Below are 144,179 nucleotides of genomic sequence, written 5' to 3' on the forward strand. Positions count from 1 at the left end.
TATTCCATCGTTTGTTGTGCAAGAGTTTCAACCTTGGTGGTGGACCTGTGGTCTGCCCTTGGTGGAGATGTAGATTGCACCAGGGGAGGGCCCACCTTAATTCAAGGGTATTCAGTAGAATACCCATGATTTTTGCCAAAAAACTAGGTATATATACTGTGTGCGTACAAGGAAAAACGAAACTGATACGCAACACATGGTAGTTAGGCATTTCAGCCCAAAACAGAGGCTAGCCCACCCTCTATTTTCCCTCAACACCACGACTTGGCCCATTGGCCCAAATGGCTGTAGCGCACAGCACACGCACTGTCCATCGATCAGACGCGGCAGGATAATCGGCACCTTCCTTCCCCTGCTCGATCTCTTCGCACGCGAGCCACCAGGCGGCCGGAGCTGTTGCCATCGCCTGATTGGCGATCGCACGTGCGTGCGGCGGCGCGGATGGAGCAGCAAATCCATCCCTCGCCCCCTTTGATTCTGATCCCTGCAGTCCGCAACGGGCATCAGGCATCGATGCAATCTCCAAGCCACAGCCCACAGATTCAGGTATAATTGCTAATCAGATATATTAATCCTTCGCCTTCTGAAATTGGGATTTCCTCTCTCATGCCATTCTTATTTTCTTAGTCGAACTGAATTCATTTCTCACTGCTGGCAGGGACATGGTTTTCTTTTCGTACTGTCCAGCAGGCTGCAGTACAAAGGTACAAGACTAAGTAAGTTTTTGACCACTTGTCTTTCTACTTAATTACAGTGAAATTAGAGAGTTGTTTGCAGTCAATTATGAATTGTTTAGACATGATAATTTGCAACTTTTCATTTGAATTTGTAATGTGAGAGTGTCTATAAATTTTGAATTTGTTACAATGAGCATAATCTATAAATATTAGTCAATAAAACGGAATTATTCTTGCAAGTTAAGGGTGAAGACATCATCACTCATTTTCAAAGCATCGGGAATCACTTATTTTGGAACGGAGGGAGTAATTTGTAAGCTTTCTTATCATTTTCTATTTTCTATCCTCTATATATCTTAGATATTGCCGTGTTATGTTGAAAAATTATTACTTCTATATGTTGCACAATTCCAAGTATTGATCAATTTTTATAAATATAATATATTACAAGATATCTTTTTGAATATATTTTACAACTAGTACAATGTGTCGCTATAATCGGTTATACACGCCAAATTGAAGGCTATAGGCTTCAAAAAAAGTTTCTAAAATTTGAATACACACACTTCAATTCCTGGGCCCGCCCCTGGATTGCACCACCGAGGTAATTAACGCCATCACTCCATGCATGGTTGACATTGATACTTCTTGCAGATCTGTAGATCTTGCTTTCTTGTGTGGAGCATGTGTGCCCAATTGCCCATAGCTAGGTTGCATCGCGCCTCTCTCCATTTTTCTCCATCTGCTCTTGGTTGCTTTATTTCTTCTGATCGCTTTGTGTACTTGCTGTGATTCTATTTTTGATTTATACATGGTGATGTCTTGTCACCTATTTGGTTCGAATCTGGGTGAAGCTTCTACGCTCGATTTATGGTGACATCGCTAGTTGTATTTGCGTAGTTTGATTTCGGGTGGACGTGCTTCTATTTGATTTATGGTGGAATCTAGTTATGTTTGCATAGATCTGTGTTTTCACATCTGAACTTTGAATTACGATATTTTTCTAATAGTCTAATCGTTATGTTGTGCAGGAGTCTTGGTTTCGGTGGTGGTGAATCGTGATCTGGCCTTGCCGGAGATTTGTAGATTGAACCGGACAGGTAAGTTTTTTGCCCCCTCCCCACCCCATCATTTTTTGCGTTCACCATGTCTAGCTCTTCCATATATGTCCTTGTTTGAAAATGTGTTAATAAATTGTTGCTTTGCGGTGTAACCGCTAAACTCTTGATTTTGTAATTTGATTGTTATATTTATCTAAACTTCTAATTGACACATCTACTTGATTCTAAACTATACAAGGGAATTATGTCGAACTCTCCACATTCTGCTGGTACTACTGATATATGTGCTTACCTTGCTATTTTGGTTCCCAAATTGTAGATAAACTTATTCCTGGAAATGCTATAGTTTCGCAACATTGCACTTCTCCATATTAGAAAATTAAACGGTCATAATATTATTATTTTTATAAGTTTGATGTGCGGTGTAGTATATGAAACTATGGATTGGGACACCATTGTTATTTATTGGTACATTTGCGACGCATGCATTTAACTAATCATTCAACAATATATTTTACAAGGCCGCTATGTGTAGTAAGTGAGCATAATCATATTGGGTCAATAAAAGATTGAGTAGTTAGACCGCCATTTTAATATTTTATGTATGGGATTCATCTGATGCATACATAATTGCACTACATTCGGATTTTTCAGCGTGTCCAATATTTGTTGACAAATGTGTCTAACATTTCTATCAAAAATGTGTCCAACATTTTTGTCGCTTTCAGGAACAAAGAGACGACGAGCAAAGCCTAAAAGCGGAAATGAGAATATAATTGAGGAGAGCAATGTTACCACCAATATTGGTCATGATGCCATTGGCTGCAAGAGACCAAAAAGAGAAGTTGCCCGTTCGAATTTCAGTGAGAAGGCACTTGAATTATCTGAAGAAGATTCACTTGTCACACCCAAGAAAATCAGAATTGAGGAGGAAACGGAGGCAGTTATGTTGACAAGAACAGGAATCAATTATGTACTATGTGAGGCTCGACCAGGTGCTTCGTCCGCGTCCTCTACCGGCCATCGGTGTTTTCTACCTTGCTCAAGTGCTCCCAACCCGACGCCGTGCTTTTTCCGTCCGGATCTTTGCTTTGGATCAAGGATATAGATAGCCGAGACCAGGTAGGGGAGGCTGGAATCACGTCTTGTGTCTGGTTTTCTCCGATCTTTCTTTTCATGAGTTTTGGTCGAGGATCTCGCGTCCGTTCTCGCCTCCATGGTGGGTGTAGATGGGATTCGTCCGCGTCCTGCTGAGGTGCTTCACACCCCGGTTTTACATGTGGTTCTCTACCTCCTTTACGTGCATGTGCCATACTTTTGTCCTAGCCTTGGATGGATCATGATCGCCAACCGACCGGCCAGTGCTAGGATCATGTCTATATCGTGTTTTTTTTTCTTTTGGCTTGATCTTGCTTTGTCCTCTGGAGCAGTGTCACCGGCCGCCTACTCATAGGTTCCGATCACTCTCCGTACTTGCATCTATAAATGGTGGCATCGCTGTTTGTGTTTGTGTATTTTGTTTGGTTTGAATCCGGGTGACCGTGCTTCTGCGGTTTGATTTATAAATGGTGGCATCGCTGTTTGTGTTTGTGTATTTTGAAACCAGATGAACTTGCTTATATGTCCAATTCGTGGTTACATCTTTTTGTATTTGCATAGATCCATGTTTTGACCTTGATTAGGATGCTTCTGTAAGGTCTATTCCATCGTTTATTGTGCAAGAGTTTCAACCTTGGTGGTGGACCTGTGGTCTGCCCTTGGTGGAGATGTAGATTGCACCACCGAGGTAATTAACGCCATCACTCCATGGATGGTTGATATTGATACTTCTTGCAGATCTGTAGATCTTGCTTTCTTGTGTGGAGCATGTGTGCCCAATTGCCCATAGCTAGGTTGCATCGCGCCTCTCTCCATTTTTCTCCATCTGCTCTTGGTTGCTTTATTTCTTCTGATCGCTTTGTGTACTTTGTTGGAATAAGCCACGTCGCATGGAGTGGCCGGGCTCGTCGGGCACGTCGGGTGCGTGCGGAACGGGCAGGACGCACTGGTGGTGTCGTGCTCGTCGGGCGCGTCAGGTGGCGCGGGACGGTCGGCACGCAGCAGAAGTGTGGCGTATGTGTGTCCGTGTCAGGTTCGTAGGTGCGTGTGCTGGAGTTAGTTAGCTTGACTCGTGCATGTGGCGTGGAGGAGCTGTGCATGCACCATGCAGTTGGAAGGCCCTTGCGATCAGATGGATCGAGCCGCGTCCAGCGCGTTTGTGCGTTGCGTGAGGCCGAGCGGATCGCATGCAGCAACCAGTAATTTGTGCATGCATGGATTAGTGGCCATGGCCGGGTCATGTGTGCGTGGGCGCTACTCTGCTGTAGGACTACAAAGCACGGTCACGAGTGTGTTTGTAAATCCAGTTGGTGCTCTGAGAATAGTAATGGGGCTGCGAAGCCGGGTGAAACTCCAGTATACTGTGTGCTCCTCCTTCTTCTACATCTAGCTACGAGAGAGAGAGAGTTGCAACAACATACTTGCCATTTCATCACCCCTTTTGGTTTGAATCCGGCTTACTGTGATTCTATTTTCGATTTATACATGGTGACGTCTCGTCACCTATTTGGTTCAAATCTGGGTGAAGCTTCTACGCGTGATTTATGGTGACATCACTAGTTGTATTTGCGTAGTTTGAATTTGGGTGGACGTGCTTCTATTTGATTTATGGTGGCATCTAGTTATGTTTGCATAGATCTGTGTTTTCATATCTGAACTTCGAATTAGGATGTTTTTCTAATAGTCTAATCGTTATGTTGTGCATGAGTCTTGGTTTCGGTGGTGGTGAATCGTGATCTGGCATTGCTGGAGATTTGTGGATTGAACCGGTCAGGTAAGTTTTTTGTCCCCCTCCCCACCCCATCATTTTTTGCGTTCACCATGTCTAGCTCTTTCATATATGTCCTTGTTTGAAAATGTGTTAATAAATTGTTGCTTTGCAGTGTAACCGCTAAACTCTTGATTTCGGAATTTGATTGTTATATTTATCTAAACTTCTAATTGACCCGTCTACTTGATTCTAAACTTTACAAGGGAATTATGTCGAACTCTCCACATTCTGCTGGTACTGCTGATATATGTGCTTACCTTGCTATTTTGGTTCCCAAATTGTAGATAAACTTATTCCTGGAAATGCTATAGTTTCGCAACATTGCACTTCTCCATATTAGAAAATTAAACGGTCATAATATTATTATTTTTATAAGTTTGATGTGCGGTGTAGTATATGAGACTATGGATTGGGACACCATTGTTATTTATTGGTACATTTGCGACTCATGCATTTAACTAATCATTCAACAATATATTTTACAAGGCCGCTATGTGTATTAAGCGAGCATAATCATATTGGGTCAATAAAAGAATGAGTAGTTAAACCGCCATTTTAATATTTTATGTATGGGATTCATCTGATGCATACATACTTGCACTACATTCAGATTTTTCAGCGTGTCCAATATTTGTTGAAAAATGTGTCTAACATTTCTATCAAAAATGTGTCCAACATTTTTGTCGCTTTCAGGAACAAATAGGCGCCGAGCAAAGCCTAAAAGCGGAAATGAGAATATAATTGAGGAGAGCAATGTTACCACCAATATTGGTCACGATGCCATTGGCTGCAAGAGACCAAAAACAGAAGTTGCCCGTTCGAATTTCAGTGAGAAGGCTTTTGAATTTTCTGAAGAAGATTCACTTGTCACACCCAAGAAAATCAGAATTGAGGAGGAAACGGGGGCAGTTATGTTGACAAGAACAAGAATCAATTATGTACTGCACGCACACATGTTCAATCAATAGCTTGTCATGCAATTACGATCTTATGTCTTTTGCATTTTACTTAGGATCTTGCATTCCCTCACAACTAAACCTTCCTCTTAACTTGCATAAAAATTTAAATTATTCGAGATACAAGTTACGCCAACCAATGAAGCAGTATGCGCCATGGTGTGACACTGTCCTTAAAATAGCAAGACTGATTGTTAGTGTCATTGCCATTTTAAAAGAACAAACTCGCGCATCAAAACTTTCTTTCGCTCATGTTACCAAGAGAGTAGCATAATTTAAGAGAGGGCACCATGCATTCATTTCAAAATATGCAACACTTGTTGAAAGATATGTTGTGATGCATGGACACAGATATGTTGGAAATATGAGAAATTTACCGAATGATTTTATTAACAGAAATACTAGATAAAACATGACACTACTAGAAAAACCCCTACTAATGGCGCACCTAGTATGGCTATTAATGGCGCATCTGTGGTGCGCCATTAATAGCACGCCATTAGTAATTTTTACTAATGGCGCACCACCTGGTGCGCCATTAGTATCTGGTATACTAATGGCGCACCTCGGGTGCGCCATTAGTATAGGTCAGGGTGCGCCATTAGTATGCCTCCCAGGGGCCATTAGTAATGGCGCACCACCTCTGGATGCGCCATTAGTAACCGCGGCATACTAATGGCGCACTGCCCAGTGATGCGCCATTAGTATGCACTGTCATACTAATGGCGCACTGTCATGTGATGCGCCATTAGTATGAATATTAGGTTTTTTTATTTTTTTTATTTTCTGTTTTTTGCACAGGTTACAAAATGTATAATTTGACAAAATATAGACAGCACACATCAACAACAGATTCATCAAATACAATAGAAGATTAGTCTTTGAATACAATTCATCATATTAGTCTCCGAATACAATTCATCATATTAGTCTCCGAATTGAAAAGACCCGAACAAAGATAGAACATTATATTACAAGTCTCGAGACCGCGAGTAGCGAGTCTGTCTTCACATTACAAGTCGATATCGATCATCTAAACTACCATCACATAGAAGAGAGCTGCGGTCATCACGATGAGCATCATCACGATGAAACTCGTCTTCATCCGGTTCCTCCAACGCTCCCTCCCCTCTCCCACTAGATAGCGGGCGTATCTAGATTCGGCCTCGGCCCTAGTGGTGTACCCTTTGTAACTGTTACCGCTGAATCGGTGAACCTGTCTCCGACACTCCTCCCAGTCATCGTAGACTCCGGGAACCTTACCCTTGTACACGACATACGTCGGCATCGCTATGCACTAGCCAAACGAAACGTTAGTACCAATTCACAGACAATACATAAGCAATATATAAGTATGCAACAGAACGATCGGAAGAGAAAAGCAAGACATTAATAGCATCGATTACATCTAAGTTGAACGACTCTCGAAACCAAAGAGACATACTACAAGTTCATTAAAGTTTAATTACAACATGAGCCAATCGATGTTTCAGAACTAGACAACTCGACTCAAGGGACCGGAGCGTGGATGAAGCCGCCGTCTATCGTGGGAGTCATGAAAGAACGGGCGTTGTCATCCTGCATTTGTAGCATTGTGTCGATGTCACTGTTGGATGGTTGATTTCTGAGGTAGAACTGCCCCGAGGTACGAAGGACATCTTGATGGATGATTTCCGCAAACTCCGACTGGATGCGAAAGAATTCTTGTCGGAGGTCCGCGTCCTGGATTGCCGACACGCTCGCGGCCCAATCTTTGAGTTTACTCGGTACCAGAAGTTGATGATGGTCCCGTACGATCGCCCGCATGTGATGGATGGCGTAGTAGGCACCCTTCTGACCGCCAGGCGGCTGCTTGACGCAGCAGAACGTCGTATTGTGGGAGAACACGTGCTTGTCGTACTTATGAATAGGCCTGGTGAAGGTGCCTCCAGATTGGGCGTAGCCGGGGAGAACATCATCAAGAACCTTCTTGACATTTGTGTAGTCTATGTTCGACTGACGGTCCGGGTCGAAATACGTGGCCATGGAATATTTGGGGCTTAGGAGGATGAGCGTGCAACGTGTGTCACTGCAGAAAACACGGAATGTTAAAAGGAAAACGATCGAAATGTAAGAATTCATATGTTACGGGCCGGTTGAGGGGAGGACTTACTCGGAAAAGTAAGGCACAAGGAAGTTATTCTTATCTTGGTTTGCCAGAATGACGCCTTCGAGGTAAGAACTCGCGACTTGCCGGTCCCCAGCGCTGCCCAAGATCTTGGCACGCATGTAGAAGGGGTCGACTATCACGATGTCCGGGGTCTTGTCGCGAATGATCCGCATCTCCATACTCAGCGGAAATAGCCGAACGAAGGTGTAGTGCAGCGGATGAAGGTTCAACATAGTGTGGATGTCATCAAAACGCAGGACGATCGTACACCCGATGGAGTTATCCACAAATCCCTTGCCCTCTGGCACCTTGGCCGCGAAAACCGGGTATGCCAGATCCTTCTCTCTGAGACGCCGCTTCTCCAAAGAAAGAACACTGTCATGCAGACTCCGCATAGCACCGGTTGCAGCATTGAGCATATTTGTCGGTAGCATCGCCCTACCCGCCACATGCACCCTCCTCGAGATATCCTGCGGTGAAGGTGGCCCGTCCTGAGCACGGATCGTACTCGGTGCCGGCTGGCTCGCACCCTTCTTAGTCTTTCTTTTGCGTGCCTTCTTCTTCTCCTGTAATGGGACCGAGTTCTGCTCACAGACCGCCTTCTTGAGTGTGTTGGGGCTGATAATATTTCGCACCTCGCCTATCTGAGGCTCGGTGAAGTCGGCAGCTGGAGGCGTCTCCTGAGAGCTGAACGCCAGACGGCGCCTGTTGCAACTTGGCTTCTCCGCGGTACGAGCTAGATCGCACACGTCTTTTGTTGGGTTTGGTTCTTGAGAAGGAGGCCCCATGAAGTCGCCATCGTACCCATGCTCGGCAAAGTACTGATCGACATTGCCAAATGTATCATCGTCGTCGTCGTCGTCGTTCTGATCCTGTGACATATGCATGTTTGGATCCAGTGGCATAGGGATGTCCGGCACCGTTACGGCGGTCTTGCCATGGGGCCGACTTGGCGCCGGCACGACTGGCGGTGTTGTCTTTGGGGTGGTGTCCCCCGCCCCCAAACGAATCTGGCTCTTCGGCCAAAGCAGGGGCCAGCTCAGGCAGGCGCTGAGGGTCATCACGTCTTCATCGTCGTCCCCGACGGGTCGAATCGGAGGTAACAAGTCGTCGCAGCCTGGCAGCACCCAAACCAGTTGAACCTTAAACAAGCTGGGTGGCATCTGGGTACCGTGGAACAAGGGGTTGCCCGGTTGAACGATTTTGCCCTTGGCGACATCGACCAACTCGTTGTTCACGAAGTGGAGGAGAGTGCACGGAACGTCGGCGACGCCCTGCGAAAACATGTAGGGCGTCAGGGATGCCCAGTCAAAGGCAAGGAGATGAAGTCCTCGGCCGAGAGAGGCTTAATTAGTTACCGTGATGATGGCGTCGAGCTCGGCTAATGTCGAGGCACCGCCAACGGCGGGCGTGCAGTTGACGGAGGGGCCGCTTGCTGAAGAGGCGCCGGCCGGCGTACACCCGGGTGCATTAAGCTCCCGTGCTGGCGTCGGGGACACCAATGCCGCCTCCGCCGGAGGCACCAATGGCCCCGCCATTGCATTATGCGAGTTGCTGGCCGTGAAGCTAGGAATTGGGGGCGGCCCCTGTTGGCCGCCCGCAATCCACGCACTCAACCCCGAGATCAAGGTAGGCACAAGGGCGGTGATCGTCGCTCCGAGTCGTTGTTCCACTTGCTCTTGGACAATCTCCGGAATCCGTGCCACCTGTGCCTTGAGTTCTTGAACCTCTCGCGCCTGGCTTTCCGAGCTGGTCTTTTTCTCCTTCCGCACACCAGCGGTATAGTATGACCCCCATTTTGTCGACAAGCCTTTGCCGGCCACACGACCAGCTGACGTCGGCTTACTGAGCTTATCCTTGTTCTTCATTACATTCAACCCCCTATTTAGAGTGGTGTCCCAAGGGTTGCTCTTAGTCGACCCCGCGCTACTGCTTTCAGTCGCCTGCGGAAGGAATGTGAACCATTTAGAAATTTGGCTTCATTAATTAGAATGCAACCATATGGAGCTAATTACGCGGGGGGGTATTCCTTACCAGAACAAGCTCAAGCTGCCTGGTCTTTGGATCCGTGGTAAGCTCCTTTGTTTTCGGGTCCTTCTTGTACCGGGCCCTGACAAAGTTCCTGGTCTGCTTGTCACCGTATGTATTGAAGAGGGGCGGTAGGCCTTGCTCGGCACGGTCCGCCTCCTCCTTGTCCCATATAGGCTCCGCCACTCTGTAACCGCCGGGACCGAGTGTGTGTTCCCCTATGTTCAGCTCCCGCATTTGTTTCCCCCACTCACTTGATTGGGAGCTTGCGGTGCTCGAGCAATTGATCTTGAAGTCGTTGTAGTCATCTTCGGTGATCGAAGGATTTTTCTCCTTGATCTTCTGATAACTCTCACCTTTCTCGATCATTCTCTTCACATTGCTTTTCCAAGTAGACAGGGCCTTGCTCATCTTCGTGAGGGCAGCATTGTTCACTTTATTCCCTTTGAGGCTTGTGTTTTCAAATTCAGCGGGGAACTTTGTATCGTTCGTGCAGCTTCGTGAAGAGGAGGTTGTGCAAATTCCCTCGGTCAGGATGCCTCAGGTTCTCGGTGTTGATCGAGACGGTGCTCCGGACAATGCACCCGAGCTGAAGCGAGTACCCCTTGACTATTTCGTTCGGGCGCCGTTGGATTCCCGTTGGAGTCCACTTCAGTAACTTCCTCCTTGAGGGTGCGGAGCACGATCGGGCGCCGGTCCTTCCGTTGCCTCTTCGGTTGGCTACCATCTGTGCGTGCGCCGCCATCATCAGTGGTGGCATCCTCGGAGGCACCATCAGTGGTGGCATCAGTGTGGTCATCCTCGGCGGCACCATCCGTGGTCTCAGGATCGGTGGGGAAGGCGGCGGCCTCATACAAGTGAGGTTGTTCCTCCATTTCCTTGGGACAGCTCCCAGAATGCCTTGCCGCCCGAACCCCCGGCCTCATCGTTGTGGGCCATGTTTCTCTCTAAATAGAAACAAAGTTTGGTCAAAAAGTTGGATACTGTCAAGGAACAAGATCATGGTCTCATCATTTAGGGTTTGTCGACACCGAGGCATCCTAAAATCTAAGCTTTTATCATTGAGGGTTTTTCGACGCCAAGGCACCCTAAAAGCCTAACCTTTCATCATTTCGGTTTTTATCGACACCGAGGCACCCTAAAAGCCATGCATTAGTCACAAGTACGCCAGGGCACTTGATCCTACTTAATTAACTACTAAGATACCCCGGCCCATGCATTAGTCACAAGTACCCCATATGTCCTATTTTTAGCAAAGTCATGCTAAAATTCACGGAAAATTTCAGCATGACCTTTGCTGAAAATAGGACATATGGAGTACCCGAATTTGCCGGAACGGAAGTTAATCGACATTCCGGCAAACTCAAGGGCCTCTCGGGGTACCTGCAATATCATCACGACACGATGGTCGGAGACAAAACCCAGCAAACTAGCACCACAATGTGCCTCTACTTTCATATGGATGAAAAGGCCACAATGTGCCTCTACTAGCACCACAATCTTAGTTGCAGGTAATCTGTGTGTGTGTGCTGTTCCTTGCGTGTTTGCGGATAGCTGCTGAATATCGACACACAAAGCTACTTGTTTTCCTCAGAGAAAAAAAGCTAGTACTTATTTCCCTTATCAAATAAACAGTCAAAAGGAAATTTTATTGGTTTGATAAAACAAATTTGAGTGTGTGTGGATGTTAACAGTCAGCTGGTTTGAGTGTGTGTTGATGTTAACATGTCATTATGCACAGTGAACTGCCACATTCACATATTTTGCACTGCCAGTCTGATACTAATATATATAGAACCAAACTAATTTAGAAAAAGTGACAAAGAAATACTGCATATTGGGAATCAGGTAGCCAAAAGTTAGATTTGATGATGATGATGTTTTGCAAAGCCAGAAAGCCACATGCCATTGTAATGACAAGGAAACTATGCAAAACTAACCAGGCTTAGTGGGATTATTTCTCCTCTTTTTATAATCTTTCATAGCATCACAAAAAAACCCTTGAGTTAGAAGATGGTATCCTCCATTTTGTACATCTTTGCGACCGCACGGAGCTAATTTTCTCCATGCATGAAACATGACATATGAACATCAGTATGCATTGATTTATGAAAGAGACAGCCTAGCATGGGCAGCAAGAGCCACTCAGGCTAGCCAAGGAGACTGCCCATGAAACCACACCCCAAGGTAGAAGCCATCATTCATTACAAATTTGAATATATGATATTCCAGAAAATAATCTGTCTACAAAATGAGATACATTCCGTTTGAACTACCAAGTTACACAAAGAAAATGCACCTAAGCACCAAGAGGAACTGTTACAACTCCATAAGGTATATCCAAGTCACTGCTACTCATATTCAAAAAACCTAACTCCAATATAACCAGAAAGATTGTAAAACATTATATCTCCCTGCTGACACGAACTGAAAGCGTAACAAAAATACCTATTATTCTAGGCAGCTGCCTTGCTAGTGATTCGGTGTCGTCGCAACTGGATCCCTCCCACTCGACCTGCGATCTTCTACAAGGAAAAAGTGCTCGGCGGCGGCGGCGGCCGGTGGACCGGGGGGTGCTCGGCGGCGAGGGGGACCGGATTTGGCGAGGTGGGATAGCGATCGAGATGGAGGGGGATCGAGATCGAGTGTCCATGAAATTTAAAAATATTCATGATAGTTCAAAAAGTGCCCATGAAATACAATCGAGAAATGAAGGCTACGATTTAAATACAATCGATCTTAGCTAGCTATTTGTTAACAATCTTCTTGCCCTTCTTTTTCGCAAATGGAGTTCTTCTGTGGAACGGACGTCCTTTAGGTAGGGTGGTCCTGCTTCTTCTTGTGGTGTATGCTGCTACTTCATCATCGTCGTCATGTTCGATCCTCGGGTCGCCGTACTTGTCGAAGTCTTGCTCATTGGCTACTCCATCCATTCCGATGATCTTCCTTTTGCCTCTCCTCACGACAACACGACTGGTCTTTGACGGGTCGGTAATGAAGAAGCATTGGTCCACTTGGGAAGCCAGTACCCATGGCTCATTTTTCGCGGTGACGTTTGCGCCCGCGGTCTTGGATTTGGCTTCGGGTATAACCATGGTGGTGAAATACCGGTCTTCTTTTAGGACGCTCTTGGCCCATCTGACACGGAACATCGGGACCTTCTCTCCAGCGTAGCTCAGCTCCCAGATCTCCTCGATCCTTCCGTAGTATCTGTCCTTGTCGTTACCGGTGTAGGATTCCATCGTTACCCCGGAGTTCTGATAACCATCGCTCTTCATGTCCTTGGCCTCGGTGTAGAATGTGTAGCCGTTGATATCGTACGCCTCATAGGTCATCAGGTTGTGCTCGGCGCCCTGTGACAAGGCGAATATGAGTTGTTCTTCCGCGGAAGAATCCTCATGTAAAGGGTTTGACAGAAGCTTCTGCTTGAACCAACGCGTGAAACATGAGTTGTGCTCTTTGAGTATATCTCCATCCGTCCTCTGTTGGCCTCGGTCATTGTACGTCTTCTTAATAAAGGTTTTGTGCTCTACCACCCAAGGATCGACCACGTCTATGTGTTGTAGAGCGACTAGGTTTGCTCTTTCAAAGTCGGCGAGTCGACCCTCGAAGTCGACATGCATTTCGCGGCGACCCTCACGGTGACCCCATCCAGCGAGCCTGCCGAGGTGCCTGTTGACGGGCAGACCAACGGGGTTCTCGATGCCTAGATAATTCGTGCAGTAGGAGATGCACTCTTCGGTCAGAAAGCCCCTGGCTATGCTTCCCTCTGGACGTGACATGTTGCGAACGTATCCTTTGATGACACCATTCATCCTTTTGAACGGCATCATGCTGTGCAGGAACGTCGACCCGAGTTGGATGATATCCTCCACTATATGGACCAGCAGATGCACCATAACGTCGAAGAATGCGGGCGGGAAGTACATCTCAAGCTCGCATAGTATCACCACGATCTCTTCTTGTAGCCTTCTAAGTTGCCTCACGCCAATCGACTTCCGAGAGATGACGTCGAAGAAGTTGCATAGGCCAAATAACGTTTCACGGACGTGCGCGTCCATGATCCCACGGATTGCAACTGAAAGTATCTGCGTCATCAGCACGTGACAGTCGTGAGACTTCATCCCGCTGAACTTCTGCTTCGCTGGGTCTAGGTATCTGCTTATCTTCCCCGCGTAACCGTAAGGAAGTTTTACTCCTAGGAGGCAGGTGAAAAACTGCTCGATCTCCTCCTGACTTAGAGTGAAGCACACGGAGGGTAGTCATTTCCGGTCTTCTTGGCCTTTTTGCCTTTGCGACGACTTTCTGTGTCCTGCTTCGCCTCATCATCATCATCATCATCATCATCATCATCATCATCATATATAGCGTGAAGCTCCTGCCTGATGCCCATTGATTTCAAGTCTGCCCTTGCTTTCGGCCCATCTTTGGTCCTCTCTGGCATGTTGAGCAGGGGTACCAAGCAGACTCTCGCACACGTTCTTCGTGATATGCATGACATCAAGGCTGTGAGGCACACGGTGGATCTTCCAGTACGGCAAGTCCCAGAAAACAGACCTCGTTTTCCATACCTTCAGCAGCGGCTCTGGCGCCTTTTGCTTCTTTCCCGGCAGTGGGCAGTCTTTCCAATTTTTCAACAGCTTGTCTATTTCCTCGCCGCTCCTCGTACACGGGCGTTTTCGGGGTTCGGTTTCACCATCGAACAGATCCTTGCGTTTCCTCCACGGGTCATCGTCGCGAAGCCACCTTCGATGTCCCATGAACACGGTTTTCGAAGACCCGGGATCTCTATCTAGCTGGCGATACGTTGTGTCATCCATGCACCTTACGCATCCAGAAAATCCATGGACTACCTGCCCCGCAAGATATCCGTAACCGAGATAGTCGTGCACCGTCGTGAGCAGTGCGGCTCTCATAGGGAAATATTCTTTCTCTGCGGCGTCCCACGTATTGGCTGGCGTTTTCCACAGCGTGTCAATCTCCTCTTTCAGCAGCCCTAGATACAGATTGATGTCGTTCCCTGGTTGTTTCGGCCCTTCAATTAGCATACTCATGTGAATGTACTTCCTCTTCATGCACAACCAGGGGGGAAGGTTGTACATCCACACGAACACAGGCCAGGTGCTATGTGTGCTTCTCTGGCTGCCAAACGGATTGACTCCATCGGTGCTCGCGCCCAGCATGATGTTCCTTGGATCGTTCCCAAATTCTGGGTATTCGAAGTTCAACGCTTGCCACTGGCTCGCATCCTTAGGGTGACTCAGCATCTTGTCTTTTTTATCTATCTCCGGATCATTTGCGTCATCTTCTCGCTTCTTCTCCTCCCTATCCGCGTGCCAACGCAGGAGCTTTGCTACCTTAGGGTCCGCGAAATACCGCTGCAGACGAGGAGTGATCGGAAAGTACCACACCACTTTTCGAGGAGCTTTCTTCCTCTTCTTGTATCAAGTGACACCGCACACCGGACATATGGTAGACTCCGCGTGCTCGTCCCGATAAATGATGCAATTGTTCATGCACACATGGTATTTCACGTGCGGTAAATCCAGAGGACACACGATTTTCTTCGCCTCCTCCAAACTGGTCGGGCACTTGTTCCCCTTGGGAAGACGTTCGTGCCAGAATGACATGTTCTCGTCGAAGAATGCGTCGGTCATTTTGTGTTTTACCTTCATCTCCAGAGCCATGTAACGCTAAACTCTTGATTTTATAATTTCGTTGCTACATTTATCTAAACTTGTAATTAACACATCTACTTGATTCTAAACGTTACAAGGGAATTATGTCAAACTCTCCACATTCTGCTGGTACTGCAGATATATGTGCTTACCTTGCTATTTTGGTTCCTAAATTTTAGATAAACTTAATCCTGGAAATGCTATAGTTTCGGCTACAGTGCACTTCTCCATGTTATAGCAAATTACATGGTCATATTATTATTATTTTTATAAGTTTGATGTGCGCTGTAGTATATGAAACTATGGATTGGGACACCATTGTTATTTATTGGTACATTTTCCATCTCATGCATTGAATAATCATTCAACAATATATTTTACATGTCCACTGAGTGTAGTAAGCGAGCATCCAGAAATAAGAGAAGGATGCATCCACAAGCCTCCTCAGCGATTTGGAAGATCCGACCGTCCATCTCGATTCCTTGATGCGTTTACAGCCTTCGGATCGTGAGCTGGGAGGATCTGGGCCGTCGGATCTGGAAGAAACACTACTGGACTGAATAGTAATGGCAACATAATGTAAATACCATGCCCCCACTAGGGCATTTTGGTAATTTCGCGTGACAGGGGTATAAAAGGGCCGGCTCCCTTGATGAACCCTAGCCGCTCGCCCCGCCCTGTCGTCTCGCCCGTCCCGCCGCCTGCCGTCTCGCCCGCCCTACCGCCCCGCCCCGCCCGGCCGCCCCGTTCGCCGCCGCCACCTCTCCTCCCCCGCGCCCCGCCGCCTCGCCCGGCCATCCCGCTCGCCGCGGCCTCCTCTCCTCCCCCGCGCCCCCCTTCTCCCACCTCGCCGCCGCCTCCTCTCCCCTCCCGCGCCCCCCTCGCCCTGCCCGTCCAAGCTCAGGGTCGAGGGGCGCGAGCCCTCGCGCGACGAAAACCCTAGCCGCCCCCGTCGCTCCTTGGTCCTTGCAGCCTCAGCCTCAGCCGCCGCCGCGCCCCTGTCCCCCTTTCCTCCCCGTTCCTCTCCTGCCGCCGTTCGCCTACTCTGCCCGGTCGTGCTCCCTTCGCCTCCTCCGCCTAGATGTGCGACTCGAGCCGGCAAGATCCAGCCATATGGCAGCCAACTCTGCCCTTCCCGAGCCTGGCGACGAAGGGGTTGGTGAGCGCGGTGGTGGCCATGGATGAACTCGAGCCCGGGCGTGTTGGTGGAGGCATCTATCTACCTCAGGGCAGCGAGCTGGAGCTGGGCCTGGACAAGGGAGTAAGCTTTTCCAAGCACTTCTTCGCCAAGTACGAGCTCGGCAAGGAGGTCGGATGTGGCCACTTAGGATACACCTGCGCCGCCAAGGCCTAGAAGGGCGAGCACAAGGCCAGGACATCGCTGTCAAGGTCATCCCCAAGGACAAGGTCCGACACTCCTCCTCTTGCCATTGCCATGCCCTCTCGTTCTCGACTTGCTTGCAGAAATGTCTTTGCCATTCAGTCTCTTGCTGTCTATGTTCAGTTGCATACTCTGCATTTTACCACTTCTTTCTCTACGCGTAATTGGGTATCAAGCATGTTCGTCTGAATGATGTTGTCATATGAGCAGCATTGATCCCTAGCATTGGTAAGCACTGTAAGGTCCCTCTTCTCATGTTTGTGGTACAAACACATCTATACAATACTAAAATGCTTTCATTAAATAATTACTTCTGCAGTTTTTTCTCAAGGACTATACTCATTCAGGGAAAAATTTAATTAGTAATTCTAAAAAAAGTTAGCTAGACTCATTTTGTGTTCTTAGACCCAGGTTGATTGAAGACAAGAAGAGAAATTTAAATAATGGCCCCTTGCACGCTAATTCCTAGACCCAGGTTGACTGAATCTCTTCATTATATCATCAGTCGCTCCTTCCTACTTATCTTTTAGTGAAGAGTTAAATCTATCTTGTTCTTGCACTATTTTTTTATTTTAGCACTAGAGGTACTGTGTGGAGCTCTATTCCTCCAACACATTGTTTATTCATGGTATGAAGTTCCATCATAGTGTTAATATCATCTTAAGGTTTAACGGCTGACTGATTGACATGTCTTTTTGTTGTTGTCTGCAGTTGTGCGTGCTTCACCTTGGCTCGCCTTTGCTCAATTTTGGTGCACTACTAGATTATGAATCTCTAAACCAGTTGGGGCTTGTGATTGGTGTTTATGTTAGTTGGGTGCAGATAATGAGAAACATAGTAAGGTACGAATGCTACTAATTTGTTCCTCACATGCATAGACATAAAGAAAGGTGAGGATCCACATGTGCGTATGTTCTATCATTTTTCCCTAACAAAATTTTCAGCAAATAACTAGGGTCAAAAATGCAAAGCAGTTGAACTAGAAAATTGTGTACCACATGAGCAGTATATAACGATGGATTGTTATCGTGGGTGAAAGCAGTTTATCACGATGGCATTGTTACGATTTTCCCGCCAATTAAATTTGGCCAAGATGCTTCCTTTCCATAATAAATTTTCTTCCGACCAACTGACTTTATTTTGTGTATCTCCTTTTAGTTTGTTGAATCAGGCTTGCCAACTAAGCAAAACCAAGATACGAAACCATGCCAAACAAAAGAGAAACCACTGAAACTTTATATATTTTTGAGCTGTACAGTAGGGTAACTTCCCACAGCTATTTTTATTAAAAGCAAGCCAAAACTATTTTTTGCGATGTGTACAGGAGGAATGTAGGTGAAATTGTATTTGATGCATATTCCCTTTGTTCTGACTTCTGTTTGATACATACTCTATTTTAGAAAATATATAGGATATAGCCAATAGGACAAGTTTATGGTTACATTTATCTTTACGATGCTTATACGAAGAATGTAGAGAAAAATATATTTCACATGTCATTTCAGTTTCTGAATTTTCCCTCGACTTTTAATTTTTTTCATATATTTTCTTTTTATATTGTTTATATTGCACAATGATAAGGTTTCCTTATTTCATATTTTAAGATACCATCTGCTAGGTCATCTCATAGGCTCATAGCTCTTTTTGTTTGTGTTTGAATATATTTTATGATTGAAAATTTGATGTGGGACTGGGAAAATCTCAGTTCTAAGTACATGATTCTTCTATTTTTTTCATGGTGTTGAATGTCCTCATATATACCCGTTTGTTATGTTTATATCCTATAAATAATGAAATGGTTTATATAGAAAGTTTTTATGTTTTAGTTATAGTATGTTGTCGATGATGTGTTTGGTCTGGAACATGGAGATTAACATTAAAGTTTTCGTATCTTCTATCTTTATGCTTTGTTATTTACTTTATGCAACCCAGATTTTCCTATTTTGCACTGCCACTGGCTTGCTTTCGGTGTCGTATGACCCAACTCTTTTTGCTGAACTTGACGCAGATCAATTGTCCTGTCTTGCTTTTGAAACATATTCAGGCCCTCTCTCTCTCTCTCTGACTGTTACTGCATCCATCATCTAGGAACCGCTACTCTTGTGTAATATTTTTTGTTCGATTTGTTATCTACCGGTGCTCATCTAGGTCTTCTGTTGCCGTTCGATTTGTTGCTGTTCTAGGGTTAGGATTTGCTATTGGATTGGTGACTGCCGTGAGTTGATAACATATCAGGTTACTAGCTAGCCATTTACAGTATTTGCTTAATCTGCTGATGTGTGTTGTTTGTACTTCCTTCCCGGTCTCCTAACTAATCTGCATAAGTATTTATTAGTATTTTGTGCTAAAATGTAATTAGTGCCCAACAAACTCTGTTTTTTGTTTCCGTCGTTTCCCTTTGGACCTTCAACATTCCTGGGACTTAGTTGTGCCGGGATGTAGTCGAGGTACCAAATGATTGTATTTGTGGCGTGGTTTCTATTTACATCCTTCCACTATTCCTATCTTTGTTTTGTTATTTTTATTATTTCAGACAACGGTATACACCACCTTGACGAAAATATATTTACCTAAAGGTTTTATTTGTTTGGATACAACCTCTGAATTCAAAAGCAAAACATGGATGTCGTGATAGGCTAGCCCGGACCTTCACGGACTTGGATATGGGGCTAGAGATCGTAGACCTGGTAATATTATTATTTTTTGCAAATTGTGCTTGCAGTAGACTTTAGAGCTGAGCTATATGGTCTCGCATCCACGCTGATCTACGAAAATATTAGGTATCAATCAAACTTGACTATTTATGTTCTGAATGATGCAAATGTTGACCACCACATTTGGTAGGTTCATGCAAGCACTGAAATAATTGTGATGATCTCGAAGAATTTCTGAGCAATGTCATTGGTATTCATTTATTAGTTTGTTCAGGTCTGTGTTTGTGGCAACTAATTTTATATGTCTCCCTCAACATTATAAGATTGCTTTGTGGCACAAAAGTGCATGCACTGTCTTACAAATAATGGTTGGTTGTTCTAAACATATGGATTCTAAAATCCATTTGTCTTTGACTTCTTAATTTAACCTATGTGCATGTTCTTATGACAATGATGCGATGTGTGAAATTTGTTTGACTTTTTGTATGATTAGATTTTGAGGGAAACACCGCCCTGCCAAAAAGCCAACCGGCCGAGCTAGCCACACTGTGAAAGGGCCGAGCAACAACAACCTGATATACATCAGTCGACAATGAAGGTATGCGTATATACAGTGTGTAGCAGCGCTGTCATCTCAGACTTCCTGTTTAAGCTTGATGCATTCTCTTATAACTGCCTTATGATATGTGATATTTGTTTGATATCGAAGAAAGGCATGTGCCCGTATTATTTCTCTTATAACTGCAGATTTTATGCTGTTCCATTTTGTATTTAGTCAAGTGATGTATGTTGTTGGTTTCTCTTATAACTAATTTGTTGTTGGTTTCTTTGTGGTGTATTGATTATGGCTTGTTGTGCCACATGACCAACATGGATTATTTCGATGTCTAAACCATGTATGGGGCTGATCCTGACGGCGGCGGCCACATCTTTCGCGCCTGGTCCAGCTGCGCCATATCAAGGTCTCCTCCCCTGCCCCTGTTCTTCTCCTTCTCTCTCTCCCTCTCAATCCCCGATGTGTTTTGATTTGGTAGGGTTGGTTCCCTCCCTGATTGTGTGCATCATCATGGTGTTTGCTTGTTGTTCTAAAATTTCAACTGCATGGCTACTATTGGGTTGGCTTCTTATAAGTTATGAGAGAGTGAGAGTGTGGGCTTGGTCAGGGAGATCTCTTTTATTTATTTGCTGGTACCTGATAGTTTTTCATGTTCCCTTGTGAGATCTTAGTGAAAATAATGATTTTATTTGCTGTGCGTGCGGGCGGGTGCAGAGAAGAAGAACCTCAACTCGGAGCTCTTGTTTCTTCTCAGTATATATGTACATATTATAAATATAATAAATATACGTGTCTTTTTTTCCTCTTTCTCTCCTCTGGTTTTACCGCCGAACTGGGTGGCCTTGATGAATGATGTTGGCTTATTTTAGAGAAAATCTTTCTAAATAAATACTGGATAAGTGATGTTGGTTTATTTTAGAGAGAATCTTTCTAAGTAAATATACACTGAAGAGAGGTTTCAATTTCCTAATAGTACATGTTCAAATTGTTGTTGTATGTGACCTTAGATAGAAGGATGTGCACTTGTGATTATCCCTTTCCCTTTTTGTATCAGAGCTTTGTGCCAAAAAACTGCTTTGGTGCCGAGACAATTACCTTGCAACATTAATCTTGGCTGAAATTGTGCATCTTTACTAGATCAATCATGTTTGTCAGTGTTAAATAACTAGGCACATAATAAGATGAGATCATAGTGTAATCAAGTTTTGTGCCTAAAGAAAATCTTGGAGGATATCTATGTATAGTAGGCTTATTATGTTTTCTGGGTGCCTTGTAGAATACTAAGATAAAATAAATTTAATTTCATTTTTTATATTCTTTTATGTTAAAGAGGCTACATTGTATCCAGATCACTTAATATTATCCGAAGTGATTCTCTTTCATACAGACCAAATTAGTTCCTCGCTGTTAATGAGACGCACTATTTGAATAGTTTGCCTAACATGACATGTCCTTTAGCAGATCCATGCATTGCAACATGCAAGCAAATCAAATGAAGGAGTGTGGACAAAGTTATATATCAAGCAAATCGGATGAAGGCGTGTGGACAAAGTTATATATCTAACAGTCAACCATGTAGTTTACTATTATGCACTACGAAAAACAGTGTAAATAAGTTATCTGAGACTAATACTGCTATGGCCTGCTTTTGGTTTCTATCATACCAAACCTTGCTTAGGTATTTCATGTCACATTTTATAACAAATGCGCTGATGGCATGTAGATAGGGCCATTTTTTAGATATTTTACAGGGTGATTACTATTGTGAGTATCTACCAACACCTACTCTTTGAGTAATATCAGATATATTTCTATCCTGAGATATAGAGTAATATCATATGTTAATCGGAAAAGAGTTATATCAGGGGTTTGATCATTGAACTTTTTTTTTATTCCATCCTGATTAAGTTGTCCTGTACATGTGTTAAACTTGCCTTTCTACTAATGCATAATGCAGTTTGACCTTCCACTGCTTGGCCATATCGGTTGGACTGGCACCCTCGCGCCGAGGCGCGTTGCGATCTAGTAATCATATTGAGTCGATCAAAGAATGAGTAGTTAAACCGCCATGTTAATATTTTTATATATGGGATTCATCTCATGCATACATAATTGCACTGCATTCAGTTCTTTCGGTGTGTCCAACATTTTTGTTGAAAAATGTGTTTAACATTTCTATCAAAAAATGTGTCCAACATTTCTGTCACTTTTAGGAACAAAGAGGGGCCAAACAAAGCCTAAAAGCGACAATGAGAATATAATTGAGGAGAGCAATGTTACCACCAACATTAGTCACGATGCCATTGTTTGCAAGAGACCAAAGAGAGAAGTTGGTTGTTCGAATTTCAATGAGAAGGCATTTGACTTATCTGAAGAAGATTCACTTGTCACAACCAAGGAAATCATAATTGAGGAGGAAAGAGAGGCAGCTAGATTGACAAGTACAGGACCTGAAGATAAGAAATGCTGTAGAAAACTCATCAATTTCATCCTACATGGTAAAGATGATAATCTGCAACCGTTAGAAATGTCTCAGAGTGATGGTGTCTCCATGACAGCTCTTGTCATGCCATTTGATGGTCATATCAAAAAGGACAGGAAAAGGGGAATACGATGTATTAGATTTGAGTGAATCAAGGGACGGAAATTTCCGGCTATAAGGAAGGCGTTGTGGTAATTTCGCTCTCAATAGAACTAGCTGACTATATATGTGTGAAGTCCACAAGAAGCTACAGGTCTTATTTTGACCTTTTCAGCCAGAAAGCTCATGTTTGTGTTGAAGTTTACATGAAGACATGAAGCTAGCTAGATTGGTCAGCGGCAACCCTTTGCTAAGCCTAGAAGACCTGCTTATTGGTGTTGTCTGTTCCATTAATTCGAGTTGTGGCTTCAATTGAATAGTGAGAAAGGACTATGTGGTATCCATCGGTGAGTTCGTACATAACTAGCTCACTGCAGTGGATCATGCAGCAAACAACAATGATGAGATGTTGTCGACACTACTTGCTCTTGTGGCACTAACAAATGAGTGTAAATCTAGCATGGGATTCAGCAAGCCGGCATCTTTGGCCTCACATGGAACTCTGACGATCAAGGATGGGTGGTGCAAGGAGGTGCAGGTGAATGACCAAGAACGAGGATGAAGAGAAACTAGCAAGGTTGTTGCAAGGAGAGGAAGAGTGAAAAATAAAGAAGCTGAGAGCCAAGAGTGGAAGTTCATAGAAAATTAAAAATGCCTACATCAAGATCAGTCAAGCTGAGATTGCCAATGACTACCCATTGCCATCATACTATACACCATGCAATATAAAAATGGATGAGTACATGATTGACAGTGAAGATGGCATGCTGCCAGTAAGAGTACTCAACAATTGGGCACTATATAATTCAGATTCCAGATTCATGTCTTTGGGGCTCATCCCTGTTAAACCAGGTGTTGTAAATGATACTGTCATCTTTGGGTCTAGTTGTATGAGAGACGATGATGGTACTTTCTGTTCAACAGCTGAGCCAGCGGAGTTATCTTCTTCCTCGAGTAAATCTGACCAGGAAGATCAAGGGATTCCAATTTATCTAAGTCCAATCAAGTAATGTCTTATAGAATTTCGTGGCTCGATGATCTACATATCTATTCGAACCAACATATATAGCTTGGCAAGTACTCCTGCAGCTCTAATTCATTATGTATACTATATGAATACATTCTACAATTGCTTTCCTTGCATTTCAGATCTTATCATATTTTGAAATTTGCATTCTATTTATGCATGAAACCTTGTGATTCCTTGATATTAAACCTCCCTCTAACTTGCATATGAATTTTAATGATGTTAGGTACAAGTTACTCCAGCCAACAAAGTAGTATGCGTCATGGTGTGACATTGTCCTTTAACCAGCAAGATTGGCTGTCAGTATATATCATCGCAATCTTAAAAGAACAAACTCATGCTTCAAAACTTTCTTTCACCGATGTTACCAAGAGAGTAGCAGAATTTTAGAGAGAGCACCATGCATTCATTTCAATGGATGCAACACTTGTTGGAAGATATGTTGTGGTGCATGGACAGATAGTCCTTCAACAGTTCGCAAATTATCGAGATGAGTCCATTCGATGGTGCACCTTCGTCATAGGCCTAGTCAACAAGTTTGAAGAAAGAGGGCACACAAAGCTAGCAATGAAGAATAAATCTCAAGTGGTGAGAGGAGAGAACCTGAACCCAAGTGCAAAAATGGCCCCAATATCAAATGAAATCTTATGCATGCGACAACCACAAAGTTGGTCAGCAGTATATTTGGTGATTGCTATGCAACCCATTTCCCAGAGGATTCAAAGGTGGGGGATGAGAATGATGAGTAAAAGGTATTTGAGGAGGAACAGGAGGAAAATGAAGAAGATGATGTTGAGGGGAAGGCTCAAGTTGGTGAGGAACATGTTTCGAGGACCTCGGCATCAACACGGTCTAGAAATACATCATCATATGCTTGTGAAGAAATAGAATGTGAAGGTCAAACAGTTGGGAAAACACCATCTGGAGAAGCTCCGTACAGAAGTGTGAGAGTTGGAGATCTTAGTGTTGCTGTTGGTGGGGCACTCACATTCGAAAATGGGCGCCGGAACTGGAGCTTGCAGTTCTTGTGAGGAGCGAGAAGTGGTTCGTGACGAGTTCAAAATACTCTGAGAGATCAGCTTTGTCCTCAAGAATGTCACATACAATGTTCACGACTTCCTATATATCAAGCCTGAGTTTATCTATCCCGTCGAGGGTCGTGGGACCTACAGGTCTGGAAGAAATGTGGGCCTAAAGCCCTATGTGGTATGTCGTTTGCAGAGTGTCAATGCTGCTACTGGATCTCATAAAGCTAATCTGGAATCAACAAAAGTCAGTGTAAGAAGGCTATACAGGCCTTATGATATTTCATCGGATAAAGCTTTACTCTTCATATATCAGAGAAGTTTGGCACTCTGCCTTATGTTTACCACATTTTTTATGTGCATCATTACCATCATTTTGTGCCTCTGATTCCACCTAACTTTATGTTTTATTACACTTGGACTTTAATCTACTATTCTTTGTTGTTTGATCCAAGTGATTCATCAATGTTTGTTGTCTCTTTCTGAGCAGCCGCATGTGGACGGAATTTAAATATGGGATGATGCTTCTTCGATGGTTGCTACCCTCAGTTTCCCAGTCTCCACCATCCCTCAACCGCATCTCGGCCTGTGACTCTCCCCTACTAAATTCCTGTATCTGCCTTTGGTCCTGTTATCAATTGATTCGGTCATTACATCTCAAGTTGGAACTCTCTCAAGATGTCCCCTCGCGGTCGTTTAGTGTAGGACAATACCATGCGCCATGCATATTTTAGGAGCTCTTTCATTCTTCCCCATGGTTTAGTACATGCCATATATAAGAGGCGACGTACTTCCTTTTAGATCGGGAAGGAGACTTATTTCGATGCACACTATTTAATTGCTCAGGACAAAGCTTCATTGTCTAAACAGGAGGGATCTTTGGCGGCAAAATAAATGTCTCCTCAATTTCATTCATAAGTTTCCCCAACTGAGTAGGGTACCACCGAAATAATTGTTTTGGTTCCATGACTTGAGAGATTTCAATGACACCCCTTCGACATCATCATTCCCTGAGAAAATTGTGTTGACTTGCATCCCACCTAATTGTGCCTTGACTAAGTGCTATGTTCAGAATGGTGTGGCCACCATGTTCTGGGTGGATAGTCGGCTGCATGGGTCCTCTCTGCCTAAGCTCCAACTCCCTTTTCTCACCAGGCGGAATGCTTCAGTAACAGCTGTCTATACCAGTACCGCCTTCCCCTTCATCCTCGCCTCTCATGTGTCACTAAATCTAAGCTTGATGGCATCTAGGTTACATCGGATGCGCTTGTGTCTTCCAATGAAGCAGACATCCGTGTTATAGTTGGTAGCCTGGAATGTCAACTGATTAACAAATTGGCATGCATTGTGTGGAGCTTTCGTCTGCCGATAAGGATCAATATTCTCTCCTACTTGGTGGAAGTCAATTGGCTAAGCGTACTACAAAACTATATTTGCAAACATTTTTAAATACGTTAGTTTGGACTTTTCGTGACAACAATACACAAATATAGTTGTTCCAATCTTTCATGTCTGGAAAATGTAGCATATTTCAGTATATGAGATAGTGTGTGATGGTATATCCTTGATAAGAAAAACTTGCATAGTATATATGGAATTATAAGGAGTAAATCTTAAATATGTTAACAATATTTATTTCCAATACTGCTACAATTACCACATTTATATAGACAAATATACCCTTGATCAATCAACGGCTAGGATCAAATTCTCGCCTTACCTTTTAGAAGGGAAGAGGGGCATCTTAAAATATCTCATTATGAATATGTTACGGTTTGCATTACGCTTTCACAAATTACGTTGAAAGTGCATTGCCTTGTGTTCGAGCCAGGGGCCATGCCTAGAGTTTAGAGCCACATTATAAGTGTTACGAACAAGCAAAGCAACAAGGTTGTGATAGTGTACTTGCTGACAGCGCTACCCTCAGTTTTTTTTACAAAAGGAGGACTGTCCCCGGCCTCTGCATCTGAACGATGCATGTGGCCATTTATTAATAAAAAATAAGCGTGCAACAAAGTCTTGAACACAAAAAGGCTCTCACGGAGCTAAAGATAAGAGAAGGGTAGCCACAACCGGCGGGAAAAAGCCAGTGCGGCTTGTTGGCTTGTCTTCTTCTTTAGCCAGCGCTTCGACTTGAGGCTCCGCTTTGTCGTGTTCCAGTGGTTCTTGATGGCGTTCTCCCACCAGCCGGGGAAGCACCTCGCGATCGTCGACCAATGGTTTCCGTGGATTTTGTGCGCGTCGATCAGCAGTATGTCGTCCGCCTCAGTCCAGATGTGGTCCTTCTGGAATGTGATTATGTGAAGCAAAGTTAATGCCTTGAGATAATTGGCACAATCAAGTGTAATTGAATTGAATATCATACTGGAAATATTACTGCTACGATTATGGCCTACCACCATTGACATCACGACTCACATCTGATTCATCAGCCAACGCACCCACATGGCCACATCCCCAGGACGACTTTAGAAACTCATGTGAAATTCATGGCAAGTACAAACTAATGAGTGCAATTAATTGCATTGGTTCATACTCGGAAATGGTAATTCTCCAAAGATTAGGTTTGCGGAGTATAGGCAGAAATAGGCAACTAAACGCCTATCCTATTACATGACCGCCATCCAAACCGGTTGAAGATAGCCCGAGCTACCATCTCCTAACGGGTAGATCCAGTAACCAAACGCTCTCTAGCCTCCGTCGGAGTGAGTAGCGACCACATACGGATTAAAGTAGTGGCCCTGAAGATAACCTGCAAAAAGTGGATATTTGTCATCCTGTTAAAAACCAAATCATTCCTGCAATTCCATATAGCCCATAATAAAGCACATACTCCTACATGGATATGTTTCGCTGTCTCTGCCTCTACTCCATTTAGCCACGTTCCAAATAACATGTGAATGCTATTTAGAGGAGCAATATCAAACGCTTATGTATTGACCGCCATAAAACTTTTGCGACCGGACACTCGAGAAAGAGGTGTTTGATAGATTCGTCACGGTCGCATAAACTACATCTCCTTGAACCTTCCCAATTGCGTTTTGCCAAATTGTCCTTAGTCGGGATCACTTCCTTATGGACAAACCACATGAGAACTTTGGTTATTAAAGGCACCTTGACTTTCCAGATATGTAAAGATCTTGGGAAAGAACCAAATTAAGAATATCCAGATACATGGATTTCACTATGAAGATTCCAGTGGTCTGGTCCCTCTCATACGTCTCAATTCTACCATGCATGGTCGGTCTATAGCATTTCCACCATGGTCTGGTCCCTCTCGTACGTCTCAATTTTAGCTGAGCGTTTCTCGATCTAGGACCTAAAGCCTCCCGCGGTCCTGCCAAGCCGAATATGGGAGGTGGAGATCACCCCGATCCTCTAGAACCTTCAAAAGGTGCGAAAAGATGTTGTCTTTAACTCTCTGTAGACTTTTGTGCCATCCCAGCAATATCCTTCGTCGATCCTGCGAAGAACTTGTTGTGTGGTGTCGGCCTTTTGTCAAGGCTCTGTTCATGAAGGAGATCAACTAGCATCTAGAGAGGGAGTCCTGATGTTAGCACTAGATTTGCGCAGAGCGATCAAGTGGACAGGATGGGAGGAAGTGCAAAGCTAAAAAATGGTAGATTCATAAACTTGTATGCTCTTGTGTTTCATTTCTCTATTTGATGTTGTGTGAAAGCTAGGCATGTCGCTTATTGAAATATGCAGATTTTGCTTTAGTTCACCATTGCTCATTGAAGTGGAGGTGTTTTTTATAGGGAGTTGAAAGTGGTCAATGGCTGCTCGGATCGACGACTCCAATATTTTTAGCCCAACCAATTCGGAGAGGTGGACCGCGCTACGAGCGAGGACATCGCTAACCCAGGACGGCTTGTTCCGAAGAGGAAATTCCCCCAGCAGCCTTAATTAGGATCGCCCCCCTCCCTGCTCAAGCCCTAGCTAGGGCCACCGTTTCCAGAATGGATCCACCCACGGCCGCCACCGCCATGCGGCGCTGGGAGAATCTCCAAGAAGACCTCGTCGGTTGCGTCGGCGACGGGGTCGAGGATCTCAAGTGCTACGCCAGCGCGCGGGGCGCCTGCACGGCGTGGCTCCGGGCGCTCAAGCCGTCGTCCCGGCTCCTTCTCATCGGCCAGAACAGCACCACTGCAGCCGTCTTGCTCCCCACGCGCCGCTCCTTCGGCGTCAGAGCCATCCCCGGGCCCTGCTTCGGGTCCAAGGACGGGTGGGTCGCCTACCTCTCCGATTGCTGGCCCTGGCCGTGGCCCGCTTCTGTGTGTTGAGCCTCTTCAACCCCATGACCGCCCTCGATATCTCCCTGCCGCTGCTCGGCTGCGAGAACAGGCTCGTCACCAAGGTCGTCTTCGCACCCAGACCCGCCAAGGATGACTTCACAGCCGCCGCCGTCTTTGGGGTCAATAGGCTTGGTTACGTCGTCGCACGGGACAAGGAGTGGAGACTGAGTGGACCATCCTCGATCCCCTCCGCCTTCACGCAAGATATCAGCTCACCGACGTCCTCTTCTATGGCAAAGGTACGGTATACTACCTCACCTGGTGTGGAGATGTCGACGTGCTCCGCCTGCCGGAGAGCCGCCGGAATGGACCAGCACTGGTGACCATGGTCGAGCCTTTGTTGTCTGCCAACAACCTTCCATTCGAATTCGACCCCGCCACCAGTTTTACACCGTTCCACGGCAAACTGTCGAGTTTCACTAGCGCCAAGCACCTTGTCTTCTGCGAGGGCAACCTCTACCAAATCTGGAGGAACGCGAGCTGCAGGGTCAATTTGCGTCTGCCATCAGGCAGTGGTTGCCGCTGGGTAGAGCAGAATGAAATATTTGTTGAGAGGAACAACGCGGTGTCAATTTATGCTCAAGTTGTCCTCGGAATGAAGGGTAATTGGGTGTACTAGATCAGCGGGTTTAGAGGTCAAAGGCATGGTCTTCGATATGGGAACCGGGAGGTCTACACCCTGCCTTCCCATGACAGCAGGTGTTGTTTCATGGCCTCCACAAAGCTCAATTTGCTGGTACATTCTGCGCGACATAGAACGTGTACAAGACATGGAACTGTGATCGCGATTGCGACATATGGTGAGCTGTGAGCAAGAGCCTGATATGAAGGCACTCAAAGTCTTGCACAGTGTAATTGCTTGTCATAGCCAATATATACTTCGCTTTGATTTATCTGTTCCCTAAATTTGTTTGCTTCGCTATGTTGTTGGTTTGTAGTCCGAATCAACTTTTTATGTTTGTGTTGTGTATGGAAGCTAGACTTATGACTACTTCATATGTTCCCTAGATGATTTGCTTCATTCTGGATATCCATGACTATATATGCTTGGTTGTGCTCATTTGGTTTAACTGGAAGCCAGGCTCTTGGTTTGGTTAACACCTTACACTAGCTAGTGTGTGATGGACACAATTGGGCAGGGAGTTGGACTACTACCTCTATACCAAAATATAATTAAGACCTTTCTCTAGGCTCGTAATACTATGCAAGTTCTAGGTTCTAGCTAGTTGTTGCTAGTATTCCATGGTGTACAGTTCATTTGGTTCATGGTCTCATGGATGGTTTGTGGGTATTTCTTGGAGATATGCAGATCTTGCTTTCTTCTGTAGAGTTGTGTGCCCATATGTTGCATTGGCGCCTGTCCCCATTTTTGTCCATATGCTATTTGATTATCCTATCTGATCGCTTTGTGTACTTTTTTTCTTCTTTTTTTTGCGGGTTGATCGCTTTGCGTACTTGGCTTATTCCGGTGGTCCGCAGGTGTTGATACCGGCCACCCGCATGAGTTCGAGTGTCCCTCCTCGCATTTTCATTTCGTACACACCATCCGCCATAAGAAAACGTCGTGCGATATGATTTTTCTTGGCATTTCGTCACTCGTTTTGGTTTGAATCCGGCTTACTGTGATTTTCTGTTTGATTTATGCATGGTTGTGTCTTGTCACACCTTTGGTTTGAATCCAGGTGAAGCTTCTGCCCTCGATGTGTATACACTAATAGAAAAGGGGGCAATGGTCCAGGCCGGTCAGGCCCATTAGTCCCGGTTCAATTCAGAACCGGGACCAATTGGGGCATTGGACCCGGTTCTTGAGCCCCGGGGGCCGGCCGGGCCACGTGGGCCATTGGTCCCGGTTCTTCTGGACCTTTTGGTCCCGTTGGCGGGACGAACTGGGACCAATGTGCCTTGCTCCTGGCCCACCACCATTGGTCCCGGTTGGGGGAATGAATCGGGACCAAAGGCTTCCCTTTAGTCCCAGTTCATGCCACGAACCGGGACCAATTAATTGCCTATATATACCCCGCGAGCAGAGCACTCTCACTGCTCTGTTTTTCGTGGCCGGCGAGGAGAGAGCTTTGTGTTGCTCTAGCTCACCTCCTATGCACACGAGGTGTTCGATGGAATGCCCGAGCCACACTACTTAAGCTTTCTCCTCTCCAAGCTCCACCTCCAAGCTCCATTTTTCTCAATATTTGTCTAGGTTTAGCGGTCCGTCACGTCCCGTCCCCGTCTTCACCACCGTCGATCGCCCGCGTCGCCGGCACCACCGTGGTGAGCCTCTTGTTCTTATCTTCTTTCTGAAAGGAAAAAAACTCTTACTTGTATGTTTATATAGATACTTGTATAATTTTCTTACTTTTATTATTGCATCTTATATAGTGCGATGGTTTTGGTATCCACTCCCGTCGGCCCACATCCTGTCTATGATTCAGATGTGGTATATATTATCTTTTCATAACTATTGGTTCATTTATTGTTTATGACAATTATGCCGACCAACGTGACATAGATTTTATTTATCTAGGAGGTTGTTGAACCGGAAATTCCAATCGACCCTACTGTCGAGAGGTTAAATTTAGTTGAAGAAGAAAACAATTTTTTGAAGGAAAAAATTAGAAAATTTGAGGAGGAGGAGATGATATTGGAGTTGCATGTTGCGGATGTCGTCGATGATCACAAGATCAAGATGGATGCAATGCGCTTGAAGATTAGAAAGATTAGAAAATATGCCATTCATACCGAGGCTTGGTATCATTATGCCGTTAGATCAGTTGTTACATTGGTTGCGATTATGATCGCATTTGTTTTCGCATTGAAATGTTTTACATAGTTTCAGTGTATGGTTTAATTAATTTAGATGCTCTGCAGAGCTTTATGTTGTTAGATGAGAACTATGTATGTACTTTGGTTTTAATGTGATGATGAACTTCTATTAATTTGGTCACTTAATTATATAATGCACGCAGATGAACCGACAATGGATGTACGGTTCAAGACACACCTCCGAGTACATTAAGGGCGTGCATGATTTTCTCGAAGTGGCTGAGGCAAACAAGCAGAATGGTTTTATGTGTTGTCCATGCCCTGTATGTGGGAATACGAAGTCTTACTTTGACCAGAAAATCCTCCACACCCACCTGCTTTACAAGGGTTTCATGCCACACTATAATGTTTGGACGAGGCACAGAGAAATAGGGGTTATGATGGAAGATGGCAAAGAAGAAGAGTACGATAACAACTATGTGCCCCCTGAATACGGTGATGCTCCTGAAGATCAAGAGGAACCAGACGATGTGCACGATGATGCTGCAACGGGCGAAGCTGCTGAAGATCAAGAGGAACCAGACGATGTGCCCGATGATGATGATCTCCGCCGGGTCATTGTCGATGCAAGGACGCAATGCAAAAGTCAAAAGGAGAAGCTGAAGTTCGATCGCATGCTAGAGGGCCACAAAAAAGAGTTGTACCCCAATTGCGAAGATGGCAACACAAAGCTGGGTACCTACTGGAATTGCTGCAGTGGAAGGCAGAGAATGCTGTGCCTGACAAAGGATTTGAGAAGCTACTTAAAATATTGAAGAAGAAGCTTCCAAAGGATAACGAATTGCCCGACAGTACATACGCAGCAAAGAAGGTCGTATGCCCTCTAGGATTGGAGGTGCAGAAGATACATGCATGCCCTAATGACTGCATCCTCTACTGCGGTGCGTACAAGGATCTGAACGCATGCCCGGTACGCGGTGCATTACGGTATAAGATCAGACGAGATGGCCCTGGTGATGTTGACGGCGAGCCCCCTAGGAAGAGGGTTCCTGCGAAGGTGATGTGGTATGCTCCTATAATACCACGGTTGAAACGTCTGTTCAGAAACGGAGAGCATGCCAAGTTGATGCGATGGCACAGTGAGGACCGTAAGAAAGACGGGAAGTTGAGAGCACCCGCTGACGGGTCGCAGTGCAGAAAAATTGAGAGAAAGTACTGTGATGAGTTTGCAAGTGAGACAAGGAACGTATGGTTTGCTTTAAGCGCGGATGGCATTAATCCTTTCGGGGAGCAGAGCAGCAATCACAGCACCTGGCCCGTCACTCTATGTATGTATAACCTTCCTCCTTGGATGTGCATGAAGCGGAAGTTCATTATGATGCAAGTTCTCATCCAAGGCCCTAAGCAACCCGGCAATGACATTGATGTGTACCTAAGGCCATTAGTTGAAGAACTTTTAGAGCTGTGGAATGGAAACGGTGTACGTACGTGGGATGAACACAAACAGGAGGAATTTAACCTAAAGGCGTTGCTGTTCGTGACCATCAACGATTGGCCCGCTCTCAGTAACCTTTCAGGACAGACAAACAAGGGATACTACGCATGCACGCACTGTTTACTTGACATCGATAGTATATACCTGGCAAGCTGCAGGAAGAATGTGTACCTGGGCCATCATCGATTTCTTCCGACCAACCATCAATGTCGAAAGAAAGTCAAGCATTTCAAAGGCGAGGCAGATCACCGGAAGAAGCCCGCCATGCGTACCGGTGATCACGTACTTGCTATGGTCAATGATTTACACGTAATCTTTGGAAAGGGTCCCGGCGGACTAGCTGTTCCGAGTGACGCTGGGGGACACGCACCCATGTGGAAGAAGAAATCTATATTTTGGGACCTACCCTACTGGAAAGACCTAGAGGTCCGCTCTTCAATCGACGTGATGCACGTGACGAAGAACCTTTGCGTGAACCTGCTAGGCTTCTTGGGCGTGTATGGGAAGACAAAAGATACAGCTGAGGCACGGGAGGACCTGCAACGTTTGCACGAAAAAGGCGGCATGCCTCCAAAGCAGTATGAAGGTCCTACCAGCTATGCTCTTACCAAAGAAGAGAAGGAAATCTTCTTTGAATGCCTGCTTAGTATGAAGGTCCCGACTGGCTTCTCGTCGAATATAAAAGGAATAATAAATATGGCAGAGAAAAAGTTTTAGAACCTAAAGTCTCATGACTGCCACGTGATTATGACGCAACTGCTTCCGGTTGCATTGAGGGGGCTTCTACCGGAAAACGTCCGATTAGCCATTGTGAAGCTATGTGCATTCCTCAATGCAATATCTCAAAAGGTGATCGATCCAGAAATCATACCAAGGCTAAGGAGTGATGTGGTGCAATGTCTTGTCAGTTTCGAGCTGGTGTTCCCACCATCCTTCTTCAATATCATGACGCACGTCCTAGTTCATCTAGTTGACGAGATTGTCATTCTGGACCCCGTATTTCTACACAATATGTACCCCTTTGAGAGGTTCATGGAAGTCCTAAAGAAATATGTCCGTAACCGTGCTAGGCCAGAAGGAAGCATCTCCATGGGCCATTAAACAGAGGATGTCATCGGGTTTTGTGTTGACTTCATTCCTGGCCTTAAGAAGATAGGTCTCCCTAAATCGCGGTATGAGGGGAGACTGACTGGAAAAGGCACGCTTGGAAGGGACTCAATAATATGCAGGGACGGATATTCTTGGTCTCAAGCACACTACACAGTTCTATAAAACTCTACCTTGGTGACCCCGTATGTCGATGAACACAAGAACAGTCTGCGCTCCAAACACCCGGAGCAGTGCGACGACTGGACTACATGTGAACACATCAGGACTTTCAGCAGTTGGTTGGAAGCACGTATCAGAGGTGACAACACTGTTTGTGATGAGCTGTACTTGTTATCCAGGGGACCATCTTTGACTGTATTGATTTGGAAAGGATACGAGATAAATGGGAATACATTTTACACGATTGACCAAAATCAAAAGAGCACCAACCAAAACAGCGGTGTCCGCTTTGATGCAACAACCGAGAGGGGAAATGACACATATTATGGTTACATAGTGGACATATGGGAACTTGACTACGAACATGATTTTAAGGTCCCTTTGTTTAAGTGCAAATGAGTCAATGTGTCAGGAGGCGGGGTACAGGTAGACCCACAGTACGGAATGACAACAGTGGATCTAAAAAATCTCGGGTACACTGACGAACCGTTCGTCCTAGCCAATGATGTGGCACAGGTTATCTATGTGAAGGACATGTCTACCAGACCGAGAAAGAGAAAAGATAAGGAAGCGAATACATCATATGATGAGCCAAAGCGCCACATAGTTCTTACAGGAAAAAGGGACATCGTGGGAGTGGAGGACAAGACAGACATGTCTGAAGATTATGAAAAGTTTCATGAAATTCCTCCCTTTAAAGTCAAGGCTGACCCAGCATCCTGATAAACGATGAAGATTATCCATGGTTACGGCGCAATAAGCAAATGACACAAGCGAAGAAAAAGTGAAAACTTTCTCCCGCAATGATGATACCATGCCAACTTTGTAACTGACGAGTATGATACCATTGTCCCTTTTGTACATGCACATGCTATGTGTGGGTCAATTTATGATACCATGCCAACTTTCAACTTTTTCAGAGTTCATTTGAAATGCTTTAATGTCTTATGGTTCGGCCCTCGTAATAATTAAAAATAGCAACAATAAGTATTTTGTTGTAAGTAGAAACAAAATAAAATAAATAAAGCAAGAAAGAAAACAAAAAAACAAAAAAAAGGAAAGTTTATAATTTTCCTAAAACTAAAAGCAAAAAGAATTAAAAATAAAGCAAAAAACAAAAGAAAATAAATAATGCACAAAACAAAACAAAAAAACTGGAAAAAAATAAAAATAGCAACAATAAGTAAAGAAAACAAAAAAAAAAATGCCCCCCACTGGGCCCTCACGGCCTGAATACGACTTGAATCCCTACTATGGGCCAGGATTCAGGCCCGCAGTAGGCCCAGAAGGCCCATCAGGCAAAGCAGTCGCAAGTAGGCCCATAAGCCTACAGTAGAGAGGAGTTCGAGAGGGGTGCGGCAGTGGGGCTTATAAACCACTGCGCGCCCCTCTGAACTAGCGAGGTGGGACTAAACTTTGGCCCCGATGCGGGCAGCACAGGGGCCTTTGGTCCCGGTTGGTGGCTCCAACCAGGACTAAAGGGGGGCATTGGTCCCGGTTGGTGCCACCAACCGGGACTAAAGGTCGCAGCTTCCCGCCCTTTGGGCTGCCGAAAAAGAGGCCTTTGGCCCCGGTTGGTGGCACCAACCGGGACTAAAGGGTGCATTAGTCCCGGTTTGTGCCACCAACCGGGACCAATGCTCCTTGTATATAAGTATCACTTCGCACTTTTGCAGAGTTCATCGCCACCAGTTGCCCCCGACGACGCTGAGCACATCGACGCCGCCAGGCTGCCCCGCCGCCGCCCGCCGCCCCCGCCGTCGCCGTCGCCGGCCTCCCCGAGCCCGCGCCGGCCTCCCCGATCCCACGCCGTCCTCCCGAGCCCGCGCCCGCCGTCATCGCCGCCAGGCTGCCCCGTCGCCGTCGCCCGCCCCGCGCGTCGCGCCCCGAGCCCCTGCCCCGTCGCCGTCGCCCGCCCCCGCGTGCCGCCACCGCTATGAGCCGCCGCGCCGCACCGGCTTTGTTTTTTTTCATTTTCATTAGTTTATTTTTTTTCCAATGTATATATATGTGTATGTATGTGGCTATATATATGTGTGGCTCTGTTTTTTTCATTTTTATTAGTTTAATTTTTTTGTTCATATATATATATATATATATATATATATATATATAATGTATATGTGTATGTATGTGGCTATGTGTATGTAATGTTCAAAAATTGTTCAGAGCATGTTTTTGTTCATATATGTATTTATTGTTCATATGTGTATTTATTGTTCATGTTTTTTTCTGTTCATAGATTTTTTGTATCTATTGGCTCTTCGTCGCTCTATATTTATTGTATCTATTGGTGATATTAATTATTGTATAATATGCAAATGTTTGTATATTCATATGAACAATGCATTAGGCAAAACCTTTGTTTTTTTCGAAATTTTCTATTTGAACATTTTTTTTAAAACAAGCAATACTAAAAGAATGAGAGGAAAAAGGAAAATAAGAAGAGGAAGAAAGGAGAAAAAGAGGAGAGGAAGAAGAGGAGAAATAAATAAGAAGAGAAAAAAAGGAGAAAAAGAAGAGGAGAAGAAGAAAGGAATAGAGGAGAAAGAAGAAATTCTATTTTTTCTTCTTTCTCCTCTATTCCTTTCTTCTTCTCCTCTTTTTTTTTCTTCTTCTTCTTCCTTCTTCCTTTTTCTCTTTTCTTCCTTTTCCTTAATTATTTTTCTTTCTCGAGGGAGAAGAAGAAAAAGAAGAGGAGAAAAAGATATAACCCCCTCTAGATAACTTCGACATGAGGGGCGGTCGATATATATATATACCCCCTCTCGACCGTGATAACTTATACAACTGTAGCACCCCCCTTGGCCCTCTCGCTCGACCAAAACTCTCGAGGACACCCAAACCCTAGAGAGAAAACGATGTTGGTCTCCTACCCCCTCCCGCCGCGCCCCTACCCGACAAATTAACTCTCTCGAGGCCACCCAAATTTATCAAGTTAAAAGAGCGTTATCGTCGAGGCCACCCCAAACCTTGAAGCGTTGTGTCGAGGCCACTAACAAGATTCCTTATTGTGATTAGCTAGCTAGTTCTACGTTTGCCACTAATATATATATATATATATATATATATATATATATATATATATATATATATATATCCATCTGTACCATGTTTGAATAATAATTGACATGTTGTAAATATTTGCAGAAACTATGGAGCACTCCCGAGACGAAGAAACAGAAGCGATGTTGGAGGACATAATCGCAAATGGATCAAGTGATGATGTTGCGTCATTTCTCCTCGACACCGTTGATCAGCTAGATGAAGAAGAGGGCTATGTTTATGATGGTGGCTTCGACCCATTAATGCCGGTACAAGAGGAGGACTATGTTCATGATGGCTCCGGTGACACAATGGAGGTACAAGACGAAGGAGACCGTGCTGACTGCTCCGGTCACCGAACCGAGTCCAGCCAGGTATATATATATATATTAGTTAAGCCCGTGTTGACTAGTTAATTGATGCATCCATTGTTTTGGTATATGTACACATATTAATTACTGTCGTCTTTCTTCCTTATAATTTCTAGCCCTCCGGATCGAGCACAACTTTGGTAAGGAGACGAGGCCCGAAGAAAAAGTTGAGCTCGGATGGAAAGTTTGAGATCATAGAAATCGCGCCCGACGGCGAACCGATTGAACCCATCCGGACAAGGAAGGCATTTTCTGCTCAGTGCGGGGTTCTTGTTAGGGACAGGATCCCGATCAGCATCCAGCAATGGTATAAGCCTGCTAAGGATGAAGACGCTAAGGTGTCTTATGTCAATGATATGCAGAAAGAAGATCTTTGGACTGAGCTGAAGGCAACTTTCACCCTACCGCCAGAGGAGGATCCGGAGGAGCCAGTTAAAGAGCAATTAATCAAGTCTTGTGCTCTTAAGAAGATGGCAGGCCTAATGAGGAGGTGGAGGAAAGAGCTGAACCAGTTTGTCAAGGAAAAAAAGACACCAGAATTCATCGGCAAATATGAGAAGATCAAAGATCACTGGCCCGCATTTGTGGCCCACAAGACATCGGAAAAGAGTAAGAAGATGTCGGAGACAAACAAGAAAAATGCTGCGAAGAAGAAGCTTCACCATCGCACGGGGTCAGATGGCTACCTCAAAGCCCGGCCTAAGTGGTCCAAGGCTGAGCATGATCTGCTTGAAAAAGGGATCGAACCAGAGACAATGCGCTGGCCAGACCGTTGCCGGACTTGGTTTTTCGGGGCTGGCGGAACCTTGGACCCTGTAACAGGGAAGTGTCAGTGGACGGACGAGCAACTGCAAATACCAGTCAAGAACCTTCGACACTATATCGATGCAGCGCAGCGAGGGACGTTCCTTCCAAACAGGGAGAAGGACGAGCTCACAATGGCCCTTGGGAATCCCGAGCACCCTGGACGGACACGAGGCACGCCAGGCTCCATTCCGTGGAAGGTTGGTTTTCCGGACGCAGGGGGTTACAAAACCCACGAGAGGAGGAAGAAACTGGAGCAGAACCAAATGCAGACGCTGCTTGGAAGGGTAATGGGGCTAGAGGATCGAGAAGAGGAAGGAGAAGCAGCAGATCGCAACAAACGACATGCCGAAGCTTCCCCCGAAGCTACCCCGCCATCTCAGCGAAGAAGCAGCGTGGCTTCCACCGAGCTGCTTCAGCCAGAGCATGTCTTGACGGCTCCTGCCAGCTATCCCGTGGATGGTATCACGGAGTCTCAAAATTGCCACATGATGGCGCGATGGATGAATTTGAAGGTCAAGGCGGCTGTTGGCCAAGTTTATCCTAGTGGACCCGGCACAACTTATCACTGCCAGCCGATTCCAAAAGGATATGCTAAGGTGATGGTGGATGAAATAACGGAGGGATTTGAGGACCTCGTGCTTGACCACCCTACCGGTGAAGGGGAGACTAGGCTGGGTTCTGCTCTGAAGACTCCATGCCTATGGAAGAAGGAGCTCATCAACCTTCTGAACTGGACGCCTCTGCCTCCTCCTCCTGCTCCGGCGAGTCAGGGCACTCCGCCTCCTCCACCGCCTCCTCCTCCAGCGAGTGACGATCAGGGCACGCGTGGCGGCACTCCGCCTCCTTCTCCGGTGCATGGTGGCACTCCGCCTCCTTCTCCGCCTGCGCCGGCGCTCCCGAGCAGCCAGCAGCATCCTCCTTCTCCGCCTCGCCAGCAAGGGCGGAAGAGACCCGCCGCCGCCTCGGCTGCTCCGGCGCGTCGTACTCCTTCTCCTCCGCCTCGTAAGCAAGCACGAAAGAAGACAGACGCCGCAGCCGCTCTGTCTTCTCGGCGTCTAGCAGCACAACCGGAGGCGGGAGGCAATACAAATACGGTCCATCATCTCTCAAGCCTCTAGAGAAGTTACCGTACGAGAGGTCCGAGGAGGAAAACGATACGATTGTGCAGGCCCACGTGAAGGAGTTCTTTGAAGGGGTGAAAGCAAAGAGACATCCACCTCCGGAGGAGAAGGTAGATCCGGTGAAAGCAAAGCGCACTATCGATGCCCTGAGGAAACCACCAAAGTCTCTGCCGAGAACCAACTATGAGCGCATTACTGAACAGACATATCACCAAGCCCAGTGGTCGGGAACTACTGTCAGTGCTAAAAGGTCAAAATAACGAGCAAAGGGAAAAAAATTGCCCAGCTCGGTGAACAAGCACAACAATCGTGCCCCCCGCTCAATGTGTCTAACGCTCAGGGGACGGTGGCCGGTTATGGCAATCTTGACGATTACCTGCCTGACGATGCACTTCCTGATTTCTTGAAGGTGGACGGACACAGATACGAGTACGGGAAGCCTCTCGTCAAAGATGAAAAATCTCTGACAACAATGATGCGAAGATTCCATAATTGGTACATGGAAACCTGCAGAGAGTCTGATGGTAAGAATGCTTTGTATCTGCATATTAAAGAGGAGCACGATCTCGTTGCAAATGATCTGTTGACTGTTCCATTTGAGGAGTTCTTCGAGTTCTTCAATCAAAAGGCCCTCGATAAATTAATGGTCTTTTGCTACTGCCTGTAAGTACTATTTCTGTCATTAAGTCTCTATATATAGCTCGGCTCTTTCATTGCATGCATGTATTTATAATTAATTATCCTCAATATATTATGCAGATTGAAGATCGTCGAGTGCAAAAAACAAGAAATTTATGATATTGGGTTCATTAACACAAATATCATAGATCTATTTCTGGTTAAAAAGAATGTCAAAGAGGCCGAGGACAACTTGCTACGATCGTTGATAAAAAATCAAAACAAAGATACCATACTCTTTCCTTACAACGGCCCGTGAGTGTTACTGTCGTGTGCATATTCGGTTTCCCTTATTACTCAAGCGAGGTTATAGTAATGTAATTGATGAGTTATGCATGCGTGCGCAGGTACCACTATATTCTTCTGGAGATTAAGCTTGAGCGTGGACTAGTAACCGTCTTAGACTCGAGACGGAAAGATCCCAAAACCTATGCGGACATGATTGAAATGCTCAGCAAGTAAGTTCAATCGATCATAATTATCGCACCATATGGGTAACTTTTTGTTCACTTCCTGATATCTCAAGTAATAATAATTATTTTCTTTGTCTTGCAGGGTTTGGAAACAGTTCACCGCAGAAGCTCCGGGACTGCCGAAGGAGCTGCGATATACATACCCGAAAGTAAGTACTACTGGCTAGCTAGTTGCGCACATCTCCGCCGTTGATTCTATATAGCTATACTTTCATCAATGCCATTTATAATGCTTCATTATCAGTTTGATTGACCTCTATTTCTCGTAAAGTGCTTGTGGCAGGAGGAAGGGAATGATTTCTGTGGATACTACGTGTGCGAGTTCATCCACACCGCGACTTTGAAAACAAGCGGGGCTACTCTCAAAGACAATATGAAGTGCGTAAGCAATAATATTCACAATTTCATTTTATTACACCATCATTTCTGTTGAGTTTCATTCATATATATGTATTAATTAACCCCCTTCTTCAAATTAGACGTGGCAGATGCGGAATGAACTCCTAGAACCAGATCGCATGAAAGCAATTCAAGAAGAATTGGCGGGATTCTTTCTTGACCACGTCATCAGTAAAACCGGAGAATACCATGTGGAAATTGATTTCAAATGCTAGCTAGGGGTTTGTAATTATAAGAGATCTTATACATATTGTACATGTATGTAGCCAGTAGCGTCGGATACATGATACGAAAACTTGTTGTTCGACCAACCTCTCGGAGAAGGAGAGGTCGATCGATCACTTCTCTCGGTATGCATGACGAACTTTTGTACTGAATGGTTCTCTCGTTCACTTATGTATATATAGTACGTAGCGTCCAAGCATGGACATAAGAGAGGACACTTCTCTCTATTAATTAGCTAGCTAACACAATATATGAAACACCTAATTAAATTAACCCCCCAAAACCCCCAACCTCCCCTCCTTTCAAAAAAAACACAAAACCCCAGCAACTGGAATGCTGACGCGTGGATGCATTTTGGTCCCGGTTGGTGCCACCAACCGGGACCAAAGGCCCCATGACTGGGGTGGGCGCACAGAGCCACGTGGAGGCACATTGGTCCCGGTTCTGGATTGAACCGGGACTAATGGGTGGAGGTATTAGTAACGACCCATTAGTCCCGGTTCATGAACCGGGACTAAAGGCCCTTACGAACCGGGACTAATGGGTGGTTTTCTACTAGTGATATGATGACATTTCTGGATGTATTGAGTAGTTTGAATATGGTGTGGATGTGTTTTATTTGATTTATGGTGGCATCTAGTTGTGTTTGCATAGATATGTATTTTTGCATATAAACTTCTGATTAGGATGTTTCTCTAATGGTCTAATTTATAGTTCTGTTGTGCAGGACTCTTGGTTTCTGTGGTGGTGAATTTTCGATCTGTCCTTGGTAGAGATTTGTAGGTTGCACCGACGAGGTAAGTTTTTTGCGCCCCCCCCACCCCACCCCACCCCTCCCCATCATTTTCTATGTTCACCCGCCTAGCTCCGCCATGGGAACTAGGTCCATGAATGAAAATGCGTTAACAATTTTTGTTTTGCCGTGTAACCGCTAAACTCTTGATTCTGCAATTTGATTGCTACATTTACCTTTATTTCTAATTAACATATCTACTTGATTCTAAACTGTACACGGGAATTATGCCAAACTCTCCACATTCTGCTGGTACTGCAGGTATGTATGCTTACCTTGCTATTTTTGTTCCTAAATTTTAGATATTAATAACTTATTCATGGAAATGCTTTAGTTTATGCAACATTGCATTTTCCATGTTATCAAATTACACGGTCATAATATTATTATTTTTATAAGTTTGATGTGTGGTGTCGTATTTTTTTTGTGGAAAAACTTTCGACCTATTCATCTTCAATTATGGTAGTACAATGAACACTAAAGAATAATAAAAATTACACCCAGATCCGTAGACCACCTACCGACGACTACAAGCACTGAAGCGAGCCGAAGGCGCGCCGCAGTCATCGCCCATCTCTTGCCAGAGCCAAGCAAAACTTTTTGTAGTAGACAGTCGGGAAGTCTTCGTGCTACGGCCCCATAGGACCACCGCAACAGAACAGCAACCACCGCCGTTGAAGAGTAGTGTTGATCAGAAGAATCCAACCTGAAGACACAAGAACATAGCCAAATGACGACCAGATCCGAGCAAATCCACCAAATACAGATCTGCCGGAGACACACCTCCACATGCGCACCGGTGATGTTAGAAGTACCGCCGGAATGGGACCTAGGAGGGAGAACCTTATTCCATCTTCAGGAGCCGCCGCCATTTCTCCTTCCCGTGCGGGACACAAACCCTAACAAAACACAAACAAATGTCAAAAAACGGAACCCTCCAACCGGCAAGGGTCAGGATCCACTCCGCTCCCAAGGCCCTAAGGCCACCAGACACGAGGCGTACCAACGGCGGTGGCGGGAGGCAAAGGAGCCCTAGCTTTTTGTGCGGTGTAGTATATGAGGCTATTGATTGTGACATCACTGTTATTTATTGATAAGTTTGCCATCTCATGCATTTAATAATCATTCAGCAATATATTTTACAAGGCCACTATGTGTAGTAAGCGAGCATAATTAGAATGGGTGGATCAAAGAATGAATAGTTAAACATCAACCGTGTTAATATTTTTATGTATGGGATTCATCTGATGCATACATATTTGCATTACATTCACTTCTTTCAATGTGTCCAACATTTCTTGTTGCAAAAAATGTGTCCGGCATTTTTTGTCAAAAAATGTGTCCAACATTTTTTTGGTTTTCAGGAACAAAGAGGCACCAAGCAAAACTTCATAAGAGGGATGAGCATGATGAGACCATTGAGGAGAGCAATGTTACCACCAACATTACTCATGGGGACATTGCCAACAAGAGACCAAAGAGAGCAGTCACCCGTTCAAATTTCAAAGAGAATGCGTTGGACTTATAAGAAGAAGATTCACTTGTCACAACCAAGGAAATCCGAACTGAGGAGGAAATAGAGGCTATTAGGTTGACAAGAACAGGACCTGAAGATAAGAAATGCCGCAAGAAACTCCATTTCATCTTGCATGGTAAAGATGGTAATCTACAGCCGTTTGAAATGTCTCACAGTGATGGTGTCTCCATGATAGCCTTAATCATGCCCTTAGATGATGATATGGAACAGGACAGGAAAAAGGGCATACACTTTGTTTGAGTGCGTCATGGGCTAGTCAATTTCTAGCTATAAAGAAGGCACTACAATAATTTGGCTCACAACTAAACTAGCTGACTACGAATGTGTGAATCCCACAAGAAATCATAGGTCTCATTTTGACATTTTCAGCCAGAAAGCTCATGTGTGTATTGAAGTTTAGAGCAAACTGGCTAGATCGGTCGGCGGAAATCTTTTGCTGAGCATGGAAGATTAGTTCGCTAGCACTGTCTGTTCCATGAATTCAAGCAGAAGCTTCAATGGAATGGAACAGTGAGCAAGGACTTTTGATCTTCATCGGCGAGTTCATCCATAACCAGCTCACTACACTGGATCATACCACAAACAACGGTGACGAGATGTCTTCCATGCTGCCCGTTCTTGTGGCCGTAAGAAATGAGTGTAAATCTAAAGTGAGTTCAGCAAATCGGTAGCTTTGGTCTCAGGTGGAGTTCTTGAGGTGACATCTGATCATGCCGCGAGGGGTGCCTGGCACAACAACGCCAAAGGGCCATTTCATACACTGGTGTAGCGTCGGCAGGACCAAGGAGGGTCCCCACTTCCCTGTGAAATATTGCAACGCTAAGCTTGTCCTAATGCTAAACACCCCGCTGGTCTTCCGTCTTCTCTAGTCTTCCTAGCACTTTTGCCCCCATAGATTTGGTTCACGCTTCGCCATTGATTTCATGCAAGGAGGTGGAGGCTCTAAGGTCGGTGGTAGTGGTAGGTGGGAAGCTAATCGACCTAAGGAAGAAGAGAGGGTCCAGATGTTCACATGACAGCGCGTGAACAAAACAGTCAATTTCATATTGCCATAATTGTTTTCCAAATATACCATATATACTCTTCCTAATATAAATGTGCACCAAGTGGCACACCTTTTCGAGCGACGGGCAGCTTGCCACATTTGAACGGAGAGGGAGGATGGTCGCCAACAAGAATGGAAAGAAACCAGCAGTGTCACAACAAAATGGAAAAGGAGTTACTCCTCCATGAGGTCGGTGCCGAGCACGAGCCCAAGCCCTTCCCGGAGGAAATCACCCTCCAGCCCAACGGACTCGCCCCAAAAATCCAAACCCGCGCCCTGTGCCCTCGGACGGACGGACGGACGGACATCTTTCCACTTCTCTCTCTATCTCTCGTTAGACCGCGCCCACCTCTATTTATACCCCTGCCCCGCCTCCATTCCAATCCTCACTCCCCCCATACGCGTCTCCTCTCCTCTCGCTCGTCGCTTCGTTCCGAACCTGCAAGGCTAGCTAGCTGACGAGACGCACCCTCCCTCCTCCCCCGCTCACGCACACACTTTCTTCTCTCACCACCGGAGGCCGGAGGGACCAGCCGACCGGCTCCTTCCTTGCCTGCCCCGGTAAGACATACATATGAGCGTGTGGCGTGCGTGCGGCGCATGCTTGCTCTCCGTGTTATTTCTCGATTTGGTTGCTTCGCCGTGTTGTTTGGGTTTTTTGGCAGGGATTTGGACGTTTTGCCGAGGATCGGATCTGGTTTCTGCTTTTTCTGTTTGCTTTGCCAATCATGTCGGCATGTACTCCTTTGAAGCCACTTAATTTCTCCAATTTTTTGGCGCGTTCTGAACATTTGATCATGGACCTTTGTGGTCTTTCCAAGATGATGTGGGTCTAGCCAGCTTGTTGAAGCGTGTGTGTGCTCCCGGATCTTTGTTGGGGCATCGTAACCTGGGATGAATGATAATCGATCGGGGAGCTGGCTGGAATCACGTGTTGTGTGTGCTTTTGACTGTTCTTTCGGTGTGTTTTGGTCGAGGATCTTGCGGTCTCTTCTCCATGGTTGGCCGCTTCGCCCATGATCTGTTCCTTGTTTGAAAATGTGTTAACAAACTGTTGCATTGCGGTGTAACCATTAGACTCTTGATTTGCAGTATGATTGCTACATTTATCTGAACTCCTAATTGAAATATCTACTTGATTCCAAACTTTATAGGGGAATTAAGCCAAACTCTGCACATTCTGCGGGTACTGCAGGTACGTATGTTTACCTTGCTATTTTTGTTCTCAAATTTTAGACATTAACTTATTATTTTTATTAGTTTGATGTGCAGTGTAGTATATGAGGATATGGATCAAGACACCATTGTTATTTATCGGTATATTATCCATCTCGTGCATCAACTAATTGATCATAGTTAGATTGGCTGGATAAAAGAATGAGTAATTAAACATCAGCCATGTTAATATTTTTTATGTGTGTGTTTCATCTCATGCATACATACTTGCATTGCATTTAGTTCTTTCAATGCATCCAACATTTTTCTCCAAAAAATGTGTCCAACATTCCTATTATCAAAAAGTGTAGCCAAAAGTTTTTTGGTTTTCAGGAACAAAGAGGTGCCAAGCAATGTAGAACTGCACGCAAAAGCTCAAGTTGATGGGGAAATACGAGTTATGCATTTATACGTCTAACACTCCCCCTCACGTGTGGCTCCCTCGGTCCTAAATGTGGACCGAAAGTGAGCTGCAATTTTTATTTTAAAATTGTGTCAGCCAGATCTTGAACTCAAGACCTCTTGGTTCTAATGCCATATAAACTGTAACATGTGGGCAGGGTCGACTGAACACAACAACTTTCATGGTCCTCAAATCATAAGTTTGCTCAGAAAATTGTGATGGGTTGCTACTTCTACTGCAGGAGTACCTTCCATCTGTGTTGGATAAGCTTTGTATAGAAGTACCTCAGCAATACGTTGAGCTACTTGCTCATGGTCTATATCATCATCAGTGCATGCTAGGACATTCTGAAGTGACAAACTTGTCATATGACTGAAGCATACCAGTGGAAGTAAATGACAACTCGAGATCTTCGGTCTTTACTCAAATTCTGGGTATCGGAGACTGGCCCACTTGAGAAAGAAGTAATATGCCTCATCTTCAGATAGTAATATCAGGTTAATACTCGAAAAAATGGCCTCGATCCCAACAAGAGCGATGTTCATCACTTCAGCTTCGAACTTACGAATATCCTTGTATTTGTCAGCAAGGAATTCCTTGGCTACACGTACTACACTCTAAACTTCAGCAACCATTAAAGAGGATCATGGATGGTCTAGGTATAGAAATGCAAATTATGTGGTCATAGGCAGGCTTGTGAGCAACTAACTGTGCCTCATGCAAGCAAGAACCTCAAATTTATCAACAGCCATCAAGATGTCGAGCAGAAGAGTGGGCTCAATCAGGGCCGGTCCTGATATTTTGGGGGCCCGGGGCGAAACTAAAGCCCGGGGCCCTTAATGTGGACATCATAACAATAACATGAGTATGCGTATATATGAAATATTATTAATAACTCTTGAGTGCATCTAAAATCGGTATGTACATCAATTAATTATATATATTACCTTGAAAATTTCTTCCAGCATTCCTCGATGCAAAGTCACTTCTGATGGGATCGATGTCAATGTCATTCAATAATTCTTCTCGATGCATAATTAGCCAAAACCATTTAACCTCTCTTGAGTCATTGTTGACCTCAAATAATTCTTCAGTGATTTCAACTTCGAAAAGCTTCTTTCGGTCGATGCAAGAGTCACATGGACAATAAATAAGATGCGATAAGCAAATGAAGATATTAGGGTAACAATCAACATTTCTGACATGCTTGATAATCTCCATAGCAGATATTACACCAACTGGAAAAGTAAATCTCATAATCATCAATTAAAAAATAAGATCATATACCTCAACATCAGATGAACAATCAAGAAAGTTTTTGCAAAAATTTTGCAACACTCTTCAAGTTGAAAATTTCTTGTTTTTGTTGTTGGTCCGATTCCAAAATTCCATTAGTTGGTTGATCTTCCTCTTCCTGTATAACAATCATTGCCAATTCATAATCTTATCGAAGCAGGGGAGTATTACTCTTGAGAAATTTGTGAATATCTCCGCATTGTGATTGTACCAACTTATCCACAACTCTTTTTTGTCGCTACCTGATGCACACTTCATGTTTTTGGACGACATGTTAAACACGCTGCTTAAAAAAAATGGTTGCATCAATTGTTGGATGGTGCTGGCTATGCATCAAGGGCCGACAATACTATGATTTTGATATATACCTGATGTCCCTGAATTCAGACGAGCGTCAGTGCTTGTGCCCCTATACAGGGCCTACAGGCTAGAGTCCGAGAGCGGTTCTGTTGAGCAAAGTGGATGATGATGCCCCCCCCCCCCCAGGGAATTGTAATCAGCGGCGCCGGCAAACAGGATTAGGAATGAATTAAGGAGCCATGAGGCGGGCATGCGGCTGCATGGCGTCGGCGGCCTAGGGCTGGGACGGGGCGTCGCTGCGTGATGGAAAATCATGGAACAGGGGATCACGATCGCATTTTTTAATGTGAAATCGATTGTCGGGTGGGATCGGGCTATCGGCCTGGCTGCTTGCGTGAAAGCCCAGCGAGGCAGTTCCCCGGCCCTTTTCAAATATTTTTCTGACATACGCTGTAGCCTGTCATACACATACCTGGGTGGGGGCCCCTGCACATCGGGGGCCCGGGGCGGCCGCCCCCCCTGCCCCTCCCCAGGACCGGCCCTGGCTGGGACGGGGCGTCGCTGCGTGATGGAAAATCATGGAACAGGGGATCACGATCGCATTTTTTAATGTGAAATCGATTGTCGGGTGGGATCGGGCTATCGGCCTGGCTGCTTGCGTGAAAGCCCAGCGAGGCAGTTCCCCGGCCCTTTTCAAATATTTTTCTGACATACGCTGTAGCCTGTCATACACATACCTGGGTGGGGGCCCCTGCACATTGGGGGCCCGGGGCGGCCGCCCCCCCTGCCCCTCCCCAGGACCGGCCCTGGCCTCAATTGTGGTCAACTTTCCACTATACATGAATCTTAGAAGCTCCATAAGAGCATTTTCCTCTAAATCAACAATCCTAATTCTTGGATGCGTCTCATCAGATTCCTTCATGCCATTAGTGAAAAGCTTTATGAAGAAAGGACTTCTTCCAGTGAGAATAAGCAAATTCATAAGAATGCTCTTTAGGATTAAAACTGGCCTGCCTGCCATTGTTGAGGAAGAGTCAATTGTATGTCCTTTATCAGCTTTCTCGTCGTTGTTGCTCACTAAGTCGGGGACAGATCCTCCTCCGGCGAGGACCTCTATTTGCAACATCAAGTTGGAGAATTTCTCAGAGTCGAACGCGCACCCGATGTGAGGCCTGAAGCCAGGCATCCATGCCTCCGCCAGCACAGCCGCGGTCATCATCACTTCCATGTTGTCCATGTGCTCTGGCTCTGATATCTCCAGAATAGGATGGATGCGCAGGGAGGGCGTAAATCCTGAGCTTGCCGAGGTTGAGGCGAGAGCGACCAGATCTTAACTTCTAATTGACACATGTACTTGATTCTAAACTTTACAAGGTAATTATGTCGAACTCTCCACATTCTGCTGGTACTACTGATATATGTGCTTACCTTGCTATTTTGGTTCCCAAATTGTAGATAAACTTATTCCTGAAAATGCTATAGTTTCGCAACATTGCACTTCTCCATATTAGAAAATTAAACGGTCATAATATTATTATTTTTATAATTTTGATGTGCGGTGTAGTATATGAAACTATGGATTGGGACACCATTGTTATTTATTGGTACATTTGCGGCTCATGCATTTAACTAATGATTCAACAATATATTTGCTAGTCATTCAAATATAGTTAGTGTGCCTGTTGCGATGATAGAGGGAAAATCTGAGGTTTACAGAAAACTGCTGGAGCTGATCGCCGGCTCCTCTTCTTCTTCCTCTAGCTTCCTCTCAAAGGTCAAGGAAGAAAACAAGAACTCAGATATCTGGTGGCCGCTGTATCACATAGCCATTTCTCTTTTCTGTATCCTCTTTCTCAAAGCAAACATGGCGTACAGCTTTTAAATAGAACACATACGCATGCATACAGCCGGGGCAAACCCGCCCCGATTTTGTGGCACTAGCCCACGCACCAATGCACCACTAACCAACTAACCCATGCGGCTAATTTTCTTCCTGGATTCTCTCCAGGGTCCTAAAGACCTATCATACAATACTAACAAACTCACCCGTCTACTCCTCAGGGCCTTGGCTTCAGCTTGTCGTTTCACGCGGCGGCGTGCCGATTCACACGACACCAGGCATCTCACCATCTACATCGCTTCACACGATCTGGCATCTCGCCTTGCACGCTTGCTGCTCCAAGACTCCTACCCACGACTCACCTAATGAACTACATGCAATACAAAAGCAAGAACACATGAAGATATGAAATCAAGATTACACCTAACAAGGATGACCTTCCAAATTGAAATCTTCCAGTAGTAATTGAGCACGCCTTTTACTGTGAACATTTATATGATCCTGGCACTGGAGCTCTCTAGCAGATCAGAATGATATTGCCAAATTTAATTTTGTGTCCATCTCATCTTGTTGACAAACTTCTTCATATAGTTGATTGAGTTTGCCGTGTCTATAAACCAGCTACTGACCAATGTTAAGCTCACCCTGGCAAGGAAGCCGCCTGCTTCGAGAAAGAATAATGGGAAGTAGATTTGTGACGATGAGCAAGCTGGTTCAGATAAACACAAGGATGAAACACCAGAGAACTGTCTTGCAAGCCTCAGTATAAGTGTTACGGACAAGCAAAGCAACAAGGTTATGATAGTGTACTTGGTGACAACGCTACCCTCAGTTGCCCAGTGTCCTTCCCTCAATCGTACCTCGGCTTGCCTCTTCTCCCTGTTAATTTTCCTATCTATGCCTTTTGTCCTCTTATCAGTTGATTCAATCGTTACCTCTTATGAGGCATGATCTCATGCGATTCTCCGGTTGTCGTTTAAAGTGGTAAAATGCCATGCTCAATAATCTCGTGATGGTGCGGTTGAGGCTATAAATATGTGGCAATGTCTTTCTCTCGGACCGCAAAGGACATTTGTTTCGCATGTTGTTTAATTGCTCCACACAAAGCTTTGTTTTCTAATCATGAAAGAATCTTCGGCGGCGCGTGCTCCTTCTCCTTGTTGTTTGGTTTGGTTCCTTCTCCTTGTTGTTTGGTTTTGGTTTTAGTTTTTGGGCGGGATCGATTTGGACGTTTCGCTGAGGATCTGGTTTCTGGTCTGCTTTGCCGATCGTGTCAGCGTGTACTCCTTTGACGCCACACGATTTCTCCAAATCTTTCTAGTGGGTTCGCAACTCTTGATCGTGGATCTTGCGGTCTTGCCTGCCTGCATGATGTGCGTGTAGCCAGCCAGCCAGTAGATCGTTTTGCCGATGATCTATGTGAGGCTCGACCAGGTGCTTCGTCCGCGTCCTCTACCGGCCATCGGTGTTTTCTACCTTGCTCAAGTGCTCCCAACCCGACGCCGTGCTTTTTCCGTCCGGATCTTTGCTTTGGATCAAGGATATAGATAGCCGAGACCAGGTAGGGGAGGCTGGAATCACGTCTTGTGTCTGGTTTTCTCCGATCTTTCTTTTCATGAGTTTTGGTCGAGGATCTCGCGTCCGTTCTCGCCTCCATGGTGGGTGTAGATGGGATTCGTCCGCGTCCTGCTGAGGTGCTTCACACCCCGGTTTTACATGTGGTTCTCTACCTCCTTTACGTGCATGTGCCATACTTTTGTCCTAGCCTTGGATGGATCATGATCGCCAACCGACCGGCCAGTGCTAGGATCATGTCTATATCGTGTTTTTTTTCTTTTGGCTTGATCTTGCTTTGTTTTCTGGAGCAGTGTCACCGGCCGCCTACTCATAGGTTCCGATCACTCTCCGTACTTGCATCTATAAATGGTGGCATCGCTGTTTGTGTTTGTGTATTTTGTTTGGTTTGAATCCGGGTGACCGTGCTTCTGCGGTTTGATTTATAAATGGTGGCATCGCTGTTTGTGTTTGATGTATTTTGAAACCAGATGAACTTGCTTAAATGTCCAATTCGTGGTTACATCTTTTTGTATTTGCATAGATCCATGTTTCGACCTTGATTAGGATACTTCTGTAAGGTCTATTCCATCGTTTGTTGTGCAAGAGTTTCAACCTTGGTGGTGGACCTGTGGTCTGCCCTTGGTGGAGATGTAGATTGCACCAGGGGAGGGCCCACCTTAATTCAAGGGTATTCAGTAGAATACCCATGATTTTTGCCAAAAAACTAGGTATATATACTGTGTGCGTACAAGGAAAAACGAAACTGATACGCAACACATGGTAGTTAGGCATTTCAGCCCAAAACAGAGGCTAGCCCACCCTCTATTTTCCCTCAACACCACGACTTGGCCCATTGGCCCAAATGGCTGTAGCGCACAGCACACGCACTGTCCATCGATCAGACGCGGCAGGATAATCGGCACCTTCCTTCCCCTGCTCGATCTCTTCGCACGCGAGCCACCAGGCGGCCGGAGCTGTTGCCATCGCCTGATTGGCGATCGCACGTGCGTGCGGCGGCGCGGATGGAGCAGCAAATCCATCCCTCGCCCCCTTTGATTCTGATCCCTGCAGTCCGCAACGGGCATCAGGCATCGATGCAATCTCCAAGCCACAGCCCACAGATTCAGGTATAATTGCTAATCAGATATATTAATCCTTCGCCTTCTGAAATTGGGATTTCCTCTCTCATGCCATTCTTATTTTCTTAGTCGAACTGAATTCATTTCTCACTGCTGGCAGGGACATGGTTTTCTTTTCGTACTGTCCAGCAGGCTGCAGTACAAAGGTACAAGACTAAGTAAGTTTTTGACCACTTGTCTTTCTACTTAATTACAGTGAAATTAGAGAGTTGTTTGCAGTCAATTATGAATTGTTTAGACATGATAATTTGCAACTTTTCATTTGAATTTGTAATGTGAGAGTGTCTATAAATTTTGAATTTGTTACAATGAGCATACTCTATAAATATTAGTCAATAAAACGGAATTATTCTTGCAAGTTAAGGGTGAAGACATCATCACTCATTTTCAAAGCATCGGGAATCACTTATTTTGGAACGGAGGGAGTAATTTGTAAGCTTTCTTATCAATTTCTATTTTCTATCCTCTATATATCTTAGATATTGCCGTGTTATGTTGAAAAATTATTACTTCTATATGTTGCACAATTCCAAGTATTGATCAATTTTTATAAATATAATATATTACAAGATATCTTTTTGAATATATTTTACAACTAGTAGAATGTGTCGCTATAATCGGTTATACACGCCAAATTGAAGGCTATAGGCTTCAAAAAAAGTTTCTAAAATTTGAATACACACTTCAATTCCTGGGCCCGCCCCTGGATTGCACCACCGAGGTAATTAACGCCATCACTCCATGCATGGTTGACATTGATACTTCTTGCAGATCTGTAGATCTTGCTTTCTTGTGTGGAGCATGTGTGCCCAATTGCCCATAGCTAGGTTGCATCGCGCCTCTCTCCATTTTTCTCCATCTGCTCTTGGTTGCTTTATTTCTTCTGATCGCTTTGTGTACTTGCTGTGATTCTATTTTCGATTTATACATGGTGATGTCTTGTCACCTATTTGGTTCGAATCTGGGTGAAGCTTCTACGCTCGATTTATGGTGACATCGCTAGTTGTATTTGCGTAGTTTGATTTCGGGTGGACGTGCTTCTATTTGATTTATGGTGGAATCTAGTTATGTTTGCATAGATCTGTGTTTTCACATCTGAACTTTGAATTACGATATTTTTCTAATAGTCTAATCGTTATGTTGTGCAGGAGTCTTGGTTTCGGTGGTGGTGAATCGTGATCTGGCCTTGCCGGAGATTTGTAGATTGAACCGGACAGGTAAGTTTTTTGCCCCCCTCCCCACCCCATCATTTTTTGCGTTCACCATGTCTAGCTCTTCCATATATGTCCTTGTTTGAAAATGTGTTAATAAATTGTTGCTTTGCGGTGTAACCGCTAAACTCTTGATTTTGTAATTTGATTGTTATATTTATCTAAACTTCTAATTGACACATCTACTTGATTCTAAACTATACAAGGGAATTATGTCGAACTCTCCACATTCTGCTGGTACTACTGATATATGTGCTTACCTTGCTATTTTGGTTCCCAAATTGTAGATAAACTTATTCCTGGAAATGCTATAGTTTCGCAACATTGCACTTCTCCATATTAGAAAATTAAACGGTCATAATATTATTATTTTTATAAGTTTGATGTGCGGTGTAGTATATGAAACTATGGATTGGGACACCATTGTTATTTATTGGTACATTTGCGACGCATGCATTTAACTAATCATTCAACAATATATTTTACAAGGCCGCTATGTGTAGTAAGTGAGCATAATCATATTGGGTCAATAAAAGATTGAGTAGTTAGACCGCCATTTTAATATTTTATGTATGGGATTCATCTGATGCATACATAATTGCACTACATTCGGATTTTTCAGCGTGTCCAATATTTGTTGACAAATGTGTCTAACATTTCTATCAAAAATGTGTCCAACATTTTTGTCGCTTTCAGGAACAAAGAGACGACGAGCAAAGCCTAAAAGCAGAAATGAGAATATAATTGAGGAGAGCAATGTTACCACCAATATTGGTCATGATGCCATTGGCTGCAAGAGACCAAAAAGAGAAGTTGCCCGTTCGAATTTCAGTGAGAAGGCATTTGAATTATCTGAAGAAGATTCACTTGTCACACCCAAGAAAATCAGAATTGAGGAGGAAACGGAGGCAGTTATGTTGACAAGAACAGGAATCAATTATGTACTGCACGCACACATGTTCAATCGATAGCTTGTCATGCAATTACGATCTTATGTCTTTTGCATTTTACTTAGGATCTTGCATTCCCTCACAACTAAACCTTCCTCTTAACTTGCATAAAAATTTATATTATTCAAGGTACAAGTTGCGCCAACCGAGGTACAAGTTGCGCCATGGTGTGACACTGTCCTTCAAATAGCAAGACTGGCTGTTAGTGTCATTGCCATTTTAAAAGAACAAACTCGCGCATCAAAACTTTCTTTCGCTCATGTTACCAAGAGAGTAGCAGAATTTAAGAGAGGGTACCATGCTTTCATTTCAAAAGATGCAACACTTGTTGAAAGATATGTTGTGGTGCATGGACACAGATAATCCTTCAACGGTTTGCAAATTATCCAGATGAGTACATTCGACGGTGCGCCTTCGTCACAGGCCTTGTCAAGAGGATGGAAGAAAGAGGTCACATGAAGCTAGCAATGAAGAAGAAATCTCATGTGGCGAGAGGAGGGAATTTGAACCCAAGTGCAAAAATGACCCCAATATCAAAACGAAATCTTATGCGTGCGACAACCACAAAGTCGGTCAGCAGGATATGGGGTGATTACTATGCAACCCATTTCGCAGAGGATTCAAAGGAAGGGGTGAGAATGACGAGCAAAAGGTATTTGAGGAGGAACAGGAAGAAAAGGAAGAAGATGATGCTGAAGGGGAGGTTGAAGTTGGCGAGGAACATGTTTCGAGGACCTTGCCACCAACAAGGTCTAGAGTGACATCATTAGATGTTTGTGAAGAAATAAACTGGGAAGGTCAAATGGTTGGAAAAACACCACTGGAGAAGCTCTGTACATAAGTGTTAGAGTTGGAGATCTAAGTATTATTGTTGGTGGGGCAGTCACATGGGAAGGTGATTCAGGAGAAGCCATTATGTTTTTGTTGAGTATATGTATGAGACACATGATGGCACACAAATGATTCATGGAAGAGTTCTGCAAAATGGTTCACACACTGTCCTGGAACGCTGCAAACGAAAGACAGGTGTTCTTTACCAATGACTGTTTACAGTTCAAAGTAGGTGACATGAGAGAATCGGTTACTGTCAACTTCCAGCTAATTCCCTGGGGTCACAAGTGCAGAAGAGACCAGTTGGAAGCTATTAGGGTGGAGAAGGCCAACACTCAGGATAGGAAGAAGAAAGGTTTGCTGGTGGAGTCTATCTGTAAAATCCTATACTGTCCTGAGAAAGGTGCCTTTTTCTCCCTCCCTTATGAGAAAATGGGTAATGGAGGTGGCACTTGTAGTTCCTGTGAGGAGCGAGTAGCGGTTGGTGAAGAATTCAAAATACTGTCAGAGACCAGCTTTGTCCTAAAAAATGTCACATAAAATGTTCATGACTTCCTGTATATCAATCCCGAGTTTTTCCCTCAAGTCGAGGGCCGTGGGGCCTACCGGGCTGGAAGAAATGTGGGCCTGAAGCCCTATGTGGTATGTTGTTTGCAGAGTGTCAATGCTGCTGCTGGATCTTATAAAGCTAATCGAAATCAACAAAAGTCAGTGTAAGAAGGCTATACATGCCCAAGGATATTTCATCGGATAAAGCTTACTCTTCAGATATCACAGAGGTTTGGCACTCTACCTTATGTTTACCACATTTTTTACGTGCATCATTACCATCATATTGTGCCTGTGTTTACACCTAACTTTATGTTTTTTTGTTTGCGGGGTGCCCCTAACTTTATGTTTTTACACTTGGAATTTAATCTAGTTTTCTTTGTTGTTTGATCCAGGTGTACTATAGTGAAAATATGGTGAGTGTGCCTGTTGCGATGATAGAGGGATAATGTGAGGTTTACAGCACCAGCTCCTCCTCTTCTTCCTCTAGCTTCCTCTCAAAGCTCAAGGAAGAACACAAGAACGCAGATATTTGGTGGCCGTTGTATCACATAGCCATTTTATCTTCTCTGTATTCTCTTTCTGAATGCAAACATGGCGTACAGCTCTTAAATAGAACACATACGCATTGATACAGCCGGGGCAAACCCGCTCCAATTTTGTGGCACTAACCCACGCACCAATGCACCACTAACCAACTAACCCATGCGGCTAATCTTCTTCCTGGATTCTCTCCAGGGTCCTAAAGACCTGGCATGCAATACTAACAAAGTCACCCGTCTACTCCTCAAGGCCTTGGCTTCAGCTTGCCGTTTCATGCGGCGGCGTGCCGATTCACACGACACCAGGCATCTCACCATCTACATCGCTTCAGACGATCTGGCATCTCGCCTTGCACGCTTGCTGCTCCAAGACTCCTACCGACGACTCACCTAATGAACTACATGCAATACAAAAGCAAAAACACATGCAGATATGAAATAAAGATTAAACCTAACAAGGATGACCTTCCAAATTCAAATCTTCCAGTAGTAGTTGAGCACGCCTTTTACTGTGAACATTTATATGATCCTGGCACTGGAGCTCTCCAGCAGGTCAGAATGATATTGCCAAATTTAATTTTGTGTCCATCTCATCTTGTTGACAAACTTCTTCATATAGTTGATTGAGTTTGCCTTGTCTATGAACCAGCTACCGACCAATGTTAAGCTGACCCTGGCAAGGAAGGCGCCTGCTACGAGAAAGAATAAAAGGAAGCAGATTTGTGACGATGAGCAAGCTGGTTCAGATAAACACAAGGATGAAACACCAGAGAACTGTCTTGCAAGCCTCATTATAAGTGTTATGGACAAGCAAAGCAACAAGGGTATGATAGTGTACTTGGTGACAACGCTACCCTCAGTTGCCTAGTGTCCTTCCCTCAATCGAACATCGGCTTGCCACTTCTCTGTGTTAATTTTCCTGTCTATGCCTTTGGTCCTCTTATCAGTTGATTCGATTGTTACCACTTATGAGGCATGATCTCATGCTATTCTCCAGTTGTCGTTTAAAGTTGTAAAATGCGATGCTCAATAATCTCATGATGGTATGGTTGAGGCTATAAATATGTGGCAATGTCTTCTCTCGGACCGCGAAGGACATTTGTTTCGCATGCTATTTAATTGCTCCACACAAAGCTTTGTTGTCTAATCATGAACGAATCTTCGGCTGCGCGTGCTTGCTCGCCGTCTTTTGTGTCGGTTTGGTTCCTTCGCCGTGTTTTTTGGTTTTTGTTTTTGTTTTCGGGCGGTATCGATTTGGACGTTTCGCTAAGGATCTGGTTTCTGGTTTGCTTTGGCGATCGTGTCAGCGTGTACTCCTTTGACGCCACGTGATTTCTCCAAATCTTTCCGGTGGGTTCGCAACTCTTGATCGTGGATCTTGTGGTCTTGCCTGCCTGCATGGTGTGCGTGTAGCCAGCCAGTCAGTGGATCGTTTTGCCGATGATCTATGTGAGGCTCGACCAGGTGCTTCGTCCGCGTCCTCTAGCGGCCACCGGTGTTCTCTACCTTGCTCAAGTGCTCCCAACCTGACGCCATGATTTTTCCGTCCGGACCTTTGCTTTGGATCAATGATATAGATAGCCGAGACCAGGCAGGGGAGGCTGGAATCACGTCTTGTGTCTGGTTTTCTCCGATCTTTCTTTCCATAAGTTTTGCTCGAGGATCTCGCGTCCGTTCTCGCCTCCATGGTGGGTGTAGATGGGATTCGTCCACGTCCTGCAAGGTGCTTCACACCCCGGATTTACATGTGGTTCTCTACCTCCTTCACGTGCATGTGCCATACTTTTGTCCTAGCCTTTGATGGATCATGATCGCCAACCGACTGACCAGTGCTAGGATCATGTTTATATCATGTTTTTTTTCTTTTGGCTTGATCTTGCTTTGTTCTGTGGAGCAGTGTCACCGACCGCCTACTCATAGGTTCCGATCACTCTCCGTACTTGCATCTATAAATGGTGGCATCGCTGTTTGTGTTTGTGTATTTTGTTTGGTTTGAATCCGGGTGACCGTGCTTCTGCGGCTTGATTTATAAATGGTGGCATCGCTGTTTGTGTTTGTGTATTTTGAAACCAGATGAACTTGCTTATATGTCCAATTCGTGGTTACATCTTTTTGTATTTGCATAGATCCATGTTTTGACCTTGATTAGGATGCTTCTGTAAGGTCTATTCCATCGTTTATTGTGCAAGAGTTTCAACCTTGGTGGTGGACCTGTGGTCTGCCCTTGGTGGAGATGTAGATTGCACCACCGAGGTAATTAACGCCATCACTCCATGGATGGTTGATATTGATACTTCTTGCAGATCTGTAGATCTTGCTTTCTTGTGTGGAGCATGTGTGCCCAATTGCCCATAGCTAGGTTGCATGGCGCCTCTCTCCATTTTTCTCCATCTGCTCTTGGTTGCTTTATTTCTTCTGATCGCTTTGTGTACTTTGTTGGAATAAGCCACGTCGCATGGAGTGGCCGGGCTCGTCGGGCACGTCGGGTGCGTGCGGAACGGGCGGGACGCACTAGTGGTGTCGTGCTCGTCGGGCGCGTCAGGTGGCGCGGGACGGTCGGCACGCAGCAGAAGTGTGGCGTATGTGTGTGTATGGCCGTGTGTGTCCGTGTCAGGTTCGTAGGTGCGTGTGCTGGAGTTAGTTAGCTTGACTCGTGCATGTGGCGTGGAGGAGCTGTGCATGCACCATGCAGTTGGAAGGCCCTTGCGATCAGATGGATCGAGCCGCGTCCAGCGCGTTTGTGCGTTGCGTGAGGCCGAGCGGTTCGCATGCAGCAACCAGTAATTTGTGCATGCATGGATTAGTGGCCATGGCCGGGTCATGTGTGCGTGGGCGCTACTCTGCTGTAGGACTACAAAGCACGGTCACGAGTGTGTTTGTAAATCCAGTTGGTGCTCTGAGAATAGTAATGGGGCTGCGAAGCCGGGTGAAACTCCAGTATACTGTGTGCTCCTCCTTCTTCTACCTCTAGCTACGAGAGAGAGAGCTGCAACAACAATTGATATACAGAGCTTCGGTTCGGGCGATCACCGACGACCATGGCGCTTGTCCCACACGGCGGCGGCGCGGGCGGATCGGCGACGATGGCGATACCGATGATGACCGCGGACAACTACACGGTCTGGGCCATCAAGGCACAGGCGATCCTCGACGTCCACACCGTATGGAAGGCGGTGGCGCCGGGCGACGCGGCGGTGAACGCGCGGAAGGACAAGATGGCGCGCGCGTTGCTTCTCGGGGCATTGCCGGAGGATGTGCTGCTGCAGGTATCGACGAAGCTCACCGCCAGGGAGGTATGGGACTCTCTGAAGGTGAGGTTCGTCGGCGCCGATCTGGTCGGTCCATGCGGCGAGGCTGGCGACGCTGCGCGGCGATTTTGACCGCCTGAAGATGGCGGACGGCGAGGAGCTCGACGTGTACGGCGGGAGGCTCGCGGCGATGGTGGCGAGGTACGCCAAACTCCGGGAGACGCTGGGCGACGCGGCGCTCGTCAAGAAGCTGCTGGATACGGTGCCGGATTGGCTCTTCCCCGCCGTCGCCGGCATCGAGCAGTTCCACGACGTGACGACAATGGCGTTCGACGAAGCGCTCGGGCGGCTGGGCGCGTTCAACGAGCGAGTTCGGCGTCGACGGCAGGACAGCGGCGAGCGGGCGGACGGACAACTCTTGTTCACGGCGGCGCAGTGGCGAGCGCGGGAGCGGCAGCAAGGCGGAGCACGGGCCGACGACGATGGGCGCATCGTGGCGTAGGGGAGCGGCGGTAATAGGCGCAGGCGCTGCTACAAGTGCGGGGAGCACGGGCACTTCCAGCGCGAGTGCCCGCAGCTGCAGAAAGGACCAGCGGCGGAGCAGGCTCTCTTGGCCGGCGCCAACGTCGACGATGGCGGACTCCTCTAGGCCGTGGCTTAGGGGGTGTGTTGGAATAAGCCACGTCGCATGAAGTGGTCGGACTCGTCGGACGCGTCGGGTGCGCGCGAGGCGGGCGAGACGCACTAATGGTGTCGGGCTTGTCGGGCGCGTCAGGTGCGTGCGGGACGGGCGGGACGCAGCGGAAGTGTGGCGTATGTGTGTGTATGGCGGTGTGTGTCCGTGTCAGGTTCGTAGGTGCGTGTGCTGGAGTGAGTTAGCTTGACTCGTGCATGTGGCGTGGAGGAGCTGTGCATGCACCATGCAGTTGGAAGGCCCTTGCGATCAGATGGATCGAGCCGCGTCCAGCGCGTTTGTGCGTTGCGTGAGGCCGAGCGGATCGCATGCAGCAGCCAGTAGTTTGTGCATGCATGGATTAGTGGCCATGGCCGGGTCATGTGTGCGTGGGCGCTACTCTGCTGTACGACTACAAAGCACGGTCATGAGTGTGTTTGTAAATCCAGTTGGTGCTGGGTGAAACTCCAGTATACTGTGTGCTCCTCCTTCTTCTACATCTAGCTACGAGAGAGAGAGAGAGTTGCAACAACATACTTGCCATTTCATCACCCCTTTTGGTTTGAATCCGGCTTACTGTGATTCTATTTTCGATTTATACATGGTGACGTCTCGTCACCTATTTGGTTCAAATCTGGGTGAAGCTTCTACGCGTGATTTATGGTGACATCACTAGTTGTATTTGCGTAGTTTGAATTTGGGTGGACGTGCTTCTATTTGATTTATGGTGGCATCTAGTTATGTTTGCATAGATCTGTGTTTTCATATCTGAACTTCGAATTAGGATGTTTTTCTAATAGTCTAATCGTTATGTTGTGCATGAGTCTTGGTTTCGGTGGTGGTGAATCGTGATCTGGCATTGCTGGAGATTTGTGGATTGAACCGGTCAGGTAAGTTTTTTGTCCCCCTCCCCACCCCATCATTTTTTGCGTTCACCATGTCTAGCTCTTCCATATATGTCCTTGTTTGAAAATGTGTTAATAAATTGTTGCTTTGCAGTGTAACCGCTAAACTCTTGATTTTGGAATTTGATTGTTATATTTATCTAAACTTCTAATTGACCCGTCTACTTGATTCTAAACTTTACAAGGGAATTATGTCGAACTCTCCACATTCTGCTGGTACTGCTGATATATGTGCTTACCTTGCTATTTTGGTTCCCAAATTGTAGATAAACTTATTCCTGGAAATGCTATAGTTTCGCAACATTGCACTTCTCCATATTAGAAAATTAAACGGTCATAATATTATTATTTTTATAAGTTTGATGTGCGGTGTAGTATATGAGACTATGGATTGGGACACCATTGTTATTTATTGGTACATTTGCGACTCATGCATTTAACTAATCATTCAACAATATATTTTACAAGGCCGCTATGTGTAGTAAGCGAGCATAATCATATTGGGTCAATAAAAAAATGAGTAGTTAAACCGCCATTTTAATATTTTATGTATGGGATTCATCTGATGCATACATACTTGCATTACATTCAGATTTTTCAGCGTGTCCAATATTTGTTGAAAAATGTGTCTAACATTTCTATCAAAAATGTGTCCAACATTTTTGTCGCTTTCAGGAACAAAGAGGCGCCGAGCAAAGCCTAAAAGCGGAAATGAGAATATAATTGAGGAGAGCAATGTTACCACCAATATTGGTCACGATGCCATTGGCTGCAAGAGACCAAAAACAGAAGTTGCCCGTTCGAATTTCAGTGAGAAGGCTTTTGAATTTTCTGAAGAAGATTCACTTGTCAGACCCAAGAAAATCAGAATTGAGGAGGAAACAGGGGCAGTTATGTTGACAAGAACAGGAATCAATTATGTACTGCACGCACACATGTTCAATCAATAGCTTGTCATGCAATTATGATCTTATGGCTTTTGCATTTTACTTAGGATCTTGCATTCCCTCACAACTAAACCTTCCTCTTAACTTGCATAAAAATTTAAATTATTCAAGATACAAGTTACGCCAACCAATGAAGCAGTATGCGCCATGGTGTGACACTGTCCTTAAAATAGCAAGACTGGTTGTTAGTGTCATTGCCATTTTAAAAGAACAAACTCGCGCATCAAAACTTTCTTTCGCTCATGTTACCAAGAGAGTAGCATAATTTAAGAGAGGGCACCATGCATTCATTTCAAAATATGCAACACTTGTTGAAAGATATGTTGTGGTGCATGGACACAGATATGTTGGAAATATGAGAAATTTACCGAATGATTTTATTAACAGAAATACTAGATAAAACATGACACTACTAGAAAAACCCCTACTAATGGCGCACCTAGTATGGCTATTAATGGCGCATCTGTGGTGCGCCATTAATAGCACGCCATTAGTAATTTTTACTAATGGCGCACCACCTGGTGCGCCATTAGTATCTGGTATACTAATGGCGCACCTCGGGTGCGCCATTAGTATAGGTCAGGGTGCGCCATTAGTATGCCTCCCAGGGGCCATTAGTAATGGCGCACCACCTCTGGATGCGCCATTAGTAACCGCGGCATACTAATGGCGCACTGCCCAGTGATGCGACATTAGTATGCACTGTCATACTAATGGCGCACTGTCATGTGATGCGCCATTAGTATGAATATTAGGTTTTTTTATTTTTTTTATTTTCTGTTTTTTGCACAGGTTACAAAATGTATAATTTGACAAAATATAGACAGCACACATCAACAACAGATTCATCAAATACAATAGAAGATTAGTCTTTGAATACAATTCATCATATTAGTCTCCGAATACAATTCATCATATTAGTCTCCGAATTGAAAAGACCGAACAAAGATAGAACATTATATTACAAGTCTCGAGACCGCGAGTAGCGAGTCTGTCTTCACATTACAAGTCGATATCGATCATCTAAACTACCATCACATAGAAGAGAGCTGCGGTCATCACGATGAGCATCATCACGATGAAACTCGTCTTCATCCGGTTCCTCCAACGCTCCCTCCCCTCTCCCACTAGATAGCGGGCGTATCTAGATTCGGCCTCGGCCCTAGTGGTGTACCCTTTGTAACTGTTACCGCTGAATCGGTGAACCTGTCTCCGACACTCCTCCCAGTCATCGTAGACTCCGGGAACCTTACCCTTGTACACGACATACGTCGGCATCGCTATGCACTAGCCAAACGAAACGTTAGTACCAATTCACAGACAATACATAAGCAATATATAAGTATGCAACAGAACGATCGGAAGAGAAAAGCAAGACATTAATAGCATCGATTACATCTAAGTTGAACGACTCTCGAAACCAAAGAGACATACTACAAGTTCATTAAAGTTTAATTACAACATGAGCCAATCGATGTTTCAGAACTAGACAACTCGACTCAAGGGACCGGAGCGTGGATGAAGCCGCCGTCTATCGTGGGAGTCATGAAAGAACGGGCGTTGTCATCCTGCATTTGTAGCATTGTGTCGATGTCACTGTTGGATGGTTGATTTCTGAGGTAGAACTGCCCCGAGGTACGAAGGACATCTTGATGGATGATTTCCGCAAACTCCGACTGGATGCGAAAGAATTCTTGTCGGAGGTCCGCGTCCTGGATTGCTGACACGCTCGCGGCCCAATCTTTGAGTTTACTCGGTACCAGAAGTTGATGATGGTCCCGTACGATCGCCCGCATGTGATGGATGGCGTAGTAGGCACCCTTCTGACCGCCAGGCGGCTGCTTGACGCAGCAGAACGTCGTATTGTGGGAGAACACGTGCTTGCCGTACTTATGAATAGGCCTGGTGAAGGTGCCTCCAGATTGGGCGTAGCCGGGGAGAACATCATCAAGAACCTTCTTGACATTTGTGTAGTCTATGTTCGACTGACGGTCCGGGTCGAAATACGTGGCCATGGAATATTTGGGGCTTAGGAGGATGAGCGTGCAACGTGTGTCACTGTAGAAAACACAGAATGTTAAAAGGAAAACGATCGAAATGTAAGAATTCATATGTTACGGGCCGGTTGAGGGGAGGACTTACTCGGAAAAGTAAGGCACGAGGAAGTTATTCTTATCTTGGTTTGCCAGAATGACGCCTTCGAGGTAAGAACTCGCGACTTGCCGGTCCCCAGCGCTGCCCAAGATCTTGGCACGCATGTAGAAGGGGTCGACTATCACGATGTCCGGGGTCTTGTCGCGAATGATCCGCATCTCCATACTCAGCGGAAATAGCCGAACGAAGGTGTAGTGCAGCGGATGAAGGTTCAACATAGTGTGGATGTCATCAAAACGCAGGACGATCGTACACCCGATGGAGTTATCCACAAATCCCTTGCCCTCTGGCACCTTGGCCGCGAAAACCGGGTATGCCAGATCCTTCTCTCTGAGACGCCTCTTCTCCAAAGAAAGAACACTGTCATGCAGACTCCGCATAGCACCGGTTGCAGCATTGAGCATATTTGTCGGTAGCATCGCCCTACCCGCCACATGCACCCTCCTCGAGATATCCTGCGGTGAAGGTGGCCCGTCCTGAGCACGGATCGTACTCGGTGCCGGCTGGCTCGCACCCTTCTTAGTCTTTCTTTTGCGTGCCTTCTTCTTCTCCTGTAATGGGACCGAGTTCTGCTCACAGACCGCCTTCTTGAGTGTGTTGGGGCTGATAATATTTCGCACCTCGCCTATCTGAGGCTCGGTGAAGTCGGCAGCTGGAGGCGTCTCCTGAGAGCTGAACGCCAGACGGCGCCTGTTGCAACTTGGCTTCTCCGCGGTACGAGCTAGATCGCACACGTCTTTTGTTGGGTTTGGTTCTTGAGAAGGAGGCCCCATGAAGTCGCCATCGTACCCATGCTCGGCAAAGTACTGATCGACATTGCCAAATGTATCATCGTCGTCGTCGTCGTCGTTCTGATCCTGTGACATATGCATGTTTGGATCCAGTGGCATAGGGATGTCCGGCACCGTTACGGCGGTCTTGCCATGGGGCCGACTTGGCGCCGGCACGACTGGCGGTGTTGTCTTTGGGGTGGTGTCCCCCGCCCCCAAACGAATCTGGCTCTTCGGCCAAAGCAGGGGCCAGCTCAGGCAGGCGCTGAGGGTCATCACGTCTTCATCGTCGTCCCCGACGGGTCGAATCGGAGGTAACAAGTCGTCGCAGCCTGGCAGCACCCAAACCAGTTGAACCCTAAACAAGTTGGGTGGCATCTGGGTACCGTGGAACAAGGGGTTGCCCGGTTGAACGATTTTGCCCTTGGCGACATCGACCAACTCGTTGTTCACGAAGTGGAGGAGAGTGCACGGAACATCGGCGACGCCCTGCGAAAACATGTAGGGCGTCAGGGATGCCCAGTCAAAGGCAAGGAGATGAAGTCCTCGGCCGAGAGAGGCTTAATTAGTTACCGTGATGATGGCGTCGAGCTCGGCTAATGTCGAGGCACCGCCAACGGCGGGCGTGCAGTTGACGGAGGGGCCGCTTGCTGAAGAGGTGCCGGCCGGCGTACACCCGGGTGCATTAAGCTCCCGTGCCGGCGTCGGAGACACCAATGCTGCCTCCGCCGGAGGCACCAATGGCCCCGCCATTGCATTATGCGAGTTGCTGGCCGTGAAGCTAGGAATTGGGGGCGGCCCCTGTTGGCCGCCCGCAATCCACACACTCAACCCCGAGATCAAGGTAGGCACAAGGGCGGTGATCGTCGCTCCGAGTCGTTGTTCCACTTGCTCTTGGACAATCTCTGGAATCCGTGCCACCTGTGCCTTGAGTTCTTGAACCTCTCGCGCCTGGCTTTCTGAGCTGGTCTTTTTCTCCTTCCGCACACCAGCGGTATAGTATGACCCCCATTTTGTCGACAAGCCTTTGCCGGCCACACGACCAGCTGACGTCGGCTTACTGAGCTTATCCTTGTTCTTCATTACATTCAACCCCCTATTTAGAGTGGTGTCCCAAGGGTTGCTCTTAGTCGACCCCGCGCTACTGCTTTCAGTCGCCTGCGGAAGGAATGTGAACCATTTAGAAATTTGGCTTCATTAATTAGAATGCAACCATATGGAGCTAATTACGCGGGGGTGTATTCCTTACCAGAACAAGCTCAAGCTGCCTGGTCTTTGGATCCGTGGTAAGCTCCTTTGTTTTCGGGTCCTTCTTGTACCGGGCCCTGACAAAGTTCCTGGTCTGCTTGTCACCGTATGTATCGAAGAGGGGCGGTAGGCCTTGCTCGGCACGGTCCGCCTCCTCCTTGTCCCATATAGGCTCCGCCACTCTGTAACCGCCGGGACCGAGTGTGTGTTCCCCTATGTTCAGCTCCCGCATTTGTTTCCCCCACTCACTTGATTGGGAGCTTGCGGTGCTCGAGCAATTGATCTTGAAGTCGTTGTAGTCATCTTCGGTGATCGAAGGATTTTTCTCCTTGATCTTCTGATAACTCTCACCTTTCTCGATCATTCTCTTCACATTGCTTTTCCAAGTAGACAGGGCCTTGCTCATCTTCGTGAGGGCAGCATTGTTCACTTTATTCCCTTTGAGGCTTGTGTTTTCAAATTCAGCGGGGAACTTTGTATCGTTCGTGCAGCTTCGTGAAGAGGAGGTTGTGCAAATTCCCTCGGTCAGGATGCCTCAGGTTCTCGGTGTTGATCGAGATGGTGCTCCGGACAATGCACCCGAGATGAAGCGAGTACCCCTTGACTATTTCGTTCGGGCGCCGTTGGATTCCCGTTGGAGTCCACTTCAGTAACTTCCTCCTTGAGGGTGCGGAGCACGATCGGGCGCCGGTCCTTCCGTTGCCTCTTCGGTTGGCTGCCATCTGTGCGTGCGCCGCCATCATCAGTGGTGGCATCCTCGGAGGCACCATCAGTGGTGGCATCAGTGTGGTCATCCTCGGCGGCACCATCCGTGGTCTCAGGATCGGTGGGGAAGGCGGCGGCCTCATACAAGTGAGGTTGTTCCTCCATCTCCTTGGGACAGCTCCCAGAATGCCTTGCCGCCCGAACCCCCGGCCTCATCGTTGTGGGCCATGTTTCTCTCTAAATAGAAACAAAGTTTGGTCAAAAAGTTGGATATTGTCAAGGAACAAGATCATGGTCTCATCATTTAGGGTTTGTCGACACCGAGGCATCCTAAAATCTAAGCTTTTATCATTGAGGGTTTTTCGACGCCAAGGCACCCTAAAAGCCTAACCTTTCATCATTTCGGTTTTTATCGACACCGAGGCACCCTAAAAGCCATGCATTAGTCACAAGTACGCCGGGGCACTTGATCCTACTTAATTAACTACTAAGATACCCCGGCCCATGCATTAGTCACAAGTACCCCATATGTCCTATTTTTAGCAAAGTCATGCTAAAATTCACGGAAAATTTCAGCATGACCTTTGCTGAAAATAGGACATATGGAGTACCCGAATTTGCCGGAACGGAAGTTAATCGACATTCCGGCAAACTCAAGGGCCTCTCGGGGTACCTGCAATATCATCACGACACGATGGTCGGAGACAAAACCCAGCAAACTAGCACCACAATGTGCCTCTACTTTCATATGGATGAAAAGGCCACAATGTGCCTCTACTAGCACCACAATCTTAGTTGCAGGTAATCTGTGTGTGTGTGTTGTTCCTTGCGTGTTTGCGGATAGCTGCTGAATATCGACACACAAAGCTACTTGTTTTCCTCAGAGAAAAAAAGCTAGTACTTATTTCCCTTATAAAATAAACAGTCAAAAGGAAATTTTATTGGTTTGATAAAACAAATCTGAGTGTGTGTGGATGTTAACAGTCAGCTGGTTTGAGTGTGTGTTGATGTTAACATGTCATTATGCACAGTGAACTGCCACATTCACATATTTTGCACTACCAGTCTGATACTAATATATATAGAACCAAACTAATTTAGAAAAAGTGACAAAGAAATACTGCATATTGGGAATCAGGTAGCCAAAAGTTAGATTTGATGATGATGATGTTTTGCAAAGCCAGAAAGCCACATGCCATTGTAATGACAAGGAAACTATGCAAAACTAACCAGGCTTAGTGGGATTATTTCTCCTCTTTTTATAATCTTTCATAGCATCACAAAAAAACCCTTGAGTTAGAAGATGGTATCCTCCATTTTGTACATCTTTGCGACCGCACGGAGCTAATTTTCTCCATGCATGAAACATGACATATGAACATCAGTATGCATTGATTTATGAAAGAGACAGCCTAGCATGGGCAGCAAGAGCCACTCAGGCTAGCCAAGGAGACTGCCCATGAAACCACACCCCAAGGTAGAAGCCATCATTCATTACAAATTTGAATATATGATACTCCAGAAAATAATCTGTCTATAAAATGAGATACATTTCGTTTGAACTACCAAGTTACACAAAGAAAATGCACCTAAGCACCAAGAGGAACTGTTACAACTCCATAAGGTATATCCAAGTCACTGCTACTCATATTCAAAAAACCTAACTCCAATATAACCAGAAAGATTGTAAAACATTATATCTCCCTGCTGACACGAACTGAAAGCGTAACAAAAATACCTATTATTCTAGGCAGCTGCCTTGCTAGTGATTCGGTGTCGTCGCAACTGGATCCCTCCCACTCGACCTGCGATCTTCTACAAGGAAAAGTGCTCGGCGGCGGCGGCGGCCGGTGGACCGGGGGGTGCTCGGCGGCGAGGGGGACCGGATTTGGCGAGGTGGGATAGCGATCGAGATGGAGGGGGATCGAGATCGAGTGTCCATGAAATTTAAAAATATTCATGATAGTTCAAAAAGTGCCCATGAAATACAATCGAGAAATGAAGGCTACGATTTAAATACAATCGATCTTAGCTAGCTATTTGTTAACAATCTTCTTGCCCTTCTTTTTCGCAAATGGAGTTCTTCTGTGGAACGGACGTCCTTTAGGTAGGGTGGTCCTGCTTCTTCTTGTGGTGTATGCTGCTACTTCATCATCGTCGTCATGTTCGATCCTCGGGTCGCCGTACTTGTCGAAGTCTTGCTCATTGGCTACTCCATCCATTCCGATGATCTTCCTTTTGCCTCTCCTCACGACAACACGACTGGTCTTTGACGGGTCGGTAATGAAGAAGAATTGGTCCACTTGGGAAGCCAGTACCCATGGCTCATTTTTCGCGGTGACGTTTGCGCCCGCGGTCTTGGATTTGGCTTCGGGTATAACCATGGTGGTGAAATACCGGTCTTATTTTAGGACGCTCTTGGCCCATCTGACACGGAACATCGGGACCTTCTCTCCAGCGTAGCTCAGCTCCCAGATCTCCTCGATCCTTCCGTAGTATCTGTCCTTGTCGTTACCGGTGTAGGATTCCATCGTTACCCCGGAGTTCTGATAACCATCGCTCTTCATGTCCTTGGCCTCGGTGTAGAATGTGTAGCCGTTGATATCGTACGCCTCATAGGTCATCAGGTTGTGCTCGGCGCCCTGTGACAAGGCGAATATGAGTTGTTCTTCCGCGGAAGAATCCTCATGTAAAGGGTTTGACAGAAGCTTCTGCTTGAACCAACGCGTGAAACATGAGTTGTGCTCTTTGAGTATATCTCCATCCGTCCTCTGTTGGCCTCGGTCATTGTACGTCTTCTTAATAAAGGTTTTGTGCTCTACCACCCAAGGATCGACCACGTCTATGTGTTGTAGAGCGACTAGGTTTGCTCTTTCAAAGTCGGCGAGTCGACCCTCGAAGTCGACATGCATTTCGCGGCGACCCTCACGGTGACCCCATCCAGCGAGCCTGCCGAGGTGCCTGTTGACGGGCAGACCAACGGGGTTCTCGATGCCTAGATAATTCGTGCAGTAGGAGATGCACTCTTCGGTCAGAAAGCCCCTGGCTATGCTTCCCTCTGGACGTGACATGTTGCGAACGTATCCTTTGATGACACCATTCATCCTTTTGAACGGCATCATGCTGTGCAGGAACGTCGGCCCGAGTTGGATGATATCCTCCACTATATGGACCAGCAGATGCACCATAACGTCGAAGAATGCGGGCGGGAAGTACATCTCAAGCTCGCATAGTATCACCACGATCTCTTCTTGTAGCCTTCTAAGTTGCCTCACGCCAATCGACTTCCGAGAGATGACGTCGAAGAAGTTGCATAGGCCAAATAACGTTTCACGGACGTGCGCGTCCATGATCCCACGGATTGCAACTGGAAGTATCTGCGTCATCAGCACGTGACAGTCGTGAGACTTCATCCCGCTGAACTTCTGCTTCGCTGGGTCTAGGTATCTGCTTATCTTCCCCGCGTAACCGTAAGGAAGTTTTACTCCTAGGAGGCAGGTGAAAAACTGCTCGATCTCCTCCTGACTTAGAGTGAAGCACGCGGGAGGGTAGTCATTTCCGGTCTTCTTGGCCTTTTTACCTTTGCGACGACTCACTATGTCCTGCTTCGCCTCATCATCATCATCATCATCATCATCATCATCATATATAGCGTGAAGCTCCTGCCTGATGCCCATTGATTTCAAGTCTGCCCTTGCTTTCGGCCCATCTTTGGTCCTCTCTGGCATGTTGAGCAGGGTACCAAGCAGACTCTCGCACACGTTATTCGTGATATGCATGACATCAAGGCTGTGAGGCACACGGTGGATCTTCCAGTACGGCAAGTCCCAGAAAACAGACCTCGTTTTCCATACCTTCAGCAGCGGCTCTGGCGCCTTTTGCTTCTTTCCCGGCAGTGGGCAGTCTTTCCAATTTTTCAACAGCTTGTCTATTTCCTCGCTGCTCCTCGTACACGGGCATTTTCGGGGTTCGGTTTCACCATCGAACAGATCCTTGCGTTTCCTCCACGGGTCATCGTCGCGAAGCCACCTTCGATGTCCCATGAACACGGTTTTCGAAGACCGGGATCTCTATCTAGCTGGCGATACGTTGTGTCATCCATGCACCTTACGCATCCAGAAAATCCATGGACTACCTGCCCCGCAAGATATCCGTAACCGAGATAGTCGTGCACCGTCGTGAGCAGTGCGGCTCTCATAGGGAAATATTCTTTCTCTGCGGCGTCCCACGTATTGGCTGGCGTTTTCCACAGCGTGTCAATCTCCTCTTTCAGCAGCCCTAGATACAGATTGATGTCGTTCCCTAGTTGTTTCGGCCCTTCAATTAGCATACTCATGTGAATGTACTTCCTCTTCATGCACAACCAGGGGGGAAGGTTGTACATCCACACGAACACAGGCCAGGTGCTATGTGTGCTTCTCTGGCTGCCAAAAGGATTGACTCCATCGGTGCTCGCGCCCAGCATGATGTTCCTTGGATCGTTCCCAAATTCTGGGTATTCGAAGTTCAACGCTTGCCACTAGCTCGCATCCTTAGGGTGACTCAGCATCTTGTCTTTTTTATCTATCTCCGGATCATTTGCATCATCTTCTCGCTTCTTCTCCTCCCTATCCACGTGCCAACGCAGGAGCTTTGCTACCTTAGGGTCCGCGAAATACCGCTGCAGACGAGGAGTGATCGGAAAGTACCACACCACTTTTCGAGGAGCTTTCTTCCTCTTCTTGTATCGAGTGACACCGCACACCGGACATATGGTAGACTCCGCGTGCTCGTCCCGATAAATGATGCAATTGTTCATGCACACATGGTATTTCACGTGCGGTAAATCCAGAGGACACACGATTTTCTTCGCCTCCTCCAAACTGGTCGGGCACTTGTTCCCCTTGGGAAGACGTTTGTGCCAGAATGACATGTTCTCGTCGAAGAATGCGTCGGTCATTTTGTGTTTTACCTTCATCTCCAGAGCCATGATCCTTCATACAATGGAGTAACCGCGTCTAACTTTTAGGGTCATTACTTTTAGGCGGGTATCCTCGGGCCTGCATCCTTCATACAATGGAGTAACCGCGTCTAACTCAAGTTGATCCATCTTGGCTTTCTCTCGGGCGGCAGCTCTTGCGTTATCCGTCTGCTTGAGAAGCAGCTCTTGAATATGAGGGTCCTGCACCCAGCCCATCGATGGTCCAGCGTCGTCTGCTCCGCCGGCATCCTCATCATGTCCTGCATCTTCTACATGATGACTGTGTACAGCATCACCGTCGTGATCATCTCCTGGGGATTCTTCGTCTTCTCGCCCCCCCGAGCCGCGGTGGTTGTCTTGCCGCCCTTCCTCATTTCTTGCCCGGCCCCCATGGACGACTTCGTAGTCATCTTCATCACCTTGCCATCGATAGCCATCCATGAAACCACGCAAGAGCAGGTGGTCCCGCACCTGCCCGGAATCTGGGTCCGCAATAAGGCTATTCAGCTTGCATCTTCGACACGGACATCTTATCCCCGTCTCGTTCTTTTGAAGCATCTCGGCCTTCGCAGACCTCAAAAACCTATTTACGATGCCTTCGGTCATCGTGCGGACCATGGTCGCCTGCGGGGTAGAGCAAAACGATATTTTAGAACCAAGAAAAAATTTGGCATGACTTTCCCTAAAAATAGGACCAAAAAGAATGCTTAATGCCAAAATTCTCGCCGAAACGGAAATGAATCAACATTCCGGCAAAATATTGGCAACTATCGCATTTCAAATACCGGTACACCTCCAAACACAAACACATATGCAACACCACAAACATATGCAACACCATGAACATACATAGATCTAGCTAGGCCATAAAAAGTGCATGTGCACATTGTTGTAGGGAGAACAACATAAATATAGCTTCCCCCCTTACTTACCTAGCAAAACAAGGTAACTTAACCACTTAATTTGAATGAATCTATGGTGGAAATGAGGTGAAAAAGAGGAGGCACCCGAGACAAGGAGGAGGCGGTGGAGAGAATGAAGTGGGGAGAAAGTGAGTGTGGGAGGAGAGGCTGTCCAAAATATCTTGTTGCTGCCCACTTACTAATGGCGCACCAGCAACAAATGCGCCATTAGTAATCCAGGTTACTAATGGCGCACCCCCTGGTGGTGCGCCATTAGTACTTTTGCAAAAAAAGGAATAAAAACAATAATAAAAAAAATAACATTAGTGGCACACCTTCTGGCTGGTGCGCCATTACTAGTTACAACTAGTAATGGCGCACCACCAGCGGATGCGCCATTAGTATGTTCGGACAGGCGCACTAGTTCAAAAAAAAATTTGGTACTAATGGCGCACCGTGGGCAGGGTGCGCCATTAGTAGTTTCAACACTAATGGCGCATCAGAGGGTGGTGCGCCATTAGTATATACTAATGGCGCACCACATGTCTGGTGCGCCATTAGTGTCAATTCCATCTATAGCCCTTTTCCTAGTAGTGTGATTAGTATAGCAGTGATAAAACAAGTCTTGCGATTTGACAAAGTGAAGGTAAATAACATCTGCATATATGAACTAGAAAGGATCATCTCTCGAGCAGACAGTAGATCAAGATGCATATATGAGGTAGATCCTAACATGTGTAGGGTAAACACTAGAAGAAAGAACTGTGGCAGGACCTTTAACAGGAAAAACAAGAACACGTACTGGACAGCAGCTGGAGTAGAGGCACTGGACTTGGGGTCGGTGTCCTCCATGTCGTCGAGGAGGTTGTCGATGTCGGGGAAGTAGTCGTCGTCGGGGAAGTAGTCATCGGAGTCCGGGGTGTCCGTGACGAAGAAGTCAGTTGTCGCGCAGAGCGCTCCCCAAAAACCTTATCACCCTTCTCCCGTACATGACTCAAAGAGGTGCGGTTTCGGAGGCCTACTGTCCCGATTCGCGGTGCATGCCGCAAGCCGGGATGAGGAAGACAGCAGCAGCGCAGAGATTGGAACCGGTGACGAGAGGAAGGAGAAGTTCTGGTGCGTCTCTCTGAGAGGAGCGACCTCCCTTTTAAAGGCGCAAGAGAAGGAGGCGAGAGGGCAGCGACGGAAGGTGAAACGAAGAGACGAAGACGAAGTGAACAGCCAGCAGCCAAAGGGCTGCACCATTCGCATTCAAACTCCACTATCGCAAAAACTTTTCTGCTTCCGTGTGACCTTTCGTATACCCGTAGTGCATGGCAAAAATTTAGACATCGGCTCGGCTCATTCCCGCAACCCGCGACTCGTCGTGACGAGGTGTGGTGTGGCGAGGCGGGCGGCAGAGAGGAGCGCGCGTGGATGTCCCTCTTGTTCTCATGCTCATACAAGTGGAGAAAGAGCCTCCCTTATAAAGAGGTCCAACTCCCTCTAAACTAGCAATGTGGGACTAAACTTTAGTTCCACCTCTTGCCTTGCACGAATGGGCTGCGTGGACCTCTAGGATGTATTAGGAATTTCTGAAACTGCTATTGGGCTAGGTCCAAATAGACAAAAATTCCAGTAATCCCCCACGAGATCCCAGAGGTACACAAAATTTGCCTTTGGTTCCAAAACACTGTTTTATATACCGGTACTGCAGTGAAGACTGTTAAGTTGAACTTCCACCTAGAACCCTATGCTACACTAGTAAGCAACTTAAACAGTGGACTGGGCCTTGAACTGCAAGTTTTCTGCGAATCTAACTTCACATAAAGCCTTGACTGATACGTGGCTACCGTGGGTCTTCCCCGCGGGTGGAGCTTATGCGTCATACTCCGAGACCTTTCATGAGTTTACTAGAGAGAACCCTACTCTCATAGATTGCGACGCTTAACAATCAGACTCATATAGGTGCATTCTTCAAAAGATGTTCTGCAGGACAACATCTCTTCTTCAAAGAGGCACTTAGAACACATTAAGATATACATCAACCTGCCATGCAGATTAGGAGAGTATTGCATCTTCATGGAGTGGTATTTCTAACAGTAAGGATACTCTCCTCCCAGTTGACCAACAACTTGTCTTCCACATCTAATTCACGGGATCTTCGATCACAAAGAATAGGTTACCATTGTGAACAACTCATATTGTGGGTCTCATACCCATCTCCCTCGATACATTATCTATCACATTACGTGATAGACCCTTAGTAAAAGGATCTGCAAGATTTTTAGACGTTTGGATATAAACCAATGCAATAACTCCGCAGTTTTTCATTTTCCTGACAGACTTTAACCTTCTCTGAACGTGTCTTGATGACTTCATGTTATCCTTTGAACTGTTCACTTTCGTGATCATAGTTTGATTATCGTAGTTCATAAGGATACCGGGTATAGGTTTCTTAACAACCGGCAAGTCATTCAAGAGCCGACGAAGCCAATCTGCTTCGACCGTAGCTGTATCTAGTGTTGTGAGTTCTGCTTCCATTGTTGACCTCGTTAAGATGGTCTGCTTGCAAGACTTCCAAGAAACAGCGCCACCTCCATGAGTGAATACATATCCGCTTGTGGCCTTTATCTCATCAGCATCTGAGATCCAGTTTGAGTCACTATACCCTTCAAGCACCTTTGGGTGCCCAGTGTAGTGAATTCCATAATTCGAAGTGCCTTTCAAATAACGCAAAACTCTCTCTAGAGCTTTCCAATGCACATCTCCTGGTTTTGAAACAAACCGACTCAGTTTGCTAACAGCAAAAGAGATGTCAGGTCTTGTAGCACTGGCTAACTACATAAGCGAGCCAATAATCTGAGAATACTTCAATTGATCTCTAGCAATTCTTCGATTCTTTCGAAGCAGCATGCTAGCATCAGTATGGTGTTGGAGAGGGCTTGCAGTCACTATAGCCATATCGACTCAGGATCTTTTCCACATAGTGAGATTGAAGCAATGTAATCCCACCATCATCATCTCTCAACAACTTGATGTTCAGAATGACATCAGCCACTCCTAAATCCTTCATCTCAAAACAACGAGATAGGAAATCCTTGACCTCCTTAATAACATTCAGATTTGTTTCGAAAATCAGTATGTCATCAACATACAAGCAAAGCATAACTCCCTCGCCCCCACCATGGCGATAGTACACACAATTATCAGCTTCGTTCACAACAAAGCCTGCAGGTGTTAAAGTTTTTTCGAACTTCTCATGCCACTTTTTGGGTGCTTGCTTGAGTCCATACAAAGACTTCAGCAACTTGCACACTTTCCCTTCCTGACCATCTATTACAAACCCATCTGGTTGTTCCATATAAATTTCCTCATCCAACTCTCCATTTAGGAAAGCAGTCTTAACATCCATTTGATGAACGAGAAGATCATGTGAGGCAGCTAGTGAAAGTAGAACTCGAATAGTGGTCAGTCGAGCCACAGGTGAGTAAGTATCAAAGAAGCCTTCACCTTCCTTTTGGGTATAACCCTTTGCCACGAGCCGAGCCTTGTACTTTTCAATAGTACCATCAGGCCTAAGCTTCTTCTTGAATACCCATTTGCATCCTATAGGTTTGCACCCATAAGGACGATCAGTTATCTCCCAAGTTTCATTCGCCAAGATGGAATCCATCTCGCTACGAACTGCTTCCTTCCAGTAGTCAGCATCTTCAGATGCATAGGCCTCCGAAATAGAACTGGGAGTGTCATCTATGAGATACACAAGAAAATCATCACCAAAGGACTTTGCAGTCCTCTGTCTCTTGCTCCTAGTAGGAACTTCATTGTTTCCTCCACAGGACTTTCAAAGTGTTCCATCGAAATGGCAGGTTCGGTAATTGTAACTGGTTCCTGATTCGATGAACTAGGCATCTCCTGATTAGATGAGGTAGCCATATCCTTCATGGGAAAGATATCTTCAAAGAAAGTCGCATCATTCGACTCCATGATCGTACCGACATGCATGTCAGGTACCTCAGATTTTACAACCAAGAATCTATAGCCAATGCTATGAAAAGCATATCCCAGGAAAACACAATCCACAGTTTTTGGTCCCAGCTTCCGCTTCTTTGGAATTGGCACATTGACTTTCGCCAAACAACCCCAGGTTCGTAGATAAGAGAGCTTTAACCTTTTCTTCTCCCATTCCTCGAATGGAGTTATCTCTTTGTTCTTTGTGGGAACTCGGTTTAGGACATGACATGCAGTCAATATCGCCTCCCCCCACCATGCCTTGGAGAGACCCGATGTGTCTAACATGGCGTTAACCAAATCAGTTAGAGTACGGTTCTTTCTTTCGGCCACCCCATTTGACTGAGGTGAGTAGGGAGGCGTCCTCTCATGGATTATACCATGTTCCGCACAAAAAGCATCAAATTCATTGGAAAAATACTCTCCACCACGGTCGGACCTAAGCCTCTTGATTTTTCGATCAAGTTGGTTTTCCACTTCAGCTTTATAGATCTTGAAAAAGTTCAAAGCCTCATCCTTAGATTTCAGAAGATACACATGGCAGTATCTAGTGGAGTCGTCAATTAACGTCATGAAATATTTCTTTCCACCTTTTGTCAAAACACCATTCATTTCACATAGATCTGAATGTATAAGTTCTAGTGGTGCAAGATTTCTCGTCTCCGCAGTCACGTGAGACTTACGAGGTTGCTTAGCTTGCACACACACTTGACACTTAGATCCCTTGACAGTGGTGAAACTAGGGATTAAGTTCAACTTCGCTAGTCGCGACATGCAACAAAGTTAACATGACAAAGACGTGAATGCCACACATTTGATTCACTATTGTTGCAAATATGATTAACAACTTTATTGCAAACGTCTGATAAGGATAAACGAAACAGGCCTCCTGACTCATAGCCTTTACCAACAAAGGTTCCATACTTGGATATTACAAATTTATTTGACTCAAAGACAAGCTTGTAGCCATCTCTACACAGAAGAGATCCGCTAACAAGATTTTTATTGACGGAGGGGACATAATGCATGTTCTTCAGCCGCACGATCTTCCCCGAAGTAAACTTCAGATCAACCGTGCCAACACCACGAACAGAAGCACTTGAACCGTTGCCCATTAGCACGGTTGAAGTCCCCGCGGTCTGATAAGACGAAAACATGGAAATATCACTGCATATATGCACATTGGCACCCGTGTCAATCAACCAATCAGGAGATGACATACTAAAAGAATAGTGGGAAATATACCATACCCATCATCCTTCATGTCAATGTCTCCGATGACAACATTAGCGGTCTTGCCGCCTTTCCCAGGATGATGCTTGTCATAGCGATTAGGACAACTAGGAGCCCAATGATCAGGATCTCCACACACATGACAAGCACCTTTCTTCTTGTCACTCGTCTTCTTGAAGTTCGTGTGTTGTACACCCTTGTTCTTCCCATCAAACTTTGCTTTACCATCAAGCTTTCCCTTGTTCTTGAACTTGTGGGACTGGAAGTTTTTCTTCTGTACCAGATTGGCACTAGATCCTCCCTCAATACCTCAAGCACATGTGTCCTTTGCTCTCGCCTTTTCTTCCACATCAAGAGTACCAATGAGATCCGGGACGGAAAACTCCTGTCTCTTATGATTCAGTAAGGTAGCAAAGTTCCTCCACGAAGGAGGAAGCTTAGCGATGATACCCCCGGCAACAAACTTGTCCGGTAGGATACAATTGAAGTGCTCAAGTTCTCTAGCAAATGATTGTATCTCATGAGCTTGCTCAACCACGGAGCGCTCTTCAGTCATCCTGTAGTCATAGAATTGCTCCATGATGTACAGCTCAGTGCCAGCATCCGAGACCCCAAACTTGGCCTCGAGTGCATCCCACATATCTTTTCCATTATCAATTGACGCATAAGCATCAACTAGGTTCTCATCGAGAACACTCAAGAGAGCAGCCTTAAACAAAATATCCATTTTCTGAAAAGCTTGTGCGTGTTGAGCATCAAGTTCTCCTTCAGGTCTACCAAGAGTGGTGTCATAGCAACTCATGGTTTGAAACCATAAGACTGCTCTCACACGCCACCTCTTATAGTGGATACCCTCAAACATAGGAGGTCTCATGGAAGCAGGAAAACCATTCGAGGTAAATTGCCTATAATAAGGTTTTTGGATTGTTGGAAATATGAGAAATTTACCGAATGATTTTATTAACAGAAATACTAGATAAAACATAATTAGTATAGTAGTGATAAAATAAGTCATGCGATTTGACAAAGTGAAGGTAAATAACATCTGCATGTATGAACTAGAAAGGATCATCTCTCGAGCAGACAGTAGATCAAGATGCATATATGAGGTAGATCCTAACATGTGTATGGTAAACACTAGAAGAAAGAACTGTGGCAGGACCTCTAACAGGAAAAACAAGAACACGTACTGGACAGCAGCTTGAGCAGAGGCACTGGACTTGGGGTCGGTGTCCTCCATGCCGTCGAGGAGGTTGTCGACGTCGGGGAAGTAGTCGTCGTCAGGGAAGTAGTCGTCGGAGTCCGGGGAGTCCGTGACGAAGAAGTCAGTAGTCGCGCAGAGCGCTCCCCAAAAACCTTATCACCCTTCTCCCGTAAAGGACTCAAAGAGGTGCGGTTTCGGAGGCCTACTGTCCCGATTTGTGGTGCACGCCGCAAGCCGGGATGAGGAAGACAATAGTAGTGCAGAGATTGGAACCGGTGGCGAGAGGAAGGAGAAGTTCTGGTGCGTCTCTCTGAGAGGAGCGACCTCCCTTTTATAGGCGCAAGAGAAGGAGGTGAGAGGGCAGCGATGGAAGGTGAAACAAAGAGACGAAGACGAAGTGAACAGCCAGCAGCCGTAGGGCTGCACTATTCGCATTCAAACTCCACTATCGCAAAAACTTTTCAGCTTCCGTGTGACCTTTCGTATACCCATAGTGCGTGGCAAAAATTTAGACATCGGCTCGGCTCATTCCCGCAACCCGCGGCGCGTCGTGACGAGGCATGGCGTGGCGTGGCATGGCGAGGCGGGCGGCGGAGGAGGAGCGCACGTGGATGTCCCTCTTGTTCTCATGCTCATACAAGTGGGGAAGGAGCCTCCCTTATAAAGAGGTCCAACTCCCTCTAAAGTAGCAATGTGGGACTAAACTTTAGTTCCGCCTCTTGCCTTGCACGAATGGGCTGCGTGGGCCTCTAGGATTTATTAGGAATTTCTGAAACTGCTGTTGGGCTAGGCCCAAATAGACAAAAAATCCAACAAGATAGTCCTTCAACGGTTCGCAAATTATCCAGATGAGTACATTCGATGGTGCGCCTTCATCACAGGCCTTGTCAAGAAGATGGAAGAAGGAGGTCACATGAAGCTAGCAATGAAGAAGAAATCTCAAGTGGCGAGAGGAGGGAATCTGAACCCAAGTGCAAAAATGACCCCAATATCAAAATGAAATCTTATGCGTGCGACAACCACAAAGTCGGTCAGCAGGATATGGGGTGATTACTATGCAACCCATTTCCCAGAGGATTCAAAGGAAGGGGTGAGAATGATGAGCAAAAGGTATTTGAGGAGGAACAAGAAGAAAATAAGAAGATGATGCTGAAGGGGAGGTTTAAGTTGGCAAGGAACATGTTTCGAGGACCTTGCCACCAACAAGGTCTAGAGTGACATCATTATATGTTTGTCAAGAAATAAAATGGGAAGGTCAAATGGTTGGAAAAACACCCGCTGGAGAAGTTCTATACAGAAGTGTTAGAGTTGGAGATCTAAGTATTGCTGTTGGTGGGGCAGTCACATTGGAAGGTGATTCTGGAGAAGCCATTATGTGTTTTGTTGAGTATATATATGAGACACATGATGGCACACAAATGATTCATGGAAGAGTTCTGCAAAATGGTTCACACACTATCCTCGGGAACGCTGCAAACGAAAGAGAGGTGTTGTTTACTAATGACTGTTTACCATTCAAAGTAGGTGACATGAGAGAATCAGTTACTATCAACTTCCAGATAATTCCCTGGGGTCACCAGTGTAGAAGAGACCAGTTGGAAGCTATTACGGCGGAGAAGGCGAACACTGAGGATAGGAAGAAGAAAGGTTTGCGGGTGGAGTACATCTGCAAAATCCTATACTGTCGTGAGAAAGGTGGCTTTTTCTCCACCCCTTATGAGAAAATGGGTAATGGAACCGGCACTTGTAGTTCCTATGAGGAGCGAGTAGCGGTTGGTGAAGAATTCAAAATACTGTCAGAGACCAGTTTTGTCCTAAAAAATGTCACATACAATGTTCATGACTTCCTGTATATCAAGCCCGAGTTTTTCCCTCGAGTCGAGGGCCGTGAGACCTACCGGGCTGGAAGAAATGTGGGCCTGAAGCCCTATGTGGTATGTCGTTTGCAGAGTGTCAATGCTGCTGCTGGATCTCATAAAGCTAATCCAAATCAACAAAAGTCAGTGTAAGAAGGCTATACAGGCCCAAGGATATTTCATCGGATAAAGCTTACTCTTCAGATATCACAGAGGTTTGGCACTCTACCTTATGTTTAACACATTTTTTATGTGCATCACTATCAACATATTGTGCCTGTGTTAACACCTAACTTTATGTTTTTTTTGTGGGGTGCACCTAACTTTATGTTTTTTACACTTGGAATTTAATCTAGTTTTCTTTGTTGTTTGATCCAGGTGTACTATAGTGAAAATTTAGTTTGTGTGCCTCTTGCGATGATATAGGTAAAATGTGAGGTTTACAGAAAATTGTTGGGGCTGATCGCTGGCTCCTCTTCTTCTTTCTCTAGCTTCCTCTCAAAACTCAACGAAGAACACAAGAACACAGATATTTGGTTGCCGTTGTATCACATAGCCATTTTCTCTTCTCCGTATTCTCTTTCCCAAAGCAAACATGGCGTACAACTCTTAAATAGATCACATACGCATGCATACAGCCGGGGCAAACCCGCCCTGATTTTGTGGCACTAACCCACGCACCAACGCACCACTAACCAACTAACCCATGCGGTTAATCTTCTTCCTGGATTCTCTCCAGGGTCCTAAAGACCTGGCATGCAATACTAACAAACTCACCCGTCTACTCCTTAGGGCCTTGGCTTCAGCTAGCCGTTTCATGCGGCGGCGTACCGATTCACACGACACCAGGAATCTCACCATCTACATCGCTTCACACGATCTGGCATCTCGCCTTGCACGCTTGCTGCTCCAAGACTCCTACCCATGACTCACCTAATGAACTACATGCAATACAAAAGCAAAAACACATCAGATATGAAATCAAGATTAAACCTAGCAAGGATGACCTTCCAAATTCAAATATTCCAGTAGTAGTTGAGCAAGCCTTTTACTGTGAATATTTATATGATCCTGGCGCTGGAGCTCTCCAGCAGGTCAGAATGATATTGCCAAATTTAGTTTTGTGTCCATCTCATCTTGTTGACAAACTTATTCATATAGTTGATTGAGTTTGCCTTGTCTATGAACCAGTTACCGACCAATGTTAAGCTCACCCTGGCAAGGAAGGCGCCTGCTTCGAGAAAGAATAAAGGGAAGCAGATTTGTGACGATGAGCAAGCTGGTTCAGATAAACACAAGGATGAAACACCAGAGAACTATCTTGCAAGCCTCATTATAAGTGTTACGGACAAGCAAAGCAACAAGGTTATGATGGTGTACTTGGTGACCATGCTACCCTTATTTGCCCAGTTTCCTTCCCTCAATTGTACCTTGGCTTGCCCCTCTCTTCCTGTTAATTTTCCTGTCTATGTCGTTGGTCCTCTTATCAGTTGATTCGATCGTTACCTCTTATGAGGCATGATCTCATGCTATTCTCCGGTTGTCGTTTAAAGTTGTAAAATGTGATGCTCAATAATCTCATGATGGTATGGTTGAGCTATAAATATGTGGCAATGTCTTCTCTCGGACCGCGAAGGACATTTGTTTTGCATGCTATTTAATTGCTCCACACAAAGCTTTGTTGTCTAACCATGAAAGAATCTTCGGCATTAGAGACCTATTTGGTGGAAAAATAAATGCCTCCTCAGTTTTGTTCACAAGCTTCACCAACAGGGTTAGTACACTGTGCAAAGAATGGTTTTCGTGCCACAACTATAGGGATGTCGCTGGCACCCCTTCGACACACCATCACTCCTCATTGAAATAGTGTTGCAATGTATCCTGCCCAACCGTGCCTTTACTAGGTGCTATGTTCAGTATGGGCGCCCACCGTGTTCTGGATGGTTTTGGGGCCACAAATCTAGGAATCTGCGCTCTGACATCTACTTGTGTATGCTTCACTTTGGAGGAAACAAGCTAGTTCTTCTTCGTCTGCAGCGTTTCCACCATGGTTCGGTCCTCTCGTACGTCTGAATTCTAGTTGAGTGTTTCTCGATCTAGGACCTAAAGCCTCCCACCGTCCTGCTGAGCCGAATATGGCCAATGGAGATCACCCTGGTCCTCTAGAACCTTCACAAGGCGTGAAAAGATGTCGTCTTTAACTCTCTGCAGACTGTTGTGCCATCCCAGCAATATCCTTTGTGATAGAGTCTTTGGATGGAGGCGAGTGCGCTCCCAACGGCTACTGTACGGTCTGGAGGCCGTGGCGGTGCGCCTGGCCTGCGGGCGGAGTAGGCGGACAGCTCTGAGGAGGATTGGACGGCGGTGCGGAAGGGCGCGGGGGCAAGGCGGCTCACGCTGCACCCCTCCTCCGGCCGACGCCGTCGGGCGGCAGCCGCTTCTGGGCGTTGGAGGGGGGAAGTTCCGAGGACGACGAGGTAAGTCAGGTGAGTGATGGTGGGAGTGCGGGTTCGATTTCGATATGGGCACGTGCGACAGTTTGCTTCCTGTTGGGCGGGCCCCCGCCGGTGTTTTGAGCCCGGTGGCCGCGGCCCAGGGTGCGGTGCGGCATCGCAGGGCGGGGTGCCACGGGGTCGCCAGGGGGCGGATGCCCTGACGCTCCTAGAGGCGCGAGGGAGGCCGTGGCGCAGGAGCTGGCTCGGCTAGACACGGAGGCTTGGCGGCCGGTGGCCACGCACGGCGGCGGCGGCGGTGAGGCGCCGTCTCCGCTCGGAGGGGAACTTGCTAGGGTTCCCGCGGCTGGGCCGCGGTCCACTGTTGGGCCGCTGGCGTCTATTGGGCTGCTCGGTCTAGTTGGCGGCCCCGCTCCGTGCCCCTCGGCGCCTGATTCCATAGGGGTGGGGTCGGACCTGGGGTTGGGGGTTGGCAGTGCGATGGTGGAGGCCCAGGAGGCCCAGGGGGCGCTTGCGCGGCCCGACGCTCGGTCGGCCGATGTGCCGCTAGGGTTGCCTCCCCGCCTCCACTATAAATGGGTGTGGGTGCGCGGGGCGTGCTAGATCCCACCTTAGGGGTTCTAGCCACCACCGCTCAGATCCGTCGCTACGGGAAACAAGCCCGTCGGCTGTGCCGTCTGTCCCCTCCCCCTCCTCTCCAGCGCTCCTTCGTCGAGGTGGTGCGGATGGGCTCGCGCGGGGAGCGGCACGGGGAGAAGCCTTCGATGTCGCCTCCCCTGGATCCGGAAGCTGAGAGGCAGCGCGAGCGCGACCTGCGTGCCAAGGCCAAGGTGCAGCTCGCTATCCAGGAGGTGGAGGCGGGTGGCTGGGGGCCGCCGCCGCCATGGTGGATCAAGGAGCAGGAGCGCAAACACCAGAAGAAGGAGGAACACCGACGGAGTGGTCTCAAGAGGAAGAAGGAGCTGAAGCGCAAGGAGATGCAGCATTCTCTCGGTGGCGACCGGATTGGCGACCCCTTCGCCAAGAAACAGAAGCAGCGGCAGGGGACCGCAGCCAATCCCGGTGGAGGTGGAGGTGTCGGATGGGTCGGAGTGCTTCAAATGCGGGCAGATCGGCCATTACCAAAACGAGTGCGCGTTCAAGGCCCTCTGATCCTCTGTCAAGAAGAAGGCCACGCATCGGCCTATTGCCCGACCCGTGGCAAGCCGCTGCAGCTGCAGATCATGGGGAACGCGATTCCGGGCCAGGGCTTCTTCTGCCTCCCGTTCGTGGAGGGCCCGGAGGTCTTTGCTGCGGACGAGGGGCTGGGCTTGGACGCGGCCTTCATCTCTACCGCCCCGGGCCTGCTATCCTCTATGATTCTGGAGGCGGAACTGCCACACCTTTTCGAGGGAGAATGGGACTGGCAGGTGCTGCCAGTCGGTGTGGATCGGTTCTCGGTGGTGTTTCCCAACAAGGCTATGCTAAGGATGGCCACGCGAAGCAGAAAGCTGTTCCTCTCCCTCAATAATATCATGGCGGAGATCCGGGAGGCGCGTGAGGAGGAGCCCAAGGCCAAGTCCATGCCTGAGGTGTGGGTGAAGCTGTGGGGAGTCCCCCCCAGACAGCGGAAGGTCGATCAGCTCATGGCGGCCACCACCATGATCGGCCGCCCCATCGCGGTCGACGAACTGTCCCTGATCCGGGTGGGTCCGGTGCGGATGCGGTTCGCCTGCCGTGCCCCTGACAAGCTGCGTGGTCGCGTCGAGATTCGGTTCAACGGCGAGGGGTATGACATCACGCTGGAGCCTGAGCTGGCGGCGCCGGGGCGCGGCGCGGCCCTGCCCCCGCCCCCACCTTTCAATGGCAAAGGCCCCGACGACAAGGACAAGGATGAGGACCATGACAACTGATGTCTACTACACAACCTTCTTCTTGTAGACGTTGTTGGGCCTGCAAGTGCACAGGTTTGTAGGACAGTAGCAAATTTTCCTCAAGTGGATGACCTAAGGTTTATCAATCCGTAGGAGGCGTAGGATGAAGATGATCTCTCTCAAACAACCCTGCAACCAAATAACAAAGAGTCTCTTGTGTCCCCAACACACCCAATACAATGGTAAATTGTATAGGTGCACTAGTTCGGCGAAGAGATGGTGATACAAGTGCAATATGGATGGTAGATAGAAGTTTTTGTAATCTGAAATTATAAAAACAGCAAGGCAACTAGCAATAAAAGTGAGCGTAAACGGTATTGCAATGATAGGAAACAAGGCCTAGGGTTCATACTTTCACTAGTGCAAGTTCTCTGAACAATAATAACATAGATAGATCATATAACAATCCCTCAACATGCAACAAAGAGTCACTCCAAAGCCACTAATAGCGGAGAACAAACGTAGAGATTATGGTCGGGTACGAAACCACCTCAACGTTATTCTTTTGGATCGATCTATTCAAGAGTTCGTACTAGAATAACACCTTAAGACACAAATCAACCAAAACCCTAATGTCACCTAGATACTCCATTGTCACCTCAAGTATCCACGGGCATGATTATACGATATGCATCACACAATCTCAGATTCATCTATTCAACCAACACAAAGTACTTCAAAGAGTTCCCCAAAGTTTCTACCGGAGAGTCAACAACGTGTGCCAACCCCTATGCATAGGTTCATGGGCGGAACCCGCAAGTTGGTCACCAAAACATACATCAACAGGCACATGATATCCCATTGTCACCACAGATAAGCATGGACAGACATACATCAAGTGTTCTCATAAAAGACTCAATCCGATAAGATAACTTCAAAGGGGAAACTCAATTCATCACAAGAGAGTAGAGGGGGAGAAACATCATAAGATCCAACTACAATAGCAAACCTCGGGATATATCAGGACCGTGCCATAGAGGGAACACAAGAGAGAACACGAGAGAGAGAGAGAGATCAAACACATAGCTACTGGTACATACCCTCGGCCTCGAGGGTGAACTACTCCCTCCTCGTCATGGAGAGCGCAGGGATGATGAATATGGCCACCGGTGATGGATCCCCCCTCCGGCAGGGTGCCGGTAAGGGCTCCCGAGAGGTTTTTGGTGGCTACAGAGGCTTGCGGCGGCGGAACTCCTGATCTATCTTGTCCGTGGATGTTTTTAGGGTACGTGGGACTATATAGGCGAAAGAAGTCAGTCGGGGGGTGCTCGAGGGGTCCACGAGATAGGGGCCTGCGCCCTGTAGGGGGGGGGCTATCTCCTCGGCTCCTCGAGGATCTTCTGACTTGATCTCCAAGCCTCGAGGATGATATTCTTCCAAAAAATCACGATGCCGAAGGTTTCATTCCGTTTGGACTCCGTTTGATATTCCTTTTCTTCGAAATACTGAAACAGGCAATAAAACAACAATATGGGCTGGGCCTCCGGTTAATAGGTTAGTCCCAAAAGTAATATAAATGTGTATAATAAAGCCCATAATCATTCAAAACAGATAATAATATAGCATGAATGCTTCATAAATTATAGATACGTTGGAGACGTATCAGCATCCCCAAGCTTAATTCCTATTCGTCCTCGAGTAGGTAAATGATAAAAGAAAGAATTTATGAAGTGTGAATGCTAGAGGTGCACAAGTTTGATCAATGATAATTTCAATCACCTTTTCTAGCATGATAATATGTCATAACAGTAGTTCATCTCATAAAACTTCTCACGGTAAAGTAACAAGCAATTCACATGTCAAAGCATAGACCATAAACATTCTTGAAAACTAGCAAACTTCATTCTTAGTCATCAAAACAATTGCAATTCATCTTATTTTCAGGAATAGCAAACTCCACATACTCAACTATCATATGGTCTTCTAAAATTGCTAGCACTCACGCAATACTTGTGGTTATGAAGTTTTAATCAGACACAGAGAATGATTGGGGCTTATAATGTTGCCTCCTAACGTATTCACCTTTGGGTGATGTCAACAATAATAGTTCATGCTAACGTACATCCAATTGGATATATATATCAGGATCACCCTAACACAAAGTGCTTGCCAAAGGATAAAATGAAAAAGGGAAAGGTGAAGATCACCTTGACTCTTGCATAAAGTAAAAGACATAAAGTAAAAGATAGGCCCTTCGTAGAGGGAAGCAGAGGTTGTCATGCGCTTTTAGAGTTGGATACACAAAATCTTAATGTGAAAGAACGTCACTTTATATTGCCCCTTGTATATGGACCTTTATTATGCAGTTCGTCGCTTTTATTGCTTCCATAACAAGTTCGAAAAAGCTTATTTTCTCCACACTAATAAGTCATGCATATTTAGAGAGCAATTTTTATTGCTTGCACGAATGACAACTTACTTGAAGGATCTTACTCAATCCATAGGTAGGTATGGTGGACTCTCATGGCAAAAACTGGGTTTAAGGATATTTGGAAGCACAAGTAGTATCTCTACTTGGTGCTAGGAATTTTGGCTAGCATGAGGGGGAAAGGCAAGCTCAACATGTTTGAATGATCCATGACAATATACTTTAACTGAGATGCGAGAAAACATAACCCATTACGTTGTCTTCCTTGTCCAACATCAACTCTTTAGCATGTCATACATAATGAGTGCTCACAATTATAAAAGATGTCTATGATAATATATTTATATGTGAAATCTCTCTTCCTTCAATATTCTTTTATGAATTGTTCAAATGACTAATACAATGCTTGCTAACCGTCAATAAATTTACAACCTCTACTTCTTAGATGTGAAGTCATTACTCCCCATGGGATAAGCAAATGAGACATATATAATTTCAGATTTATGGCAATCAACTCATTCAACCATTTACTCATAGGATATAAGTGAAGCACACAAGTAAATGACAAACTACTCCAAAAAGATATAAGTGAAGATCAATGAGTAGCTAAATAATTATGCAACTATGGGAAGACTCTCTCTCATTTAAGAATTTCAGATCTTGGTATTGTATTCAAGCAGCAAGAAAAACAAAATAAAATGACATTGCAAGGATAGCACAACTCATGTGAAGAAGCAAAAACTTAGGTTCAACCGATACTAACCGATAGTTGTTGAATAAGAAAGGTGGCATGCCTACCGGGGCATCCCCAAGCTTAGATGCTTGGGACTCCTTGAAATATTATCTTGGCGTGCCTTGGGCATCCCCAAGCTTGAGCTTTTGTGTCTCCTTAATTCCTCTCATATCATGGTTTCTCTTTTTATCAAAAGCTTCATTCACAACAAACTCAACAAGAACTTGTGAGATAGGTTAGTATAAACCAATGCAAAACCTTATCATTTTCTACTGTAACAAATCACTAACATTATTATTCAACATTTAATATTAAATCTCTCTGCATATTTAATACTCCTATCCTCAAATAGAATCATTAAACAAGCAAACATAGGCAAACAATGCAAACATAATAGCAATCTGACAAAACAGTACAGTCCGTAAAGAATGCAAGATTCATCATACTTCCCTAACTCCAAAAATTATGAGAGAAAAATCCCACTGTAATAAATTTATCAGAGCTCAATATTCAAAAATATTAAACATTAAACCATTCTCTGACTTTTCTAGGGAATTATTGCAACAGCGGTAAACTTTCTGTTTTCAAACAGGAACATGTATACTAGCAAAATAAGCATGGCAAAGGCTATCCTTGAAATTTTTATTGAAATTAAAGATGCAAAGCATTATTCTATCTAAAAGAAAGCAAAAACTAACAAAATAAAATGACGCTCCAAGAAAAACACATATCATGTGGTGAATAAAAATATAGCTCTAAGTAAAGTTACCGATTTACGAAGAAGAAAGAGGGGATGCCTTCCGGGGCATCCCCAAGATTAGTTGCTTGGTTGTCCTTGAATATTACCTTGGGGTGCCTTGGGCATCCCCAAGCTTAGGCTCTTTCCACTCCTTATTCCATAGTCCATCGAATCTTTACCCAAAACTTGAAAACTTCAACCACACAAAACTCAACACAAAACTCGTAAGCTCCGTTAGTATAAGAAAACAAACCACCACTTTAAGGTACTGTAATGAACTCATACTTTATTCATATTGGTGTTAAACCTACTGTATTACAACTTATCTATGGTTCATACCCTCCAATACTACTCATAGATTCATCAAAATAAGCAAACAACACAATGAAAACAGAATCTGTCAAAAACAGAACAGTCTGTAGTAATCTGTATCAAACGTATATTTTTGGAACTCAAAAAATTCTGAAATAAATTGCTGGACCTGAGTAATTTTTCTATTAATAATCTTCAAATGAAATCAACCTAAAAGCACTCTCCAGTAAAAAATGGCAGCTAAACTCGTGAGCGCTAAAGTTTCTGTTTTTTACAGCAAGATCACATAAACTTCACCCAAGTCTTCCCAAAGGTTCTACTTGGAACTTTATTGAAACAAAAGATATAAAACATGATTACTACAGTAGCATAATCATGTGGACACACAAAAACAGTAAGGGTAAATATTGGGTTGTCTCCCAACAAGCGCTTTTCTTTAATGCCTTTCTAGCTAGGCATGATGATGGCAATGATGCTCACATAAAAGATAAGAATTGAAACATAAAGAGAGCATCATGAAGCATATGAATAGCACATTTAAGCCTAACCCTCTTCCTATGCATAGGTATTTTGTGAGCAAACAACTTAGGGGAACAATAATCAACAAGCATAGGAAGGTAAAACAAGCATAAGTTCAAAAATTGAAGCACATAGAGAGGAAACTTGACATTATTGCAACTCCTACAAGCATATGTTCCTCCCTCATAATAATTTTCAGTAGCAACATGAATGAATTCAACAATATAGCCAGCACCTAAATCATTCTTTTCATGATCTACAAGCATGGAAAATTTACTACTCTCCACATAAGCAAATTTCTTCTCATGAATAGTAGTGGGAGCAAACTCAACAAAATAATTATCATGTGAGGCATAATCCAATTGAAAACTAAAATCATGATGACAAGTTTCATGTTTATCATTATTCTTAATAGCATACAAGTCATCACAATAATCATCATAGATAGCAAGTTTTTTCTCATAATCAATTGGAACCACTTCCAAAATAGTGGAATCATCACTAAATAAAGTTGACACTCTTCCAAATCCACTTTCATGTTCATCACAATAAGATTCAACATCCTCCAAAATAGTGGGATCACTACTTCCTAAAGTTGACACTCTTCCAAACCCACTTTCATCAATATAATCATCATAAATAGGAGGAATGCTTTCATCATAATAAATATTCTCATCAAAACTTGGGGGACAAAAAATATCATATTCATCAAACATAGCTTCCCCAAGCTTGTGGCTTTGCAAATCATTAGCATCATGGATATTAAAGGAATTCATACTAACAACATTGCAATCATGCTCATCATTCAAAGAAATAGTACCAAACATTCTAATGCATTCTTCTTCTAGCACTTGTTCACAATTTTCCTTTCCATCAAACTCACGAAAGATATTAAAGAGACGAAGCGTATGAGACAAACTTAACTCCATTTTTTGTAGTTTTCTTTTATAAACTAAACTAGTGATAAAACAAGAAACAAAAAGATTCGATTGCAAGATCTAAAGATATACCTTGAAGCACTCACCTCCCCGGCAACGGCGCCAGAAAAGAGCTTGATGTCTACTACACAACCTTCTTCTTGTAGACGTTGTGGGGCCTGCAAGTGCACAAGTTTGTAGGATAGTAGCAAATTTCCCTCAAGTGGATGATCTAAGGTTTATCAATCCGTAGGAGGCGTAGGATGAAGATGATCTCTCTCAAACAACCCTGCAACCAAATAACAAAGAGTCTCTTGTGTCCCCAACACACCCAATACAATGGTAAATTGTAGAGGTGCACTAGTTCGGCGAAGAGATGGTGATACAAGTGCAATATGGATGGTAGATATAAGTTTTTGTAATCTGAAATTATAAAAACACCAAGGTAACTAGCAATAAAAGTGAGCGTAAACGGTATTGCAATGATAGGAAACAAGGCCTAGGGTTCATACTTTCACTAGTGCAAGTTCTCTCAACAATAATAACATAGACAGATCATATAACAATCCATCAACATGCAACAAAGAGTCACTCCAAATCCAGTAATAGTGGAGAATAAACATAGAGATTATGGTAGGGTATGAAACCACCTCAAAGTTATTCTTTTGGATCGATCTATTCAAGAGTTCGTACTAGAATAACACCTTAAGACACAAATCAACCAAAACCCTAATGTCACCTAGATAATCCATTGTCACCTCAAGTATCCGTGGGCATGATTATACGATATGCATCACACAATCTCAGATTCATCTATTCAACCAACACAAAGTACTTCAAAGAGTGCCCCAAAGTTTCTACCGGAGAGTCAAGAACGTGTGCCAACCTCTATGCATAGGTTAATGGGCGGAACCCGCAAGTTGGTCACCAAAACATACATCAAGAGGCACATGATATCCCATTGTCACCACAGATAAGCACGGCAAGACATACATCAAGTGTTCTCATAAAAGACTCAATCCAATAAGATAACTTCAAAGGGGAGACTCAATGCATCACAAGAGAGTAGAGGGGGAGAAACATCACAAGATCCAACTACAATAGCAAATCTCGGGATACATTAAGATCGTGCCATAGAGGGAACACGAGAGAGAACACGAGAGAGAGAGAGAGAGATCAAACACATAGCTAATGGTACATAACCTCAGCCTCGAGGGTGAACTACTCCCTCCCCGTCATGGAGAGCGCCGGGATGATGAAGATGGCCACCGGTGATGGATCCCCCCTCCGGCAGGGTGCCGCGAAGGGCTCCCGAGAGGTTTTTCGTGGCTACAGAGGCTTGCGGCGGCAGAACTCCTGATCTATCTTGTCTGTGGATGTTTTTAGGGTACGTGGGACTATATAGGTGAAAGAAGTCGGTCGGGGGTGCTCGAGGGGTCCACGAGACAGGGGGCCGCGCCCTGTATGGGGGGGTGCCCCCCCCTATATCCTGGGCTCTTCGAGGATCTTCTGACTTGATCTCCAAGCCTCCAGGATGATATTCTTCCAAAAAATCATGATGCCGAAGGTTTCATTCCATTTGGACTCCGTTTGATATTCCTTTTCTTCGAAATACTGAAAGAGGCAATAAAACAGCAATATGGTCTGGGCCTCCGGTTAATAGGTTAGTCCCAAAAGTAATATAAAAGTGTATAATAAAGCCCATAATCATTCAAAACAAATAATAATATAGCATGAATGCTTCATAAATTATAGATACGTTGGAGACGTATCAACAACGATGAGAGCATGGGCGATGACTCCATCGGCACTGCGGCGTGGGACAAGTTGGGAATCCAAGACAAGCCCCTGGACAAGATGACGGGCCCGCCAAAGGGCAGGGGGTGGCTTCGGCTGTGCCTCCCGGTGCGACGGGCGCACTTCTGGAGGTGAACCAGTTCGGTTCCAGTATGGCCCTCGACTCCGAGGCGGAGTGGGGTGCGATGGCCTCATGCGACTCGGGGCGTCGTTCCTCTCTCCTGCCTGGCGTGCGTTCCCCGAGGCTCGGGGGTGGAGAGCTTGGGGGCAGCTCCGACATGTGGCTCCCCCCCCCTCCGGTGGTGCGAGCAAGACCGGCTCGGTGAGGCAAGCGAAGAAGCCCACGGGCCGCAAGATGGCGTCGATCCCCCCGATGGAGAACCTGGGCGCGCCACCCACTCCTAAGCAGGCGGGCATGGCTGTGGCCTCGCCGCTGGCTCCGGATGGCGACGGCGCTGTGTCTGCCTCGTCGGGCGTGGCCGCTGCCCTTAGGGCGGAGGTGGTGGCGCTCCCGGTGGTCAAGGCACGACGCTCCAAGGTGGTGGCTGCAGATCCAACCCCGACGCGCACCAGTAGACGTCCCAAGGGCAACATGCCATCGCTCCAACGCGCGCAACTTCTGCAGGCCAAGAAGTACATGGATATTGACAGTAATCCCCCCGTCATGGAATTAACACGTCAGATGTCCTTAGTGTGAGGACTTAGTCGCGAGGCCAACGCATCTGCGTGGTAGCTTGAGAGGGGTTGAGCGAAATCGAGAGACGCAACACAAGACAAGGGTTTAGACAGCTTCGGGCCCCGGGAAAATCATCCGGTAAAAACCGTACATGCTTTTTGAGGCTAGAACTCATTATCATCACGAGGGTGTCGCCGTAAACCGGCTCTCCTCTAGTTGTGTCTAGCCCTAGAGATTGTTTCTTGCTTGTCCCCCTTTTAGGAGCCCTGCCCCTCCTTATATATGTTGAAGGGGTGGGTTACATGTGGAGTCCAACTCGGACTTTAACTTAAACTATTTTGACTTCCCTTCCTGGGCTTCTTAACGTCTGTCGGTTTAACATTGTCTGCCGGTTTAACATTGTCTGCCGGTTTAACATTGTCTACCGGTTTAACACTGTCTGTCGGTTTAACATTGTCTACCGGTTTAACACTCGCCGGTTTACCGCTCGCCGGCTTACCATCTGTCTTAGCCATCTGTCTTAACTCTCCGTCGGTTTAACATCTGCCGGTTTACCGTCTGACTTAGCCATCTGTCTTAACTGTCTGCCGGTTTACCATCCGCCGGTTTACCAAGTCCCGGCCGGTTTACGACTCCGGCCGGGTCATACCGCGGGGTATATCCCCGACACCCCCCTCCTCTTGTTTTACGATTCTAGATTCCTTCTCGGACACGCATCTGGGGGCTATTTTGGGAGACAGTGGGGTGGACTTGGCTTGTGAGGGAGAGGCTCGCTCGCTAATTTCGTTAGTCCGTTCGAAAGAACTTGCGCAGGCAGCCCTTGCTAGTGCTGGAGCTGCGCGCGCGACCACAACGGCAGAGGGAGGAGGGGCACCCTCGACCGTAGCTACGCTGCCCGATCTGAGCGCGGTACCCGCAGTGGATGTTATCGCCGCTCCCCCTCGTCTGCCCCAAAGGACGAGACGTGTGGCAAATGCAATGACCTCGCGCGGGATCCGTCTCTGTAACCGCATTATTTGATGCGTTTCCTCTATTTGAACATCCGTGGCTTTGGCCACGCTGGGAGACGGACCCAGCTTAAGGAGTACATGCACAATGAGGGCACTGACGCGGTAGGTATCCAGGAAACCATTAAGGCTGAGTTTCGCCACCACGAGTTGCTGGCGATTGATCCCCTGGAACGCTTCGCGTGGCATTGGTCCCCGGCTCGCGGCCACTTGGGTGGCATGCTCATGGGCGTGAGCAACCTATGCTTTGAGGTTCTGTCTTGGGAGACAGGCACCTTCTTTATCTCCGCCCACGTTAGATATAGGGTGTCGACGCGGGAATGGGTGATGCTTGTGGTATACGGACCCGCTGACCACTCGCGCTCGCTCGAATTTCTGAATGAGCTCCAGGCCAGGGTGGGTCTTGCGCAAGCCCAACAGTTGCCGTTGGTGATGGGGGCGACTTCAATCTAATCCGCTCTCGCGCGGATAAGAATAATGCGAACATTAACTGGAACAGAGTCGCCATGTTCAACAATGCGATTGCAGCCATGGCACTTAGGGAAGTGGCCAGGTCTGGAGCATGGTTCACCTGGACCAACAACCAGCTATCGCCGGTGCAGTCTATTCTAGATAGGGTGTTTGTAACGGCCGACTGGGAGCTTTGGTTCCCTTTGTGCTCGTTGGTCGCCGAAACTAGGATCGGGTCTGACCACGTGCCTCTGGTCCTGTCCATCGGGGAGGATAGGATCAAGCGTAGCCCGCGTTTCTTCTTTGAAACTGCTTGGTTCGAAATCCCTGATTTTGATTATGTATTCAGGCACAAGTGGGAGGCCTGTGTGAACAGGCTCGGCCCCCAACGGGGTCCCATCGAGTTGTGGGTCGCGTCTGGGGCGGGCCTGATACGTCTCTGTCGTATCTATAATTTTTGATTGTTCCATGCCAATATTCTCCAACTTTTATATACTTTTGGCAACTTTTTATATTATTTTTTGGGACTAACATATTGATCCAGTGCCCAGTGCCAGTTCTTGTCTGTTGCATGTTTTTGTTTCAAAGAACCCCAATATCAAATGGAGTCCAAACGGGATAGAAATGGACGGAGATTTTTTTGCAATATTTATACTTTTTGAGAAAGATGATTTTATGAGAAAGATCTGGGCGAAAGATTCACCCGATTCGGAGTTACGGATCTCCAGATATAAAGGAAACAGTGAAGGGGTAGAATCAGAGAACGCAGAAACAGAGAGATAGATCCAATCTCGGAGGGGCTCTCGCCCCTCCCAAGCCATGGGAGCCAAGGACCAGAGGGGAAACCGTTCTCCCATCTAGGGAGGAGGTCAAGGAAGAAGAAGAAGAAGGGGGGCCCTCTCCCCCTTGCTTCCGGTGGCGCCGGAGCGCTGCCAGAGGCCATCATCATCACCGCGATCTCCACCAACACCGCCACCATCTTCACCAACATCTCCACCAACTCTTCCTCCCTCTATGCAGCGGTGTAACCTCTCTCTTACCCGCTGTAATCTCTACTTAAACATGATGCTCAACGCTATATATTATTCCCCAATGATGTATGGCTATCTTATGATGTTTGAGTAGATCCATTTTGTCCTATGGGTTAATTGATGATCGTGATTGGTTTGAGTTGCATGTTCTATTATTGGTGCTGTCCTATTGTCCCCTCCGTGACGCGCAAGCGTGAGGGATTCCCGCTGTAGGGTGTTGCAATACATTCATGATTCGCTTATAGAGGGTTGCGTGAGTGACTGAAACACAAACCCGAGTAAGGGGATTGTTGCGTATGGGATAAAAGGGGACTTGATGCTTTAATGCTATGGTTGGGTTTTACCTTAATGAATCTTTAGTAGTTGCGGATGCTTGCTAGAGTTCCAATCATAAGTGCATATGATCCAAGTAGAGAAAGTATGTTAGCTTATGCCTCTCCCTCAAATAGAATTGCAATAATGATTACCGGTCTGGTTATCGATTGCCTTGGACAAATAAATTTCTCGTAACAAAAAGCTCTCTACTAATATTTACTTTATTGCATCTTTATCTAAACAGCCCCTAGTTTATATTTACATGCTCTTTATTGTCTTGCAAACCTAGCCTTTCACACCTACAAAGTACTTCTAGTTTCATACTTGTTCTAGGTAAAGCGAACGTCAAGCGTGCGTAGAGTTGTATCGGTGGTCGATAGAACTTGAGGGAATATTTATTCTACCTTTAGCTCCTCGTTGGATTCGACACTCTTACTTATCGAAAACTATTGCGATCCCCTATACTTGTGGGTTATCAAGACCTTTTTCTGGCGCCGTTGCCGGGGAGTCATAGCGTGGGGTGAATATTCTCGTGTGTGCTTGTTTGCCTTATCACTAAGTAATTTTTATTTGCTGTTCTTAGTAGTTCTCTATCTTTAGTTATGGGTAGGAAACGCAAAACACCGAAAAAATTAGTTGTACCTACTGCTCCAATGGTTGAAGAACCACTCAAAATCTATCACACTACTGAAGCTTTTTACTTGGATCATCTTTGATCCATATGTGCTCGTGCTGAAACCCCCACTAGTTTAGTTGAGAGCAAATATTTAGATGAGCATGCTTGTTATGTGCGACACCGTATATCTGAAAAAGGGAAATTATTAGGGGGTCAAATTCAACGTTTGCAATGCTATGCTTGGAATTTATGTGAAATATATGATGTTACATGTTGTTCTGAAAACCCTAAGAAACACCTTTCCTATTAATGTGAGTTTAGTGATAATGGAATCGTATCTTCGTACGCTAAGGGTGTTTACAATTACTATGATGTTCAACAAATTGAAGAATTTGTTTCTTTTAAGGGTGCTTATGAAATTGCTTTTTTGATTGAAACGTATGATGCTACTTTTCACAAATCTGAAATTTTTTCCATACTTGAATATTGTTATGAGAATTATGCTTCTAATGCCTATGTTAAACAATTTATCGAGGAGTTCTCCACTGTCCAAGAAGAGACTAATATTTTGCAGGAAGCTATGGAAGAAGAAATTGATGAAATTGTGAGCTCATTGGATGAAAAAGATGATGAGGAGAGCAAAGAACAAAAGGGGGAAGAGCGGATTGATCACCCGTGCCCACCTTCTAATGAGAGTAACTCTTCAACTCATACATATTTTAATTCCCCTTCGTGCTTACCAAAGGATGATTGATATGATGACTGCTATGATCCCGTTGATTCTATTGAAATAACCCCTTTTGATGATGCTTGCTATGCTTGTGGCCAAGATGCCAATATGAATAATGCTTATGGAGATGAACTTGCTATAGTTCCTTATGTTAAACATGAAATTGTTACTATTGCACCCACGCATGATAGTCCTATTATCTTTTTGAATTCTCCCTACTACACTATATCGGAGAAGTTTGTGCTTATTAAGGATTATATTGATGGGTTGCCTTTTACTACTACACATGATGATTTTGATGAATATAATATGCATGTGCTTTCTGCTCCTACTTGCAATTATTATGAGAGAGGAACTATATCTCCACCTCTCTATGTTTCCCACACGATAAAATTGCAAGAAACTGTTTATACTATGCATTGGCCTTTACTATGTGTGCATGAATTGTTGTTTTATGACATGCCGATGCATAGTAAGAGAGTTAGACTTCGTCATTACATGATTTAAGTTACTTTGTGCTCACTACTAAATTACAAATCATTGTTAATTAAAATTGGCTTTGATATACCTTGGGATCCGGGTGGATCCATTACTTGAGCACTAAATGCCTAGCTTAATGGCTTTAAAGAAAGCGCTGCCAGGGAGACAACCCGGAAGTTTTAGAGAGTCATTTATTTTGGTTGAGTGCTTTCATATAGTTTAAAAACAAAAAAATAAAGAGGGGAACCTAAAAACTTTTCAAAAAGGAAAGTGAAAGTGAGAAAGACAAGCATTGTTGAAGTGGGAGCTAGCCTTGAACTTTGTTCATGCTCACGGAAACTTTGTGAATCTTGATTACAGAAACTTTTTATCAAAAATAATTATCCCCTTGTACAATTCCATTGTATTATAAAAATAATGTGCCAAGGTTTGCCTTTAGGATGTTTACAATGCTTGTTGGTTTGTACGGTGCAGGACAGAAACTTTGGCTGTAGTGCATGATTTTACATTTTTACCTGGAACATCAAATGGTTCTGACTCCTTTTGCACTGTATTTCTGTACAACTTGTTTATTGTTCCTAATTTTGGTAGAATTTTTGGGGTACAAGAAGTATGGTGAATGTTCAGATTGCTACAGACTGTTCTGTTTTTGACAGATTCTGTTTTTGATGCATAGTTTGCTTGTTTTGATGAATCTATCAATTTGTATCAAGTGGATTAAGCCATGGAAAAGCTATATTGCAGTATACACAATGCAAAAACAAAATATGAATTGGTTTGCAACAGTACTTAGAGTGGTGATTTTCTTTATTATACTAACGGATCTTACCGAGTTTTCTGTTGAAGTTTTGTGTGGATGTAGTGTCTAATCGAGGATGTTTCGATATGAGGAAAAGGAAGAGAGGAAAGAGATCAAGCTTGGGGATGCCCGGGGCACCCCAAGTAAATATTCAAGGAGACTCAAGCGTCTAAGCTTGGGGATGCCCTGGAAGGCATCCTATCTTTCTGCAACAAGTATCGGTATGTTTTCGAATTCGTTTCGTTCATGCATTATGTGCAAGTCTTGGAGCGTCTTTTGCATTTAGTTTTCACTTTTATTTTATGCACCATGCTGGTAGGAGATGGTCATTGGTCAATTTGTAGAATGCTCTATGCACTTCAATTATATCTTTTGAGTATGGCTTTATAGAATGCTTCATGTGCCTCACTTATATCTTTTGAAGTTTGGATTGCATGTTTCTCTTTACATAGACAACCGCCATTTGTAGAATGCTCTTTTGCTTCACTATATTTGTTAGAGAGTGGGCATATCTTTTGTAGAAAGAATTTAAACTATCTTGCTTCACTTATATCTATTTAGAGAGATGACAGGAATTGGTCATTCACATGGTTAGTCATAAAATCATACATAAATTTGTAGATCGCTGAATATGATATGTTTGATTTCTTGCAATAGTTTTGCGATATAAAGGTGGTGATATTAGAGTCATGCTAGTGGGTGGTTGTGGATTGTAGAGACACTTGTGTTGAGGTTTGTGATTCCCGTAGCATGCACGTATGTGAACCACTTTGTGATGAAGTTGGAGCACAATTTTATTTATTGATTGTCTTCCTTATGAGTGGCGGTCGGGGACGAGCGATGGTCTTTTCCTACCAATATATCCCCCTAGGAGCATGCACGTAGTACTTTGTTTTCAATGGCTTGTAGATTTTTGCAATAAGTATATGAGTTCTTTATGACTAATGTTGAGTCCATGGATTATACGCACTCTCACCTTTCCACCATTGCTAGCCTCTTCGGTACCGTGCATTGCCCTTTCTCACCTTGAGAGACGGTGCAAACTTCGCCGGTGCATCCAAAACCCGTGATACAATACGCTCTATCACACATAAGCCTCATTATATCTTCCTCAAAACAGCCACCATACCTACCTATCATGGTATTTCCATAGCCATTCCGAGATTATTGCCATGCAACTTCCATCATCATCATATACATGACTTGAGCATTCATTGTCATATTGCTTTGCATGATCGTAAGATAGCTAGCATGATGTTTTCATGGCTTGTCCGTTTTTTGATGACATTGCTACGCTAGATCATTGCACATCCCGGTACACCACCGGAAGCTTTCATATAGAGTCATATATTTGTTATAGATATTGAGTTGTAAGTAAATAAAAGTGTGATGATCATCATTATTAGAGCATTGCCCCAGTGAGGAAAGGATGGTGGAGACTATGATTCCCCCACAAGTTGGGATGAGACTCCAGACTTTATGAAAAATAAAAGAGGCCAAAGAAGCCCAAATAAAAAAGGAGGCCAAAGAAGCCCACCAAAAAAATGAGAGAAAAAAAGAGAAGGGGCAATGTTACTATCCTTTTACCACACTTGTGCTTCAGAGTAGCACCATGTTCTTCATATAGAGAGTCTCTTGAGTTATCACTTTCATATACTAGTGGGAATTTTCATTATAGAACTTGGCTTGTATATTCCGATGATGGGATTCCTCAAATGCCCGAGGTCTTCATGAGCAAGCAAGTTGGATGCACACCCACTTAGTTTTCAGTTTGAGCTTTCATACACTTATAGCTCTAGTGAATCCGTTGCATGGCAATCCCTACTCACTCACATTGATATCTATTGATGGGCATCTCCATAGCCCGTTGATACGCCTAGTCGATGTGAGACTTTCTCCCTTTTTGTCTTCTTCACATAACCCCCACCATCATATTCTATTCCACCTATAGTGCTATGTCCATGGCTCACGCTCATGTATTGCGTGAAAGTTGAAAAAGTTTGAGATTATTAAAGTATGAAACAATTGCTTGGCTTGTCATCGGGGTTGTGCGTGATTAAATACTATTTGTGATGAAGATAGAGCAACAACCAGACTATATGATTTGTAGGGATAACTTTCTTTGGCCATGTTGTTTTGAAAAGACATGATTGCTTTATTGGTATGCTCGAAGTATTATCGTTTTTATGTCAAATGATAGACTATTGCTTTGAATCACTCGTGTCTTAATATTCATGCCATGATTAGACATATGATCAAGATTATGCTAGGTAGCATTCCACATCAAAAATTATCTTTTTTATCATTTACCTACTCGAGGACGAGCAGGAATTAAGCTTGGGGATGCTGATACGTCTCCGTCGTATCTATAATTTTTTATTGTTCCATACCAATATTCTCCAACTTTTATATACTTTTGGCAACTTTTTATACTATTTTTTGGGACTAACATATTGATCCAGTGCCCAGTGCCAGTTCCTGTCTGTTGCATGTTTTTTGTTTCATAGAAACCCAATATCAAATGGAGTACAAACGGGATAAAAACGGATGGATATTTTTTTGAAATATTTATGATTTTTGGGAAGTGAAATCAACGCGAAACGGTGTCCGGGGTGGTCACGAGGTAGGGGGGTGAGCCCTACCCCCAAGCGCGCCCTTGACCCTCGTGGTCCACCTGGAAGGCGGTTGCTGCTCTTCTTTTGGCGCAAGAAAGCTAATTTTATGAGAAAGATCTGGGCGAAAGATTCACCCCAATCGGAGTTACGGATCTCCAGATATAAAGGAAACGGTGAAGGGTTAGACTCAGAGAACGCAGAAACAGAGAGATAGATCCAATCTCAGAGGGGCTCTCGCCCCTCCCAAGCCATGGGAGCCAAGGACCAGAGGGGAAACCCTTCTCCCATCTAGGGAGGAGGTCAAGGAAGAAGAAGAAGAATGGGGGCCCTCTCCCCCTTGCTTCCGATGGCGCCGGAGCGCTGCCGGAGGCCATCATCATCACCGCGATCTCCACCAACACCGCCGCCATCTTCACCAACATATCCACCAACTCTTCCTCCCTCTATGCAGCGATGTAACCTCTCTCTTACCCGCTGTAATCTCTACTTAAACATGGTGCTCAACGCTATATATTATTCCCCAATGATGTATGGCTATCTAATGATGTTTGCGTAGATCCGTTTTGTCCTATGGGTTAATTGATGATCATGATTGGTTTGAGTTGCATGTTCTATTATTGGTGCTGTCCTATTGTGCCCTCCGTGACGCGCAAGCGTGAGGGATTCCCGATGTAGGGTGTTGCAATACATTCATGATTCACTTATAGTGGGTTGCGTGAGTGACTGAAATACAAACCCGAGTAAGGGGATTGTTGCGTATGGGATAAAAGGGGACTTGATGCTTTAATGCTATGGTTGGGTTTTACCTTAATGAATCTTTAGTAGTTGCGGATGCTTGCTAGAGTTCCAATCATAAGTGCATATGATCCAAGTAGAGAAAATATGTTAGCTTATGCCTCTCCCTCAAATAGAATTGCAATAATGATTACCAGTCTAGTTATCGATTGCCTTGGACAAATAACTTTCTCGTAACAAAAAGCTCTCTACTAATATTTACTTTATTGCATCTTTATCTAAACAGCCCCTAGTTTATATTTACATGCTCTTCATTGTCTTGCAAACCTAGCCTTTCACACCTACAGAGTAATTCTAGTTTCATACTTGTTCCAAGTAAAGCGAACGTCAAGCGTGCGTAGAGTTGTATCGGTGGTCGATAGAACTTGAGGAAATATTTATTCTACCTTTAGCTCCTCGTTGGGTTCGGCACTCTTACTTATCGAAAACTGTTGCAATCCCCTATACTTGTGGGTTATCAGGGACTGCGCGCGTCTCTTAAGGGCTGGGGGGGCCAACCAGGGATGCGAAGACAAACTCCGCCGGGCTCGCCTTGTCCAGGAGCTTGCAGCTCTGGACGCACATGTCGATTCCCGCGCTTTCTCCGAGCCCGAATGGGCCCATCGGTACGACCTGGAGGGACAGGTGGAGTCGCTCCTCCATGCCGAGGAGGAGTACTGGCGGCGGAGAGGGGGACTTAAATGGACCTTGAAAGGCGACGCGAACACGAAATACTTCCACGCCTATGCGAATGGCCGCCGCCGCAAATGTGCCATCCTTCGACTGCAATCCGACCAGGGTCTATTGTTGCGTCAGGAAGACATAGTGCGGCACGTCTATCAGTTTTACATCCAACTGATGGGCTCGTGTGAACCTCAAATGGCTCGCCTTCACGCGGACATGTGGGGTCCGGAGGGCAGGGTGTCCGAGGCTGAAAATGACGTGCTTGGCCTCGCCTTCACCACCCAGGAAATCGATGCCGCCATCCACGGCATGAAGTCTGAGACGACCCCTGGACCGGATGGCTGGATGGTGGCCATGTTTAAACGCTTCTGGGCTCTCCTACAGGACCGGATTTTTGGGGTCTGTAATGGTTCCATGCGTGGTGAAGTTGACATATCGTAATTAAACTTCGGGATCCTCTCCCTCATCCCTAAAGTGCAGGGGGCTGATAACATTAGGCAGTTTAGACCCATAGAGTTGATCAACGTCCCTTTTAAAATCTGCGCCAAAGCCTGATCGACGCGTTTATCTCCGGTGGCTCACCGTATTATTAGTACGTAGGAACCAGTCCACGTTCATCCGTGGGCGTCACATTTTGGAGGGGCCTCTGGCTTTGCTTGAGATTGTTCACTCACTCAAGCGTTCTCATGAGCCCGCGATTCTTCTTAAACTAGATTTCGAAAAAGCGTACGACCGGGTCAATTGGGACTTCCTTAGACAGGTCCTCTTGGGAAGAGGTTTCTCGCCCGTTTGGGTTCACCGCATGCTGCAACTGGTCTCGGGGGGCCAGACAGCTATCACGGTTAACGGGGAAGTAGGCCCATACTTCCGCAACAAACGAGGGATGCGTCAGGGTGACCCAGCTTCTCCGCTTCTGTTTAACTTCGTGGCTGATGCCTTGGCTGCAATGTTAGACAGGGCTCGTCTGGCTGGCCACCTCAGAGGGGTTGCCTCCCAGTTGGTCCCGGGAGGAATTTCCCACCTGCAGTACACAGACGATACGCTGCTGATGTTTGAACCGGACAGACATAGTATTGCTTCGGTCAAGGCTATTCTTCTGTGTTTCAAACTAATGTCGGGACTAAAAATCAATTTTCACGAGTGTGAAGTGGTCGCCATGGGGATGGGACTTGATGAAAGTCGGGAGGTGGCAGATCTGCTTAATTGTAAGCTAGCATCTTTACCACTCCAATACTTGGGGCTCCCGATACGGGATCGAGCTCCTTCCATTCAGGATTGGGCCCCGCTATCCAACATGGTGGCCGGCCGGGTCGGCCCTTGGCGAGGGAGATTTATGTCGTCGGGTGCACGGCTTATCCTTACTAACTCGAGTCTCTCCTCGCTCCCTATGTTCACCATGGGGATGTTTCTGCTGGCCGAGGGTGTTCATGTCAAGCTGGACACGCCACGGTCCCACTTCTTCTGGGAAGGAGCTAGCCCCAAACGGAAGTATCACCTAGTCAAATGGACGGTTGTGTGCCGTCCAAAGTCCCAGGGGGGATTAGGGGTGATAAACTCCAGGCTGATGAACATTGCACTCATGTGCAAGTGGATTTGGAAGTTGTCTCAGGGTGAAACTGGTCTTTGGGTCGACCTTCTTCGAGCCAAGTACTTCCCGTCAGGCAATTTCTTTGCGGCAGCTGGATGGGGGTCCCCCTTCTGGAAATCTATCCAGGAGCTAAAACCAGTCTTCGCCATGGGGGCAAAGTTCCTGGTCAAGGATGGCTGCTCAACGCATTTTTGGACGGACCTATGGATTGGCGACCAACCTCTCTGGTCCCGTTTCAGATCGCTGTACAATATTGCGCTCGATCCGCACTCTTTTGTGGCGCAAGTTTTGGCCGAGTCCCCCCCCCCTTTACTGCAGTTCAGACGGGAGCTCACCGGCCTGGAGACGGCAAGTTTGGGAAACCTACTAACTCTGCTGGAAGGGGCTGCCCTTTCTCAAGGCCCAGACGTGGTGTCTTGGCGACTTAATGCCTCCGGCAAGTTCTCGGTTAACTCCCTTGACCAAGCACTCGCTAGAGGTACCATGCAGCAAGTGGCGACTGGGCTATGGAAGGCTCGGCTGCCTCTAAATATCAAGATTTTCATTTGGCAATTGTGCCTTGACAAACTCCCAACTTCGGTAAATATTGCCAAACGTAATGGACCGTCTAACGGGTCGTGGGCGGTGTGTGGGGAGCCTGAAACTGCTAACCATGTCTTTTTTTCATTGCCATCTGGCTCGGTTTGCGTGGAGTGCGGTCCGAGAGGCCACTGGCCGGGATTGGGATCCTAGGTCAGGTGTTGAGCTATGTGCTCTCCTGTCGTCACTGTCTGGTTCGGCTAGACGTGTCGTGTGGAGCTGTGTTGGGGCTTTATTTTGGGCACTGTGGCGCATTAGGAACAAACTTACGATCGAGGGCGTGTTCCCCTCACATCCGGCTGATGTTATCTTCAAATGTGTTATCTTTTTGCAGCAGTGGGCGACGCTGGCAAGGCGCCAAGACGTTGAGCTGCTACACCACGCTCTTGCCCGTCTTCGACAGGTCTACACTCTGGCAAGAGCTCCCGCGCCGCCTCCGTAGGGTCTGGGTGGTCCTTTTGGCATCTTTGTAGCGAGCCTGCGTGCTCTGGTCTTGCCGCCTCCGGCATGTAATCCTGAACTTCTGCCCCCGCTTCGCCAGAGCTTTTGTGGGCTTTGACGTGTTGTTAGACTTGACACTTGTGTACGCTGCATGTTGTTGGCTTTATTAATTTAAAGCCGGACCCGTCGAGCGTCTTCGATCTAAAAAAAGCAATATCCTCCGTCGATCCTGTAAGGACCTTGTTGTGTGGTGTCGGCCTTTTGTCAAGGTTCTGTTCACGAAGGAGATCAACAAGCATCTAGAGGGAGCCCTGATGTTAGCATTAGATTTGCGTAGAGCGATCAAGTGGACAGGATGGGAGGAAGTGCAAAGCTAAAAAATGGTAGATTCATAAACTTGTATGTTCTATTGCTTCATTTCTCTATTTGATGTTGTGTGAAAGCTACACATATCGCTTATTGAAATACGCAGCAGTAAGTCGAATCTTATTTTATTTTGCTTTAGTTCACCATTGCTCATTGACTGTAGTGGAGGTTTTTTTTTTTTTGAGGGAGTTGAGTAGTTGACAGCGGTCAGGGCTGCTCAGATCGACAAATCGAATATTTTTAGCCCAACCAATCCGGAGTCCCAGACAACCCTGGTTCCCGGCCGCCGTGACCGTAAATGGTAGGTGGACCGGGCTACGAGTGAGGACATCGCTTACTCAAGACGGCTTGTTCCGAAGAAGAAATTCGCCCAGCAGCCTAGGATCTCCCCCCTCCCTGCTCAAGCCCTAGGGCCACCGTTTCCTGAATGGATCCACCGACGGGCGTCACCGCCATGCGGTACTGGGAGAATCTCCAAGAAGACCTCGTCGGTTGCGTCGGCGACGGGGTCGAGGACCTCAAGTGCTATGCCAGCGCGCGGGGCGCCGCAGGCGCGCTAGGTGCTCAAGTCGCCGTCCCCGCTCCTTCTCATCGGCCAGAACAGTGTCGCTGCTGCCGCCTCGCTCCCCACGCGCGCCGCTCCTTCGGCCTCAGGGCCATCCCTGGGCCCTGCTTTGGCTCCAACGACGGATGGGTCGCCTACCTCTCCGATTGCTGGCCCTGGCCTTGGCCCGCCTTCTGCGTGTTCAGCCTCTTCAACCCCACGACCGTCGTCGATATCTCCCTGCTGCTGCTTGGGTGGAAGAGCAGGCTCGTCACCAAGGTCTTCTTCGCACCTAGCCCCGCCAAGGACGACTTCACCGCCGCCGCCATTTGTTGGGTCAATAGGCTTGGTTACATTGTGGCAGGGGACAAGGAGTGGACCATCCTCGATCCCCTCCGCCTTCACGCAAGATATCAGCTCACCTACGTCCTCTTCCATGGCAAAGGTACGGTATACTGCCTCACCTGGTGTGGAGATGTCCACGTGCTCCACTGCTGGAGCACCACCAGATTGACCCGGTACCGGCGACCATGGTCGAGCCTTTGTTGTCTGCCAACAACTTTCCGTTTGACCCCGCCACCATATTTACACCGTTCCACGGCAAACTGGCGGGTTTCACTAGCGTCAAGCACCTTGTCCTCTGCGAAGGCAACCTCTACCAAATCTGGAGGAACGCGATCTGCAGGGTCAATTTGCGGCTGCCATCGGGCAGTGGTCGCCGCTGGGTATAGCAGAATGAAATATTTATTGAGAGGAACAATGCGGTGTTAATTTATGCCCAAGTTGTCCCCGGACTGAAGGGTAATTGGGTGTACTAGATCAGCGGGTTTAGAGGTCAAAGGCATGGTCTTCGATATGGGAACCGGGAGGTCTACACCCTGCCTTCCGATGACAGCAGGTGTTGTTTCATGGCCTCCACAAAGCTCAATTTGCTGGTACATTCTGCGCGACATAGAACGAGTACAAGACATGGAACTGTGATCACGATTGCAACATATGGTGAGCTGTGAGCAAGAGCCTGATATGAAGGCACTCAAAGTCTTGCACAGTGTAATTGCTTGTCGTAGACAATGTATACTTCGCTTTGATTTATCAGTTCCCTGAATTTTTTTACTTCGCTATGTTGTTGGTTTGTAGTCCGAATCAACTTTTTATGTTTGTGTTGTGTATGGAAGCTAGACTTATGACTACTGCTTATGTTCCCTAGATGATTTGCTTCATTCTGGATATCCATGACTATATATGCTTGGTTGTGCTCATTTGGTTTAACTGGAAGCCAGGCTCTTGGTTTGGTTAACACCTTACACTAGCTAGTGTGTGATGGACACAATTGGGCAGGGAGTTGGACTACTACCTCTATACCAAAATATAATTAAGACCTTTCTCTAGGCTCGTAATACTATGCAAGTTCTAGGTTCTAGCTAGTTGTTGCTAGTATTCCATGGTGTACAGTTCATTTTGTTCATGGTCTCATGGATGGTTTGTGGGTATTTCTTGGAGATATGCAGATCTTGCTTTCTTCTGTAGAGTTGTGTGCCCATATGTTGCATTGGCGCCTGTCCCCATTTTTGTCCATATGCTATTTGGTTATCCTATCTGATCGCTTTGTGTACTTTTTCTTCTTCTTTTTTTGCGTGTTGATCGCCTTGTGTACTTGGCTTATTCCGGTGGTCCGCAGGTGTTGATACCGGCCACCCACATGAGTTCGAGTGTCCCCGCTCGCATTTTCATTTCGTACACACCATCCGCCATAAGAAAACGTCGTGCGATATGATTTTTCTTGGCATTTCGTCACTCGTTTTGGTTTGAATCCGGCTTACTGTGATTTTATGTTTGATTTATGCATGGTGGTGTCTCGTCACACCTTTGGTTTGAATCCAGGTGAAGCTTCTGCGCTCAATGTGTATATGATGACATTTCTGGATGTATTGAGTAGTTTTAATATGGTGTGGATGTGTTTCTATTTGATTTATGGTGGCATCTAGTTGTGTTTGCATAGATATGTATTTTTGCATATAAACTTCTGATTAGGATGTTTCTCTAATGGTCTAATTTATGGTTCTGTTGTGCAGGACTCTTGGTTTCTGTGGTGGTGAATTTTTGATTTGGGTAGAGATTTGTAGGTTGCACCGGCGAGGTAAGTTTTTTGCCCCCCCCCCCACCCCGCCCCACCCCTCCCCATCATCTTCTATGTTCACCCGCCTAGCTAAGCCATGGGAACTAGGTCCATGAATGAAAATGCGTTAACTATTTTTGTTTTGCGGTGTAACCGCTAAACTCTTGATTCTGCAATTTGATTGCTACATTTATCTTTACTTCTAATTAACATATCTACTTGATTCTAAACTGTACATGGGAATTATGCCAAATGTAGGACCTTGAGAAGAAGTAAGTAAGTCTAGAGGGGGGTGATTAGACTACTTGACCAATTAAAAATTATGCCTTTTCCCAATTTTAGTCTTTCGCAGATTTTAGCAATCTTAGCACAAGTTAAGCAATCTTCAAACAATTCAAGCAAGCATGCAAAGAGTATATGAGCAGCGGAAATTAAAGCATGCAACTTGCAAGAATGTAAAGGGAAGGGTTTGGAGATTTCAAACGCAATTTGGAGATATGGTGATTTTTGAGCCGTGGTTCTGATAGGTGGTGCTATCGTACATCCACGTTGATGGAGACTTCAACCCACAAAGGGTAACGGTTGCACGAGTCCACGGAGGGCTCCACCCAAGAAAGGTCCACGAAGAAACAACCTTGTCTATCCCACCATGGCCGTCGCCCACGAAGGACTTGCCTCACTAGCGGTAGATCTTCACGAAGTAGGCGATCTCCTTGCCCTTACAAACTCCTTGGTTCAAATCCACAATCTTGTCGGAGGCTCCCAAGCGACACCTAGCCAATCTAGGAGACACCACTCTCCAAGAAGTAACAAATGGTGTGTTGATGATGAACTCCTTGCTCTTGTGCTTCAAATGATAGTCTCTCCAACACTTAACTCTCTCTCACATGATTTGGATCTGGTGGAAAGAAGATTTGAGTGGAAAGCAACTTGGGGAAGGCTAGAGATCAAGATTCATATGGTAGGAATGGAATATCTTGGCCTCAACACATGAGTAGGTAGTTCTTTCTCAGAAATGGTAAGTTGGAAGTGTAGGTTTGTCCTGATGGCTCTCTCCATGAATGAAGAGGAGGTGGAGGGGTATATATAGCCTCCACACAAAATCTAACCGTTACACACAATTTACCAATCTCGGTGGGACCGAATCAACAAACTCGGTCGGACCGATTTAGTAAATAATGTGACCATTAGGAATTTCGGTGGAACCGAAATGCAACTCGGTAGGACCGATATGGTTAGGGTTAGGGCATAACGTAATCTCGGTGAGACCGATTACACAAACTCGGTGAGATCGATTTTGGTAATTAGCTAATCAGAGAGTTGGTCAGGCAAACTCGATGGGACCGATTACTCAAACTCGGTGGGACCGATTTTGGTAATAAGTTAACCCGAGAGTTTGCATTGTAATCTCGGTAGTACCGATTGCTCAAACTCGGTGAGACCGATTTTCATAATGGACATACACAGAGAGATTACAATCCCATCTCGGTGAGACCGAGATCCCTATCGATGAGACCGATTTGCCTAGGGTTTGTGGCAGTGGCTATGACATCTAAACTCAGTGGCGCCGGATAGAACGAATCGGTGGGGCCGAGTTAGACTTTTGGTTTAGGACATATGTGGATGTGGGAAAATAGTTGAGAGTTTTCGAGCATATCACTAAGCACTGTGGAGCAAGAAACTCATTAAGCAACACCTCATCCCTTCTTGATAGTATTGGCTTTTCCTATAGACTCAATGTGATCTTGGATCACTAAAATATAAAATGAAGAGTCTTAAGCTTGAAGCTTGAGCCAATCCTTTGTCCTTAGCATCTTGAAGGGGTTTCCACATCCTTCAGTCCATACCACTCCATTGTTGAACTTGTCTGAAATATATTAGATAAAAGTGTTAGTCCAACAAAAGATATGTTGACATTAATTACCAAAACCACCTAGGGAGCACTTGTGCTTTCACCAAACTCTCCACATTCTGCTGGTACTGCAGGTATGTATGCTTACCTTGCTATTTTTGTTCCTAAATTTTAGATATTAATAACTTATTCATGGAAATGCTTTAGTTTATGCAACATTGCATTTTCCATGTTATCAAATTACACGGTCATAATATTATTATTTTTATAAGTTTGATGTGCAGTGTCGTATTTTTTTTTGCGGAAAAACTTCCGACCTATTCATCTTCAATTATGGTAGTACGATGAACACTAAAGAATAATAAAAATTACACCCAGATCCGTAGACCACCTACCAACGACTACAAGCACTGAGCGAGCCGAAGGCGCGCCGCAGTCATCGCCCATCTCTTGCCGGAGCCAAGCAAAACTTTTTGTAGTAGACAGTCGGGAAGTCGTCGTGCTACGGCCCCATAGGACCACCACAACAGAACAGCAACCACCGCCGTTGAAGAGTAGCGTTGATCAGAAGAATCCAACCTGAAGACACAAGAACATACCCAAATGACGACCAGATCTGAGCAAATCCACCAAATGCAGATTTGCCGGAGACACACCTCCACACACGCACCGGTGATGCTAGAAGTACCGCCTGAATGGGACCTAGGCGGGGAGAACCTTATTCCATCTTCAGGAGCCGCCGCCATTTCTCCTTCCTGAGCAGGACACAAACCCTAACAAAACTCAAACAAATATCAAAAATGAAGCCCTCCAACCGGCAAGGGTCGGGATCCACTCCGCTCCCATGGCCCTAGGGCCACCGGACACGAGGCGTACCAACGGCGGCAGTGGGAGGCAAAGGAGCCCTAGCTTTTTGTGCGGTGTATTATATGAGGCTATTGATTGTGACATCGCTGTTATTTAGTGATAAGTTTGCCATTATGTGTAGTAAGCGAGCATAATTAGAATGGGTGGATCAAAGAATGAATAGTTAAACATCAACCGTGTTAATATTTTTTATGTATGGGATTCATCTGATGCATACATATTTGCATTACATTCACTTCTTTCAATGTGTCCAACATTTCTTGTTGCAAAAAATGTGTCCGGCATTTTTTGTCAAAAAATGTGTCCAACATTTTTCTGGTTTTTAGGAACAAAGAGGCACCAAGCAAAACCTCATAAGAGGGATGATGAGATCATTGAGGAAAGCAATGTTACCACCAACATTATTCATGGGGACATTGCCAACAAGAGACCAAAGAGAGCAGTTGCCCGTTCGAATTTCAAAGAGAATGTGTTTGACTTAGAGGAAGAAGATTCACTTGTCACAACCAAGGAAATCCGAACTGAGGAGGAAATAGAGGCTGTTAGGTTGCCCAGAACAGGACCTGAAGATAAGAAATGCCGCAAGAAACTCCTCCATTTCATCCTGCATGGTAAAGATGGTAATCTACAGCCGTTTGAAATGTCTCACAGTGATGGTGTCTCCATGATAGCCTTAATCATGCCCTTAGATGATGATGTGGAACAGGACAGGAAAAAGGGCATACACTTTGTTAGATTTGAGTGCGTCATGGGCTAGTCAATTTCTGGCTATAAAGAAGGCACTACAATAATTTGGCTCACAACTAAACTAGCTGACTACGAATGTGTGAATCCCACAAGAAATCATAGGTCTCATTTTGACCTTTTCAGCCAGAAAGCTCATGTGTGTATTGAAGTTTACAGCAAAGTGGTTAGATCGGTCGGCGGAAATCTTTTGCTGAGCATGGAAGATTAGTTCGCTAGCATTGTCTGTTCCATGAATTCAAGCAGAAGCTTCAATGGAATGGATCAGTGAGCAAAGACTTTTGATCTCCATCGGCGAGTTCATCCATAACCAGCTCACTACACTGGATCATATAACAAACAACGATGACGAGATGTCTTCCATGCGGCCCGTTCTTGTGGCCGTAAGAAATGAGTGTAAATCTAAAGTGAGTTCAGCAAATCGGAAGCTTTGGTCTCAGGTGGAGTTCTTGAGGTGACATCGGATCATGCCGCGAGGGGTGCCTGGCACAACAACGCCAAAGGGCCATTTCATGCACTGGTGTAGCGTTGGCAGGACCAAGGACGGTCCCTACTTCCCTGTGAAATTTTGCAACGCTAAGCTTGTCCTAATGCTAAACACCCTGCTGGTCTTCCGTCTTCTCTAATCTCCCTAGCACTTTTGCCCCAATAGATTTGGTTCACGCTTCTCCATTGATTTCATGCAAGGAGGTGGCGGCTCTAAGGTCGGTGGTAGTGGTAGGTGGGAAGCCAATCGACCTAAGGAAGAAGAGAGGGTCCAGATGTTCACATGACAGCGCGTGAACGAAACAGTCAATTTCATATTGCCATAATTGTTTTCCAAATATACCATATATACTTTTCCTAATATAAATGCGCACCAAGTGGCACACCTTTTCGAGCGACGGACAGCTTGGCACATTTGAACGGAGAGGGAGGATGGTTGCCAACAAGAATGGAAAGAAACCAACAGTGTCACAACAAAATGGAAAAGGAGTTACTCTTCCGGGAGGTCGGTGCCGAGCACGAGCCCAAGCCCTTCCCGGAGCAAATCGCCCTCCCGCCCAAAGGACTCGCCCCAAAAAATCCAAACCCGCGCCCTGTGCCCTTGGACGGACGGACGGACGGACATCTTTCCACTTCTCTCTCTCTCTCATTAGACCGCGCCCGCCTCTATTTTTACCCCTGCCCCGCCTCCATTCCAATCCTCACTCCCCCACACGCGTCTCCTCTTCTCTCGCTCGTCGCTTCGTTCCGAACCTGCAAGGCTAGCTAGCTGACGAGACGCACCCTCCATCCTCCCCCGCTCACGCACACACTTTCTTCTCTCACCACAGGAGGCCGGAGGGACCAGCCGACCGGCTCCTTCCTTGCCTGCCCCGGTAAGACATACATATGAGCGTGTGGCGTGCGTGCGGCGCATGCTTGCTCTCCGTCTTTTTTCTCGATTTGGTTGCTTCGTCGTGTTGTTTTGGTTTTTGGGCAGGGATTTGGACGTTTTGCCGAGGATCGGATCTGGTTTCTGCTTTTTCTGTTTGCTTTGCCAATCATGTCGGCGTGTACTTCTTTGATGCCACACAATTTATCCAATGTTTTGGCGGGTTCTGAACATTTGATCATGGACCTTTGTGGTCTTTCCTAGATGGTGTGGGTCTAGCCAGCTTGTCGAAGCGTGTGTGTGATCCTGGATCTTCGTTGGGGCATCGTAACCTGGGATGAATGATAATCAATCGGGGAGCTGGCTGGAATCACGTGTTGTGTGTGCTTTTGGCTGTTCTTTCAGTGTGTTTTGGTCGAGGATCTTGCGGTCTCTTCTCCATGGTTGGCTGATTCGCCCATGATCTATCCTTGTTTGAAGATGTGTTAACAAACTGTTGCTTTGCGGTGTAACTAACAGACTCTTGATTTCGCAGTATGATTGCTACATTTATCTGAACTCTTAATTGACATATCTACTTGATTGCAAACTTTATAGGGGACTTAAGCCAAACTCTGCACATTCTGCAGGTACTGCAGGTACGTGTGTTTACCTTGCTATTTTTGTTCTCAAATTTTAGACATTAACTTATTATTTTTATTAGTTTGTTGTGCAGTGTAGTATAAGAGGATATGGATCGAGACACCATTGTTATTTATTGGCATATTATCCATCTCATGCATCAACTGATTGAGCATAGTTAGATTGGCTGGACAAAAGAATGAGTAATTAAACATCAGCCATGTTAATATTTTTTATGTGTGTGTTTCATCTCATGCATACATACTTGCATTGCATTCAGTTCTTTCAATGCATCCAACATTTTTCTCCAAAAAATGTGTCCAACATTCCTATTATCAAAAAGTGTAGCCAAAAGTTTTTTGGTTTTCAGGAACAAAGAGGTGCCAAGCAATGTAGAACTGCACGCAAAAGCTCAAGTTGATGGGGAAATACGAGTTATGCATTTATACATCTAACACTCCCCCTCACGTGTCGCTCCCTCGGGCCTAAATGTGGACCGAAAGTGGGCTGCAATTTTTATTTTAAAATTGCTCCAGCCAGATCTTGAACTCAAGGCCTCTTCGTTCTAATGCCATATAAACTGTAACATGTGGGCAGGGTCGACTGAACGCAACAACTTTCATGGTCCTCAACTCATAAGTTTGCTCAGAAAATTATGATGGGTTGCTACTTCTACTGCAGGAGTACCTTCCATCTGTGTTGGATAAGCTTTGTATAAAAGTACCTCAGCAATACATTGAGCTACTTGCTCATGGTCTATATCATCATCAGTGCATGCTAGGACATTCTGAAGTGACAAACCTGTCATATGACTGAAGCATACCAATGGAAGTAAACGACAACTCTAGATCTTCGGTCTTTCCTCATATTCTAGGTATCGGAGACTGGCCCACTTGAGAAAGAAGTAATATGCCTCATCTTCAGATAGTAGTATCAGGTTAGTACTCAAAAAATGGCCTCGATCCCAACAAGAGCGATGTTCATCACTTCAGCTGGGAACTTACGAAAATCCTTGTATTTGTCAGCAAGGAATTCCTTGGCTACACGTACTACACTTTAAACTTCAGCAACCATTAAAGAGGGTCATGGATGGTCTAGGTATAGAAATGCAAATTATGTGGTCATAGGCAGGCTTGTGAGCAACTGATTGTGCCTCATGCAAGCAAGAACCTCAAATTTATCAACAGCCATCAATATGTCGAGCAGAAGAGTGGGCTCAATTGTTGTCAACTTCCCACTATACATGAATCTTAGAAGCTCCGTAAGAGCATTTTCCTCTGAATCAACAATCCTAATTCTTGGATGCGTCTCATCAGATTCCTTCATGCCATTAGTGAAAAGCTTTACAAAGAAAGGACTTCTTCCAGTGAGAATAAGCAAATTCATAAGAATGCTCTTTAGGATTAAAACTGGCCTGCCTGCCATTGTTGAGGAAGAGTCAATTGTATGTCCTTTATCAGCTTTCTCGTCGTTGTTGCTCACTAAGTCGGGGACAGATCCTCCTCCAGCAAGGACCTCTATTTGCAACATCAAGTTGGAGAATTTCTCAGAGTCGAACGCACACGAGATGTGAGGCCTGAAGCCAGGCATCCATGCCTCCGCCGGCACAGCCGCGGTCATCATCACTTCCATGTTGTCCATGTGCTCTGGCTCTACCATCTTCAGAATAGGATGGATGCGCAGGGAGGGCGTAAAACCTGAGCTTGCCGAGGTTGAGGCGAGAGCGACCAGATCTGAATTTTTTCTACACCCGCGTACATATGCATTTATACGACAACAAGCAAAGCCTCATAAGAGGGATGATGCGTTCATTGAGGAGAGAAATGCTACCCAAACATTGGTCATGAGGAAATTGCCAGCAAGATACCAAGAAGAGCTGTTGTTTGCCCGAATTTCAAAGAGAAGGCAATTGACTTATCTGAAGAAGCTTCATTTGTCAAAATCAAGGAAATTCAGACTAAAGAAGAAATAGATGCTATTAGGTTGACAAGAACATGAACTAAAGATAAGATATGCCGCAAGAAACTCCTCGATTTCATCCTACATGGTAGAGATGGTAATGTGCAACCATTTGATATGTCCCGGAGTGATGGTGTATCCATGACATCTCTTGTCATGCCCTTTGATGATGAGATGGAAAAGCACAGGAAAAATGTAATACAAAGTGTGAGGTTTGGGCAGATAAAGGGTTGGGCAATTTCTGGGTACAAAAAAGGCACTTCGATGAGATGAGGAATGCAGTTTTTCATAGACCGAGCTACCTGGTACCCCATATCTGTATCATTCAGTCTTGGATTACATACATGGGATATGTGCAGACTTTTGAACAAGTACAGCTGCGTCAGGGCGATTAAAGGTAATACCGCTACTGTGCATGACGTGATGTGACATGCATGTGTCCTGACTTCTTAGACGAGACATGGTGGAGCCTTTTGTCTACAAGCTCTCTCACATGCGCTCCCTCTATCTGACAGAACACATTATTTTTCTTTCTCTATCTCCTCGCTCTCACAGCCTCTCTCTCCTCCCAAGATTTTCCCGTCCGCTTTCTCTAATGGAACACAGTAGCTGTTTTTTTCTATCTCTCTTGCATCTCTCACGTGGCAGGGAGAGAGAGGCTGTGAGAGAGGAGCGACAAATTGTTGTGTGTTTGTTTCTTAAAAAAATGTTGTGTTTCAGACGGGATAGGAGAGAAAAACTGTTGTGTTCCATATATGAGAGAGAGAGAGCGGCACGAGAGGCAGTGATGTGACCTGTGACTGTGAGGATACAGAGAAAATTGTTTCTTCCAATTAGAGAGTGCGCCTGTGAGAGTTGAGTGGGAAACCCACATGCGTGAAGAAACATGAGGCAGACAGCGCATGGTCCATGTCAAAAGGCTACAGTGGCAGAATCAGCAAAAAGTGACAGGATCTACAGGTGTAGAAAGAATACTGGAGTCAAAAACCTCATTTGAACGGCACGCATGCTGCAAATCTTCTGCCATAAGTCAGATGCAGTGCATGTGATCCTCTCAGCTGCACATATCACGAAGCAAATGGACGGTGTTGATAGCAGGTACCGGGTAGCTCGTCCTAGCAAAGAACTTACTGTGAAGTGCTTGAGGACTTTCTTAATTGAATTAATTTTAAAGTGTCTGCACCACACTTGAAATTGGCCAAATTTTTTTTTCGTATTAACATATAGAAGACCTCGTAACTTTTATTCTTCTACATTTTCTGAGCATCAAGGTGCATACATTATTTATATATGTATGCAATATTTTTTAAGGAATGTATTGATCCTTCCCCCTTGGATAAATCTCTTTGAAACATTTCTTTCCAATATTTCCTTGCAATTGCATGTAGAGGTGGTCTAACCCCCATCCTATTATATGTTAGAAGACACCATAGTGGTGCATGACATTTGTAAGTTTTCTTACTTTCTAAAGATAAATATTTAACTCCATATGTTTTTGCCGGAAACCTCTCTATATATTACTATACTTTGAATATAATTAACATCATTCTCTAAAGAAGCATATCTGATGCTATTACATCTGGTAGCCGAGACATAATCATGATGGCTAGCTCTCATGGCCTTTTATTCTCAAGAAGGAATAAACTCCTTCATCCCGGTAATCTCCGCCATGGGAATACTTATATTAGTTAAAGGGAAATTTTCATAATGGCAATACATACACTAATTAATGGTATTCTTGTCCGATGTATGATTTTTGTGTAATCCTTTGATGCATGTGCCTTTTCAGGCTAGAGTAACCACACATTACATCTTCCCTTTGACTACACTTCAATCTGAATTTAGGGATGATGTGAAAGACTACTTTTTCAGTTATTTAAGACTCCACTTCTCCTGTAATCAACAAACGAATTAGTTGCTTTTGGAGTCCTTAGTGTGTGGAATTGATTTGGATGTTTAAATGTGTATCTACCGAATATGAAGTATAAATTTGTGATTATCATCATGGTATATCTAAGTCATAAATCTACTGATTGGGTGTGTACATATTTACTTGACAGTATATAGACCATTGTCAATCTACAAAACTCGCTTCTATTTATTATGCACAATAGTTAAAAGGGCACTTGATAGATGATATTTGAAAAATACATTACTATATTGTTGCCTACAGGTCTGAATTCCAACTGTTCGAAATATTTAGAATACTTCAGGGAAAACGGATTATTCAGTTAGATAACAATTTTGTTTTATACTGAAGAAATCGTTATATGTAGCCAATCTTTTGTACAACATAGTACTCTAGATAGCAATCTTTATTTTTGCATAGGCTGCGACATTATTCCAACCAAACAGACATATCTACCATGATATATTATAAACTATTAAACATGGTCTAAAGAAATACGAGAAAAATTTATGCTATGTGAAATATTAAGGAAATATTTAATGTTAGACAAGATTACATAATCAGAAACATATATGCATTGCCATTAAATTTACTTATTGAAACCACTGTTTGTGCTGAAGCTTCAGAAAAAGGTAGCAAAAAACATCTATGCCTATGGGTGATGACATATATTCTAAATTATTCATATAGTACCCGTGAAGCCTTTAGAATGTCCATGCATATGTGTATAAGACAATTATGTCTAGCGGTCAGTTTGGTCCAAACTATTGATGGAGCTGAAAATGCTTTTTTGTCTTGCAGATTCTACTTGAGTATAGACTTATGTACATTTGTAGGTAACTGATTTATCAATATGTATGTATCATTCTTCTATAATAGAAAGATATCTATAGGTTAATGGAAATTATAAATGAAGATCATTTGTTCTTATGTATGAGATATAAATAAATCATGTTTGATTTTCAGAGGAGTATTGATTAAACTCATTTGGGGTATAGTTTCCTATCTGCAAATGGACATGTTTTCAAATGTGTTGTAATCATTCTTCTATTATTCCCATACTAGATCTGGATAACTAGAGTACTGGAATTTTGATTTCTCTTCACTTCATATAGCACATAGTATGTCAATGTTGTCGCTATGTACAGCACATAGTATGTCAATGTTGTCACATAATTATATTTTCTAAATGAATGTTGTTTTTGTTGGTTATATTGTCCAACTAAAACAATATATCAGACCAAGCTTCTGTTTGGTATATAATTTTGACTTAATAACTAAAAAATCGCATATTTTCAATCCCCATAGAACACTATACTAATGTGCAAAAGTAAATGTTCATGCTTGATGTAAGGATTTCTTGATGTTCAATTACATACAAATAACACATATGTAAAAAAAATCTAGCGGTGCAATTGTGCGGGTAACACTGCTAGTTCAAGGTGACGATGGAGACGCTGGGAACTGAAATTGAAGATTTCTCTTTGACTCTTTATTGACCGCTGGATCTAGGTTGGAGGGCAGATAAGTCCCCAGAGTTAATTCATTTCAACCCGAGTCATTCTCAGATCTTTCTCTCTCAAAAAAAAGAAAAAAAGACATTGCCAGATCTCAGTTACTGGTAGCCTGTTTTATTTCCCCTCGACGCAGCCTCCTCTCGCTCGTCCCCTTTCTTTCTAGAGCGCCGTCGCCCCACCGCCGCACCGTCCGACGCGGCGTCGGTGCCCCCAGGACTCCCACCCATCGCCGCAGTCTCCGAGCCTTCCTCCGACGTCCGACGACCCGGCGTCACTGCCTCCGCTGGTCACCGCATCCGGACTCCCGACCCGCCCTCGCTCCCTCCGTTCCTCGCCGCCGGATCCACGCCTGGTAACATGGAATTTCTTATTTGGTTGGTAAGGATGCTGCCTGTTGCTGCCCAAGAAGCCTGACGTTGAGAGCAGTTCGTCAATAAACAGGTACTTCTCCAGAACCCCGAAACCCGGCGAGACCAAGACAGAGCGCACGGACGGACGACCCCTGTTGCTACCGCCTCTCACCCTCGGTCCTCGACCCTCGCCCCGCGCGACCGACGCCCACAGCGTTAGCATGGTGACCGCAGAGGCCGCGATGGCGGTCCCGAGGGCTGCGCGCCCCTTCTTCCATGGTGCCCATGACGGCCTCGCGTTCGCCGCAAATGCCGCGTTCCTCACCGACGGATACTCCTTCTGCGCCGTCGGTCCTTCCGCGCTCAACGCCCCCTTGCCCGCAGGTGCGTTCCGCCTTACGCCCTTAGCCCTAGGGAGTATGTGTTTTCTAGTGTGAGCGTAAAGTAGCCTGCTAGTTAGGATTAGACGGGCCCCATGTTTAGGACTCCTGTTGCATATCTGATGATGATTCTCGGGTTGAGTTCCCAAGTGGATAGATGTAGATCAATGGTTGGCGCAAGGTCAGTACGAGTTTCTTCTATTTGAGGCGTGGTTGATTTGGGAGATGTGTTCCTGAGTCAAACAGTATATAAAGGCTTAATTGTCAACTTAATTAAGTGAATCAGTCCCTTCCCTAGATTTATCATCTATGGTTTGATCTGAACTTAATAATTTATAGTGAAAAAATTCCTATTTCAGAACATTTAAATTTGCCTGTGTGACTGAACTTAATAATGCACTGTATGTTAATATGCTAAATTTCGTTAGATCTGTATTGAACCTCTGAATTCAGACTTGGATCACTGGATTATTATTCAATTCTTTGTATGCCACGGAGCTACATAAGTATTACTTGATCATTGCAGTGTCATATCTGTTCTATAATAAAATCGATCTCTATTACTATAATTAATACACCAGTTTTGAATTTCGAGTTACCACCCCACCTTCTGTTTACCTGCCTAAAGATATAGCATGTCAATCATAGTTTTAAGTAGCGCGTTATCTCGTGCTATTGTGTTTGCAGGGGCCTCGCGCTAAAGCTATGATCTTAATATCCACCATTGAATTTACAACCTCTGTTTATCTCTACCCTACATAAATCACATAGCCGCCGAATCGGACGGCCAAAGTCAGCTGGATTCACTCGGCTTTCCTGGTAGCATCTAGTTGTGTTTGCATAGATATGTATTTTGGCATATGAACTTCTGATTAGAATGTTTCTCTAATGGTCTAATTTAAGGTTCTGTTGTGCAGGACTCTTGGTTTCTGTGGTGGTGAACTTTTTATCTGTCCTTGGTAGAGATTTGTAGGTTGAACCGGCCAGGTAAGTTTTTTGCCCCCACCCCTCCCCATCATTTTCTATGTTCACCCGTCTAGCTCCGCCATTGGAACCAGGTCATGTATGAGAATACGTCAACAATTGTTGTTTTGCAGTGTAACCGCTAAACTCTTGAATCTGCAATTTGATTGCTACATTTATCTTTACTTCTAATTAATATATCTACTTTATTCTAAACTGTACAGGGGAATTATGCCAAAAACTCTCCACATTGTGCTGGTACTGCAAGTATGTACGTTTAACTTGCATTTTTTATTCCTAAATTTTAGATATAAATAACTTATTCATGGAAATACTTTAGTCTATGCAACATTGCATTTTCCATGTTATCAAATTACACGATCATAATATTATTATTTTTATAAGGTTGATGTGCGGTGTTGTATTTATTTGCGGAAAAACTTCCGATCTATTCATCTTCAACTATAGTAGTACAACGAACACTAAAAATAATAAAAATTACATCCAGATCCGTAGACCACCTAGCGACGACTACAAGCACCGAACCGAGCCGAAGGCGCGCCGCTGTCATCGTCCCTCCCTCATCGGAACCGAGCAAAACTTTTTATAGTAGGCAGTCGGGAAGTCTTCGTGCTATGGCCCAATAGGACCATGGCAATAGAACATCAACCGCCACCGATGAAGAGTATCGTTGATCAGAAGAATCCAACCTGGAGACATAAGAAACATAGACAAACGACGACTAGATCCGAGCAAATCTACCAAAGAGAGATCTGCCGGAGACACACCTCCACATGCCCACCGGTGATGCTAAAAGTACCACCGAAACGGGGCCTAGGCGGGGAGAACCTTATTCCATCTTCAGGGAGCCGCCGCCATCTCGCCTTCCTGAGCAGGACACAAACCCTAACAAAACTAAAAGAAATATGAAAAACGGACCCCTCCCACCGGCAAGGGTCGGAATCCACTCCACTCCCATGGCCCTATGGCCACCGGAGATAAGGTGGACCGACTATAGTGCCGGCGGGAGGTAAAGGAACCCTAGTTTTTTTGTGCGGTGTAGTATAGGAGGCTATTGATTGTGACATCATTGCTATTTATTGATAAGTTTTCCATCTCATGCATTTAACTAATCATTCAGCAATATATTTTACAAGGCCACTATTTGCAGTAAGCGAGCATAATTAGATTGGGTGGATCAAAGAATGAGTAGTTAAACGTCAACCATGTTAATAGTTTTATATATGTGATTCATTTGATGCATACATACTTGCATTACATTCACTTCTTTCAATCTGTCCAACAATTGTTTTTGCAAAAAATGTGTCCGACATTTTTATCGAAAAGTGTGTCCAACATTTTTCTGGCTTTCAGGAACAAAGAGGCACCATGAAAATCCTCATAAGAGGGATGATGAGATCATTGAGGAGAGCAATGTTACCACCAACATTACTCACGGGGACATAGCCAGCAAGAGACCAAAGAGAGGAGTTGCCCGTTCAAATTTCAAAGAGAATGCATTTGACTTATCGGAAGAAGATTCACTTGTCACAACCAAGGAAATCTGAACCGAGGAGGAAATAGAGGTTGTTAGGTTGACAAGAACAAGACCTGAAGATAAGAAATGCCACAAGAAACTCCTCCATTTCATCCTGCATGGTAAAGATGGTAATCTACAGCCGTTTGAATTGTCTCACGGTGATGGTGTCTCCATGATAGCCTTAATCATGCCCTTAGATGATGATGTGGAACATGACAGGAAAAAGGGCATACACTTTGTTAGATTTGAGTGCGTCATGGGCTAGTCAATTTCTGGCTATAAAGAAGGCACTACAATAATTTGGCTCACAACTAAACTAGCTGACTACGAATGTGTGAATCCCACAAGAAATCATAGGTCTCATTTTGACCTTTTCAGCCAGAAAGCTCATGTGTGTATTGAAGTTTACAACAAACTGGCTAGATCGGTCAGCGGAAATCTTTTGCTGAGCATGGAAGATTAGTTCGCTAGAGATAAAAGTGTTAGTCCAACTAGAGATATGTTGACATTAATTACCAAAAACACCTAGGGAGCACTTGTGCTTTCACCAAACTCTCCACATTCTGTTGGTACTGCAGGTATGTATGCTTACCTTGCTATTTTTGTTCCTAAATTTTAGATATTAATACCTTATTCATGGAAATGCTTTAGTTTATGCAACATTGCATTTTCCATGTTATCAAATTACACAGTCGTATTATTATTATTTTTATAAGTTTGATGTGCGGTGTCCTATGTTTTTTTCGGAAAAACTTCCGACCTATTCATCTTCAATTATGGTACAATGAACACTAAAGAATAATAAAAATTACACCCAGATTCGTAGACCACCTACCGACGACTACAAGCACTGAGCGAGCCGAAGGCGCGCCGCGGTCATCGCCCATCTCTTGCCGGAGCCAAGCAAAACTTTTTGTAGTAGACAGTCGGGAAGTCGTCGTGCTATGGCCCCATAGGACCACCGCAACAGAACAACAACCACCGCCGTTGAAGAGTAGCGTTGATCAGAAAAATCCAACCTGAAGACACAAGAACATACCCAAATGACGACCAGATTTGAGCAAATCCACCAAATGCAGATCTGCCGGAGACACACCTCCACACGCGCACCAGTGATGCTAGAAGTACCGCCGGAATGGGACCTAGGCGGGGAGAATCTTATTCCATCTTCGGGAGCCGCCGCCATTTCTCCTTCCCGAGCAGGACACAAACCCTAACAAAACTCAAACAAATGTAAGAAAACGAAGCCCTCCAACCGGCAAGGGTCGGGATCCACTCCGCTCCCATGGCCCTAAGGCCACCGGACACGAGGCGTACCAACGGCGTCGGCGAGAGGCAAAGGAGCCCTAGCTTTTTGTGCGGTGTAGTGTATGAGGCTATTGATTGTGACATCACTGTTATTTATTGATAAGTTTGCCATTATGTGTAGTAAGCGAGCATAATTAGAATGGGTGGATCAAAGAATGAATAGTTAAACATCAACCGTGTTAATATTTTTTATGTATGGGGTTCATCTGATGCATACATATTTGCATTACATTCACTTCTTTCAATGTGTCCAACATTTCTTGTTGCAAAAAATTTGTCCGGCATTTTTTGTCAAAAAATGTGTCCAACATTTTTCTGGTTTTCAGGAACAAAGAGGCACCAAGCAAAACCTCATAAGAGGGATGATGAGATCATTGAGGAGAGCAATGTTACCACCAACATTATTCATGGGGACATTGCCAACAAGAGACCAAAGAGAGCAGTTGCCCGTTCGAATTTCAAGGAGAATGCGTTTGACTTATAGGAAGAAGATTCACTTGTCACAACCAAGGAAATCCGAACTAAGGAGGAAATAGGGGCTGTTAGGTTGCCAAGAACAGGACCCGAAGATAAGAAATGCCGCAAGAAACTCCTCCATTTCATCCTGCATGGTAAAGATGGTAATCTACAGCCGTTTGAAATGTCTCACAGTGATGGTGTCTCCATGACAGCCCTAATCATGCCCTTAGATGATGGTGTGGAAAAGGACATGAAAAAGGGCATACACTATGAGATTTTGGTGCATGATGGGGTAGTCAATTTCTGGCTATAAAGAAGGTAGTACAATAATTTGGCTCTCAACTTAACTAGCTGACTACGAATGTGTGAAGCCCACAAGAAATTATAGGTCTCATTTTGACCTTTTCAGCCAGAAAGCTCATGTATGTGTTGAAGTTTACAAGAAACTAGCTAGATCAGTCAGCGGGAATCCTTCGCTGAGCATGGAAGAGTAGCTCGCTAGTGCTGTTCGTTCCATCAATTCAAGCAAAAGCTTCAATGGAATGGAAAAGTGAGCAAGGAATTTTGATCTTCATCAGTGAGTTCATTCATAACCAGCTCACTAGACTGGATCATACAGCAAACAACGATGATGAGATGTTTTCCATGCAGCCAGTTCTTGTTGCCCTAAGAAATGAGTGTAAATCTAAAGTGAGATTCAGCAAGTCTGTATCTTTGGTATCAGGTGGAGTTCCTGAGGTGACATCTGATCGGGCCGCGAGGGGTGCTTGGCTCAACAACGCCAAAGGGCCATTATTCATGCCCTGGCAGAGCAGAGGGTCTCCCCCCCCCCCCTTCCTGAGAAATATTGCAAGGCTAAGCTTGTCCTAGTGGTAAACACCCTGCTAATCTTCTGGCTTCTCTAATCTCCCTTGCACTTTTGCCCGATTTGGTTCATGCTCCGCCAATGATTTCATGCAAGGAGGCGGCCGCTCTGAGGTCGGTGGCAGTGGTAGGTGGGGAGCCCATCAACCCAAGGAAGAAGAGAGGCTCCAGATGTTCACATGACAGCGCGCGAACGAAACAGTCATTTTCATATTGCCATAATCGTTTTCTAAATATACCATATATACTTTTTCTAATATAAATGCACACCAAGTGGCACCTTTTTGTGTTCGAGCGATGGGCAGCTGGCACTTTTGAACGGAGGGGGGGGGGGGTGGTCTCCAACAAGAATGGAAAGACACCCGCAGCGTCACAACAAAAAGTGAATGGAGTTACTCCTCCGCGAGGTCGATTCCGATCCCGAGCTCAAGCCCTACCCGAAGAAAATCGCCCTCCCGCCCAACCGACTCGCCCCAAAAATCTTTCCCTAATAATAAAAGGGCTATTGCTTTTGCCCGCTGACTCACCGTCATCATACGCTTTTGGCCACCGCTTTAATACGCTTTTACGATTCGTTTTGGTTTCGTTCAGTTCGAAGGCTGGACCTCAGCTGGGCCTCTGGGAGGCACGTTGAGGAGGATCCAGCAGGCGGCGCAGTTGGAAGAGGCAGCACGGGGAGGAGGGCTTGGGGCCACGGGCACCGCGATCAGCTTGTGCAGGAGACAAGCGGGGATGGGTGACAGAGGTAAAGGGAAGATGGGGATGGGGATGAGATGGAGCGAGCGACAAATGTAATGAAGTAGCTTTAAGGCGGTGTTGGAGTACACGTCATGGCGTTACGTGCCGGCCGCTCGACCCAGCGTTGTTTTGTTTTCAACAGACGCGGTACACGGAAGTATGGACGTATTTTGCCATCCGGGCCGTCCGCCGACCAGTCTGGACCAACTATTTAACGAAAAAAAAACATGAGAAAGGGCTTTGCGGGCATTCAGACCATTGTCAAGCTCGATTCTGACTATCCTGGTCCATCCAAAATCCACTCCCTTATTCCCGTCCCTTCCTACCCAAAGCGTTCAATGCCATTCTAAAGCATCGGTGTCGCATTTTTGTTGGCTCAGAGCGATGCGACCTCTCACAGGAGCTTCAGTAAGAGGCGCGCCGTCCGCGGTTTCCTGTTGCACGCGACTCCTCCGCATTCAAATGATACGTTGTTGTTTCACCTCCCTACATTAAACATGCACGCGTGCCCAGAAACCTACTCCGGTGCCATCCGTCCATTCGTCTGCCGCCCACTATTAACCATCCCGACACTTGCCTGCCATCCATCAGCTATTTAAATTCCAACCCCAGCAATAGCTGCATCCATCCTCCCCTGCACCCTTTCTCCTTTCCGGACCACACACGCCATAGCCTCCTCGAACTCCAAACCCATTTGGGACAGCCTCTCGTTCGAGCAGAAGACGGAAGTCGTTGCCATTGCTGCCGGCTGACAAACGGAGGCAGGCGTTGCGGATGTTTATTCAATGTGTGTTGATTGGATGGCAAGTTTCAGTTTTATTTTTCTTTCGTTTATTTCATACGATAATTTTAGTTGTATAAAAACATTAGGACGGTGTTTCTTCGTGCCACACGTGTCACACTTATCATTTTGCAAAATTAAGATATTATTTTAAATTAGATTATTGAGTTAGAATATTAAAAAAAAACTGTTGCAACCCACGGGCCATTTTGCTATTCTTTATCTTTACCTAATTAATTATTAATTTATTTTTTTTAATAATAAAGCAAATTGGGTTTCTGTCGTCCGTCATTATAATTATCCTTTAAATTGGTAAAAATTACCCACCAATGCCACCCGTAAGTGGGAAAACGATTCAGTTTTTCGGAAAAAAATCGCCGCCGCCGTGGTTGTTTTATAGGGCCGCGACAGTTAAAAGTTGCGGAACTACGGGTGGCCGAGTGGTCGTAGATCGCTCCTCCAGCGATGAGACCTGGCTTCGTTCCCCACCTTCCACATCTATTTTATCTTTCATTTCTCACACATTTTTTTCATTTTATTTTTTTGTCTTTTCTTTTCTCATTCTGTTTTCTTTCTTCTTTCTTCTTTAAATTAATTCGGGATTTTAATATTCCAAAGTTGTGACTTTAAAAAAAATCTTTGAGAAATCATAAAAAATACAGATTCAAAAAATGTTGGTGGTTTTGCAAAAATGTTCGCAAAATTATAAAAAAAATCACAATTTGGAAAAAATGGTTGGAAAATAAAATCATGTTCATCATTTTGACAAAATGACTGTGTATTGAAAACATATTCGGGAATCTGAAAAAAATTCCATGACATTTAAGAAAATGTTCACAAAAAAATTGTTTTTTAAAATTTTCTCCAATTTTTTAAAAAAGTTCATCGACTCAAAAAATGTTTATTGAGTCAAAAAAAATTAATGAATTCGAAACTGGTTCATGCATTTAGTTTTTTGTGAACAAAACTAATGTTCATGATTCTTTTGAGAAAATAAAAAATTTCAAAAGAAAATGTTTGTCGATTCCGAAAACTGTTCACTGATTCAAAAGTATTTTATGTCTAGGATTTAATTAGTTTTTTGTAAGTCTTTATATGTCTTGGCGTTGGGAGTAGTTCGTGGTCAACGAGATTTCATTTTAAAATTTTAAACATTCCCTTGCGCAACATAATGACAAGTGTGGCATGCACTGACAAACTCATAGCTAAACCTGGGTAAACGTCGGGCCGGGCCGGGCTTCGGGCCGGGTTTGTAAAAGCCCGACTTTCATTTCTCAAGCCCGAGCCCGGCCCGAAGCCCGAAATACTCCATATTTTCAAGCCCGAGCCCGGCCCGAAATCAAGCCCGAAGCCCGAAAGCCCGACCCGAATGCTGTTTTTTAGTACGCGCACGTGCAAGCCCGGCCCGAAGCCCGAAAGCCCGGCCCGAAATACGGAAAAATTAAAGCCCGAGCCCGGCCCGAACTATCTTTCGGGCTGCAAAACAAAGCCCGAGCCCGGCCCGGGTTTTTTGGGCCGGGCCGTCGAGCCGGGCTGCCCATGCCCGGGTTTACTCATAGCCTTGGGATTTATCACGTCGAATGCATTGTGATCACGTGGACATCGTGACCATCATCGGGCTCGGGTGAGAAAAAAATGGCAACATGGTGAGCCACTGTGTTAAAATAGAGTATGCTCATATATCAGGATACTGAGTCATACTTTTGGTTAGCCATAATTTTTTGTCTTCCGTTGCAATGCATGGGCATATTTGCTAGTAATCTCAAACTGAATACCAAAGACTCCGGGCGCATACACATGTTTTTCTTGTACTTAATCTGTACTTCTGTAGCACCCACTCCGGATGCGGAAACATGTTCTTTTAACGAGGATTCCTTATGCATAACCGTAAACTGATATTAGCGAGCCTATTCGACTCTATTCTCGGCTATATCTAAAAATTATTGCCCGCTCTGACCTTGGAACTATGGAGACACTAACATAATCTGAGTAGACCTTAACCACATGCTTCCAATTTCTAAATCCCACAATTTATGAGACCTGGGTTAGTGTGGACTCATAGCAATGTATCAATTAGACAGAGCCTTGTCATTCTGGTTCACGACGACATGGACGTATATCATATGTTCTCTCTTGCTTTCTATTTTATAGTTGTAGCTTCCACGACAACAAGACTAAATAGTAGTGCTTCATTCTCTTTGAAAATCAACTACACCGACTAGAAGTTGAGACATGTATTAACTGAAGCAAAATCACTCTGTCTTTATCGGGCCAATGTGCTAATGTGCCCAGAAATTAGACAAGAGGGGAAATTTAGTAAGTCACCGGCTCTGAAAGCATAAAAAACAATTTGGTATTTAGGCCACTACTCAGTTTTGAAGAGCTATTTCTTCAAACAAGATAAATATGTCAGTTTTTTCTAAACTGTAGGATATCATAATCTGCTCTGCTAGCTGTAAATTGTAGGGGGGTAAGTAGATTACTGCTATTGTTTAATTGAATTAGAAGCATATGTTGCTTTTTATTAGGAAAGTAAAAAAGAAACTATTTGATGTTGGGCATATCCCTGTGGTAGTGACAGTTTTTTTAGTTTACTCACAAGCGTCAGATATTTTGTGATGAGAGAAGTTGGAGAGTACCTAATAGGTTTGATGCACTATTTTCATTTGCTATGCTGGGGAGCTATGAAAATATTGTGATTGCAGTACATATCGATTTACAATGTACGGCACCATTAGGTTTGCTCCTATTATTTCCTTTGAAGTTGGGTTTAGTGCTATTTGTGTCCTTCACCAAATATGAAGTCTTTGGAGCTTGCCAGGGCATACATTTTATATGGATTGCTGATTATAAGAGGTGATGGTGTGGTTTGAGCTTTCATGTTTCTGGTTGGCCTTGTGCAACTCAATCGAAAACAAATGTAAGCCGGTCATTGTGGACATTGTTAGTACTACATGACGGGTCCTGTATTGTGCAATTAAGGTTTTATACTGGAAGTAAGGAATATTGTGTGTTGTTGACCCAGTGTGTGTCGTAAAAATATATAATCATATTAACTCAGGATCCGCAACATATTTCAGCGATAAAGGTGTGCCTTCATATAGAGACTGTATGACAAGTGTGGTCAACTACCACATTTTATGTTTACATGTTCCAGCCTAAAAGATATAGAGACTGTACGGCAACTGTGAACGACAAGTGTTGTTTTTCCTGCCTAAAATCATCTGAATTATGTATATTCCTTTTTTTTTATGAAAGAACGATCCTATGTATTCATGAAGGTGGAAAGAGCGACGAATGGAAGAACAAAGCACATAACCAAAAATGTTTCACACACAAAGGCATAGGAGACTGCATGTCTCATCTTCCTGCTATTTACATGTTAGACACTGAGACAACCTTATCAGCTGCTCTAAGCTCCCCTCTAGGCATGCTTGCGCACCGGACAGCTCGGCGTGTGCATTTGTAGTAGCTCTTATCAATGGTTTCAGCTCTGCTAAACCAACAATGGGTTCAGTTCTTTCCTTGGTCTTAAGCTACCGTGATTTGATAAGGAATATATACCAACAATTTTTGTTGGGTTTACTTGAACCCAATGTCAATAAGCTGGCTCCGCCCCTTAAGAGGTAGGAGTATATCTTACCAAGCCTGTAAATGTCCCTTGCAATCACTGCGTTTGTGAGTTGTTCTGGAATTCTGGATTCAGAAAGGTGCCTCTGGTTCTCCTAATGCATAACATGTACAGTCTGAAAGATAGATCCTTTTGAAAACAGATACAGAGAATTAATCATGCTTTATGGGAGCACACGGGAAGTTTTATTTTTGAAAATTTACATATGAAGGTTACAATTATGCATCGCTCAGGACTAGCAGTAATAGAAAAGGCACCTGGTCCAGCGAGCACTGCTCCCTATCCGATCACAGTTCTTCCAACTAAGCACGACAGCTGAAGGCGCTTCTTGACCATCTATGTCGATGGTCCAGACTACGACCCATAGCAACGCATGGGCACATTTACTAGTCCAAACTCAAGCCCTGTGCCCTCGAACGAATGAAAGGACAGACATCTTTCCACTTCGCTCTCTCTATCGCCAGACCGCGCACGCCTCTATTTATACCCCTGCCCCGACTCCATTGCAATTCTCACTCCCCCATACGCGTCTGCTCTCCTTTCGCTCATCGCTTCCTACCGAACCTGCGAGGCTAACTAGCTGACGAGACGCACCCTCCCTCCTCCCTCAAAACGCACACGCTTTCTTCTCTCACCGTCGGAGACCGGAGGGACCAGCCGGCTGGCTCCTTCCCCACCTACCCCGGTAAGACATACGTATGATCGTGCGGGCGTGCGTGCGGCACATGCTTGCTCTCCGTCTTTTGTCTCGATTTGGTTGCTTCACCGTATTGTTTTGGTTTTTGGGGCAGGGATTGGATCTGGTTTCTGCTTTTTTCGTTTGCTTTGCCGATTGTGTCGGCGTGTACTTCTTTGATGCCATGCAATTTCTCCAATTTTTCAGCGGGTTCTGACCATTTGATCATGGACCTTTTTGGTCTTACCTAGATGGTGTGGGTCGAGCCAGCTGGTTGAAGCGTGTGTGCTCTTGGATCTTTGCCGGGGCATCGTAGCCTTGGATGAATGACAGCCGACTGGGTAGGGGGGTGGAATCACGTGTTGTGTGTGCTTTTCTTTGTTCTTTCGGTGTGTTTTGGTCAGGGATCTTGCGGTCTCACCTCCATGGTTGGCTGCTTCGCCGATGATTTGTCCTTGTTTGAAAATGTGTTAACAAATTGTTGATTTGCGGCATAACCGCTAGACTCCTGATTTCGCAGTTTGATTGCTACATTTATCTGAACTCCTAATTGACATATCTACTTGATTCCAAACTTTATAGGGGGATTATGCCAAACTCTGCACATTTTGCGGGTACTGTAGGTATGTATGCTTACCTTGCTATTTTTGTTCCCAAATTTTAGACATTAACTTATTCATGGAAATTCTTTAGTTTATGCAACACTACACTTCTTCATATATCAAAGTACACGTTCATAATATTTTTATTTTTATTAATTTGATATGCAGTGTACTATATGAGGATATGGATCGAGACACCATTGTTATTTATTCGTATATTTGCCATCTCATGCATTCAACTAATGAAGCATAATTAGCTTGGGTGGATCAAAGAATGAGTAATTAAACATCAGCCATGTTAATATTTCTATGTATGGGTTTCATCTGATGCATAGATACTTGCATTGCATTCAGTTCTTTCAATGCATCCAACATTTTTTTTCAAAAAATGTGTCCAACATTCCTATTATCAAAAAGTGTAGCAAACATTTTTTTTCGTTTTTAGGAATAAAGAGGCGCCAAGCAATATAGAACTGCAAGCAAAAGCCAGTTCACACAAAAGCTCAAGTTGATGGGGAAAGACGGGTTATGCATTTATACATCTAACACTCCCCCTCACGTGTAGCTCCCTCGGGCCTAAATGTGGATCGGATATGAACTGCAATTTTTATTTTTAAATTGCGCCAGCCGGATCTTAAACTCAAGACCTCTTGGCTCTGATACCATGTAGGCCTAAATGGTGATTCATGTAAGCTGTAACCTATGGGCAGGGTCGACCAAAGCAACAATTCTCATGGTCCTCAACTCGTAAGTTTGCTCGGAAAATTGTGATGGGCTGCTACTTCTGCTGTAGGAGTACCTTCCATCTGTGTTGGGTAAGATCATTGTTGAGGAAATCGTTAACTGATAGCTGCTCGGTTGGCTGGTGAGTAGGGATTAATCGGCTAATCGGTAAGTTAATCGGTCATTTAATCAATTAATCGGACGATTTTTCAGTTTATCGGCTACTCGGTAACCCTACGAGTAGGGATTAATCGGCAAGTTAACTGGTTAATCGGATGAATTCTTGAATAGGGGGTAAGATTTGTATAGAAGTACCTCAACAATACGTTGAGCTAATTGCTCATGGTCTATATCATCATTAGTGCATCCTAGGGTATTCTGAAGTGACAAACCTGTCATATGACTGAGCATACCAGCGGAAGTAAATGACAGCTTTAGATCTTCCATCTTTCCTCAAATTCTGGGTATCGTAGACTGGCCCACTTGAGCAAGAAGTAATATGCCTCATCTTCAGATAGTAACATCATGTCAATACTCGAAAAGATGGCCTCGGTCCCAACAAGAGAGATGTTCATCACTTCAGCTTCGAACTTACGAAAATCCTTGTATTTGTCAGCAAGGAATTCCTTGGCTGGCTACACATACTACACTTTGTACTTCAGCAACCATTAAAGAGGAGCATGGATGGTCTAGGTATAGCAATGCAAATTATGTGGTCATAGGCAGGCTTGTGAGCAACTGACTGCAGTGCCTCATGCAAGCAAGAACCTCAAATTTATCGGCCGCCATCAAGATGTCGAGCAGAAGAATGGGCTCAATTGTTGTCAACTTTCCACTATAAATGAATCTTAGAAGCTCCATAAGGGAATTTTCCTCCGAATCAGCAATCCTAATTCTTGGATGCGTCTCATCGGATTCTTTCATGCCATTAGTGAAAAGCTTTAGAAAGAAAGGACTTATTCCATCGAGAATAAGCGAATACATAAGAAGGATCTTTAGTGTTAAAACTGGAGTACCTGCCATTGTTGAGGAGTCAATTGTATGTCCTTTATCAGCTTTCTCGTCGTTGTTGCTCACCGAGGTTGGGGCAGATCCTCCTCCGGCGAGGACCTCTATCTGCAACATCAAGTTAGAGAACTTCTCGGAGTCGAACGCGCACCCGACGTCAGGCTCGAAGCCATACATCCACGCGTCCACCAGCATAGCCATGGTCATCGTCGCTTCGACCTTGTCCATGTGCTCCGGCTCTGCCATCTCCAGAATAGGACGGATGCGCGGGGACAGGGTAAAACCTGACCTTGCCGAGGTTGAGACGAGAGCGACCAGATCTGAATTTTTTCTACACCCGAGTACATATACATTTATACGTCAACAAGAAAAGCCTCATAAGAGGGATGATGCGTTCATTGAGGAGACAAATGCTACCACAAACATTGGTCACCAGGAAATTGCCAGCAAGTGACCAAAGAGAGTTGATGCTTGTCCAAATATAAAAGAGAAGGCAATTGACTTATCCGAAGAAGGTTCGTTTGTCAAAATAAAGGAAAATCAAACTAAAGAAGAAATAGAGGCTATTAGGAAACTCCTCGATTTCATCCTACATGGTAGAGATGGTAATGTACCACCGTTTGAAATGTCCTAGAGTGATGGTGTCTCCATGACAGCTCTTGTCATGCCCTTTGATGATGAGATGGAAAAGCACAGGAAAAATAGAATACGCAGTCTGAGGTTTGTGCAGATCAAGGGTTGGGCAATTTCTGGGTACAAAGAAGGCACTTCGCTAATTTGGCTCTCAATAGAGTTTGCTGACTGTAAATGTGTGAAGCCCATAAGAAGCTATGGGTCTTATTTTGACCATTTCAGTCTACAAGCTCGTGTATGTGCTGAAGTTTACAGGAAGCTAGCTAGATCGATCGGTGGAAATCCCTTGCTGAGTGTAGAAGAGGTGCTCACTAACTCTGTTCATTCCATAAATTCAAGTAGAAGCTTCAATGGAATGGTGAGGAAGGGCTTTGTGATCTCCGTGGGTGATTTCATTCATAACCAGCTCACTGCACTGGATCATACATCAAACAATGATGATGAGATGGTGTCCACGCGGCCTTCTCTTGTTGCACTAAGAAATCAGTGTAAATCTACGGTGGGATTCAGTAAGCCGGCAGCTTTGGCCTCACATGGAACTCTGGCGATCAAGGATGGGCGGTGCAAGGAGGTGCAGGTGACCGAGTATGAGGATGAAGAAGAGAAACTTGCAAGGCTGTTGCGAGAAGAGGAAGAGTGGAAAATGAAGAAGATGAGAGCCAAGAGTGGAAGTTCATGGAAATTTAAAAATGCCTACACCAAGATCAGTGAAGCTGAGATTGCCAACGACTACCCACTGCCCGCATACTATACACCATGCAATTTAGAAATGGATGTGTACATGTTTGACAATAATGATGGCATGCCAGTAAGAATACTCAACAAGTGGGTTCTATATAATTCAGACTCTAGATTCATGCCTTTGGAGGTCATCCCCATGAAACTAGGTGCTTACAATGATATAGTGATCTTTGGGTCTAGTTGTATGAGAGATGATGATGGCATTTTCTGTTCAATAGTTGACCCAGCAGAGTCATCTTCTTCCTCGAGTACATCTCACCAGGAACATCAAGGGATTCCAATTTATCTAAGTCCAGTGAAGGAATGGGCTGTAGAATTTGGTGGCTCAATGATCTACATATCTATTCGAACCGACATAGCTTGGTAAGTACTCATGCAGCTCTAATCCATTATATATATGAAACACCTGTTACAATTGCTTGCCATGCATTCAGATCTTATCTTGTCTTGAAATTTGCATTTTCTTTATGCATGAAATATTGAAATTCCTTCATATAAACCTCCCTCTACTTACATAGGAATTTTAATTTTGTCATGAACAAGTTACGCAAGCCAACGAAGTAGTATGCGCCATGGTGTGACACTATCCTTCAAACTGCAAGACTGGTTGTCTGGGTCATCGCCATTTTAAAAGAACAAACTCACGCTTCAATGTTTCTTTTGCTGATGTTATCAAGAGGGTAGCGGAATTTGTGAGAGGGCATCCTGCATTCATTTCAACAAATGCAACACTTGTTGAAAGATATGTTGTGGTGCATGGACAGATAATCCTTCAGCAGTTCGCAAACTATCCAGAGGAGTCTATTGGGTGGTGCGCATTTTTCACATGCCTTGTAGATGGTATAAAAAGGGCACACAAAGCATGTGATGAAGAAGAAATCTCAAGTAGCGGGAGGATAGAATTTGAACCCAAGTGCAAAAATGGCCCCAATAACAAAACAAACACTTATCCGTGCGACAACCACAAAGTTGAGCAAGATATGTGGTGGTTCCTATGCAACCCATTTTCTGGAGGACTCAATGAAGGGAGACAAAAATGATGAGCCCAAAGAGTTTGTGGAGGAATAAGAACAGAATGAAGAAGATGCTGTTGAAGGGGAGGTTGAAGTTGACAAGGAACATGTTTCGAGGACGTCGCCGTCAACAAGGTCTAGAAACCGATCATCAGATGGTTGTGAAGTAATTGAGTGGGAAGGTCAAACAGTTGGAAATACACCACTAGAGAAGCTTTATACAAAAGTGTGAGAGTTGGAGATCTCAGTGTTGTTGTTGGTGGAACGGTCAAATTAGAAGATTCAGGAAAAGACATTATGTGTTTTATTGAGTATATGTACGAGACACATGATGGCACACAAATGATTCATGGAAGAGTTATGCAAAATGTTTCACATATTTTTCTCGGTGATGCCGCAAATGAAAGGGAGGTGTTCTTTACCAATGACTGTTTGGAATTCAAAGTATGTGACATGAAAGAATGAGTGACTGTCAACTTCCAGCTGATTCCTTGGGGCCACAAGTGTAGAAAATAGTAGTTAGAAGCTATTAGGGTGGAGAGCGACAAGGTGGAGTATAGGAAGAAGAGAGATTTTCTAGCATAGTATATTTGCAAAAGCTTATATTGTCCAGAGAAAGGAGCCTTTTCTCCCTCCTTTATGAGAAAATGGGTAATGGAACTGGCACTTGTAGTTCTTGCGACGGGCGAGAAGTGGTTGGTGATGAATTCAAAATGCTATCAGAGACAAGCTTTGTCCTCAAGATATCAGGCCTGAGTTTTTCTCTCCTGTCGAGGGGCATGGGACCTATAGGGCTGGAAGAAATGTGGGCCTGAAGCCCTATGTGGTATGCCATTTGCAGTGTATCAATGCTGCTCCTACTTGATCTAAGAAAGCTAATCCGAAATCAACACATGTGAGTGTAAGAAGGCTACACAGGCCTGATGACCCACAAGTATAGGGTATCTATTGTAGTACTTTCGACAAGTAAGAGTGTCGAACCGAATGAGGAGCAGAAGGAAATGACAAGCGGTTTTAAGCAAGGTAATTTCTGCAAGCACTGAAATTGTCGGTAATAGGTAGTTTGATAGTAAGATAATTTGTAACGAGCAAGTAACAGTAATGGTAGCAAAAGTGCAGCAAGGTATCCCAATCCTTTTTGTAGCAAAGGACTGGCTGGAATGGTCTCTTATAATAAGCAAAGCGTTCTTGAGGGTACATGGGAATTTCATCTAGTCACTTTGATGATTCGCGTTCATTACTTTGATGATTTGATATGTGGGTGGACCAGTGCTTGGGTGTTTTTCTTACTTGAACAAGCCTCGCACTTATGATTAACCCCCTCACAAGCATCCGCAAGTACGAAAGAAGAATTAAGATAACAATCTAACCATAGCATTAAACATATGGATCCAAATCAGTCCCTTACGAAATAGCGCATAAACTAGGGTTTAAGCTTCTGTCATCTAGCAACCCATCGTCTAATGACTACTCCACAATGCATTCACTTAGGCCCAAAGATGGTGAAGTGTCATGTAGTCGACATTCACATAACACCACTAAGGGAATCACAACATACATATCATCAGTATATCGAACGAATATCGAATTTACATGATTACTCGCAACATGACTTCTCCCGTGGCCTTAGAACAAGGGCAACTACTCACAAATGATATTCATCAGTCTCAATATCAGAGGGATATTAAATATCATAATGGATCTGAACATATAATCTTCCACCAAATAAACCATATAGCATCAACTACAAGATATAATCAACACTACTAGTCACCCACAGGTACCAATCGGAGGTTCCGGTACAAAGATTGAACACAAGAGATGAACTAGGGTTTGAGATGAGATGGTGTTGTTGAAGATGTTGATGAAGATTGGCCTCCCAAAGATGAGAAGGTTGTTGGTGATGACGATGGCTTTGATTTCCCCCTCCGGGAGTGAAGTTCCCCCGATGGAATCGCTCCATCGGAGAGCAAAAGTGCTCCCGCCCAAGTTCCGCCTTGAGACGGCAGCGCTCCGTCCCGAAATTCCTCTCCTTATTTTCTTTCTTGGTCAAAAGACCTTATATACCAGAAGATTTGCACCGGAGGTGGGCTAAGGTGCCCACTACCCACCGACGCATTCTTGGAGGGTCTGGCACACCCTGGTGTCTTGTGGCCACCTGGCTGCCCCCTCTGGTAGTTCTTCTCTACAATATTTATTATATATTCCAAAATAATTCTCCCTAAAATTTCAGCTCATTTGGTGATGTGCAGAATAGGTATCCCTGACATAGCTTTTTCAGGTCCAGAATTCCAGCTGCCGGTATTCTCCCTCTTTGTGTAAACCTTGCATATTATGGGAGAAAAGGCATTACAATTACCCCATGATGTGTTATAAAGCATAAAAAACTTTATAAATAACAGTAGGAAAACATGATGCAAAATGAACGTATCAACTTCCCCAAGCTTAGACCTCGCTTGCCCTCAAGCGAAAGCCGATATCGAAAATCATGTCCACATGTCTAGATATAGAGGTGTTGATAAAAACAAAATAAGGACATAGTAGCATCATGCTCATTATTTCAACAACAACAAACTTTATCATAAAACTTTATCGTATAGCTTCTCATGAACAAGTAACAATTCATCACAACATCAAAGTAAAAAGCATAAACATTATTGAAAACCAACAGACTATGTTTTCAATCAACTTTGCAACTATAATTCATCATATTTTCAGGAAGGGTCTCGTATCAGAGCCTCTTGGCAAGTCCACATACTCAGCCATCATTTAGTCTTCTATGATTGCTAACACTTACAACATATATATGAGCCAAATGTTTCAACCGGACACATAGACAGATAGGGGCTTATAGTTTTGCCTCCCAACTTATTCACCTCAAGGGTGAGGTCAGTAATAATAAATCATGTTCACTCATATCCAACCGGATATATGTGCCTAGATCTTTCCCCACCACATGATGCTTGCCAAAGAGAAAAATAAAAAGGAATAGAGGAAAATACTTTGACTCTTGCATAAAAGTAAAAGATAGGCCCTTCACAAAGGGAAGTAGAGATTGTCATGCGCTTTTTAGTTTTGTATGCAGAATCTCTTAATGCAAAAGAATGTCACATTATATTGCCTCTTATGATAGCAACCTTTATTATGCAGTATGTCGCTTTTATTACTTTGCCATCACAAGTTCGTACAACACTTATTTTCCATTACACTAAAGGATCAAGCACATTTAGAAGCAATTTTTATTGCCTTTTTGCACTGATGACAACTTACTTGAAGGATCTTACTCAATCCATACGTAGGTATGGCGGACTCTCAAAACATGAATTTTGGTTTAAGGGTTTCGGACGCACAAGTAGTTTCTCTACTTAGTGCGGATTTTGGATAGCAAAGATATTGAGCAAGCACCACATGTTGAAGGATCTATGACAATATAGCTTGTGTGTGAATATGAACAAACGTAAATCATTATGTTGTCTTCATTGTCCAACGTCAACAATTTGGCATATAGGACATTTATTGGGGGCTCACAATCATAAAAGATATCCAAGATAGTGTATTTGCATGTGAATCTTCTCTTCTCTTATTAGTTCTTTCATGAATTTCATTATTGACCAATGCTATGTTTGTCAACTTTCAACAAATTTTACAACTTATACTTTTCCTTTTGTGATGACATTACTTACCATAAGATTAGCATATGATCTTTTTCAGTATTTTCTTTTATTTTTATTGAAACATAAAAGTAAAGAAGCAAAAACTCAAACTAAACTTTATTATATAACTCTCACTCGATTACATAGATAGATAGATCACGAAACTAGCACTCGAAAATAGATCATACTAAACTTTTATTCAAGTAAATCATGAAATAGCTAAGGATCAAACTAAGATAGGTATAGGTAATAAAGTGATGGTGATACGATACCGGGGCATGTCCCCCAAGCTTGGCACAAGCCAAGGGGAGTGCCCATACCCGTGTACTCAAGTCTCCTTTGGTGATGAAGATGGAGGTGGTGATGAAGAAGTAGGGGCATCACACTTCAGCATTAGTACGTACTCCAATCTACGATTGATGTTTTGCTCTTCCAACAAAATAAGTTCACGAGTGAGATATTTATTCTAAACACAAACCATTTCAAAAGCCTTGAAGGCTTCGATTTCAGTGGGGAGATACGTCTCCAACGTATCTATGATTTTTTATTGTTCCATCCTATTATATTATCTGTTTTGGATGATTTATATGCATTAAGATGCTATTTTATATTATTTTTTGGGACTAACCTATTAACCTAGAGCCCAGTGCCAGTTCCTATTTTTCCCTGTTTTTGAGTTTCACAAAAAAGGAATACCAAACAGAGTCCAAACAGAATAAAACCTTCTCCGTGATTTTTCTTGGACCAGAAGACAACGAGGAGACTTGGAGAAGTCGGGGGAGCAACGAGGCGGCCACAAGGATGGAGGGCGCGCCTAGGGGGAAGGGCGCGTCCCCACCCTTGTGGGCCCCTCGTGCACCTCCTGGCCTAATTCTTTCGCCTATATATTCCCAAATATGTCCAAACCACCAGAGGCATCCACGAAAACACTTTTCCACCGCCGCAACCTTTTGTACCATGAGATCCCATCTAGGGACCTTTTCCGGCACCCTACCGGAGGGGGATTCGATCACGGAGGGCTTCTACATCAAATCTATTGCCCTTTTGATGAAACGTGAGTAGTTTACCACAGACCTATATGGGTCCATAGCTAGTAGCTAGATGACTTCTTCTCTCTCTATGATGCACAATACCATGTTCTCCTCGATGTTCTTGGAGATCTATTCGATGTAATACTTTTTTGCGGTGTGTTTGCCGAGATCCGATGAATTGTTGATTTATGATCAGCTTATCTATGAATATTATTTGAATGTTCTCTGAATTCTTTTATGCATGTTTTGATATTTTTGTAATTCTCTTTAAATTATCGGTTTGGTTTGGCCAACTAGATTGGTTTTTCTTGCAATGGGAGAAATGCTTAGATTTGGGTTCAGTCTTGCGGTGTCGTTTCCTAGTGACAATAGGGTCAGCAATGCACGTATTGTATTGTTGCCATCGAGGATAAAAAGATGGGGTTTTCATCATATTTCTTGAGTTAATTCCTCTACATCATGTCATCTTACGCGTTACTCCGTTCTTTATGAATACTCTAGATGCATGATGGATAGCGGTCGATGTGTGGAGTATAGTAGATGCAGAATCGTTTCGGTCTACTTGACACGGACGTGATGCCTATATTCATGATCATTGCCTTAGATATCGTCATAACTTTGCGCTTTTCTATCAATTGCTTGACAGTAATTTGTTCAACCACCGTATTATTTGCTATCTTGAGAGAAGCTTCTAGTGAAATCTATGGCCCCGAGTCTATTTCCCATCACATAAGTTTTTGATCTACAATTTTAGTTTTCGATCTATTATTTTGCAATCTTTTACTTAACGATCTATGAACCAAAAATACCAAAAATATTTACTTTATCATTTATCTTTCTCTATCAGATCTCACTTTTGTAAGTAACCGTGAGGAGATTGACAACCACTTTATCGCGTTGGGTGCAAGTTGTTTGTTGTTTGTGCAGGTATTCGGTGATTTGTGCGTGGTCTCCTGCTAGATTAATACCTTGATTCTCAAAATGAGGGAAATACTTATCTCTACTTTGTTGCATCACCCTTTCCTCTTCAAGGGAAAAACCAACGCATGCTCATGAAGTAGCAGGAAGAATTTCCGGCGCCGTTGCCGGGGAGATCTACGCCAAGTGAAGACATACCAAGGATCCATCATAAACTCTCATCTCTAGCATTACATTATTCACCATTCGACTCTCATTTTCCTGTCCCCCACTTCTAAAGAGATTTTCGAAAAGATTTGCCTTTTCTTCGCCCCTCTTCCGTTCGTCTTCTTTGTTTGCTTTTTGTGTGCTCGTGTGTTGGATTGCTTGCTTTCTCACGATGGCTCAAGAGAATACTAAATTGTGTGATTTTTCCAACACCAATAATAATGATTTTAATAGTACTCCAATTGCTCCCGCCACTAGTTCGGAATCTTGTGAAATTAATGCCGCTTTGTTGAATCTTGTTACGAAAGATCAATTTTCCGGCCTTCCTAGTGAAGATGCCGCATCCCATCTTAACAATTTCATTGATTTGTGTTATATGCAAAAGAAAAAAGGTGTGGATAATGATATTGTTAAATTGAAGCTATTTCCGTTTCACTTTGAGATCGTGCTAAAACTTGGTTTTCATCTTTACCTAAAAATAGTATTGATTCATGGAATAAGTGTAAAGATGCCTTTATCTCCAAGTATTTTCCTCCAGCTAAGATCATCTCCTTAGGAACAATATTATAAATTTAAGCAACTTGATCATGAACATGTTGCACAATCTTGGGAGAGGATGAAATTGATGATACGAAACTGCCCTACTCACGGTTTGAATTTGTCGATGATTATACAAAAAATTTATGGATTTTGCTTCTAGAAATCTTTTAGATTCGGCAGCGGGAGGTAGTTTTATGGAAATTACTCTAGGAGAAGCTACTAAACTCCTAGATAATATTATGGTTAATTATTCTCAACGGCATACCAAAAGATCTTCTACTAGTAAAAAAAGTGCATGCAACTGAAGAGATTAATGTTTTGAGTGAAAAGATGGATGAGCTTATGAGATTATTTTCTAGTAAGAGTGCTTCTATTGATCCTAATGATATGCCCTTTTTCTACTTTGATTGAAAATAATAATGAATCTATGGATGTGAATTTTGTTGGTAGGAACAATTTTGGTAATAACGCGTATAGAGGTAATTTTAACCCTAGGCCGTTTCCTAGTAATTCCTCTAATAATTATGGTAATTACTACGACAATTATTATGGAAATTATAATAAGATGCCCTCTGATTTTTAGAATAGTGTTAAATAATTTACGAGTTCGCAAAAGAAATTCAATGCTTTGATTGAAGATAAATTGCTTAAGATTGATGATTTGGGAAGGAATGTGGATATAATTTCTCTTGATGTTGATTCTTTGAAACTTAGATCTTTTCCACCCAAGAATGATATTAATGGGTCTCTCAAAGCTATTAGAATTTCCATTGATGAGTGCCAAGAAAGAACCGCTAAGATGCTTGCGAAACGAGACTGTTTTGTAAAAACGTGTTCTTCTAGTTTCTGTGAAAATAAAGATGAAGATCTTAAAGTGATTGATGTGACTCCTATTGAATCTTTGTTTTCCAATAAATCTTGATAAATATGGGACTAGAGATGAATCAACTTTAGTTAAAAGGTGTCCCAATGGTTCGGAGTTTTTAGATCTTTATGCATAAATTGATAAAAGTGGGATTGGAGAGGTCAAAACTTTAGGTAGCAATGAACCCACTCTTTTGTATTTCAAGGAATTTAATTATGGTGATTGTTCTTTAATAGATTGTATTTCCTTGTCGCAATCCATGATGAATTCTCCTCATGCTTATAATCAAAACAATGCTTTTACTAAACATATCGTTGATGCTATGATGCAATCTTTTGAAGAACTTGAATTGGAAGTTTGTATCCCTAGAAAAATTTATGATGAGTGGGAACCTACTATTAAGATTAAGATTAAATATTATGAGTGACATGCTTTGTGTGATTTGGGTGCAAGTGTTTCCACGATTCCAAAAACTTTATGTGATGTGCTAGGTTTCCGTGAATTTGATGATTGTTCTTTAAATTTGCATCTTGCAGATTCCACCATTAAGAAACATATGGGAAGGATTAATGATGTTCTTA

General features: G+C 44.8%; 2 protein-coding genes and 3 pseudogenes across 3 annotated transcripts; 3 read left to right on the forward strand and 2 right to left on the reverse strand.

Annotated features, from left to right (window-relative positions):
* The first annotated feature begins 340 nt into the window (after positions 1-340).
* On the forward strand, positions 341-2,846 carry LOC123115123 (uncharacterized). The gene is made up of 4 exons (XM_044536379.1): positions 341-546; positions 659-716; positions 1,709-1,777; positions 2,467-2,846. Exons 1-4 carry the CDS (start codon positions 442-444, stop codon positions 2,844-2,846), a joined length of 612 nt encoding a protein of 203 aa, XP_044392314.1. The 5' UTR covers positions 341-441.
* Positions 2,847-2,954: 108 nt separating this feature from the next.
* Positions 2,955-57,767, forward strand: LOC123115124 (DNA (cytosine-5)-methyltransferase 1A-like; annotated as a pseudogene).
* Positions 52,488-54,951, forward strand: LOC123113715 (DNA (cytosine-5)-methyltransferase 1A-like). Of its 2 annotated transcripts, XR_006456163.1 has the most exons (5): positions 52,488-52,693; positions 52,806-52,863; positions 53,065-53,137; positions 53,854-53,922; positions 54,613-54,951. XR_006456163.1 is itself a non-coding variant. In XM_044535018.1 (4 exons), the coding sequence occupies exons 1-4, from the start codon at positions 52,589-52,591 to the stop codon at positions 54,885-54,887; spliced, it is 507 nt and encodes a 168-aa protein (XP_044390953.1). In that variant the 5' UTR covers positions 52,488-52,588; the 3' UTR covers positions 54,888-54,951. The 2 variants fall into 2 exon arrangements, 1 of the variants encoding a protein (XP_044390953.1); XM_044535018.1 differs by lacking the exon at positions 53,065-53,137.
* Positions 57,768-114,999: 57,232 nt separating the features above from the next.
* LOC123113714 (BTB/POZ domain-containing protein At2g46260-like) lies at positions 115,000-116,470 on the reverse strand (annotated as a pseudogene).
* A 16,480-nt stretch (positions 116,471-132,950) lies between these two features.
* Positions 132,951-134,243, reverse strand: LOC123115125 (BTB/POZ domain-containing protein At2g46260-like; annotated as a pseudogene).
* Between the last annotated feature and the right edge of the window lie 9,936 nt (positions 134,244-144,179).

This window comes from Triticum aestivum, chromosome 5B (assembly GCF_018294505.1).
Source record: "Triticum aestivum cultivar Chinese Spring chromosome 5B, IWGSC CS RefSeq v2.1, whole genome shotgun sequence".
Classification (NCBI taxonomy): Eukaryota; Viridiplantae; Streptophyta; class Magnoliopsida; order Poales; family Poaceae; genus Triticum; species Triticum aestivum.

Bases quoted from the DNA above. Each gene is read 5' to 3' on its own strand.
- LOC123115123 (XM_044536379.1), top strand. From the start codon at position 442: ATGGAGCAGCAAATCCATCCCTCGCCCCCTTTGATTCTGATCCCTGCA. The intron at 717-1,708 runs GTAAGTTTTTGA...TATGTTGTGCAG, and splicing joins GTACAAAGGTACAAGACTAA to GAGTCTTGGTTTCGGTGGTG. The intron at 1,778-2,466 runs GTAAGTTTTTTG...TGTCGCTTTCAG, and splicing joins TTGTAGATTGAACCGGACAG to GAACAAAGAGACGACGAGCA.
- LOC123113715 (XM_044535018.1), top strand. From the start codon at position 52,589: ATGGAGCAGCAAATCCATCCCTCGCCCCCTTTGATTCTGATCCCTGCA. The intron at 52,694-52,805 runs GTATAATTGCTA...CACTGCTGGCAG, and splicing joins GCCACAGCCCACAGATTCAG to GGACATGGTTTTCTTTTCGT. The intron at 52,864-53,853 runs GTAAGTTTTTGA...TATGTTGTGCAG, and splicing joins GTACAAAGGTACAAGACTAA to GAGTCTTGGTTTCGGTGGTG.